The following is a 133,694-nucleotide window of genomic DNA, read 5'->3' on the forward strand; positions in this document are numbered from 1 at the left end:
AACGTGGGAATCAGCCTCAAAATTGTTTGTTACTGATGTTTTTCTTCCTGAGGCAGGATTTTTAACATATTGCTTTTGTGTAGTGTTTCAAAGTGATGATGTGCTTTCTACTGCAATTTTCCGATTTGTGGACGCGTTCTGAGTGCTGCTAAACTACTGTAAGGAACTAGGCAGTAGTATAAAAGGGGAAAGAGCCTGGCAGGGCTTAGTGAGGGTTGTGCCGTGCTTGCTGACTGAGCGGTTGAGTTTCGGCGTAGTTCTAACGCTTGCCGGGAACGAGAACAAAAATGTCAACTCTCCCGAAGTCACTTTGCAGTGTCCTGTGTGAACCTGAACGAGAGAACGAGGCCTTCTCTGTGCGCTGCGCTCAAGAAACGCCGAAGGATGACCGACTTCGGTTATGAGCATCATCAAGCGACATCCCTCCGGACAGCGGATGCAGTCCCCTGACCATCGGGATCTCCTTCCCCCGGCGGGGCGGTCTGTTACGTTTCGCCTACGACGCGCGGTATAGCCGGCGCGGATGCAACGGACGCCGGGGCTTCGTTCAAAGCGGCGGACATTTTGGCCCGTTCGGAGCTCCCGCAAAGCCTCCCGCCAAGCGCGTCCAGGCGTGTTTCAGTGCCACGTGTCTTCGTGTGTGCGTGTGTGTGTGTGTGCCCACGCTTGTCAAAGCGCGGCAGCCGGGGAGAGGAGCTCCCCAAGTGTGAAGCGAGGAGGTCTGACAGGCGCCGGGTTGGCGGATGCGTCACTACACTCGCCTCAACATGTCTCTCAGCGTGTCCATGCCAGCCGTCACGTGGCCTCGTCACGAGGCCTTCCTTCTTGCCCTCAACTGCGAAAGTATAAGAGCAGCTGCTCCCGGACGCCGAGGGAGGCTCCGATTTCCTCTGTTGAGTAACGTGCTCTCCCGTCTCTCCACTTCGGTCGACCTGACCGCCCGCTCTTTTGCGATGTTAGAATAAACCAGTTGTTCTGTTACCAGTCGACTCATGCTTTGCCGGGACCTTCGGATGCTTCGAGTTGTGCCCCAGGCCGCCAGGCCAACGCTATCCTTGGGGCTTGCGACCCATTTGCAACAACGGGCGTCAGCGCTGAGATTCCAACAACCGAAGGCAGCGCTGAGGTTCCAACACCACCCACTATCCAGCTCCTACCCATCCAGCTCTACCACCATACTATCAACGACCCAACTAGCGGCAACCAGGCCATCCTCGGTCTAGATCTGGACAAGGCATTTGACAATGTAGCATATGAAGCAATCCTGAGCCGAATAAACAAGCTCAACATGGGGGAGCGAAGCTACAACTACATCAGAGACTACATCGCGCCGCACAGTCATCCTCGAGGTCGACAGCGTGCCATCCAACGAACATGCACTAGGAAGCGCCGGCACTCTTCAAGGGTCGGTCATATCCCCGCTCCTTTTCAACCTCGTGATGCTGGGTCTCCCGGCCTACCTCGGCGCGATTGACGGCCTCCATCACTCCTTGTATGCAGATGGCATCACCCTGTGGGTCGACAAGGGCAGTGACGGCCAGATAGAATGCACCTTACAAGCAGCGACCTCTGCAGTCGAAACCTGCCTCTAAGACACAGGTCTCCCATGGTCTCCACTCAAATCGGAGCTGCTCCTTTTACCGCCCGCGCCGCCGGTACAAGCCTACAGGCGAATCGCGCGAATGTGACGAAATAATCCTCTATACGCAAGGCGGCTCCTGTATTTCCCGAGTCTCGAAGATACGAATCCTCGGCATGCATATAGCAGCTAGCGGGTCAAACATAGAAGCTATCCGCAAATTCGAAGGCAAGGTTACAGCGGCTACCCGCCCAATCAAACGTATTACAAACAAGCACATGGGCATGAAGGAGGACAGCGTCATGCGCCTCATACACTCTTTCGCAATAAGTCACATTACTTATGTGGCTGCCTTCTACAAAGGGAATACCACCGAAAGAGAGAAAATCAACACCCTTATACGCAAGGCTTACAAGATCTTCCTTGGCCTACCGGATTCCACGAAGGAAGGAAGAAAAAAGTGGAGAAGGAAAGGCAGGGAGGCTAACCAGTTTGCCTTCACCATTTTGCTACCCTACACATGGGAGCGGGATGCGGAGGGATGAAAGATGGAGAAGGGAGAGAGAGAGCACACAGCACAGCGCACACATCGTCAGTTAGAGTCCATACCCGATTCCACAAGCACTGCTCGTCTGCTACAGCTGGGGGCACACAAAACGCCTGAGGAAACCGTGGAAACGGCCTCGGCAGGAAGAACTGCGAGCGTAGCTGGGCCAGAGTAAATTCTGTGGACTTCGCAATCTGGCATGAACGACGTCCGCCAGCACCCGCTTGCTCCCTTCTCCTCCCGAGGTAGTGCGAGTGTACCGCCCCCCGTATTCCTGGTACGCCACTCGCTTCACTGCACGTCTATTGCTCGCGTAATGCGATCACCGTAGGCGATTCTGCTTCGTTTTGCACTTGCAAAATTTTCGTTTCTAGTTTAGGCGTTTCATTTCTTTCTTCTTTAATATGTCATCGTGGTCCTCCTGCGAAAGCCTCATTCGGAGTTCATGCTCCTCCCGCATTAAAGTGACGCGAATGTCGTTTTGTTCCAAAAGTGTATTTTCCAATAGCGCCATTCTGCTACTAGCTAGCCGTGTAGCAGCAACAGGAACCTGCACAGCTTCAAGTGGCACTCTGTCTTTTCTGGTGGAGTTTGGTCCAGTACTACAAGCAGCATGGGGTGGCTGGCTCGAGGCCTCACTGGCTGCGCACACACCAGGCGCTTCATTTGCATCAGGAGGCGGCGGGGTGGTTGTGCCGTCACTAATTCCTGTTTCTATTACTGCATCTTGCAGCCGACTGTCAGGATTGCTCAGCTCTTCTGTAAAGAAGCGGTAGCTAAGCGTGCGGATGCGCAATAAAAGTGAAATGCTCATCAAGCTGCAGGCGTTTCCACTCTTGTAATTGCGGCTCATAATGAAATGACAAGCACGTGCATTCCAAATCACTAATCAAGAGAGTTGCAGTTGATGTAATACTGCTGAAACATTCGGACGCGTACGTAAATATGGTGCGAGTACTGACTCTTTGGTACACATTATTTTCATTGCAAAGCAACTAGAACTACAGTACGCTGGTGAGATAACAGAAACAGCTTGGACCATATATGCCAGGCAAGATTGAGTGAATTTCTCCATGCTCTTTGCTCACAGCCACCGCCTCATATTGGGCTCAAGAATGTGATGACTCCATCTACGTAATGGCACAATGTAGGTAGTACTGTACCGTAGTATTTGAAAACAAGCACGTCGTTGCCAGTAATCATCGGCTGTAGCAGCCGGATAACTGGTTCCCTTTGAACTGGCGGCAAATACACTGCCAAGGGTTCTCTCAATGTCGAGGGTTCTTGAGCGCTTGCCTGGAGTCGTGAACCTGATTGATCACATTCTAATCTTCGTCAAAGATCGTCAACAGCACGACGAGCGTCTGGCAGCAGTCCTAGCTCGCCTTAAGGAGGAGGGTGTCATTCTCAACGAAGAGAAGTGTGCGTTTTGGGTCAGTTGGGCCAAGTTCCTTGGAGTAGTGATTGGGGCGCAAGGGATCTCACCAGATCCGGACAAGGTGAAAGCTGTCAGAGATGTGCCTCCACCGACCGACGTTGGCGGAGCACGACGATTGCTTGGAATGACCAATCACGTCGCACGGTTCATCATCTGCTTGGTTATGCCCACTGCAGGGCAAAGGCCTCTCCCATACTTCTCCAACTACCCCGGTCATGTACTAGTTGTGGCCATGCTGTCCCTGCAAACTTCTTAATCTCATCCGCCCACCTAACTTTCTGCCGCCCTCTGCTACGCTTTCCTTCCCTTGGAATCCATTCCGTAACTCTTAATAACCATCGGTTATCTTCCCTCCTCATTACGTGTCCTGCGCATGCCCATTTCTTTTTCTTGATTTCAACTTAGATATCATTAACTCGCGTTTGCTCCCTCACCCAATCAGCTCTTTTCTTATCCCTTTATGTTACACCTATCATTCTTCTTTCCATAGATCGTTGCGTCGTTCTCAATTTAAGTAGAACCCTTTTCGTAAGCCTCCAAGTTTCTGCCCCGTACGTGAGTACTGGTAAGACACAGCTCTCGCACGGTTCATACCTCACTTATTCGATGTTACGGAGCCCATTTGTTCCCTCCTAAACAAGAACAGCACCTGGACTTGGGGTCCCAGTCAAGAAAAGGCCTTCTCACGCCTCTAGTTGCTGTTTAGCTCCGACACGTGCATGGCGAAATACGATTCTTCCTACCACACTGTAGTATCCGCGGATGCCAGCTCCTACAGTCTGGGAGCTGTACTGCTACAGGACCAGCCTGAAGGTACTTGACGGGCTATAGCGTATGCTTCAAGGGCCCTTACTCCGACGGAAGCACGTTATAGTCAAACAGAAAAGGAAGGTCTCGCGGTGACTTGGGCCCTTTCACGGTACGACCAGTTCCTTTGCGACCTAAGCTTCGAGGTAGAGACAGGTCACCTTCCTCTGGTCACCCTTTTGGGTAACAAGGACCTAGAACTCGTGGCGCCTCGCATCCAACGAATGCGGATACAACTGATGCGATATCAGTACGTGGTGAAATATGTGCCTGGAAAGCACTTAGCTACGCTGGACACTTTGTCACGAGCTCCCTCTAATTTGCCAGCTGCTCGTATGGTAGACACCCTGGAGTTGTTTGTCAGTGAAGTGTTCAAGGAATTACTGCCTCTTGTAGCAAAACGGCTAGAAGATGTCCGCATACACCAAGCCCGAGATGGAGTCCGCTCTGCGGTCATGAAGTATTGCACGAAAGGATAGCCAGACAAAAACAAGGTGCCGCTGCAGATCGCTCCATTTTGGAAGGAGAGAGACAGATTGAGCATATACGAAGGCATCCTTCTGCTGGACCGACGACTTGTCATTCCTTCAGCCTTGCGTCAGGACATTCTCGCCCTGTTACACGAAGGGCATCAGGATTTGCGCCGCTGCCAAGAACGGGCCAGGGAATCTGTTTGGTGGCCTAACTGTAACATGCATGTTTAGCATATGGTGACCCAATTTGCCATATGCGCCGAAACTCGAGTTCAGCGTTCTGAGCCTATGTTGTCCACGGTGACACCCGACAGACTATGGCAGCTCCTTGGCATCGATCTGTTTCAACTTAGAGGGCGCGATTACGTCCTGATTGTTGATTAATATTCCAGGTTTCCTGAAGTAGCCTCCGTGGGGTCCACCACGGCACCAGCAGTCATCTCGACGATCAAGAGCTGTACTGACTGTTTTTGCATACCAGACATCGTCCGAACCGACAACGGACCGCAGTTTGTGTCCAACGAGATCGCCGAGTTTGCGCGGTCATAAGGTTTCCGTCACGAGACCAGTAGCCCGAGGTACCCCCAGAGCAATGGAGAGGCAGAGAACATGGTGCGCGCAGTGAAAGACTTGCTCTTCAAAGGTCCTGATCCCTACCTTGCCTTACTGTCGTACCGTGACACGCCCGGCCCCAACGGCATTTCCCCGGCTCAAGCCCTGATGTGAAGGAAATTTCAAACTCGTCTCCCGAAACTACCGGAACAACTAACGCCGTCGTAACCATGCCACACAAGTTTCAGGGAAAAGGACTCGTGGAACAAGGCACGGCAAGCGATGAACTACAATCGCCGTCATGCTTAAAGCCAATTGGCCCCTCTGAGCCCTAGAGACTATGTGTGGGTCACTGACAGACGCTGCAATGGTGAAGTACTTTCGCCGGCTCAGCGTCCGTGGTCTTGCCTTGTTCAGAACCCCAGAGGCGTCCTTCAGCGTAATCGTCGACACCTGGTGCTTCATTCATCGGAAGGGACCCTAGCCCAACTGTCAGCATCCCCATCTGTCCCTCCCGAGATCATGCAGCCTGCAGCACGCCAAGAAAATCCAACGCCGCCAGAACTAACGCTGCAGGAAATGGGGACACAGACTCGCAGCGGTCGTATAGTGAGACCACCGCGGCGGTTGGACTTGTAGGGCTCTGTCTCGTGAGAGGTGAAAAGTAGGGATGTAGAGGTCAGCACCTGTGTATATAAGGTGGCGCTACAATATGAAGAGACCTTTATATAAGGGGAATAAACATTGTTTTGGTTTCCGCCTTGCCGGTAGTCCGCCTCGTCCCTCGGCTCCTGGGCACAACAGCAGGGGCTGGTCCTCCCCCTAAATGTAAACGGGTTCTTCTTTAGTACAAATACATGTGCATTATGTCACAATTCTTTACATGTGTGTGCGACTCATAAATCAAGGACATCGAGGTTCTACGAGGGAACACCTTTTGAAGTCCTAGGGACCTGCTATGCACCGTTTCAAATACACCCAAGACTTCTGAAAGGCTTCGCTAGATCTTCTGCGAGGTTCTCATAACACCTGGAGTGCGTTAATATATAATGCACATTCCTACAGTGCGTCGGTTCTACGACGCCATGCGTCCAGCTGCGCGTTGCCTACGAACGCCGTCAAACGGCCGCTTCGGGGCTCCGGCGCAGGACGCGTTGCTTGCAGGCGTTTGATACGCACAACGAAGTCGCTATACAAAAACTGCGGGAGATCTCCACTTGACATCCCCGACGTAAAAAAAAAGATATGCAGAAACTCACTGGAGCTGTCTAGGTGGGCCCCCAAATTGCAGTTGGCCGGCCCCTACTATAGGATTCCCCATGCATTTTCTATTATGACCTAATATGTATCCCTATGGGTATTCTCTGTGGTACATTGTTCTTTCAATGGTTCTTTGTCACTTGGAAAGCTCCCAATTATCTACGGTTGCACTATGACAACAATTAAATGTTTTACTTCGCAAATTACACATTTTGTGCAAATACAAGGCATTGCCGTTTTTGCGTGATGGACATAATTCGGTATGGTACTCGTCAAAGAATGCGAACACATTAATAACAATAGAACATGTCCGTGTATTTCTCGTGGAACTCAATGCAGGCGCGCGTGTGAACGGGGAAAAAAAGTTCTGCGGTTATATTGACAGTAGCTGAATGACCAAAAAAAAAGTGCACACATGCGACACAAGCCAATATTGCATTGAGAACGCTTACCTGTCTTCGAAATTGCTACTGTGTCGTCATGCATTCGACGTCGTGCGTGTAATCCAAATTTTCAAGCGCCGGAAGATAACATGAAATAGTGGTTTCCTGGTAAAAATAGTCACGTGCTCTATACTTGCAAATGGTGGCTAAACGAAGCAGCGTTGTTCGTAAAACCAAAGAAGTCTTCGCTGAAACTGATTCCCACAGCGTTTGGGATAACCACATTTGTATTTCGACATTGCAATGAAACTTAACAATAGCCTTCTGCTATACGTGCTCTGATTTCATTATTCGTTTCCGTAACATGGCCGGCAACAAGAAAATTCGGCCCCCTAAGCTCTAACTCTTCCCGATCCTGATGGCCGAAATGTTTTCAGCGGATAAGTGGGGAAGGGGGCAGAAACATAAAACAATATTTCTCTGAGAAGATTTTACTTATAGAAATATAGTGAAAGTTTTTCGGCCGAAAAGCGTAGCACTGAATGCGATAGAAAAATAGTATAGAACTATACGAAGTGAGGATAGTACATATATCGGCCGTATAAACTTGTCAGCCTTCGCTTACTAACTAAATTAACAAGCACAGTGCCGCACGCGCACAGGTAAACATCACCACATCTCACTGAATGATCGCGCAAACTCGCTCTCAAAACGCTGGAGTGCGTCTCACTTCAACGCGAACTAAGCGTTGAAAGCACAGCGCATACGAAGCTACCAGCACTCGGCGCACTTTCTACAGATCACAGGTCACCTTGAGGATATAGGCGTACGCGCGCCACGCCATACGCAGCATCCATCGGAGTAGAGCGACCCCCCCGTGTCTTTGCCTTCCCCGATTGCCTCGCGTGCGACAGAAGATGGCGCGCTTCCTTCGTTCTTTGCTCTTCTACGCCAGCGAGATTGAGCCGCGATCGTCAGCTGACCCTCGCAAGCTTTCACTCGCGCATACAGCATACGACGTGCGGCGACCGCGTTATCGCCCTTGCACATTGAACAGATCATCACGGCGACGACGGCGACGCCAAAAAAAAAATGCGCCTGAAGTGTACATATAATTCGTACCGCAATAAAACTTTACCGTTTACGTAAGCAAATGCCTCTGTTCTCTCTCTTCAAGCCGAACCACGCTCGCCGCTCCTGTTCAAAAGTCGCATTTTGGTTTAATATCGCGAGGACAAGAAGCCAATACTATTAAGTCAACAATGAAAGATTGAGGTATGAAACGCCACAAATAACGGCAGCAGGATAGCGAGGATAATCATCGGATCATTTTCTTCCAACAACTGATTGCACAACTGTAAGTTATATGCTTTTTTAAGCTCCGAGATCACTGCCCCTACAGATACATGACCGGCTAGTACCGGCAGGCAAGGGACTTGCCACAAAGCTCAACTACCCCGGACACAATCCAAGGATTTACTAGATAGTTTTGCTGTGCGGAGAAGACCACCTTCCATCGTTGTAGAGGGCAGTTCTCCGCAACAAACATCACCAGAGACTACATTCCAGGCAAATGATAATTTTTCCCGCGCTTCAGGTGGCGCTTCGTTCACCCTTTGGTGCTTAATTTTCCACTGAGTGCACGAAAATGCTTCTTGAACCCACTTTTTTTAAAAGCTCATTATTTTGTCTACCAGCCTTGGCTGCATTAGCAGGCGCTGTTTCCAATACCACCACTGTTGACGATATGACCTTGTTAAAAAATAGGCCCCAGTCCACTTTGTGAAAGCGGTTGGCCAGCGAAGCTATGGTATCAACCGGTCCGATAGACGAATGTGACGCAGCCTTGAACTGGGTTCTGTCGAGCCTGCATGGGCATGACGCCGTTCTGTATATTGATGTTACTGTTCTTTTCGTTGCTCATGGTATTCGGGTTTCTTTTCAGGCGTCCTTGCTATGTGTGGCTTCCATTGGTCAGGAACCACTACGTCCTACATAGTCTGAGCATGACACCATGTTGCATATTGACGTTGCTATTCCCGTCATCACTCCTCGTGTTCACGCTGCTCTACGGGAGTCCTAACTATGCGTGGCCTTCCATAGGGCTATCAGAACACAAATGAAAGCACTTGTTAGGCGTGGTTTTTTTACATATGAAGATGTATAGTTACGTCACTCCCTGCTTCGTGTGCTACAGTTACAGCTTATGCAATCGTAATATTTACCGCAAAATGCTTGCGGTGAACACTATGCACGAATGCAAGCTTTGTGGTTGTATTTTTTTTTTCTTTCTCTTGCACGACCGGTTGAGGTTTCGGCCGCAGACGCGAAAAACGCAATGGGGTGTAGTGGTATGCATCTTCGCTGTAAAACGGAGTGAAATCTAACGCAAATGTTGGAATTGATGCGAAATGAAGCTTACGTAAAGTAGAAAGTAAAACCTATAGAGCTAACGGTGGCGCGTACAGTAGGGTGATGACAGGTGCATGTACAGAAAAGTGTGACAGATATCAACCAGCCATTGACGTAATAGTTCTACGGAAACTCGCAAGGTGGAGAGATGCGGGTCTCCGCAGAACTATTACGTGAAACTCTAGCCTTTGCTTCCAGTTGTTTACAAATTCGACTTCGCCGTTCCATTTCCTAACCACTTGGTTAGCCCAGATGGTAGAGTGGCAGCCCCGGAAAGGCGGTGGTCCCGGGTTCGAGTCCTACACCAGGACGAATTTTTCTTCAACTGCGAGGCTTTCCTTTCGAGGAACCCGTATGGGTTTCCTTTGTAGCAATTGCTATGATTGGGTGCATGTCTCATTTTCCGTTAATTAACAACAAGCCATTAGCAATTTATTAGCTTTTCAATCAGAGTGAAGAACACCCATTCAGGGGGACTGGCCTACTACAAGCACACCCCCAGTGACACATACCAAGTAGCTAAGTAAAAGAAAGTGTATCCAAGAATTCGTGAAATATAGATACGCATTTTTAACACATCGATGACCAATTCAGATGCCCGCGAGCCGACATTATTTTTGCAGGATTAATGTAGGAAGTAATTTTTTTATTGCGCAGGACAAAGCGGCAAAAATGTCCTCAGCATACAAGGTTGATGTTAAGCCACGTCACACCTGCCTTCATATAACCTTTATATATACAAATATGTCCCGCAAGACAGCGTCCAGGATCAGGTAGGCCCTGGAGGGTCCGCAAAGAAAGCGTTGCTTTTTGCGCTTGCGTTCCTATTGCTAGTCGAGATATTGAGGGCCTTTACCATCTACCTGACACTTCATGGTAAGCAACGGCAGAGAAAAGGGTCACGAAAAGTCTGCGTCTTCTGCAGGGGAGACGCAGATCAATTTTGCAGTGCAGACGGATATTTGAGAGAAAAGAGCCCAACATGTCGAAAGAGGTGTAGGCTTTGCTGTAACTTCAAATGAGCGTTGACCGCAGAGTGTGCCGTGTGTATTGTAGGCGAAAGCGTGCAACATCTGCTGCATTAGTTGCGTTGTCCCCTTTTTCTGCACCTCTACCCATTTGTTGTTGTAGAGAATAACCAGCCGATGGCTGTTTATCTGAAACAATCAACATGACGTTCGCCCCACCCTCGCGCGCTGCTTTATTTTCATAACTGTATGGAAAATCCGCAGAGCTCCATCGTGTGCTAAAGAAAGATAGATAGATCGAATAAACTTTATTGTCCAACGGATAAAGTGATCTACCTACCCCAAGACACGCAGGTCAGGGGGCGGGTGCCGCACCTCAGGTGCAGGCTGCGAGGTCTTGGGTCCCAGTAGTCTCTTCACCCAGTTGGACCAGGCGGAGCTGGAGTTCAGGGTCCAAGCTGCGCAGCAGGGTCTCCCAGGTGTCTCTACTACCTATATTGTGCGTCCCCCCGGGAGAGTACGGACCCTGCAATGCTCTATTACCTGCTGTAGCAGGTAATAAAGCATTGCCTATTTCTTGTTGACATTATTTAGCAGCTCGATCACACCTACGAACAAAGTGTGCTGTTTTTACTCCATTCTCGCGTGCGATTGAGGTCATAAAGGACACACTCTCAAGCTAGCAATGTTCATCCAGCGAAAAATTATTTACAAGAACACGGCCATCCATTCATCTCGCTTAGTCAATTTTTTTACTATGGAGAAACAAAGTTTTGTTCGCTGATTTCCTTACTCCTTTCTTTCTGCCGCTGAGGTTTGCTCGAACAATTTCGAAATGCAGCCTCAGATCCTGCGCTCCAATAGCTGTTTTCAGCAGTGCAAGCGACATCATTGGATTCATAACGACTACAGGCCCTTAAAAGCAAAGATAGCGATGATTAAATACGGGGACTCTCTGCGCCAAAACCACCATATCATTATAAGGCACGCCCTAGTGAGGAATCCTGAATTAATTCTGACCACCTGGGGTTCTCGTGCACCCAATGCACGATACACGGGCGTTTCTGCACTTGGCTGGGATTGAATCCCGCGCGGCCGCCACGCCGCACCCGGTATTCAATCCAGCGACGCTATAGCCGCTAAGCAACCGTGTCCTGTGAGGCGACGATTAAAATATTTGCGAGTGCAGACATAATTAGGGCGAACACCCTCGGCAGAATTCCCGCGGAGGCAGTGACCTTCATCGACGCAAATGCATTTCCTGAATACACCATGGTGTCCCAAACCCATACTAAATCCGGTCTATAATACTATGTAGCCACTGGTTATCAGCAAAATTTATTTGAAAAATAAACACACTTATTCACATGGTTGACTATACAATGCCCTGTCTGGTATATCCACTTTTTTTGAAAACCAAATGTATCGTTTCAGACTTCTGGAATGTTGAAACTCATGGGTTGATGGCGTCCTTCCGGAAGGGTGAAACTCCAGCCGCTTGATAACGCTCCTGAAGCCTGGAAGGTCACCACATGACCTAGTATCCTACCGACCCATTGCGCTGTCCAGCTGGTTTGCAAGATTCATGGAAATAATGGCTGTCACACGCCTCGAGCGGCATCTTGAGCACCATAATGTATAACGTAACGTATAACGTAACCCCGAGGCCATGACTGGATTTAGAAGAGGCCGCTACTCCGCTGGCAACATCATCGACTTCGTTACGTCTGTGCAACAAGAAAAACATCTCACACGTGTGTCAGTTGTCTTTTCCTCAATTTTAAAGACACCTATGATAATGTAACGCGTGAAGCCATTTTTGATACCCTAGAAAATAATGAGATTGGGGGACGGGTCTTTCCGTGCATTCGGAGCAATCTATTCAAAAGCTTCTTTCTTGCGCAAAGTGTGGGCGGCCAAACCGCTGACCATTTGCTGTGAAATCCCGCAGGGCGGGGTTCTATGCCCCGTTTTCTTTAACCTTGCAATCATTGGACTTACCAAGGTTCTACCGCGTACAGTCAACCTTTCTAAATATATTGACATGTGCATTTAGGCCTCGGCATTTACATCTCCCCAGGTGCGTATATGGCTCCGAAAGCCGTGACCATGATGTCATCACCCCTGCGTGCTCGAAGCTTCAGCATTTCAAGGGGGAAATGTGTCTTATTCGTCCTTACCCACAAGCCCATGACCAGGTATCCCATTTTTATTGACCACCAAACCATTCTGTACAGGCAAAATCTAGCCGATTCCTACGCGTTATTATTGACAGAGACGTTTCATGAAGATTTAATTTGAAGAAGAAGCTCACCTCTATCGTCCACATACTCAAGTTTCCCGCCCGCAAAAGATTGAGCACATCCATGGCATCTACGCTTCAACTATACAGGACGCTCTTCACTAGGAGACTTGCGGTATGGCACACCGGGGCTGTCCCACGCTAATAAAATTACGTTACCTGTCCTGCGGAGCATTCAAGGCCGTAGAAGCCCTTCTTACATGTCTGGAGTTACCACGATGTACTTCTACTGTAGCAACAATTGCAATCGTGAGAGGCCACAAGATAACGACTTGTATAGCTGTCGACGCAATCCGGTCGCATGTTAACCATATATCCAGAATTCCTCACCACCATCTCGCTCTCTTCCATGAGAAAAGACCCAAGGCAGCGTTTTCCAGATCCGTTGCGGCTAACCAGCACTCTTGGTCATCGAGATACTCGCCCGCAACAAGAACGCCATCTCCTCTGTGGTCCTTGAAAAAGCCTCCTGTGTACATTGCTGATCCATTAAATGTGAAAGGCTAGCCTGAACTCCGCGCCTCTGAAGCAGATTACATTCAAATTTTTGCATAGTTAGTACGCAAACCGAATCTATGCTTATAGAGACAGTTAGATCTTGGTAAGTTCGACGGATGCCATTGTAAAACCATATCGATGGCTGATGAAGATTAAGACCGCGTCCGTCACGACATCTATAGGTTCCGAACTCGCCGCTCTTGACGCTGCTGTGCGATACACAGAAAAGAAACCACCTAGCAAATGGGCAATTGGGCAAAGTTTACGAGGTGGAAATTACGACCAACTGGTGTCGCAAAAAACGGAATTTGCCATTGCATGTCTACACAAGGACATGATGTAATTTTTCAGTGGCCGCTGGGATATTGTAGCATCAGTGGTAATCACCTAACCGATGACGTTTCCCACCGCGTCCAGGCTGAAGCACCTACTCTACTTATACCTTTATCGAGAGTAGACGCTCCAAGAGAGCTTCGCAATCTCCTGCTCACTACTGGCATACTCCGCAGAACTCTGATGGTCGATTATACAGCCTCGACCCACCACTGAAACTGCAATTACCAGGAAGCCTTTCACGAGGGGATGCATCATTGCTGTTTCAGCTGTGGGTAGGAGTAGCCTTCACTAATTGCTACAAATATAGTGTAACGAAGAAGAGTAGCCGCCTGCGCCACAGCACCATCGCCACCGGCATGAGCTCGTGGTTGCTGTCTTTCGCCGAACGCTTGTGACAGCTACCCGTTCGCGCCCGTTGCTAATAAATCTCTTAGCAAGTGGTGGAGGTGCTGGGTTTCGACCACCCTGGAACTTCGGAGTCGCACTCTACCCCCCATCATGCCCGACGACGCACGCACTCCTCCAGCTCCTCCAACGGCGCCGGCCACCTTGGTTTGTGCCGGTGCCTTGCGTCAGCGAGATCCCCCTATCTTCTCCGGCACAGATGACAAAGACGTTGAAGATTGGATCTCGTCTTATGAGCGAGTGAGTGCCCATAACCAGTGGGACGACGTTACCAAGTTGAGAAACATCGCATTTTATCTTACGGACGTTGCGAAACTATGGTTTCTAAACCACGAAGCCGACCTCACTTCGTGGTTGGTCTTCAAGACCAACTTTACCCAAGTTTTCGGTCGGCCTGCAGTAAGAAAGCTTCGTGCAGAACAACGTTTGCGCACACGATCCTAAGAGGCCGGAGAAAACTTCACAAGCTACATTGAGGACATTGTCGACCTTTGCAAACGGGTGAATGCGTCGATGTCAGAGGAGGAGAGGATCAAACATATAATGAAGGGTATTCAGGACGACGCATTTCAAATGTTATCATCGAAGAGTCCTCACACTGTCGCTGAAGTGATAGAATTGTGCCAGAGTTACGACGAGTTGCGCAGGCAACGGCTTCACACCCGACGTCCCACCCCACCCGCCGACTCTCTATCAAGCCTTGGAGTCGACGACAACCATGCTGCTCTCTTCGTAAAAATCCAGGAATTCGTTCGCGCAGAGGTCGCCCGCCAGCTATCTTTGATATCTTCTGTCCAGGAACCACCCCCTGCTTTGCATCCTACGATCCGCGACTTCATTCAAGAACAAGTCTCTCAAGCCGTTCCTCCAGCCGCTTTCTCCGATGCGGCGTCGTCCCGTGTCCACCGAGCAGGAAAACTGATGGCCGCAGTTCCCGAGGCACGAACTGCGTCCACGTCGCAACGCCCAAGTCCTCGTCCCTCTCCAGCCAACGTCATTGAAGTCTCTGTCGAAGGAATCACCGTCCTGGCACTTGTAGATACAGGAGCCGCCGTATCCGTAATTTCCGCCGAACTCTGCCGCACACTACGAAAGGTTTTGACGCCTCTCTCCGACTTCTCCCTTCGAACCGCGAACGCTCAAAATATAACGCCTCTCGCTGCCTGTACTGCTCGCGTCTTCATTCGAGGTCTACTGTATACCGTCGAATTCGTCGTGCTGCCCACTTGTTCCCATGACATCATATTAGGCTGGGACTTCCTTGCAAATAATAACGCCGTTATTGACTGTTGTCACGCCGAACTCGAACTTTCTGCACTTCCCGACGTCGAGCCTATCGAAAACGACCCTTCCAGTGTTAAACTGTTTGTTTCCGAAGACAATTCCGTCCCTCCACGCTCTTCCCTCTTGTGCCTGTGTCGTGCGCCGCTATTTCTGATGCCACTGTTCTCTTTACGCCCTCTGAGCTGTTCATTCGCCACCGATGTTCTCCGCTGCCCTTTGCTCTCCTTACTCTTCGCAATGGCGTCACGAAAATGGTCGTCGACAATCCCACAGCCTGCCCTTTAGCTTTATCTCATGGTGAATGCCTAGGCCTTGTTCAACCGGTCGACACCTTTTGCATCTTTAACACTCCTGCCGTTTCTACTTCTGCGGGCCTTGGCGCACTTACTTGTGACTCTGCGATTGATCAGTCACTCCTCGACACTTTCCACTGCTCCATCGACGATGGCGCGTCATCTGCAGAACGAAGCCAGCTTATTGCTCACCTGCAGAGGTTCAGTGCTTCTTTCGACAGCCATGCTTCCGGTTTGGGCCGCACATCGACCGTTTTTCACCAGATAGATACCGGCAGTCATGCACCTTTACGGCAGCGCCCTTACCGAGTTTCCGCCTCTGAGCGCCGTGTCATTGACCATCAGGTTGCTGACATGCTCAAGCGTGGCGTTGTGCAGCCTTCCAACAGTCCCTGGGCATCACCGGTCGTCCTCGTTAAGAAAAAGGATGGCTCTATTCGCTTCTGCGTCGACTACCGACGTCTGAACAAGATAACGCGCAAGGACGTTTACCCGTTACCGCGCATCGACGATGCCCTCGACTGTTTGCAGGGAGCTGAGTTCTTTTCTTCGCTGGATTTACGTTCCGGATACTGGCAAGTCCCCTTGGCACCATCTGATCGACCTAAAACAGCATTTGTAACACCTGATGGATTGTACGAATTCATCGTAATGCCTTTCGGCCTGTGCAACGCTCCAGCCACTTTTTAGAGAATGATGGATAATATTTTACGCGGCCTCAAATGGAACACATGTTTATGCTACCTGGATGACGTAGTTGTCTTTTCCGCTGATTTCCGAACCCATCTCAGCCGTCTCGAGCAAGTTCTCAAATGCCTTATTGACGCGGGACTTCAACTTAACTTTAAAAAATGTCGTTTCGGCGCGCGAAAGCTCCCTATTCTTGGCCATGTTGTATCACGAGACGGCGTCCTTCCGGATCCAGCCAAGCTCCGCGCTGTCACCGACTTTCCGCAACCAAAGAAGTTAAAGAAGCTTCAAAGTTTCCTTGGTTTATGCTCATACTTCCGACGTTTCATTCGAAATTCCGCTTCCATAAGTGCACCCCTGACAGGCCTTCTAAGTGGCGACAAAGAACTTTCCGCTTGGTCACCCGCCTGTGATGACGCCTTCACGAAATTACGCCGCCTGCTAACCTCGCCACCTATCCTCCGCCACTTCGATCCTGCAGCGCCCACAGAGGTCCACACCGATGCCAGCGGCGTCGGACATGGCGCCGTACTCGCACAACGAAAAGCGGGCTTTGATGAATATGTCGTTGCCTACGCAAGCCGAACTCTGACAAAGGCCGAGGCTAATTACTCTGTTACGGAGAAAGAGTGTTTAGCCATTATTTGGGCGCTTGGAAAATTCCGTCCTTATTTGTATGGCCACGCTTCCGATGTCGTCACTGACCATCACGCCCTTTATTGGCTGTCTACCCTTAAAGACCCATCTGGCCGACTTGCTCGCTGGGCCCTTAAGCTACAGGAGTACGACATCCGCGTCCTCTACCGTTCCGGCCGCAAACACACGGACGCTGACGCCCTTTCTCGCTCACCGGTCTCCGCTGATTGCGCTTGCCTGTCCGCCCTTGAGCCCACATTTACATCTCATCCACTCCGCAACATGCCATCAGAGCAGCGCAAGGATCCCTGGATCAGTGCTCTCATCAGCATCCTTTCTGATCCATCCACCTCTTCACCATCTCGCGCTCTTCGCCGCCAGGCTACCCACTTCTGCATTCGCGACGGCCTTCTTTATTGTCGTAATTACCTCTCTGACCGTCGCAAGTGGCTTCTCGTGATACCCCGCCATCTCCATGATCTTATCTGCGACGCTTTCCACGCAGACCCTCAGTGCGCACATGCCGGCCTCTTCAAGACCTATGCTCGACTACGCATCCGATTTTATTGGCGCGGCATGTATATCTACGTCAGAAAGTTCATTCGCTCCTGTGCTCATGCCAACGCCGAAAATTACCTCCCGGACAAGTCTACCCGTCACAACCCCTTCCCTGCCCTCGTCGGCCCTTTGATCGTGTTGGTATCGACATCTACGGACCGCTCCCCTCCACTCCAGCAGGCAACCGCTGGATTATTGTTGCAGTGGATCACTTGACCCGCTATGCTGAAACAGCTGCTCTGCCGACTGCCACCGCCCGCGACGTTGCATCGTTTCTGTTACGACATTTCGGTCTTCGGCACGGTGCCCCTCGCGAACTTCTGAGCGATAGAGGCCGCGCCTTTCTTTCCGATGCTTTGAAGGCACTACTCGACGAATGCCGAATCGTTCACCGCACCAGTAAAGCGTACCATCCGCAAACTAACGGCATGACCGAGCGCTTCAACCGTACTCTTGGCGATATGCTCTCCATGTACGTCGCCTCTGATCATTCAAACTGGGACCAAGTTCTCCCTTTCGTGACGTATGCGTACAATACTGCGACCCAAGCAACTACTGGTTTTTCCCCTTACTTTCTCCTATACGGACGAGAACCTTCTACTACTCTCGATACCATTCTGTCATATACACCTGACGCGTCCGAAAGTACTCCGCTATCTGAAGCTGCTCGTCATGCCGAGGAATGCCGCCAGCTTGCCCGCTATTTTTCCACCGAGGACCAGTGGCAGCAGCAATCCCGTCAACCTGCCGGCCGTTCTGCACCAACTTTTTTGCCTGGCTCTCTCGTATGGCCTCGGGTACCCGCTACTACACCCGGCCTCTTCTCAAAACTTGTCGCAAAGTACCTAGGACCCTACCGCGTTCTCGAGCAAACGTCCTCCGTCAATTACATCGTAGAGCCGCTCACGCCATGGACGGACCTACGCCATCGCGGCCGCGAACTTGTCCACGTCTCTCGCATTAAGCCGTACTACGACCCAATAGTAGTCTCTTCGCCTTAAGCCGCCAGGATGGCGCCTTTTTCTACGGAGGGCGATTGTAACGAAGAAGAGTAGCCGCCTGCGCCACAGCATCATCGCCACCGGCATGAGCTCGTGGTTGCTGTCTTTCGCCGAACGCTTGTGACAGCTACCCGTTCGCGCCCGTTGCTAATAAATCTCTTAGCAATAGCTTTAAAATGGCAGATTCACCCATGTTCACTAAGTGCAAGTGTGAAGAGATCATCGATCATCCTCTCTCAGCCACTGTTATGGCTTCCATAACTAACGCCAGACCCTCCTGTGTGCCTTAAATATACTGAAAGATTGGTCATTTACAGACTCAAAGGTGTTGAAAGCTTAGCCTCGCAACTTATCAGCCCAGAAAGTCATTCGAGCTCTTCTACTGCAACCGAAGGCGACAAACTTGAATGACCGATGTTATATATTCTGCAACTGCATGTGAAAGTGCGATCAAGACTCGTGTCTTTTCTCTATGTTCCTTTAACTCCCCCATACCCTCCCCACGTGAAGGGTAGCAAATAGGACAAAGGCAGGTTAACCTCCCTGCCTTCATTCCTCCCTTCCTTTCTCTTTCATAGCTTGAGTAAACGGGTCAAAGCTCTAGTGTTAATTAAAGAAAACACGCTTTCTCGCCGAGCACACGAGTTGGCTCCGTACTGCCGGTCATGTACTTACATGCTTCGTCTTCTTTAGCGACAACAGTACCTGACACGGTTTACGCATGCACACTAGAAAAATATCAAGGTCAGAGTCGAAGCTGCTCACGTTGTATAAAAGAGTGCACAGTGCATTAGCCTTGCCTGCATTCTACTCGCCCCAAATAAGCTGACCTGTCTTCATATAACACCTTGAGTTGAATCTGTCCTCTGTTAACACATGTATTAGCTTGTGTAAAGAAGACTGTCGGAATGGTATCCATTGGAGAAAGTTGGTTTGTGCCTGTTGAAACATTTGCACCTTACGCGGGGAAGAAAGGTGATAACACGACAGCGTCGCAGTATTTGTTTCATTGCTTTGTGACAATAAATATTAGTTGCCAGTCAGCACTCGTCTCGTTTAGCTTAATCTTTGAGTGCAGCTGCAATCTACGTTACCTTGTTTGCGGATTCCCTCAGCTTTAGTAATTTTGCCTCTTCCCTATTGTAGATGTGGTACAGTAGAGAATATGTCAGATGCCCGTAGCCTACTTTTAAAATAATTATGAATATGCGACTTACAGAAAATACATGAAGCTATTCGTGCACAGTAAGAACAGTTACATCCTTTGGTGCGTTCAAATAGTGTTTTCGCCTTTAAACCCTGAATTACATCCAGCCAGCTCCCATTAAGCTCATTACACCCCATAATCTTGGTGTGGGTGATGACATCGCAACAAAATATGAAATTAACACACCCAAGGGTTGTAAATGGGTGTTGAGCACGCTAAAACAAGGTGGTTTTACTAAGTAAGTGTTCGTAAAAATATTTTTTTAGTGTGGCCAACACCAAAGGCCACGCGAAACTCGGCCCTAACACGCACATCTATGTTTAATAATATCTGTGTCAAAAATCACAGTTTTGCACAGAAACAATTTCTTAAACGATTTTATAATTTTTCTTTGCTAGACGACCAGCTGGATAGCGTCATGTATCTGAGAAAAGGATTCGACACGCTGGAACTCGCGAACCAAATTATCAATCACCTCTGATTGCTTTTAATTGGTACGGTAACGGAACAGTGACGCATGATAGAAGGCCAATAATTGCTAAGTTTAAACATACGGAACATTCAGGAAGTACTTACTTCGGCACAGACGTTCAGATGGAAAACTAACCTCCAGAAACGCTCTCCAAATTTTTCTTGTAAAGATTTGCGATTGTCGAGCTGTGCAACTGAAATGTTTCTTATGAAATTTCCCGTGATAAATGAAGGATGAAGATGTTGTGAAATAATAGGCCTCACAATATACGTCATAAAATGAAATGAACACCGTTGCATACAGTGAAGCTGTTTCAGATCTGCGACGATTTCAGCAGAACGGCTACCTAATATGTTATAACTACAGCTTGAGGGCATTAGGCTAGGTGAAATTACGCATTATTTGTACGCCCTTGTGCTTCTAGTATGCGACGCACTTTGTTTTAGTCGGGAGTGCCAGTGTTGGGTTGTCGCCGCTCGTTGGGTGGTAAATAATGTCCTGGTCTGCGACGCGTTTCACGGAACAAGTGGGCCATATCCTGTGGCGCAAAGGTATGAGACCTAATTTTAATAAACGAAAATTAGACATCCACCCAAGTGCTACTAAGGAAACCCATATGGGTTCCTCGAAAGAAAAGCTTCGCAGTTGAAGAAAAATTCGTCCTGGCCCGGGATTTGAACGCGCAACCACCGCCTTTCCGGGGCAGCCGCTCTATATATCATCTGAGCTAACCAGGTGGCTAGCAGATGGCAGGCGAAGTCGAATTTATCAGCAACTCAGAAGCAAAGGCAAGAGTTTGACGACCTAATTTTACATCGGACTACATGGCGCATACCTTTACCCTTCCTGTGCCACGCGTCCTTTTTTTTTTTTTTTCGCGGACACACGCAATGACAGAACTGTCTCTACGATCTTTGTAGCGTTGCCTAATTAAGCAGGGTATGGACAAAGCTCCTTGCAAAATGGCATTCTTGCTTACCACTAAATAGAAGTGGTCCGACGCTAAATCTCAATGAGATTAAGTTTGTTTTGGCGCATGGTTTCAGAGCACATGTGGAAAATTTACGCGATGGAAGTTTCCTTGCGGAAGCAAGAAGCAAGGCGAAAGACCTCTAGATAAAGTGGATTAGGGTGACGTTTCGCCAATTTTTTTTTCTGCTGGATGCAGCCTTTTTCGGTCACAGGGACCTATAGAGGCTGGCGTAGTGCAATTGCATATTATTTGAGCAAACACCTGCCGCCCCATGATACGTTTCCGCAGCGCCAATCGGGTCACAGAAATCGCAATATAGCACATAGGGGAAAAGTAGCTGTGGCGTGGGTGTTTAAAAAAATAGTAAGTTCGGCAAAGCTGTATAAAAGCGATCCCGCTACCGCTGATCCCACCAGCTTTTCTTCTCCCCATGAAGCAGACGAATAGTAAGTAAAATCATTCTTCCCAAGCTGTTTTGTGTTCATGAAGGAAGCCTACGAGTTTTTCGAGTATATTGCGCCCAACTTATCCGCAAGATCATCTGGGTTCTAAAATATGACATATTCAGCAAAATACTTTCAAAGCACGTCAGCGCGAGGAAGCTGAGGGAAGCTAGCAAAGCTACTATAGTGGTTACGAAAGTAACACGTTTCGATTCCTGCTGAGTACTTCACAGAAGAACTTCGCTTGCGAAGTAATAAAAGAAGGAAAACCAATTAGGTTTCCTTACTTTTTATGCAGAATGCAGCGTTTTAGTACTGCATTTTGCTATTCATCATTACTTTCAGATCGTTGACTGAAGAACAATACCGTGTAAAAAATGTGCAATTTTCCAGAGTTAGCGAGCTACATAGTTGTTCTTACAGAGACCATCCTGAGCCAAAAAATGAATGCCAAGGCCGTTTCGATTGTGCTGGTGGCCTGCGCCATATTCGTCGCAGGTGAGTGTGAATAATAAATTTCCTTGCTTCGTTCATTGTCTTCGCGTAAACGTGGCAAGAACCACTCAAAGAATGTATCGACGCCTGAACTACCCTAATTTTCTTGATCAAGTTGTAATGCATTTTGCTTATTTTCGACGTCTAAAACAAAATCAATCTTAATCAACTCGTCCATCTCGCCTTTTTGCTTCAGCATTTCGCTTATCTAAACGCAAACCACGAATGAGGCTGTCGTATCCATGATGCAAGTCGAAAGCGCCTATTCAAAGTTAGATCTGCATAACCCGGGCAGTTCTCAATCAGGATTTCACTCCAATGTAAGCTAAACTTAAGCAACAAAATTCGACTTCCGTCTAACCCTGCCATTCTTGTACAACTAAGCCAGACGGTTTGTCCTAAAGCAAACGTGTCTGCCGAATCATTCTTGCGTATAGTTAAAAAATGCAGTGTAAAGCTTTTCTAGCGTCAGATATGCTGAATAAATCAAGTTCAATTTCTTCGTTTTAGGAATTCTGGATCGTTTGTACGCAATTATGGTCAGATATTTATCAGAGTATTATCGGCCGTTTTATTTGGCAACCGAATATCACTGAATTCACGCCATTTCATCCACTACGATACACGCAGGAAGTAAACCTCTCTATCATTTGGCACTGCAAAAAGATTTCTTCATTTAATACGACAGTTTTCCACAAAAGAGACGTTACCACACCAAAATACGTCGTACCGAGAGACCTTGCTCACATCACACCACTATCGGCAACAGCATCTACATTAATTAGTTTTGAGTGGCCTCACTCTAAGTCTAAACTTACTGAATTTCAATCCTTGTTTACTTTGCACCCTAATCAAAGCGTTCATCTATTTCGTAGCTTACAACTGAAAAATTCATCTTAAATCTCAGTATGTTGTATTAGGTTATCACCGTGACATTTTTCTATAAAATAATGGAGCAGATTCATCGAGTTGGAATCTGCATACAGCGAAGATTTGTCTGAATGCATAGAGAGACGAAATACGAGTTGGTGTTTATTGAATGTCCGCACAAAGTGACACGGAAGGCTTCATCCTGGCATTGTAGAGAGGCTAGTTCAATGCCGCCACCACTGCCGCAGATACGCGAAGGCGAACTTTCTGGTTCATTTTGCTTTTCTCTACCCCGCACAGCCGATGCCGCGGATGCGAGGAGGCGAGCGCCATGTGGTGGTGTTGCGAGGAAGGTGTGCGCGGCGCGCTTCCTTCGCTGTGATCGGTTGGCCTATTCGGTTATAGAACAGCGATGCCGGAAAACCCATGGTCACGAAAGCCGGCGACGTTCGCAAAGAAAAGTTTTGCTTTGAAAAGTTGCAACACTAAACCTTGCTTTCACTGCCAACGCTTCGTGAAATGAGTGAAGCATTAACAGCGATAACAGGATTTAGGTTGCGCTTGAACTACTCGGAGGATTAAAGGGAAAAATTGTCATCTACCCGAATGTAGCATGAAACTACAAAGAAAACCGACACGGTTTCTCAGAAACGATGGTTCGCAGTTGTGGGAGAATTTGTCCCGGTCCGCGATTAATTTTTCCTCAACAGCAAAGCGTTCTTTCTGAAAACCCCGTACGCACATTCGTCGTCGAGCAAGAACACTGCGGCGGTGATGGCGCGAATGCACCTCGATCGCCCTTGTAATCGCTATCGCAATAAAAGCCAGCACTGCCTCGGTCGCACTCTGAAACCATTAGACAGTATCTTCTGCGGTCAGTAGTACTTGCAACATCAAATTAGTAGCACGGCTTCTCCCCTAATACAACAACGAACGACAGCGTTAACTTTTTTTTCTTCCCAAAAGTTGCATGTCACTTTCGGCATGGCGACACATGTAAATCACAAAACAATGTCTGGAAGACGAACACACTATGGTAATTGTGATTGTTTTTTTCTTTTAATTGAGGGAGCTTTCTTTCATCTTCTTTCTTTCTTTAAAACCAGGCACCACAGCTTGCGCTCATGAACGCCACTCCGAGTCCGGCCGCTTTGGTGGTAGCGAGGGGCGCAGCGAGCAAGGACCAGGCGAGGCACGCGAAGAAAACGAAACTGCCGCCCACTGCGACGGAGCATCTGGACGTTGCGACCGCTAAGCTTGCCACGGAGTCCTCACTGGCACGGCGTTGCAGCTATTTGGTCGAAAGCGTCTTGCTTATGCAAGCGCTATCTCTCATCATAAGTATTTAAGACAATGAACTCATGAAATAAAGCGGTATATTTTTCTCCTCTAAGTCATGAATGCTTGTGATGAATATTATTGGCATCAGATAAGTGCCGGCTTTCTACGCTCTGTTTGAGTGAGCAGCAGCACAACAATCGGTTTGTGATGGTTCGCCAATGTTTGAGCATTTTATGCCAGGTGTCTATGGATGCCTTTAAGAATTTCAGGCAAAGTTGCACCCGGGAGGGGTCCCGAAATGTAGAGTCGAACCTGTTTTCTTGGAATCTGGCGTGGCCGCCGCATCTAGATCTTCAGGCACGGAGTGGGAAACCTATCCGCCGGGGACGTTGACGTCCTTCGTTGCTTCTCGGGCAGGGGTATAGTGGAGGTGAATGCTGCTGCTATTGAAGAAAGGTTTAATGATAAGAGAGGTTGGCCTGATGTGCATTCCTGTAGGCAGCTACTCTGCGTTGGAGCAAGAGGAAGAGGAAAAGAAAGAGGCAAGAAAAAAGCGCATGATGGGTGACGATGATGAGGAAACACGTCAAGAATATAGTGAGCTATTTGGACTACTTACAGCCTACTGCCCAGGCCCGTGCTTTTTAGAAAAAATCAAGTAAGGCTTGGATAGCTTTAAAACTCGATTTAACGGCTGGCCAAGGGCCTAAAATGACGTCCTCCGACAGGGGCGGGCTGCCGAGGCGCGTAAGGAAGTTGTTCAGCTTTTGACGCTCTTCCACGTACGGAGGGCAGTCAGTCACATAGCACACGACCTATAGTCTCTTTCAGATTGCACAGCTCACAGTCCGTAGACTCGGTGCGTCGCCTGAGGTGCACGTACCCACGCGTAAACGCCACCCCGAGCCTAAGGCCCGGATTCCAAAACACTCCTTTCCTTACTAAGGATGCCTCACAAGCTGTAAGGCGACCTCGCGTCAATTCTGGAACGTACCTTACTAAGGAGCACTAAGTTAGGGCCTCCTTGGTGCTTCCCCGCGCTTAGGGAGCCGGAATGCTACCTTCATGCTTCCTAACCGTGCTCCTCTAACTGAACGCACGCTTCTCCGCACGACTTTGTACGCGATACGCTCGGATAGAATAGGTGCCGGGCGCAGCCAAAGCCGCGGTAGCCAGCCGCCGTTTTATTGACGTGGTTCCGCGGACCGCGTTTTGTGCCATAACTTTTTACTTTGAATTTGTGAAAAGCGAGCGGCAAGAATGACGGCCTTGCGATGTTTATCCGAAGACGATAGCTTCGAAGGCTATGCACGGTTTCTTCGACGAGCAAATGAACTTCTTTACGGGACTGTGTACAAGGGCCTCCGCCTTTGACTCTAGCCCGACGTCTGATTGACAGGCAGAATCCACTGGAATACTACGACGAAGTGGATTTTCTAGCCCGGTAACGTTTTTCCAAGCGATCTGTTACAGCCATATTGGCAGATCTGCAACTGCATTGTAACACTGACAACAGAGGAGAGGCGCTGCCTGCTCTGTTGAAGGTCCTCATCGCACTGCGTTTTTCGGAACGGGTACCATGCAAACTGTTGTAGGCGACCTTGTGTGTGTATCCCAGCCCTCTGTGTACCGATGTATTTGGGGTGACACAGCTGATATGCCTACACATGTATACCAAGTACGTTCGGCTGCCAAACGCCAGTGAAGCGAGTGTAGTGATGACCAGGTTCTATTCAATTGGAGGATTCGCATCGATTGTACTCATATAACCTTTAAAAGTCCCAGTGGAGACGACGCAGAAGTCTTCCGAAACAGGAAAGGGGTATTCTCGGCGAATACACACACACGAAACAAAGCGCACGAAAAAAAAAAAAAGAAAGCGACGCCTGACCAACCGAACTCAGATGCTGCCATCGTTGCTAGATTGAGTTATTTTTTCCCTGCCATATGCATCACTTTTGAAGTATTTTTACGTTATTAACCAAATAAATGGAATTTATGGCCTGGTATCGAAGTAGACATGCAATTTTAACAGTCCCGGCACTTTACCTTGGAAATTGATTACAAATATTTTGCATTTTTTGCAAGCAATCTCGAAACCAGGAGCCTCTAACGTTACACTTCCTTTGGTGAGGCGCTCCTTCCGCAGGGAAGGCAAAAGGAAGCTTTTAGAATTCGCGGTGGCCTTCCGAGGGCGCCTAACGTTTAGGTAGCATGGAGGACTCCTTGTGGAAGGTAGGGAAACGGTCTAAGGTTAGGAGCATTTCAGAATCCGGCCCTAAGTCTGTGCCGGAGAGTGGCACAGCTGCGTTGAACTTTGGGTGGTAGCCTAAACTGCATGGTCGGGTCCAGTCTTTGGAGTTGTCTGTGGCGATTATCCGGATTGTCCCAGTGCTTTTCTGCCTCTGTTTGGATGGCACATGAGAGAAGGCAGCTGGCGTCCGCTCTTGTAAAAGGAATCGCGAGCAGTGGCTCGGGTTCTTCAAACGTCTTCCTTGCTTCGGCATAAGCCAGTTCATTGCTGTGTACACAACAGGGACTGGGAACCCAATGAAATGTATTGTCGTGGCCGTTCTCTTCCGCTAGGGTGTATAGTTCGGCAGTCTGAAGAGCCGATCCTGTAAGAACCCTGAACCCTGTAACCCTGAAAAACCCTGTAAGAGATTTTTTATTAGTACTCTAAGTATCTGTAGAGCTGATTTGGCGTTTTTGCCACCACAGCATGGACCACACGTCCATGCCTTCTTCAATAAACTTTATTCGTCCATTCTTGGTTGAACAACACCTTCATTCGCCGTTCGAAGCCAACAGTGGTGCCAGTAGAATCTAGCGAATATTTCAGAAAGCTCAACGGCAGACACGGCCATCTTGGTTATGTTCAGTACTACACAGGATGTGCCCACTTTCATGCACCAAGATTTAAAAATGTGCGAATGCCACGTTGCTGGACAGAACGAAGGTAATATTGCTCGCCGTCACTTAGAGATACTCAGATTGTTGTTTTGTTTTGCATTCCGTCTAACTATATAATTGGTCTTACTTAATTAATCACCTTCTCAAATATTATGTTACATGCAAAGTGTCGATGAGAAAATTGTAGAACAACGCAAAAAACTCCCGATACAGCTCTCGGTAGCTCAATACGTGCTACATAAAAGTGTTTTACGAGCATGAAAGAAGCCAGCGAATATACGCAAAATTACCGCATGATTGGCCACTCGAGGCACTCGTACTTTTGCGTTGCACGAAGGTACTGAGACCTGGGATGTATGTGTATGCGTAACAATGCCATGCACGTGAGCAAAAGAGAATATAATTTGTGAAAAAAAATTACGCAAATATCATGCACTGTGGGAGTCGATGTAAGCGAAGCTTTCTGTGCTGCTTGCTTTGATTGACAGCTAGCTGTGACGTTCACATCGAATGTTTAATTTCTTCAGCGTTTAATCCGATGCAAGACAGGAGAGTTGATGTTAAGCGTTACCTTGCATGCAGACTCCTCTTTATCTGCGGGATTAACAGATCTGCGCTGGCTTGAGGCATTGTTGTGCACTATTATTCATGACCTCTGAGGTGGTTGAGCCTTTTCATTGCCTCACATGGCACATCGTATCGTGGCAGAAGTGTCAACTTGAATTGAATTATGGAGCGGTGCCTGCCAAAACCACAATCGGATTATGAGGCATGCCGTAGTGGTGGATTACGGATTAATTTTGACACCCTGGTGTTCTTTAACGTGCACCTAAACCTAAGAGTAGTTGCGTTATTATATTTAGCACCTGTAGAAATGCGGCTGCGTGGTCGGGATCGAGCCGGCGACCTCGAGCGATGCCATAGCCGCAAAGCTACCGCGGTGAGCACAGCAATGTGCAGATGACGTGCGACCGCTTCCGTAGTGTCCCCTACACCCTACGGTGTTTTAATGCAGCTCTGTGTCTGCGTGCCCTGCGTCAGTTCTCCGGTTGACAAATTTGCATGGTATTTATTTTTCACAAATAGCAGAAATGCACCGCTCCGCACCTTCACTTTCCCCGCAACCGCTGTTGTGTTTGTAGTAGTAGCGTTTCCATGACTTCCCGCGTCAACTTTTCCTTCTCCCGCGCGCTGTATGAGAGGACTGGGGAAATCTCCCATCCTCTCTGCCACACAGGGCAGCCGCAGCAGCAGCGGAGAAGTCCAAGGAAGAGGCAAAAGAAGCTTCGCTTTAGAAAACAGTTAATTCACAGTCTCTAAAAAGTTTAACTGTTCCTCGAGACGACCTGACTTGTTGAATGGAAAACAACGAGCGAATAAATTATGCAAGTGCACATGGGACAAATTAGGACAAGCGCTTGTACTCGTCTGTTCAACGTGCCTTTGCGTAATCTATTGCCGCTTAGTTTTCCAGTCAACAAATATAAAAGTGCAATATGCGTATCATAATATTCTTTGTGCGTGACCTCCCATGAACCACCCGATCACTACGGGTTCTTAGCAGAATATAGTGCAACCGAGTGGTCCACAGCAACTGCCTGTCCGCATAAGCTCTGAAGTACCCGTACAGTTCGCTCTTCCTCCTTTTCTTTTTTCGGGTGCAAAAGAAGGGCCATACACAGCACAGGTTGCTTTTACTGCTGTCACACGTTTCACAATTACACATTAGTATGACTTATTCGATGATTGAAAGGTTTTTTAAATATTTTTCATAAGGTTTTCTTTAGGTAAAAAAACAACTATTTAAGTTGGGGTGCAAAACGCTAGAAAGAAAGCGAAGAGAGCGGGGGCAAACGCGCCTCGCACGCCCTTCAGGGGCCCTGTGACGTAAAACTGTTCCAATATGTTTTTGTTCCAATCTTCTGACGTCAAACTTGTGTAACTTCGACGCAAGCATCGGTCCGTGACCCGCAGCGTGGGCTGAATAGCCCAATCAGACGCTCTCCTATTCAGACGCTTTCCTAGGTCAATTACTTTTGCTTTCAAAATTAATACCATTGCCTACATTTGGCGGTTTTTTGTTCGTGATAGGCGAAGAGCAAGCTCAAATGGAGAGGGTCTCGATGGGGTCTTGCCAGCGCGCTGAAAACAGATAACCGGATGAAGAGTGTGGTGCCAGCGTCTGCGATTGGGCCACTTTCCCTTACTTAGCTTGCGGTGGCCGGTCGAAAATCGCGGCGGCGCGCAACGGAACGTTAAGAATGCCGCTAAAACGGATCCTACGCAAAGAATAGTTGGCAGAGCGAGCTCGTAAACGTGGCGAAAAGGCTCCAAAACGCTACACGGCGACCCAAAAAGTTTGATTATACGTAAATAAACCCATTTTCTCCGGCAGGGGCGAGTTGCCTGTGCCTGAGCGACCGGAGCCAGCCATCTTTTATTCCTTCTGGAACGGAGCAGCCTGCGACTAATCAGGGAAAAAATCAGTTTTGTTCGGGCTATTAATGCATCTTTAATGTGTACACGTCACTTTGACGCAGTGAGTTTTCGCGGTTTTGTGACGCTGCGTGACAGGTAACTGAAGTGGGTGCAACCCTAAAACATTTGACCAATAGCAGAGGGCTAATGGCAAAAAGGCGTCGAATCAGAAATAACTATATTTCTTTTGTTCGGTCCAATCATGCATAACCAGTGCACATACGTCATATCAGATGGGGAGCTTCCCCTGTCCGTCATGCGACGGACAGGGGAAGTGGGGGTGGTCCGAAAACGTTTTTGACCAACCGCGGAAGACTGATTGCTGAATTGGAATAGAAAAGTTTAGAATAGCCTTACGTTATATCGGCCCAGCAGTACTCATTAAATACTTTACAAGGGCTTACGCTACTCCTTGGCTGATTTGGTGGTCGCATTGGTGATACAAGGCTGGGATATAGCAGCAATAAATAAAATAGCTTTGATGATTTTGTTTGCGTCACTTCATTCCTATCTCCTTATCGCCAGCCCAAGCCGATGCGCACGGATCAAGCATACAGTATCGCGCGCCTGCTGAGTTATAGTCGCAGGCAAGCGTTAGTTGTTCGACACCGCACGCGAGAGGTGATGGCAGTGAAAAAATTTTATTGGTCGTACAAAAAAATTGGCTGAAGGCTTAGCTTGGTTAAGCCTGGAAGATTGCGAAAGCAATACCCTTGGCTGCGCCTTGGTTCGGCTGATGGTGTGGACATGGTTGCCCTTTGTTAAACGTATGGCTATACATCATCCGACATAGCGCAAGGCAGCGCGCCGACCACTGCGAGGAGCCGAGCTGTAGCCCCATTTATCCTCCTAGCGTGACGTCACATCAGCGAGCACCCTCTCTCGGTAGCGCCTCAGCAGCGGCGCGCAAGGCTTCGCTTCCACCATCGATGCCGCGAGCTGGGGACCCGTCTCTCAGTCTGGCGTGACGTCACACCAGCGAGCGCCCTCTCTCGGTAGCGCCGCAGCATCGGCGCGCAAGGCTTCGCCTCCACCACCGATGCCGCGAGCTGGGGCCCCGTCTCTCGGTCTGGCGTGACGTCACATGGTCACGTGACGCGCAGCTGTTTAAGGAGGCGCCATGACCACCGATGGGCCGCAAGTGCGAGCAGTATTGCTTTTGCAATAAAAGTACAAGCAGGTATAAACGAGGCGACCCGGAAGGGGTCGCTCCTTACAAACACTAGGTGGCGTCCCTAGCACCAGACCCCACTGGTGATAGCCGCCGCCTGGGCACGCTCAACTAGGGCCTTTATGGCCCGTAGCTCTGAGAAGCCAAGCAGGGCAGCCTCCCAGTAAACCCGGGTAGGGTTGGGTAAGAGGGGAAATCAGGGTTGAATGGGCAAGCGCACATCATGTGGTAGAGGTCCGAGGACTTATCAGCTCAGTGCGAGCAAGCTCCGGTAAACGCCGGTTCGAAATGTTTGAGAGCCACCTGGCACACCATAATGTAGGTAAGGAGGCGGAGCAGGAGACGCTCCTTCTCCTTTTTGAGGCCTCTACGCGGAGGGGGGGTAGGGAGGGTAGTAGTGTTCGTGGCGGGATTGATAAAAGGTTGTAATTTCTGTAAAGGATTAGGTTCGGATGGGGTTAGAGTCCTGATCCGCGGCGTCAGTGAAGAAAGGAGCCCGGTGAGAAAGCGCGCGGGCGGCAGCATCCGCTGCCTCATTTCCCTCTAATCTGATTTGAACAGGAGCCCAAACGACGCATCGGGGGTCGTAGTCCCCGATTCGGCAGCTAGATTGAAGGATACGATAGGCCAGAAATAGTACCTGACCCTGTTCGTAGTTCGAAGAGGCCCCTCGCGAGTCGGTAATGATGGTTTGAGGGCGAGAATCGGATGCAGCCAACACGATGGCGACTTCCTCTGCATATGTTATATCCATTACGCGCGCGCTAAGGCCATTAACTGTTTTGCCTTTGTTGACCTCCACGCCCGTGAACCATCCCCATGGTATGGGGGGGAGGGGGAGCGTCCACGTAGACAACGCCGGGTTTGGAGTCATAATGGCGCGCGAGGGCCTTCTCCAAAACCAGGAGTCTGCCATCATGGTATGTGCGTGTCAGGTTCTGGGGAAGAGGACGCACGTCCAGGCCATGGTGCCATTCTCATGGCGTACGTACGCGCTTTTTCATCTCTCTGAGAGGTTGGAGGTGCAGTCTGGCAAGGAGGTGGCCACCCGACAATGTCTGAGAAAGACGTGTTATTTGGTTGGTAAGGTGAGCTTCCTTGAGCTCCCGATACGTATTCAGCATCCCCAGGCCAAGAAGGCGCTGCTTAGAGCAGCTGACCGGAAGTATAAAGGCTCGTTTATCTTTAGGAAGATGACTTCAAGGGCGCCCTCCTCATGCTTGTCGAGATGTTGCTATGGAGTCGAATCCAAGATTCGACTAGTCACAAATGCATTGGCCAACCGCAAGGCGTCTTTGCATCTGAAACCCCCGCGCTTCTTGGAAACCTGGAGGGCCATGCGGCCCACTTGGTACCCCAGCTTCCGCAGCTTCCATAATGTTGCGTCAGAGCGGCGGTGTTGGTTGATGAAAAGTCCGAGAACTGTAATCTTAGGTTGTTCAAGGACTGGACCGTACTCTGGAGAGAGCAATTTCGGACGTGCATTTGGGCGAGGGGTGGAGATGCACGAATTGAAACATTTGGGGGGAGCATTGGAGGCCGCAAGCGTGAGCATATCTGTCCACTATGGTCACCGCTTGCTGAAACTTGTCCTGGAAGTCTCCCAAAAAGCCGTGTGTGGCCCAGATGGTAATGTAGTCCGCATAGAATGCGTGTTGCACCCCCGGAACGGCCTTCAGCTTGGCAGGCAAGTTCTCGATGGCCAGATTGAACAAGAGGGGGGAGAGGACATCACCCTGTGGTGTACCTCTCTACCCTAGAATGCATGGTCCATGTCCGGTGTGCGGTATGTGCAAGCATGCCTGTCTCTGCGTTAGATTTGTTAGACGTATTGAAAAACGTTACACCCGTAGTTGGCTTGAGACAGGTGACTTAAGATGATTTCATGAAGGACGTTGTCGAATGCCCCCTTAAGGTCCAAGGCCAGGACTACCTTGTCGTTATGGGGGCATTCGTTGTGGTCTAGGACTTCCCTATTTAGTTGGAGGAGGACAACCTATGCAGATCTGTGTAGGCGAAACCTGAACCTGGTGTCAGCAAATGTGTTGTGCTCTTCCATGTAAGTAGACAAGCGGTCCCGCACCATCTTCTCCACTAACGTGCCCACACAAGATGTGAGAGAGATGGGGCGAAGGTTTCCCGTATTCACGGCTTTGCCATGTTTAGGAATCAAGGTGACAAGGGCTGTCTTTCAATCGATAGGGAGGGACACTTCTGCCAGCCAGATAGAATTGAAGTATGCCAATAGTGAATTGAAAGTCGAGTCCGGCAGGTTTGCCAGGAGCTTGAGTAATTCTCCACCCGGATGGGTCAAAATCACAGTCAAGCTCCTGGCAAACCTACCGGACCAGCAGACGAGAGCGCGGCTTTCGCGCGTACGATATCCACAGACATGTGCTCATTTTGCATCTTTGTTCATGTTTTGTGTCTGAATTCTGATATACAGAAAAAAATAACGAGGAAAAACGTAGCAAGCTGGGAACTGTTGAATGCGGTCTTTTCGAAGGCGATGAAGTATTTCACCCTCGAGGTTATGCAATTTTCTACAATTTTTGAATTACGCAAAAATTAAGAGTAATCAGGTGAACAATGATTACAGAAAAAAGTTCGCTAGCTGGCAACGCGATTGCTAACAAAGGACCTTTGTTCCCAGTTCTCGTGTCTCATACCTGCTTCCTTAAGATAGCTTAGCCAGCCTTAGTCATGACACTATACACGTCTAGCCATACATGACACCATACATGAAAGCGGGCGCTGCCGCCTGTACCGATGTGCCCTGGTTGTTAGCACTGTTGTCGTCGGGTACAGTTCAATGCGGTGATCACGTTTTGTTTGGTACTTCACTTTACCTACAATGCAGAATGCATTTTCATTATCTACACACTTCCTTATATAACAGAAAGTTATGACACACTTGAAAGCTTCTTTCAAGTGTGTCAACTATAACTTTACAACGCTTCTCAGCTGTCGAAGACAAGCAGAGAACGCTCTCTGTCGTTTTCACTTTCCACGTCTCTTCAAAGAACAGGTGAAGAGAAAATAACACCTCCGCACCAACCAAGCTTTCTTTTTTCTGTTGCCACAGTTACCATGCGAGCGTGAAAGGGAAGGTCAGAGCTGCGGTCAGAGTGCTTCGCTCTACCAACGCCTCGTGACACTGCAGTCAGTGATAAGAAGCGCCGCAGGGATGTAAATATTTGAAGTTATTTGAAGTTGTCGCAGCTTTTGAGGTGGCAAGAAGAACTGGAAATATAAAACACCTGATGGAGCAAAATCACAGAGAAGTTCGCGTCGAGGAAATAATTTTGCTGTCGACGATGTGAACGGTTGATCGCGCGAATACAATGAAGCTACGTAATATGACACCAAGAAGGGCCAGCAAGGTGAGCGGTTAGGACTTGGGAACAGCCTTTGTTAGTGCTTTCTTCGGGCAAAATGGTCTATGAGTACGCGGAGCTTCTGCAGAATTGTAACGAAAGAATGCATCCGCGTACGGTGGTTCCCGGCATTTTTGCAAGTGTGTGTCTGCATTCGGTTTCGTTTCTCATGGCGAATATGTGCACTGCTTTCACAGTACTTCAACATGCTAGCACGAAACTTATTCGTGGTGGTGCATATTCACTGCTCTTTGGATATATACAACGTTGTTTTTCTATGTTTTCTTTTTTTTTACATTTGGCATTTTCTTACCGGTCAGTACCGCATACTCGGTGCGCAAAGTCTAAGCGGTCCTGTCTAAGTGCATAGAATTTTTCTTGCTAGCTTTTTTTCCGAATGACATTGCCAAAATTTGCATTGCTGTGCCTTAGGTAGTGTTCATTTACTGTGTCAGTGCTTTCGTATGAATACGCGTGGGGCTCATCCTCCGTAAAGATGTCTGTGTTGGTATCCAGCAAAGTACAAGCTCGACACCCATTTCGAAGATGGGCGTTTTTCAAAAACTGAGCTATATAAAATTGCTTCTACAATGCGCAGTGCCTGCGCGTAGTGCCATGCTCTGCGAATAGGAAAATACCTGCAATTTCAACTGATTACCCGTGCTTTGGGCCACCTAATGCCACTATGTCGTATGCTATGCTCTATTTGTCCTAGCGTGTCATTATCATTTCGTGAGACTTCCTACTGATACTGTCCGAAATCATCTGTGTTAACGTTTATATTATATCGAAAAGATGTTAGGACATAGGGTGAACAGCTGTTCGTAGAATTCCTGCATTATTGACCTTTTTTAAGATAACTGAAAAGCATCTGAAGCTATTGTTGACTGGCATTTCGATTAGGTAGGAGCATTGGGGGTATCGCTTCTGCCACTAAACATCTGTTATAAGATTGCTCAACTTTTAAATGGCTGTTGCTCTGTTTTGCAGGTTCTTCTAAGACGTGAAAGGCACTTCCTCACGAATGCAAGCTTTGTAACGGAGCTTTGTAATGAAGAATAATTTCGGAAGCTTCGTCGTTGAATGTATTCCTATGGGCCGTGAAAAGTAGGTAAACCCAGTCGGACATCATTAAGCTCAGCAGCATCACCGCATACTGCTATCTCAGCAACTGCAGTACGGGCCCTATTCTCGACTCGCGTGGCTTTTACACGGCCGTCATTATCCGCCATATTGGCTCTCTGATTGGTTGTCAACAGGTGACGTGTGTTAATATTTGTGCCAGGAAGCGGAAGTTTTGCGAAAGTCAACTTTGTATTTTCATCAGGATGATGAAAGATGACGTGGAGCAGCAAATTTTATCGACTAATACTTTTTTCTGGTACTTGGCAGCTATATTGCAACTTTAGCACTGTAAGAAAAAGTAAACAGTAGCGCGCAGACACCCGTGGAATGTATCTGCAATTTCGCGAATATGTGGTAGCTGTCCGAGATAACCGCCATGACAGCTTGCTGATTGGCGGTAGGAGTATTCTGTGAGGAGTGCCACACGAAGGGCCGTTTCGTAAACGTGAATTTGACGTTGCGTGGCGTGGCGCTGGGCTGCCATTGCAGATATTTAGCGAAATAATTTGCGGTTCGACAAGCCGCGGTAATTATTCTAATTAGCGGCCATATACACTCGTGGCCGAGGGGCACGCATATTGTCGCATGTTCCCCGTCTTTTGCAGCCACGAAAATTTTTTGTTTATAACGCGTGCTTAAAGCATTTGCATCGCTCTCGAATATCGTTTGTCTTTTCAGCCATCCTTCTTCGAGCACGTTTTCTGAAATAATATTGGTTACGATTGCAAACCTCCAACGACTTTTTGCCCTTCTCACAGATCAGTACGGATTGTAATCAACATTAATGGCTTTTCACATCATCCGACATTACGACTACGGCTGCTTTTTAATTTAAAAAAGAAATGTACGCAGTGCGACACCTCCACGTTCGCTTACATGGTGTGAGTAAGCCAGCAGCGGCGCTTGCGTCGCGCAAGCACTGGCACTGGCACGCGCAGGGCTATCGGTGATATTCGACCGACTCTCAACCATCCGAGTCGGGCTGAGTCACTTTCATTTCGCGAGATAGTGATAACGCAGCCTGAACGCGCGCTCATCTCCCCATGGTTCGTTGAGTATGCTGTCTCATTGTAGAAACCGAGCGCAATGGCTCGAATATACTATGACATTCCGTTTCTCGGGGGCACGCACCTTGACTAATGGGGCGGAGCACTGAAGCCCGTTCAGCCCTCCCCTTCCTCTCGCACCTCCTGGCTGCGCCATTGGTAGGAACCGCAACCGTGTTTTGGGGGAGTGGAGAATGAAAAAAAAGACTTCAGTGAGGAGGGAGAGTGTATAGAGTTGAAGGTAGCCGCAAGGTGTTACGTTGGACCTGCGTGGGCTGGCAATCTTCGGGGAAGCGACCGTCGAAGTGCGCGGCCCGCTGCTGCGACTCGATTCGTAAGGACGACTATGCGCCTAGTCAACAACCTCTTGGAGCCGGCATGTCTCCTGCGGCGACTCGCTTTGTAAGGACGACAATACGCCGCTTCCCCAGCCGTGTGGAGCCGCAATGTCTACACGCAGTCGGCGGACCAAGTATTGTTAGAGCATTCGCCGTCACCGTCACGGTGTGCTGGAGCGGGGAACTCCTGGAAGAAGATGTTTTGCGGTGCCGTCTCAAGGGTCTTAGAAGTCGTCAGTCAATGGGCAGACGCGACGACCATTGACTGCAGGGTAAACTCTGGGATCAAGAGGCGCCTGCTCGGGTCAAGACCTCTATCTGCGAGAACCCTCTCACCTCGGTGTGTTCAATGAAACCTGTGCAGAAGTGAGTGTGTAAACCCTCCCCCTCAAAGGCGGGTCGGTGACGATGACTTTGGACGCTCCCATTGGTCGAAGGTTGAACGACCGTTTTCCCTCACCTAGGGATCTGTGGAGGACAGAGTGTATTTAAGCAGCCGTTGTCGGATGTTCAGTGTGCATTCTCTTTCAGTCATGCTAGGCTGATGAACTCTAACGTTCTGTTGTAGATACTGTAAATGAATCCCATATTCCTCGTTCTCGATGAGAACAAGTTTCCACCTTCAACAACGTCCTTGGCGTAGATGAGTTGGACGACGGCATGGGCCAGCTACCATCTATTTCATGCCCGAACCCAATCCTTACAAGGACTATGCTTCCATCTATATCAGCAAGTCGGAGGCAGAGGGTATGGACCAGGCATGAGGATGTCTCTGGTTGGGAGCGGCAACACGATTTCAAACAGTTTGTGTTTTTACGGTTGAATAGGGGCAGCAACTTTATGTTCCCGCATGTTGCGCAAGGAGATGCCGAAATGTCTCCGCATCGCGAAAAGAATTCTAGGCAGCATGTTTGGATAGTTTCGAGCATAGGTTAGTGTCTAAATTGCTGTGCGCGAACACGTGGCAATATTTTAGCCACGTTGTCAGCCCCTCCCCCTCCCGCAGCCATACTAAACCAGGGAGCGTAGGCAAAGACCAATACGTTTTACTGGCATAAACTACATACATCAAATAGGAGTCCCTGTCATCAGCGTAAACGCTTCACTGTTTGCTGCGCAGTTTAGATTGCACAGTGAGTATTCCAGACGTGGAGACGTTTTCCAGCATACATAGTCGAGCATGCGTTACCTTGGCGCCAATATGATAGCATTGAGAAATTCATGAAATTACCTATAAATAACGCTTGTGTTCTGTTAAATTGTCAAGCACTGATCACGACTGTTTCATTGGGCGGGAAGCCCTAAATACAATCCTTCCATCTGTTTATTTCTGAAAGTGCGTATTGTTGGCGAATCGATGCACTGTATTTGATGGCTACGCAGACAAAGCGGCATGAACGTCGCGAAGCATTGCCCATGCGCCCAGGTACGCGCACTCCGTCAAATTGTACGAGTCATAGTCTATGTCATTCAGCCACAAGCATTTGTCACCGAACGTTTCTCGAAGTACCGAACGGTTCGGAAAGACCGACACTTCCCACGGGCTTCCGGAGGTAAACGAAGTGCAGCCGGATACATCACGCCCGCTGACGACTGTGCGATTTTCTGCGCAGAAGTCCAGGCGTGATGTGAATCCCTCTCGCCTGGAAAGAGTGTGCGCAGGTGAGGCAATCTTGCGGTCGGTGGTTGACCGGGACGGTAAAATTAAGGATAAGCTTTGGCAATATTGGGTGGTATTTGCATGCCTAAGCTCCCGCAGAAAATTCTTTGTCTTTAGGCCGTACGTCAAACAGTATTCTTCTAGACTCCTGATGTTGGTCGATACCAGACCTTGGGTGTCGTAGAATACCAAGTGAACACGACCTTCCAAGTACCATACGACGTTCCTCACCAATTTTCGGTCAGCACCGACCATGACCGTGATCTTGAACGGAACGGTGGCAAAATTAATCTTTATGCGCTCTATGAGATCGTCTATGAAGTCAGATAACCAGAGCAATTTCGACCGAAAATTACGCTCGCAAGGAGGGTCTTCCACCAAGTGTATGTTGACTCCGTTGAAACCAGTATAATACACGGTCTCCACCACGTCGCTCACCAGCGAATAACTCGCGTTGGTGCCGCTACCGAGCGCGTACAACTGTCCGGTGTCCTCTGGATAGCCGCCGATGGTCATGAGAAGCTCAACACCTACTCGATACGTGTCAGCGATGGCTCGGAGCCTGTAGATGCCGTACGCACGGTCGAAATTCGGCGCCCTGCTGGTTAGCTTGCCATTGTCGATGCCTACGGACCAGTAGATGAGGCGAGAGCAAAACCACCAGGGTATGTGGACCGGTAGGAAGTCGTGTCCCGTGGGCTTTCGAAACCTCGAGTTGTTATAGAGGCAGAAGACGTTCCCGGTGTTGTTCACGACGGCCGTCTCAGGGAAAAGTGGCTGGGCGTTGACGTTCACGAGATCGTCGGGGACTCGGGGGCTATCCCTGCGGCACGAAGCTGGCAAGTCGGGCGTGAGAGCCTGCCGAATAACATCGGTGACGACGGTTGTCGCCTCTGATCCTGACGGCGGAGAATGCCAGCCGTCGGACTCCTGCGACGATGCGGTAGACGATGTGTTGAGGTCGCTAAGATTGTAGCGGGCTTGCCCGAACACGAATGGAAGCAGGAGCAGCGCGAGCGGCACGGACATCGTGATGCCGCCCACCAAGCAGAAGACCGAGACTGTGAAGAGGCAACCCCGACTTGTGCGATGACCGAGGAGTGGTGATGAGTTGCTGCTGAAGTTGTATGCGCTTGCGGGAGTATAAGGCGTGCTCCCTGCGGCATGCTCACCGGCATGTTCGGGCGAAGCGGGCCTGATAGCGGCGTCTTCAAGAACATGTCCTTCCTCGGCCATTTGGTTCTTCTTCTGCCTTTTCTTCTTCTACCATTATCCCTCTCGTGGAGCTCAAGTGCTATAAGCTATAGTGCGAATCAGGCGGTTCCCTTTTGACACAGTCAAGACGGATTTCGTCCTCTACGTGTCCAATATTAGTTACACATTTTGTTGTTTCCTCTGGTAAAAGGTTGCGGGTTAGTGAGACGCTGGACATCTATTACTGCCATGGAATATCCCTCGGAATACCCTACAGAATTCTGACACTTTACGTCACATACACGAGTCTGTTCTGCCACTTTCCGTCGGAAAATATTAAATAGCGAAGATCTAGTCTGCCTTTTTTGTCTGCTTGTGTCCCAACAAACATCAAGCGTACTGCCGTTTCTGTTAATATTCTGCCGCGCACTTTTCTCTCCTAAGCGAAAGAGCATAAAAGTTCTGCTAATTTGATGTGGTGATTGCATATGTGTAAATACCTATTCATTTCTCACTTTGTGTTGTGCATCCTTTGTTGAAGGAGGCGTCACACTGTCATCTACACAAACAAATCTATTTTCTCTCTCTCTCTTGTAGCTTGATATGCTCTAATCGTTGCATTTTTTTATTTCTCTGTTGCTCAGGTCAATTTCACAGTTACCGTTTGCATGTTTAATTGTTCATCCTTTCCATTAATATATTCACCCTAAATTTAATACCTCTCGAAGTCTATTTCACAAACTGCCTTGACCTGCAGCCTGATCCCTCACAGTAGGTATGTTTGCTTCTTTGTTTGTCGGTTTGTTTGCTTGTCCTCTGTCACTCGCTCATACCCACTATCGAGGATTTGCCAAGATACGGATGTACAACTGTCACTGAGGTCTTCATCGCCATCAAGAATCAAACTATACAGGGCACTAAAAGCGCAAACAGCAACATAGAGACTAAGTAGACCGAACATTCAACTGCTTTTTTACATACGTTATGCGAAACTCCTTGTGCCGAAGAATCAGCTAACAGCTTCAAACTCTAACTAGAGCATCCTTCCTCTTTCTCCATGTTCAACAATGACACTGAAACTGTCCGCTCTGCCCCTGAACGTCTACAGAAGCTATGCACGCACGCGCACAAAAGGCACGCATGTTCTACTCAACATCGCAAACAATTTGTAACCTGCACTCACAAGGTTGTCTATGCCATTACACTTTCGTGCAGAAGAACGTATGTTGACCAAACCGGCAGATTCATCAATGAGAGATTAAAATAGCACCGATACAACGTCACTAGGGTAATCTCGGATCATTTGGGTATTCAGTGCCGAGATCGTTCCTTCAAACCCATGTTTGAAAGTACTTGCATTCTGTATAGGGCTCAAAGCCGGATGACAAGGGAGATTGTGAAAACCTACGAAATTGCAAAATTACAGGAAAAGTGCGTGAGCAAGCTTTCAGTGTCGCTATCGAAAAAGGAGATACGGTTCCTCGGTTTATCTTTGTAACCATTGCAGTATGTTTTCACCATGCCTTGCACACGTGTACGGTTCATTGATATGCACCACTGAATGTTGTTTTTTTCCTGTCACGTTTATTTCCGCTCGTACGGTATGTACACATCGATGCGTGCGAAAATAAAACCTATAGTTGAAGGTGAAGCGCTGTCTCTGTGTATCTGTTTCTTTCTACGTCCTCATTCTGTCGCTTCTGTCCTCATTCTTATACGCTCTATCATGTCCGCTCAAGCGGCATCTGGCGCTGAATTCACGCATCTTGGATATTGCACCACCTTTACAGTATGGCAAGTATAGTAGAGGACAATTCATTAGCAATATCTTTAGCGTTGATGATGGGTTGCCATTGAAGAGTACTCTCAAAGGCTATAATTTTTCACCGTATCAGTAGTTTATTTCTGCGCTGCAGCGCGGTACGCGACGACGGTATGGTAAAATGCTTATCTGTTGGCATATCAATCGTGGTTCCGTGGATAGGCGCATGCAAAGGGGCTAACCTTAGATGAATATGTTAGACGAAAGATAGACGAATACCAGGCAGTTGGCGACAAAGTAGAATGAATTTAATTTATAAAAGTAAGGGTGGAAAAAGATAAAATCCACTCATATAGACCGCTGACCATTACATCCATAATATACAGGTTAGCAATGCAGGCAAGTAAATTAAAGCAGCAAGCATGGGCAGAGAATAATGACATTTTGGGAGAACTTCAGAATGGCTTAAGAATAGGTAGGCGCCTGGAGGATAACTCATTCGTCCTTACTCGGTGTATTGAAGCATCGAGAGTAGAAAGGATACCGTTGTGGCCTTTTTCGACATTACAGAAGCATATGACAATGTAGACCGCCACATTTTATGGGATATTCTGGTAAGGGAAGGCTTGAGCAAAGATTTTATACAGCTTTCGATACCTACATAGAAAATACCGTTTGCGTAGAGTGGAAAGGGATGAGGAGCAAGGAGAAAGTGTATATGAGCAAGTGACTGAGGCAGGGGTGCCTTTTATTCTGAGCGCTGTTTACGATATACATGGTGAGGACGGAAAGGGCGCTAGAGCAAAGTAATATCGGGTTTATCTCTCATACAAAGAGGCGGGTGAGTAGAAGACCAGCATCTTCCAGGTTTGTTTGATGTGGACGACAGTGTGTTGCTAGCTAAGAAGCCAAGTGATATACAACGTCTTGATAATATCGGTGCACATGAACGCGAGAATTTAGATTTAAAATTTAGCGTTAAAAATCAGGTGTTCTCGTATTCACTGAAAACAGTCAACCTGCAGTGACAATACAGGGCCAGGAAATACCTCGCGTAAAAGAACTTAAGTACCTTGATATATGGATAAACGAAGGCAATTTATATATGGAAACACAAGAAAAAACAGTAACAGTAAAGGGGAAGAGGAATGCGGTCATAATGAAATACAGAGCGCTATGGGGATACAATAAATACGAGGTGCTCCGCGATATGTAGAAAGGTGTAAGGGTTCCAGGACTTACATTTGGAAACGCGGTTGCGTGCTTGAAATCAGGGGTACAAGCGGTACTCGATGGCAGCCAATGGTCAGTGGGACGCCTCGCATTGGGCGCTCACGGGAAGACTACAAATGAAGCTGTGGAGGGTGATATGGGCTGGACAAGCTTTGAAGTGAGGAAAACTCACAGTAAAATTGATTATGGATAGCGACTGAGAAATATGGAAGAAATTAAATGGGCTGGGAGAGTATTGAGGTATTTGTACAGGAAAACCGTTGATTCACCATGGACGAAAAGAACTAGAAAACTTATCAGCAAGTATGCGACCTGTATGGTTAGCAACATGGCGACAAAGTAAGAGAGGCTGAGATAATTTCATATGAGTACGTGAGAGGAAAAAAGCGAAATCAGGAAGTAAGCAATTTATGATAACTCAAACGGAAGCTCATTACTTTTCGCAGCGAGATCAGGATGCCTTATAACACGCACTTATAAAGTGAGGTATAAGAAGGAAGAAGAAGCATGTTCTTGCTGTGGTAAAGCTAGGGAAACGATAGATGACATTTTATTAGAATGTGAACATATCGGCCCAGTGGTCAATTTAGGCATCTCATGCAGAGGAAAAGTAAACTTGGTCACCGTAGAGATTAGTAAGCGTCGAGTGGAAAATTGGTGGAAGAAAACTAGGGAAACGACGCACAACAGAGTCGTGCAAAAAGAAAGCTCACAATAGGGGTTTAGAAAGTTTGGTTAGGAAATTCATTGCGGGCTTTCTTTCTCATCTTTTCGTCTTTTTCTGATTAACCTAGGTAAGACATTAGGCAATATAATAACAAGAGCTTGGTGGGGCAATTCACCGCCCCAATCCAAAGGGGAAGCTCATAGCATCCATACATCCATCCATCCCCGTATGCCATAAAACAATAACCTGCACTGCAGAACCATTCGCACCCGTACCGTGTATCCCCATACGAAATGTATTTGACACACCCTTTATTTTCGGAAGTTTCTTTTTCAGTAGCGTAACTGGACGAAAATACACATACTGCACGCCTGTGCGTTCAAAGGCGTCCGAAGAGCATGTTTCGCATCTTAAACCTAATAAGAGTGTAAGAGTGTAGGGGAATTATATTTGGGCAGTGCAGTAAAGGTGGGCACATTATAAAGTATTTGTTCATGCTCAAGTAAGAAATATGTCATGCACAACAGGTTTGGCAAATGTCCGGAGATGACCACTCATTTATGCCGCAAACTCAGTCGTTCGCGTTGCCTAGTGTCTATTATTACCATTACTAAACAAAAAGTTTCCCTTCCTAAGGTTTTCCTTTTTTGATAATTCTGCTTATTTCCAATATTTATTTTTGTTCATCAAAAATACAATTCAGTACCAAAAGGACCAATTCCAAAATATTGAGCTGAGAAGCTTGACAGGTTTCCTTGTTTGCACAACTTTTTTTATTTCGTTTTGTTTTACTTTTGAGAGGTGAACTAATCTAATACGCATTTTTTATTTGTTGTGTAAATTCTCAGTTTGTATTTGCACTTGTACTTTTTATCGATAATTTCACTCCTCTTCTGCCCTGTCGCCACAGTGGGTTTCTGTCGATTTTGCAAGATATCATTCTGATCATCATGAGTGGCATCGCAATTCGTTAAAGAATGCGATTATCACTTTATGAACTTCTCTTTATTTAGAAAATTTCTTGCGTAGATTTCTTCATTTTTCCCCCTAATACGGCCCGATTTATGAACTATCCCTCGTTGTGAGTTAAGCCTCCACACTAGGCGCCAACCAAGCAACCAACCAAGCTGTAGTCGAAGTCCGGAATCGAGCTAACCTCGTGCTACGGATAAGATAATGTCGTAGCCACCACGGACAGTCCCACTGCAAACACACGCCACTGAAAGGGAACACCATCGCCTTCTGAAAACAGCGAGCCATATGAGTAGCGAGTCCCTCCGTCTGTTTTCTAGGCGGCGAACGATCACTGCTTCCGCCTTCATTTTCAAACACGGTTTTTATTTATTATTTATTTATTTAACAATACTGTTGGCCGAAGGCCGTTACAGGGTGGTTGCAAGACAAACGAAACAAGATAGCAGCGCTGCCGCAGTCTAGAGCAGACCAAATAAGGCATATACACAGGGAAAGGCACACTGCAAAGCAAGAAGCAGCAGAAACAAATTACAATAGGGTGGTATTAAATGTACCACAGCCGCTGGATTAATCATGTGTGCTACAACCAGGAACATAAGTAAGACAAAGTACCATTATTAAAGTAGCAGCTATGTACTTCTACCCGAAGTAAACAATTTTGTTTGTGTGGTTTCAAATTTATTTAGACTGTATACTCTTAGTAATACATGTGGTAGCGCGTTCCATTCCTCTATTGTTCTGGGGAACAACCAGCACTTATGTACATCTATTCGTGCTGAAATGGGTTGAATTTGCTCTAGGTTGCTGCTTCGTACTGCTCGAGACAGACGCTGTTTTATGTACTGCTGTGTATTAAGGTTAAACCAGTTATGGCGAATCAGATAAAGAAATTTTAGTCTAGCTCTCCTTGTGCGTTCTGAAATTGGAGGTAGGTTGATAACGTTAGAACGTTATCTAGTGAGGCGAGTCTAGCAGTGTTATAGGAGGAATTAGAGGGAAGTAAATTGGATATAATAGGGCTCAGTAAGGTAGGGAGGACAAAAGAAGCATACACAGTGCTAAAAAGCGGGCACGTCCTGTGCTACTGAGGCTTAGCGGAGAGACGAGAACTAGGAGTCGGATTCCTGATTAATAAGGATATAGCTGGTAACATAAAAGAATTCTATAGCATTAACGAGAGGGTGGCCGGTCTTGTGAAACTTAATAAGAGGTACGAACTGAAGGCCGTACAGGTCTACGCCCCCACATCCCGTCATGATGGCTAGGAAGTCGAAAGCTTCTATGAAGACGTGGAATCGGCAATGGGTAAAGTCAAAACAAAATACACTATACTGATGGGCGACTTCAAAGCCAGTGTAGGCAAGACGCAGGCTGGAGACAAGTCAGTGGGGGAATATGGCATAGGCTCTAGGAGTAGCAGGGGAGAGTTATTAGTAGAGTTTGCAGAACAGAATAATATGCGGATAATGAACACCTTCTTCCGCAAGGGGGTTAGCCGAACGTGGACGTGGAGGAGCCCAAATAGCGAGACCAGAAATGAAATAGACTTCATACTCTGCGCTAGCCTTGGCATCATACAAGTTGTGGACGTGCTCGGCAAGGTGCGCTGCAGTGACCATAGGATAGTAACAACTCGAATTAGCCTAGACTTCAGGAGGGAACGGAAGAAACTGGTGCATAAGAAGCCAATCAATGAGTTAGCGGTAACAGAAAAACTAGAGGAATTCCGGATCAAGCTACAGAACAGGTATTCGGCTTTAACTCAGGAAGTGGACCTTAGTGTTGAAGCAATGAACGACAATCTTATGGGCATCATTAAGAAGTGCGCAATAGAAGTCGGTGCTAACTCCGTTAAACAGGATACCAGTAAGCTATCGCGGGAGACGAAAGATCTGATCAAGAAACGCCAATGTATGAAAGCTTCTTACCCTACAGCTAGAATAGAACTGGCAGAACTTTCGAAGTTAATCAACAATCGTAAGACAGCTGACATACGGAACTATAATATGGATAGAATTCAACATGTTCTCAGGAACGGTGGAAGCCTAAAAGTAGTGATGAAGAAACTAGGAATAGGCAAGAATCTGATGTATGCGTTAAGAGACAAAGCCGGCAATATCATTACTTATATGGATGAGATAGCTAAGTGGCTGAGGAGTTCTATAGAGATTTATACAGTACCAGTGGCACCCGAGACGATAACGTGAGAGAGAATAGTCTAGAGGAACTTGAAATCCCACAAGTAACGCCGGAAGAAGTAAAGAACACCTTGGGAGCTATGCGAATGGGGAAGGCAGCTGGGGAGGATCAGGTAACAGCAGATTTGTTGAAGGATGGTGGAAACATTGTGCTAGAAAGACTGACCACCCTATATACACAATGCCTCATGACCTCGAGCGCACCGGAATCTTGGAAGAACGCTAACGTAATCCTAATCCATAAGAAAGGGGATGCCAAAGACCTGAAAAATTATAGACCAATCAGCTTACTGTGCGTTGCCTACAAAGTATTTACTAAGGTCATCGCAAATAGAATCAGGAATACCTTAGACTTCAGTCAATTAAAGGACTAGGCATGATTCCGTAAAGGCTACTCAACAATAGACCATATTCACACTATCAATCAGGTGATAGAGAAATGTGCGGAAAATAACGAACCCTTACATATAGCTTTCATTGATTACGAAAAAACGTTTGACTCAGTCGAGACCTCAGCAGTCATGGAGGCATTACGGAATCAGGGTGTAGACGAGCGATATGTAAAAATACTGAAAGATATCTATAGCCGCTCGACAGCCACCGTAGTCCTCCATAAAGAAAGCAACAAAATCCCAATACAGAAAGGCGTCAGGCAGGGAGATACGATCTCTCCAATGTTATTTACAGCATGTTTACAGTAGGTATTCAGAAACCTGGAGTGGGAAGAATTGGGGATAAGAGTTAATGGAGAATATCGTAGTAACTTGCGAATCGCTGATGATATTGCCTTGCTTTGTAACTCACGGGACCAATTGCAATGCATGCTCACTGACCTGGAGAGGCAGAGCAGAAGGGTGGGTCTAAAAAATAATCTGCAGAAAACTAAAGTAATGTTTAACAGTCTCAGAAGAGAACATCAGTTTCGATAGGTAGCGAGGCACTTGAAGTGGTGAGGGAATACATCTACTTAGGGCAGGTATTGACCGCGGATCCGGATCATGAGACTGAAATAATCAGAAGAATAAGAATGGACTGGGGTGCGTTTTGCAGGCATTCTCAAATCATGAACAACAGGTTGCCACTATCCCTCAAGAGAAAAGTATATAACAGCTGTGTCTCACCAGTACTCACGTATGGGGCAGAAACGTGGAGGCTTACGAAAAGGGTTCTACTTAAATTGAGGACGCCGCAACGAGCTATGGAAAGAAGAATGATGGGTGTAACGTTAAGGGATAAGAAAAGAGGAGATTTGGTGAGAGAAAAACGCGAGTTAATGACATCTTAGTTGAAATCAAGAAAAAGAAATGGGCATGGGCAGGACATGTAATGAGTAGGGAGGATAACCGATGGTCATTAAGGGTTACGGACTGAATTCCAAGGGAAGGGAAGCGTAGCAGGGGGCGGCAGAAAGTTAGGTGGGCAGATGAGATTAAGAAGTTTGCAGGGACAACATAGCCACAATTAGTACATGACCGGGGTAGTTGGAGAAGTATGGGAGAGGCCTTTGCCTTGCAGAGGGCGTAACCAGGCTGATTATTATTATTATTATTATTATTATTATTATTATTGTTGTTGTTGTTGTTGTTGTTGTTATTATCTTCTTGAGCATTTCAGCTACGGAGTCGGTTGAACGATATTTTGACAAGATTAACCTTGCCGCTCTTCTTTGAAGTTTTTCAATTCTATCTACCAGATTTTTTTCAAACGGATCCCACACGACGCTCGCATACTCTAATGTGGGACGAACAAGCGGTAAGTATGCAGCTAATTTAGTTTGTTGAGGAGCAAATTTTAACTTTCGCCTCAAGTACCAGAGCTTTTTTTTTTTTCAGCTGATGAGTATATGTTGTTTATGTGCGCTTTCCAATTGAGGTCACTCGATATGGTAATTCCGAGGTACTTAATGTGATTTTCGCGGCTTATGACCTTACCATCTATCTCATAATCGAAGGAATATATATTTTTTATCTTCTTCCTTACCCTTATATACTTAGTCTTGCTGTAGTTTATTTTCATTTTCCACTTATTACACCAGTCACTAATTCTTTCTAACGCGGAATTTAGGACGATGTGGTCATTGCGGCTCGATACTGCGGTATACATTAGGCAGTCGTGCTCAAAAAGTCGAACTTTGACAACGGGGACAATGTGGTCTGCAATGTCATTTATATAACTGAGAAAAAGGATAGGGACCAGCACCGATCCCTGAGGGACTCCTGACGTTACAGGCAACACTCCTGATGTCGCACCATTCACTTCCACAAACTGTGTTCTTGCTGAATATGATTGAATACATCTGACAATGTTAATGTTAACGCCAAGACTAAGCAGTTTATCAAGAAGTTCTGGGTGTGGAACGCGGTCGAACGCTTTTGAGAAATCGAGGCAAACAGCATCTAATTCACCATTCTCGTTAAGTACGCTTGAAAAATCATGTATGGTTTCGGTGAGTTTGTTAACCATTGACAATTTTTGCCCAAAACCATGTTGGTTAGGAAGAATGATATTAGCATTTTCCAAGTATTTAAACGAGCTTTTTGATATTACATGCTCCATAATCTTGCAGCATGTAGAGGTAATTGATATGGGCCAATAATTTTCGATGCTGTGCCTGTTTCCGGATTTATAGATGGGGACAACTCTAGTTGTCAGCAAGTCAGATGGCAATTTGTGCTGCTCTAGGGACGCCTTAAAAATGATACAGAGATACTTATATTCCGCATATCGTTTTAAATATTCACTTTGGATGCCACAGGACCGGCTGATTTTTTTGTGCCTATGTTAAGGAGTAGTGCATATATCCCCTCTTGACAGAAAACGATGTCTGGCATAGGCAACATACCCTCGGTGCGATTCTCATCAAGGTCAGTGGAAGATGGCTCCAGTGGAGCGAACACAGAATGAAAATATTCATGATATTTTTCAGCAATTTGTGCACAGTCGTTACGTATGTTACCATCAATACAGACATATTGTATTTGTTTGCGCGACGGGGCAAGATGACTCCAAAACGCTGTGGTGAATCTCTCATGAAATTGGGTTCCTTCTCATGAAACTGTTCCTTTGCCGTTACGAGCATGTGCTTTGCGTGGCCGTGTACCGTTTTCGAGCACTTTTGGCACGTTTACGACCTCGCTCTGCCAACTCTCCTTTGCTGACTATCATAAAACGTTATGGGAAAGCTGCGAAATCTCCATTTTGTTCCTCTCTTTATTCCTGCTTCTGCGTCTTATTCTTAGTTTAAGCTGTATTATATTGCGTTTAATCCAAGGATTGCGCTTTTTTACTGCCTTGATTCGTTTTGGCACGAACTTTTCCAGGCAGTAGATCACTGTATTCCTAAACCTATTCCACAACATGTTGACGTCAGTCGCCCCATCGAGCGAGTACAGTCACATTTCAAGACAGTCCAAGATGCTAACATCGTCCGCGTTGCTATAATCTCTTAAGATAGTTGGTCTCTTTGAATTCTTCGTCGGGAGGGCTTTCTTTACGCAAAGCAAAACCAGTTTATGGTCAGAAATTTCGTCTTTGACGGAAACACTACAATCTGGTACATTGCTTGCGTTGCTGCGCACGCTTTTACTTAGAACAAAAAGAAAACACGTAAAGAAAGGCCGATATAACGTAAAGCTGTCCCAAACTTTTCTATTCCAATTCTGCAATGAGCCCTCCGCGATTGGTCAAAATCTTTTAAAGACCACGGCCTGTCTATCACGCAACGTCACGAAAACCGCGATAGCTCCCTATCTGATATGACGTGTACACATTGATTATGCGTGGTTGCACTAAACAAAATAAAAATAGTTATTTCTGATTCGAAGCCTTTTCGCCATTAGAGCTCGGCTATTGGTCAAAGGGATTGGGGCTGCACCCACTTCACCTACCTGGCACACGACGTCACAAAAACAAAAAAAATCACCGCGGCAAAGTGACGTGTACGCGCTAAAGATGCATTTATATGCCGAACAAAACGGAACTTTTTTTCTGAATAGCCGCAGGCTGCCCCGTTCCAAAAGGAAGAAAAGATGGCTGCCGCCGATCACTCAGGCACCGGCTACTCGCACCTGCCCGAGAGCATGGGTTTATTTGCGTCTGATAAAACTCTTTTCGTGGCCGTGTACCGTTTTCGAGCACTTTCGGCACGTTTACGACCTCGCTCTGCTTACTCTCCTTTGCTGACGATCCGTTTTAACAGCATTCTCAACTGTTCGTTGCATGCCGCCGCGATTTGTGACCAGCCACTGCAAGTTAAGTAAAGGAAACTGGACCAATCGCAGACGCTGGCACCACCCTCTTCATCCGGTTATCGATTTCCAGTGCCTTAGCTCGGCCCCATTGATACCCTCTCCACTTGGGCGTACTCTTCGCCTCTTGTCAGCCAATTAGATAAGACAAGCCACTCAGTGTAGGCAATGTTATTTGTTTTTAAAGCAAACAAAAGTGACCACCTATAAATCAGGAGAGCATTTCATTGGTCTCTTCAGACAACCCTGCGGGGCACCGCGCTATGCTTGCGTTGGTGGGTATACGCATATTGACCTCAGGAGATTGGAATAAAAACATATTGGAATAATTTTACGTTATAGGGCCCAAGGTGTCGATTCACGTGAGGTGTACGACAGGTAACGATTCTTTTGTAATCGCGGATAACTACGTTTCAAAGCAAAAATTGAGCTTCCGACACAGGTTGCTTTGCTAATTGTTATGGACCACACCTCCGCTTCAGACCTTTAGCGCCACATGACAAGAGCTGTAAAATTCCCTTAACAGTTTCGCAGTAAACTGAAGCATCATGTTGACTCTCGACTTCGGTGAAAACGCTGTCATTACTTCGAAAATGTGCCGCTAATACGGCATTCTGCAGAACTTACAAAATAATGTTTTCTTTCTTTTTCTCTCTCGCTGCACGAAGTATGATGGCTTACAACTTCCAAGCTACGAAATAAGCGTTTAGTAGAAAAATGTGGCAGCACTAAGTAAAGAAATATCACACCATGGCTGCAACGCGATCGCATGTGGAATCAAGTTTTGATGTGTCAGACTTCGTTTCTTTTATGTTACGATGAGGGTGAAGCACACTTCGCGACTGCGAAGGTTCTGGTTATCAACTTGCAGGATTTATCTGCTTTTTTTCAAGTGGGTCCGGTGCCCGTACATATGCCAAAGTAGTAAAAACGTTATGGCTACCAATGCAATGCGCGTCACACGAGCAGCACACATAGAGCAGCAGCAGGTAAAGCAATGATGGTGAGCCCTGTCGCAACTAACAAAGGCGTGGTCTACATAGGGCAATAGGTAAGATTTGAGCCCGCAGATTGAAACTTCATAACAACAAAGAAGAAAACCAATCACTATTTTCTTGTGAACACGCCTAACGGTTATCGCGCACATTGCAAATCGTACTTAAGTGACATATTGGATGTCGTCATTCCCAAAGCATATGGTTAGCGTTCTCAGCGCGAAGGTTAACATTCCTAAAATACGTCTACGTGCGAGAGCGCTGCGAGACGCATTGTCGCGACGCGCACGAGCACGAGAGCTTGACCACACGTGCAACGATCATACTGCGCATATTGTAGCTGCTTAAGCTAGTCACGCGCGCTTGCACGTTTCGTTTATATACATGTGAGCAACTTTAGTTTTTAGTCGAATCCACTCTCTCGTCTGTTTTGCGTTCAATCAAAACTACGCGATCAGTTATGGCGCTGGTTGTTTCTTACGCGTTGGAACTATAGTGCGAGACAAATACGCCAAGATCGTTCATTCAGAAACACTTGGACCGCTCGTCAATAACGAAAATGTCGCGCGAAAACGGCTAAAAATAAATCAGCGAGATGGTGCGCCCACATTAAAGCGTGCGAATTTTCTTTCCAGTTCGCATATACGTAAGGAAACTACAAAGGCTCGCGACGACAAGGTACTATTCCCGCTTAATGTGGGAAGACGATTTTCGGCGGTGGGCCTTCGAGTCTTTTCTCGCGGCGTCGTCTTTGGTCGGGGTCTCCTTGGGGGCTTCGGGTGGATTTTCGTCCGGGTCATAGATAGGGCTACTAATGGCCAGCGGACGCGGTCCCGCAGTTGCGATAGAAATGCGCTTCTTGGGCTTCGTGCTGGAAGGCGTCTCGTTCTGACGGAGGTTGCTTGACACGGCGGCCCCTGAAGACGCGGCAACCTCGTCGTAGACGCATCTTGTTATGAGGTTCACCGTCTGCAAGACACGGCGTAGAAAATTACGCTCCGCGCATTATGTACGCGCTGGTGAGTCGTGCGATTGCAGTCCAGATAAACAGCCGTGTATTAGATTCACGTGGTGGGTATACCAACGCGAGAAAAAAAAAAGGCGATCGGAAGTTGAAGGCTGGAAACAGCAAGGATGAGGTTCCGACCGCGCATTTCTCGTAGTCCTCCTCATTCAATTTTGTGCTCAATGTCACTGCGAAAATTCTTGCGACTTGGGTTCGACTATTAAAGCGAACCGCTTTTTTTTTTCTCTTTCGTCCATTTTCACGGTGCTCGACGCTGGCCGCACTCCCACAGCCGATGCAAAGGCGCAAAAGCAAACATCGCAAAAGCAATCGCAAATTTTACGTTTCGCTTACAATTCCGCTCATTTGGTGCTAAGTAACTGAAGCTATAATTGAGCTGCAAGTCTCATAATTTCAGTCACAAGCGCTTCCTTTCGAACAGTAGTTGTACTAGGTTTTAGCTGTTTTCGCCGTCTCCAACCATGGTTTCCATCGCCTTCCTTGATAGGAATTTTATTTTCAATTTGAAAATTTGATGTTCGCTTTGGTTAGTATAAGGGAAGTGCGTCTCTTCAATGCGCCTTTAGAAAGCATGAAACCAGTCGCAATGTATCGCTTTGTCAGCGTAAAAATAAGGATATTTTCTTGCTTGAAAGAAGAGAAAACGCAGAAAAACATGTAGATATGGCGGTCTAGTGCTTATAACATTCGTATTGAACTTGTCGTGATACCCTTCCCTGTCCACCTCTGCTTAGCATTTAATTCTCCACAAATCAACAAGCTCGACCTTCTAAATGTTATTGCCCCATAGGTTTCGTAATACAGTTGACGCACTTACAAAAAAAAAAAAAGTTACGCAGATTCAAATTGCCGGTTCGAATCTATGCGAAGGGAAGCTTCGTTTGGGTAATAAATCCTGTACAAATTTCGATGTCTCCAAATTGTGTTTGTTTTTCTTTTCCGGAAGGTGTAACGTCGCGGAATATATATTTAGACCCACACAAGATACCGCATTATTCTCGTGTGAGGTTTACGCTTATTCAGTATGGCGTTCACCAAGTCGGCAGAGGTGCATCACATGATTCTGTAACTTTGTCTGCTTTGCGCATTTGTCTCGCTAGTCCTATAGGAACAAAGATTCCACATATTTACCAACCACTAAACACCTGCCTATCAGTGGTAGTTGGTAAGCTTTGGTATGGAAACGGTGGCGCTTCGCTGAGACAGGGCTTGACAAAGGAATTGACTTCCACACGCCGGGCTTGATCATGGAAATTGCGGTCCAAGTAGCGTGGTGCCATAAAGCAGCGTGCACAGGCTTGCCATCTAGTACGCGCGGGCGTAGGCCAGTGGGTAAGACACTCGGCTTCTGAGTGTGGGATCGTACGTAAGAAACTCGCTACCAGGAACGTTTTTCCTTTCGAATTTATTCTGTTTTCACTACGTTAATTTCTTTATAGCGATTACCGAGCCGAAGTTAGAACGCAGGCGAGATCTCGCACGGACAAGAAACGCACGGTGACGTGGCGCCACGGCGATGCCCTCTCTCCTCACGCCACCACGGCAGCAAGTGTCCCCTTTTGCCCGTTCTGCTCCGCCGAGATGCGCACGCGACGTCGCAGCAAATGGAAATGTAGGGGCCCTTTTTCACTGGTCCGTACGACAGACGCCGGCTTTTTCTCACAATGAGCCATCGAATGCTTTCGCATCCACGTATCGCACGTATTGCTATTTACGCATTGTAGCCGGCGAGCTTGCAAGTCGTATGCAGTTGAAATTTTACTCGAGGATTAAACCAGCTTCGAAATATTATTTCCCTGAATGTGGAACGAAATACATGTGCGTTCCATTTACTTACGAGCTTGAATGCGTGAAATGATGTTTTGTTAAAGTGGAACAACAATGGATTTTTACGGCGAATTTTATAGCTCCTACCTCCGGGTAGCGAGGTACTGGAAGTGGTAAGGGAATACCATCTATTTGGGGCAGGTAGTGACCGCGGATCCGGATCACGAGACTGAAAAAATCAGAAGAATAAAAATATTTGGGCTGGGGTGCGTTTGGCAGGCATTCTCAGATCATGAACAGCAGGTTGCCATTATCCCTCAAGAGAAAAGTGTATAACAGCTGTGTTTTACCATTACTCACCTACGGGGGAGAAACCTGGAGGCTTACGAAAAGGTTCTACTTAAATTGAGGACGACGCAACGAGCTAATGGAAAGAAAAACGATGGGTTTAAGGTTAAGGGGGATAAGAAGAGAGCAGAATGGGTGAGGGAACAAACGCGAGTTAATGACATCTTAGTAGAAATAAAGAAAAATAAATGGGCATGGGCAGGGCTTGTAATGAGGAGCAAAGATAACCGATGGTCATTAAGGGTTACGCACTGGATTTCAAGAGAAGGGAAGCGTAGCAGGAGGCGGTAGAAAGTTATTTGGGCGGATGAGGTTAAGAAGTTTGCAGGGACAACATGGCCACAATTAGCACATTACCAGGGTAGTTGGAGAACTATGGGAGAGGCCTTTGCCCTGCACTGGGCGTAGCCAGGCTGATGATGATGATGATGATGATGATGATGATGATGATGATGGTGATGACTATGATGATGATGATGATCTCCAAACGGGTGTCCTTCGGTAAATTTTTTCCAAGTGTATATGGTTTGCAAACTCAACGACTACAGTTCGGAAATTGCAATGTGTGTCGTTAAGTAATTATTTAGGGGGCTGTTTAATGATTGTTTTTGAGTAATTTAACGTTTTGTTTCGACCTCTCGTGCGAGTAATGTTCGCCTCTGACTGATCCAATTCAAACACTAGAATTATAGTACCTGCAACAGATTAGTTTAAAAATTCTGGATAGCCTAAAAATGATCACCCCGATAGCAGATTCCTGTACGCAGCTGCTATTGGCCAGTAGCTTATATCAATTAACAAATGTGTTTGGATGCATGCACTTCTTCCTACTGTTCCTGTGTATATTTATTGACGAAGTTTAATGAACAGGCAGCAATAAGCGAAAATAACCGTTTCTAATTTTGATAAGAATTACGTACTTCCGCAAGTACAACAGTCGTACCACCAGCGGCTATATTCTGGTAATGCTCGGTCACGCCTACTCGCAAAGTAAACTTCGGTCACACTGCTTACCAGTGTCGTAGCGATCGTGTCTCGCTAACTTCAATGAGTTTTGAACAGTCAACTAGCCTCAAACGACGCGAAACTTAAGGTCAGACCAGACTTGCACTTGCCAGCGCGCGCTCACTCCTGACCACTCCTGGCTAGACATCTTGGCAAACGTCACTTCATATACTTAACTATTAATAACTGTTGAAAATGTGCAATTGGGTTATGGGTGCTATCCGTCGCTCAAGTTGACGCAGGGCAAAGTCGGTCCGCGCCCCGCAGCACGGCCAGTCGGAGCACATGTGCGTGAGCGCGCACTACAACCCATTCGCGCACATAGTCACGCACTATAGTTGCATGTAAATGAGTCTGCAGTGTAGCGTAGGTACCTCGGCGGCCGCGGGGTACCGCGACGAGCGCGCTCACTCTGCTAAGCTTACTGCGGCTTCGATAACGTCGTGCTATGATTGGTACCTGTGGGTGACGTGACTCAAGGTCCGACCGCCAACATCTGGCGAGCCATTTGACGAGTCCGACCTCCAACATCCCGAGCTGCACACCCTCGAGGTGTGTCGAATCTCGTTACGTTAGGCAACCTTTCAACGCGAGTCTGGAGTGCGGCATTCATCGCTTATCCAAGCTGTGCACTGCTGATATATTTGCACGAGCGAACATGAAGCCGAGGTTTGTTCGAACCTCGGAAATTGTGTGACTGCCAATCGGAAAAGGGCGAAAAGAAATATGCAACTGTGTCACTCGCTGCGAGAATAGCAGCACGTAGCTATCTAGTATACCGAAGCAAAGCAAGGCGATGAGACACCGCGAACTCAACCGTAAGAGGAGGAATAACCACCAAGTTTGGCGAGTCGTAAGCGAAGAAATCAAAAGTAGTAGCGTCTATCGGAACATCCAAAATCAAATTGAACTGCGCACTACGGGGACGTTCACTAAGCGGAGTTTTGTCGGCACCGCTACGCTCTTCAAGCGCAGGACACTGAAAGAGGACCGGGAGCACCGCGAAAGGAATCGCAGGCGGCCTTAGATTGCCAAGAACTCCGCTTCTTCTGAATGCATTGAAGTACTTTTTGCAGCAAAGCATTCCTGAAAGAGTCTGTTTTAAGGTCAAATGCATTCCAGACTTCGATGAAAAGTGGTTCAGCACTACCCCTTTATGAACTCGAGCAGCACGGGTCGACCAACCACGTCCAGCAGCCTACGCCGCGAGCACGTGTGGCGTACCAGCGGAGTACCCAAGCTGACGTCACACGCGAGAAGACGCCACTCAGACTTATGGCTACTAGCCACCTATACTACCGCTACATATCTGCAGGCCAACGGCTCTGTTCTTTGCGGAATCACGCAGTGAAACAACAACATGACCAAAGTATCCTCACTGCAACTAATGTACATCTTTAAGCGCATCGTTATTTTATTGGAGGGACACTAAAGGCAAAAGTATTAACTCGACCTGGACTGTTTAAATACCATTCCAGAAACCTCACAGCGGCTGTTTCGTGCCAATAAAAGACTTACTTTACAAGAAATATCTATCTGAAGGGTCCGAATACCTGTACATCGCAATTCAAATCGCCCAGCCCCGGGCGGGGAGTGGTGACGTTACATATGCTATCACTGCAATTCACTGCCGTTGGTGAGTAAAACGGCGCCCGACAGATATATTTTTTGTGAAAACTCAAACGCGCGGCTATGGAGGAACAGGTTCAAGAGAGAGTTGTGGACTCACCGCTCGAGCTGCCTTTGGTCAAGTGGCATGGACCATTCGGGCACCCCGCGACATGACATGGAAGTGAAATTCTCTTCTAGTTGCAGTTGCTGCTAGTTTCGCGAGCCAGTCAAACTAGTGCAGCGCTACGCTTTAACCGAGCAACTGAAACGCGAAACCGCGGACGGCCGAGTCGAGCGACAACGAAACCTTTCAATTGCTGCGTCGTTGTCAAGGATAATGTTAAGCAGTTCTTTTTCCTAAAAAATGAAATAAAAGGAATAAAACGGGATAAGTTGCATTTCCTTTCGTCCTAGAATGCAATACAACGATGTTTTAATAACGAATGGTTGATTACTAGTGAGAAAATTTAAATGAGCAGTGCCTTCGTCATCGGGCAAGTGCTTGAATGTCCCGCGGGAGTCGCTAATCGTGTCTTCAATTCACCTAATTTCTCGAAAACTAAGGCTTTGTTCGCGATAATATTGACGCCTTAGAGATTCTCGAGCACTAGCCTATCACTTTAGCTTGACGTAATATTGACATGTTGACAGACGTTTTCGGCGGTTTCTGCACCATCTTTCTTCTGCATCAGAACCGACGCCTCGCTTCTCACCTCGAAGAGCTTCTCCCAGGCAGTGACGGTAGCCGTTTTCATGAGCGACTTCTCGCTCGCGGTCATCTCCTCAATGACGGCCTCAAAAAGTCCCTCGAAGTTCGCCGGCTTCACATTCCTCGTCGTATGGCTCAGCGCATTCTTCTGGATCAGCACGATCAGTACCTCGGGGTCGTCCAGGCACTCGATCATCGCAGACAGCTGGTGGCCTACAGCGCTCGCGTGAGCCCGGAACTTGTGGTCGATGTGCAGCGAGCGCAGGTCACGGCCCCTGAATTGCTTGAACAGGTTCAGGTAGTCGGGGTGCTTTGTGAACATGCCCATGAAGAGTAGCATTCCGTAGTTGTGGTTCACGTCACAGAACCGCTGCCAGCTGCTGCGCACCAGCTTTTTCTCGCGGTCCGTCATGCCCATTGGCTCGTCGGCCAGACCCGCTTTCACCACTGAGGCTCCCATGGCTGCTGGCCTCCCGTCGATCTTCTTCTGCTTCTTTTTCTTCTTCCATCACCGATCTAGCCCGAAGATGGCAGTGATGACCTCAAAAACTGTGGCACATGCCCACTCTGGGAGACAGGCGATTAATCGGGCGGCCGGATCAAGGTGATTTGAGGGGTATTAATTTACAAGAAGGGCAAGATTGAGATCATTGAAACTGAAATGACAATAACTAGAAAGAAGTACGAAGAAAGGGATATTTGCTAAGCAATCACAGAAGGATGTCAACAGCTGTTACGTCTTCTTTAACCATCAGCTGCAATCTTGCCAGTTCAGCAAAGTGGCCGTGTACCGTTGTCCTCGCCCAGTAGCAGGGTCAACATATCATGTAAAAGTAAGCTCCTTGAACTTCACTAGCGCTCGTAAGAATTGTGGTCATTGTTGTCTTCTTTAGATGTCCCCACTGGCAGCACGCTGCGGCCTCAAATAATTTTCACGTAGTGCTCCTGTCAATCATTTTCAAAGCGAAAACGTCGTCTGCTAGGAGCGTCGACAATGGAGAGGCAGCTTTGATTTGCCTTCGTTAGCTGTTGCTTGGCAACGTTGAAGGTTAAACTTTTACTACAGCGTGGCCTTCGAAATTGGGCGGCGCGCGCAGGATACTGGAGCGAGCGCGATGGGGACCTCTGAAGCCAGGAACATAGACTGGTCACTGGCTCAGAGTCGTGGGCCCAATATCTAAAACGGCTTAAAGTGAGCAATTATATGGACACCCTATGCAAATTTTTGCCTAGGGTGTCCATATGCTAGGGGTGGCTTGATGCACTGCGTCTTCCTGTGTGCACAATGTGTAAGGTCATGTGAATAAGCGCGCGAATAGGGGGGAGGGGGGGGGGGGAGTGGGTGCGTGTCTCCTCCGATAGGCCGGCCATGGATGCGCATGGCATGGCTGAGCGCATACGCGGACTGCGCGCCCTATCTTGGTGGTAATCTGCGGTTGGCACAAAGCATTGGCGAGCCCTGATGACTGTTGTCTCCACGTGCACTGTCTTTCTGTGTGCCTGGTGTTGAAAGTCGTTTATGCTCAAGCTTGGAAAAACCTACTGGTTTTCCCGTAGTCGAGAGTAGATGTAAGCGTGAAAGCGCAATCGGAAAAGCAAATTGGTTGGAGATGATACTAGCCACAATATTGAAATGGATGTAATGCATGTTCGCAACGGCACACCACACCGCACCACGCCATGATGGGTACTGGTCCATATGAACGGGCACGATAGGCAGTGAAAGGCGCCAGATAGACAGAGCGCGCTGCCGAGCTAGAAGAAGAAAATCGCCTGAAGCTGACACGCCACCTGGCGCCATCTGTCGAGGCGACGCAAAACCTGCACCGCGGAACTCACGGACCGCTGGCCTTCGAAAGAGCACAGGCAGCCCTGTCTCAGCAACAAAAGATGACAATGAAGTGTATCTGCCTTGTGAACGTCGCCCTATTCGAAATGGCAACAAAGCATCAGCGTACAAGAAATTATAGCGTGAATGATATTGTGAACAAAGATTACGAAGAACTCGGAAGCAATATCTTTTTTTTTGTAACTTGTTTGGGCAGTAAGTAACGTATATAAGGCAGGCCTGTACAAAGGATTGGGGGCCAGAAACCACATTTTCTTAAGTTTGGACTGGTTGCCTGGATGGCCTTCATTTGTTCTCGCAACTTGCCAGGATGTTGTCGTTTGAGTGCCCGGGTTTGGCTTTTGCTTCAGTGCCATTTGACGGTCACCGACAACGGGAACTTCTCAGTACCTTCTCAGCACACGTGTGTATAGCGATCGGCCATACGGTACGGATGCTGCGTATAGCGATCAAAGGTACATCGATCAGATTACCAGGGGAGGCTTTCAGGCCTTTTAATTTCTGAGCTAGGAGCAACTTGCGTAAGCACTCCTTCTATAGCTCTCTGCGATAAGGAACTTAAGTTCCGTAGAGGTTAATCAGTTTCGATTGTGTCCACAATGTGTATTTTGCATTTGTATAGTTTTACGTTTGTGACGCATTCGCCACAGGAGTTGATTGACGATGACTCGCCTTCCCTTTTTTCTTTTCTCTCTTTCAGCCCATTGCGAATAGTACGTAATTCTACAGGCTTCAATAAAGATTTCATTGGCAGTCAACGCTGGTCCTGTGCTCTTCCTTGTCCGTGTGCTTTTTAGCGCGGTTTAAAATGAATAATCCGTACCATTTAGCTCGCCCTCAAGTACATCTAGAAACCCATAGAGTGAGTGAGTGAGTGAGTGAGTGAGTGAGTGAGTGAGTGAGTGAGTGAGTGAGTGAGTGAGTGAGTGAGTGAGTGAGTGAGTGAGTGAGTGAGTGAGTGAGTGAGTGAGTGAGTGAGTGAGTGAGTGAGTGAGTGAGTGAGACAACTTTATTTGGTCCACTATAGACGTAAGCAAACTCCACGTCACCTGGCTATGCCGACTCGGCGACCATCAGGTGAAACCTGACGGCCCTCTCGCGAGCCCTCTGGACTGCCAGGATTTGAGAGGTCTGATCCTGCGCCCTAATTAGCCTCATCATTTCCTCTTAGTGAAAGGGGGATCGGCAGAGGCGCAGCCCCACAGGACGTGTTCGAAGTTCGCATAATCACCACACAGAGGGCGGTCCGGGCTTGGGAACCATTCGGGGAACATAGTGTGCAGCGCCGCGGGGCTCGGGTAAGTGCTTGTTTGCAGAAGTCTGAGAGTGACTGCCTGGGCCCTGCACAGCGAGGAGTGCGGCAAAAGTAGGAGTCTTCTTGACAGATAACTGTATTTGCAGATTTCGTTGTACGAGCAGAGAGGCTCGGGTCGCCCAGGAGAGGCCGCGTTGCCCAGCGCACGGTCAGTCAAACCTCGTTCAGCTGAGTGCGCCTCCTCGTTGGGGTTGATCGAGGCACCCTCAATGGATCCAAGGTGCGCAGGGAACCAGACCAAATAGTGATGTTTCATGTCTTTGGCACTTTGGATGATACGTAGGGCCTGGGGAGCCACCATTCCCATCTGAAAGGCCCTGACAGCGGCCTTGGAATACGAATAAATCGTGTCATGTACACTGTCCGTCAATGCAAGAGCAATAGCAACCTGCTCTGCAACGCTGGAATTACAAGTGCGGATGGTAGCGCAGCTAAGGATCTGTAGCCCATGGAGAGCTACAGATTTCTGAATGCAATGGAGCTATGTCACATGCGAAGGTAACGTGGAGTGGAATACAGTAGAATTATGGTAGTAAAGTGGAGTATAGTTCAATTCGAACGCAGGACCACTATCGCAGACGCCCAACACTGAAATGATTATGCCATGAACGCATGTATCGACAAGCGACATACAACCTCGTTTTGAATTTATCGCAGGGAAGCCTTGATACGCTTGACGCGTTTTGATTTGGCTACCTCGACAAGCTGAAACGTTACTATCGGTGGCTATTGTGCGTGTTCACAGCTTCTTCTGCCCTTGGAAAATATAGACTGCCCTGAAATTTACGACAATGAAGGCATACAAAACGTAATAAACGAATCCACATGAATGTGTGAATCCACAAGCCCGAAGATCAGAAAAATCCATGTACTTCCCACCATTCCGATGGTGGCACAATGATTTTAGCGCCAGAGCTCCCTCTAGTATATTGTAGGAAACCTTATGATCTATTCCACTTGCCTTGTCCATCGGCTGTTTGTTTCTCGGTTTCAAAAGCAAAAATATAGAGCTCTTAGCGCTCTTTTGTTCCGCAAAAACGTTAAAATGGACTCTACGAGGAGCAGCACAAATTCTGCACGGACTAAATAGCCTTTCATCAGTTCTTCTACAGGGAGAGCTAGACTTGAAACTTTTTTTAGGAATCATTATTTAGGTACTGTATGCAAACGTAATTGGGGCAGGGGTTATTGTAATACCATAATATGCGCCACGAAAATTACTGAAGGAATTTAAAATACGACCAAATAAATATCAATAAACGCACAAATAAGCGTTCTGGTTTTATTTCTTTGTCCGTTTGGGTGCTATTATATACGAAATGTATGGTAATACACGTTTGCAATATAGATTGACAACTTATTTTGCCGATAGATATAAACCCGTCATCCTTAAATAAGTATGTATTTATTAACTAGTTCACATCAACTGGATTCCACGCCGTCAGGGGATGACGGGAAATGAGGTGGCACACGCCGCTGCCCTCGAGCATACCAGCCGGGCTTTCCTCCCATTCCACACCAAGTCGGCCACCAACGTTGATGACACTGTCCTAGAGCACTCCGAGCTTATGCAGCATCACCGACTCAGCAGAAGAATGTACCCTTCACCATACAAGATTCTCAGCAAAAAGGAAGAGGTCATCTTCCGCATGTTGCGTGCGCGGAATTTACGCACATGCTATCGTACGCAGTACTCGTATACATGCACCCACTTCGACGCCCCAGACACTCTGCAACACATGGTCCAGTATGGCCCAGTGCGGGACACATCCGCAGCAGCCCCCTCCCACCCTCAGAAGATCCACAAGACGACTCCAAACAAGGACGCCCCATAGAAGCAGAAGAAGATCACCCAAACTCACCGCAAGGCTATGCCACCACTTAAACGTGGGAGGCCAAGCTTTCCTCTGACGACCTGGACGAACAACGCAGCCTTGTCGCCCGGACCAAGGACGCAGCCTACACCAGAGGTTTGTGGTTTACTCCCACTTAGGAGGAACATAGTCCTGACTCTGGTTACCATTTCAGAAAATTAAAGATTATTTTATTTCTCTCTCCCTCACCATGTACTCCCTTACCTTGTTCCCCCTTGCCCTTACCTTACCTTGTTCGCCCTTACCTTGATTTATGGTTAACGGTATGATGTGTGAGAAGGCTATCACCATAATAATAATAATAGTTGGGACTGCCGACGGTCGCATACGTATAACTATATGAATGTAATAAGGTAACTCTTAGATTTAACGCGTAGGCTAACAATGTCAAGCTTTTACAGCTAACTATAGTCTTAAGTTTAGCATGGCACTGTATGACAGCGCTCACAATACATGTAACCTAGCGTAAGGTGCTTTTCCGGTGTACACTCAGGCGCCAAGCTCTTGCTTGTCACAAGGAAGTGCCGGCGAGCAATGGAATAGATCGATGATGCTATTGGTAAGTTCAAGTTTGTGCTGCTTGCAAGCGATCAGTGTAGGAGGCTTGAGCTGAAAAAAAGAAGAAAAATCTTACAACTCCAGTGCACGCCGCAGTGGTTTTCTAGTAAACAGCCGCCGCTGCACTTAAAGCTGAATTTTATTCCGCTATGTGGCTGTTGATATTTGCTGTCGTACTTCCCAAAACGTCGTCAGACTTCTCAAAGAGAATCATTTTGTCGACCAGCTTTCAACAGATTCACTTCATCACCTGTTTAAAAATACTTATTTTTCACCTCTTCATTTTGACTCGGATCCTATTTGCTTGAAGCGCGTGCGCAAGTCTTGCACACTGTCTCTTCAGGATTATTTTAGTGACCAGCATCCCGTCAATGTCGTGCTTGTTCTTTCTGCTCGAGATTTCTTGAGCTGGAGTGTCGGGTAGCATAAAAGGAACGGAGCCATTTCTTAGCGGTAGATGCACCCTCGGAATCTGCGCAATACGCTCAATAAATGCTCCTCGAAATGGCACTCGCACACGATTATTGCGGTTGAAACACTTTTACGGCTCGGAGACCTGCAAGCTTATAACGTTTCTCGCAAAGTTCTGAGTCTAGGGGCGTCGAAATTAGTGATGTTTTAGCCCGTGGCTTGCATGTTTGTAGCCGAACGTACGATTCGATACGAAGTAAGTGCTGCACCTCCGGCTAGCTTTTTTTCTGTGCAGGAACACTTTGACTCTGTCGCGAAGCCTAAAATGTTTCGCATTCACGAACCTCACCCAGAGTATCCACTTCGCTCCTTAAACTTTTAAGTCACAGGAACACGGAGAATTATCGCGATTGCAATCGCAGTGCACCATGCCGTCAGCGTGGTAAGAGACGATATAAATGACCGCTTTTGAAGATTAGTCATTACAGCACGAAACACCACACTTTTATGCACTCTCACAACATAATTTAACCGTTTTGCTTTTACGTTTTACTGTGAAAACCAATTAGTTTAAGTATAACAGGTGTGAAACAACAACATATTCAGTAGCTGGCGCCGCGTGCATCACGACCGGCCTGTGACTGCAGCGCCACTCCTGCTGTGACGACGCGAAGCAGTGGACTACGCCGGTCCGCACAGGTACCCATCTACCCACCGTATCACATACTCTGGCCGACGCTTCGATTGGCGGACCTATCTCATAATGCAGCTCAGTAATTTCAGCCAGGACCATTTTTAGGCACGCCCCATCGGAACAATTAACGCAGTATTCAGGTAAGCGCAGTCTATCTTCAAGTAAGATAGACTATTATTAGACTCGCCTTCTTGCCAAAATGTAATTTTCCGCATTGCAAGACACAAATAACCTGGACTTCAATGTATTTAGCCACACACTTTGGGAAGGCATTCGTCGAAACTGATGTCATCCTCAGAGCTCGTTTCAAGAGTATGTGGCTTATATGAACTCACTGGCTACAACATGTACAGGCGCCGACAAAAGTGGTTTACTCCACGCAGATTGCTACTGCAGCGGCGTCGCTCGGCATTTTGGTGAGCTGGAGCACGAAACATTGACACGAGTCAAGCGACATGCCTGCAGATAATAAAGGGCACCCGTTGGCTGTCTCGATCCCAGATGGTGCCTGTAGATGGCGCTGCGATGCAGTTTCCCGTTGCTCCGGCTCCCGCTGCATGGAGTATGCCAGTTTTGTCGGCGCCTGTACATGGCCACACGTGGCGCAATGTAATTAGCGCATCAACTGGAACTTACGCAGGCCTCGATTTTAGGTCAACACCCTAAATATGGAATGTCGAAAAAAATCTTTCTTGAAATGTATGCGAATAAAAGAAATTGGCTGAAGGCTTAGCTTGGTTAAGCCTGGAAGATTGCGAAAACAATACCCTTGGCTGCGCCTTGGTTCGGCTGATGGTGTGGACATGGTTGCCCTTTGTTAAACTTATGGCTATACATCATCCGACATAGCGCAAGGCAGCGCGCCGACCACTGCGAGGAGCCGAGCTGTAGCCCCATTTATCCTCCTAGCGTGACGTCACATCAGCGAGCGCCCTCTCTCGGTAGCGCCGCAGCAGCGGCGCGCAAGGCTTCGCCTCCACCATCGATGCCGCGAGCTGGGGCCCCGTCTCTCGGTCTGGCATGACGTCACACCAGCGAGCGCCCTCTCTCGGTAGCGCCGCAGCAGTGGCGCGCAAGGCTTCGCCTCCATCGATGCCGCGAGCTGGAGCCCCGTCTTTCGGTCTGGCGTGACGTCACACGGTCACGTGATGCGCAGCTGTGTAAGGAGGCGCCACCAGGGGGGGGACACTCCCCGGTTCCGGTGGCACAGGAAATTGGCGCCATCTCTGTAATGGGCGACGCAAAAATCCGTTTCCCTTGCATGGCCTCGTAGATCGTCGCGCGCACGCGCGCCGATCCAGGTGGCCAAGCCCTTCCCCCCGCTCAACTCCTCTCCCTACGCCCTCTCTCGTAATACCCTCTCAACTCCCTCACCTTCGACTGTCTACGCGCCCGCGCCGCCGTGCCATCCCCGCCGGCCCGGCTGCTGCTTAGTCCGCTACGTAACGCTTTATTTTTGTTATCTACTGTCATCGAGATGCGTGCGCTGCTGTGCGTTGACCGACGTGGCTAGTTTCGTCAGTTCTGTGGTCCTCGGTATCTGTGTGCTTGCGCTCCGCGATGTTTCACCCGTTTCACGACTCGTACCGCTCGTGCATCGTGCACTGGTGCACAAATACCTCAAAAACAAGTCCTGCAAGGTTGTTCCGGGTGCCTAAAGACAACAGGTGAGCGCTCAGACCCAAGGACATCAGAAGGCGCATGTACACGAACACAGCCCTGTCCATTTGTGTGCTCCATGAGGCTCCGGACGTCGTTGCGCCTTGATTGTGCTACACTTGCCTCTTCCCGGTAGAGAAAGCTGACAAATAGATGTTCCTCCTCATTGTCACCTGGTCTGTGACTTGTGTTTTTCTGTGCCAAGTCTCATTCTGCAACTTCAGTAACTTGCCCAGCTTTCCATACCGCCCTCAGTGCTTTTTCTGTGTATCACGTTCTACAAACCAACTAACAGCTGAAAAATTACTGTTAGTGTTCGTGTACTATCTCAGTAACCCCCGATGGGAAAACCGCGCGAACAACCTTCATGTGTAGGCATGATACGCTTTTTTTTCCTCTGGAAAGCATGAGCATTGCAAGTGTCCTACATGCAGATTTTTGCAGTTCGTGTTTATTATACAAGGGAGAGCCCAGTAGGTACGACTTAGTGCCTTAAGTGACGTAATTTTATTGCTAAGCATTGCATTCGGGTAGAAAGAAAAGTCGTGTTGGCTTGTTTTACCTGATCTTTGATTGAGGAATAAGCCTTTCTGCGAATGTTTTCTATGTGCTGCTGCAAAAGCCGACTACCTTCTGTTCCCCTTGCCACCGTTACTCAAGTTGTGGCCAAGTGCAAAATAATGTGATAATGTGTGTTTCAGTTTTTAGTACAATGTTATTTTTTTCTGCCATGTTTTTTTCAATTTGTTCAGCAGTAATGAACATGTCAAGCATTTCATATACTTTCGTGCAGATTTAAAAGTAAGCTTTCTTTTGGTATGGCTCTCAATCAATGTTAGCATTTTATTCTATATTTCAGGTATATTGCGTGTCATTGTTTTGCCATTACCATTGAGCTTTCCCTTTTTATAGTTGTCATGATTATGTCATACACGTCGTCCAATTTTGTGCAATATCTTAGTGCACATATCAGGAGCTCGTCTACATTTAGGTCTTGAGGACGTTATATAAAAATCTTGTTTTTATATGTGTGTACATGAAATGGCCTTCGCGTTTTCTAGCACTTTCTTTTGTTATTTCACCATCTGTGAACTTTTGTCTTTAGTACTCTTGTATATGTCATGCACCTCTCACTTTTGCTCATTTTTTGAGCGTGTATCACACCACGTTGTAAGAAAAATCTCTTTTCGGAAACGAAGTCAATAAAGCGAGACTAAACATCTGTTGTGTTGGAAGTGGAATTTTTTTTATGTCCCGGCACATGCTGGTATAATATAAGTATGGGCAAGACTGCGTGCGTGCCAACGCATAGCCCACGGCGCACCACGCGCCAGCTCGCAAGCAATGCCAATGCGCGGCGTAGCGCGCGCATTGCTTGCGAGCTGGCGCGTGGCGCGCAGTAACAAGCGCGCTATAAAAAAGAAAAAACGCGCTGCTTACGGGTAAAAACAAAAAAAAAAAGTGAGCGGCGCGCGCGGCATGGGGGAAAGGGGGAAAGGGAGTGGAGCGGGTCGGCATAATAAAAACAAAGGAAAGAAAAACGTTTGGGAGAGGAGGTGCCGCGCGGCTGCTGTTGCTGTTGTCATGACAACGTAAACAATCATGTGCGCCGCCATTTTGCTTAATGCGTCGCCCATTGGTTAGGGTCGTAACTGAAGGGGACCTTGGCGCTAGCGTCGAAAGAGCGTCTGCTCGAAAACGGCCAATGGGATGTATACGGAGTGTCCCCCCCCCTGGCGCCACGACCACCGATGGGCCGAAAGTGCGAGCAGTATTGCTTTCGCAATAAGAACGCATTCCTTTGCTAACGTTACCGGCATGCTATTAGGTTATGATGATTGTTGCAAGTATGCTCAGCGTTAACTCGTAATCTCCTTAATCGACAACTCTGGCTCCGCCGTTCAATTCCTCCCACACTGCACTGTTCTCGATGTTGCATTCAATAGGTTAATTTCTGATGGTTCGCACTATCAGCTCGGCCAGAATTTCAACCCATTAATTGATCTGGCGGGATGCTGCATATATACATATTCTGCATATGTACATATGCATATGCAGTTCTGTACATATGCTGCAATATAGGGCCTAGAATAATGTGGCCGTGAGGAAACATTACAGGTCTGATTCATATGAGGCTAAACAACGCCCTTAAATCTAAGAAGCGCCACGGCTTCCCTAAATTACATTACACATCAGAGCAAACAAGGTATAGGTAAAGAAATTATTAGTGAGATTTTGTTTGTTAGTGAAATGCGGATTTGGATTACCTTAGCACTTATGACACGCCTCTGCGAACAATCCCGCTCAAGGATGACAATTGTATTCCATAGAATAAGCAATATTTCTGATTCAGTATAACTAATTTTAAAACACATTATATAAGGTGATCCTTTCTAAGGGTTATGGAATTTTTAAAAATCCCTTGTGGCAGATAGCATAATTGATATCCTTGAGCTAGATTATCCGAAGAGGCGGACATTACTAGCATGATAAATCGAAAAATAATTAACTAACGAATAAGAATTCTGGAATTACCTCATCAATTAATTATTTTACGACACATATTGCAATGTACGAATTGTCGCAGGTGAGCTTGTTAGACGTATCCACTATAAATGAAGTTTAAACATAGTTTCGCAAAGTGTGAAACGAATTACATGGGCGTTCCAGTTACTTCTGTGCATAAAAGACTGTTTTGTTAAAGAAGTAAGCAGGACAGTGCATTTTTGCGGAAAGTTCGATGGCGCATATCACAATACTGGCGTCATTCTGAAATTCATTCTAAGTGAATACGCCTTGCAACCTCACCGGCTACAATTCGTACATTGCAAAATGTGCCGTAAGGTAATAAATGAGGAAGGTAATTGCTGAGTCTCTGTTAATTAGTTGAATGTGTTTCAATTTCTCGTTCAAGCAATGTCCGCCTCTCTGAATAACACAGCTCAAGGACTAGAATTATGTCATCCGCAACAGGCTATTTTTGAAAATACCAAGAAACTTAAAAATGGTCCCCCTGTATGTGTTCAGCCCACTGCATGAAATCTTGCGGCCTTCATGTTTACTGAAAATGCGATGTAGCACAATGGCTAAAACACGCCCAGAGCACTCCTTAACTTTGTTCGTTGAGCGTCGTATCAGCAGTCGTTTCCTTCCATAGATAACATTCCCGATCGAAAACTTCATATCTAGCCACTGACTAAGAATAATCTCCATGTCGGGCCGCTTTGCTGCTTGTTTCAAATAGGCGAACGGCCCCCACGTCATGATAATGATAATGCGATGCACGCTTGCTGAACTTACCATGGATTCTCAATGTAAGTATTTGACGCAGTGAAATGGGAGAAAGATAAACAATCACTGTCTCCTGGGTCGTGCTAGAAAATCAGTGCACGCTGCTTTTCTGTACGCATATCCCCTCGGAATGTACGATAACAAGCAAACAGGTAACTAAAAAAGATTACTGTAGAGCCCTAGGTAGTCCCCCTTTCCGCGATATCGTATCTTCAATGATAAGGGTTGTCCTTGTACCGGCTCTCTTTCAAAGCTAGCGCTCTCGCGACAGTCGAACCGTCCAGCGTGTTTGCGTGCGGTGAGCTTTGCGAAGGGGCAGCGTTACACCCAGATTACATTGCGGAACCGTCAGTCGCGAGCATGATACTCAGCTGCCTGCAGCCGACCAACGCACTTGGTGAAGTGAAACAGATTTGACGCCTCGCAACAAGCTGTCTGGTGAGTAGCTTCCGGTGAACTCTAAAAAGCTCTTTGCGACTGGTTAAGCGCAAACATGACGCTCAATAATTTGGTGTTCTTGCGCATGTGATAAAAAAATGGCACCGCGCTTGCAATCACAAGATCACTATTTTAAATGGGAAGCTTTCTGGTGCTACCTTCCAAGCGACCTTTTTAGGCTGCTGCTGCTGCTGCCACTAGATCCATCCTTAGCTTCGTATCACCGCTTCTTATTCCGCGTGAGCTAAGTTTTCTGAGCAAATAGAAGTGGTGTTTCTTCTGCAAATATGCAAAACAAGAAAAATGTGTAAAATAGTTACCTACTCAGAATCTTCAACCAAAAACAATTGTTTACGCTCCCATGAGAGTAAGGACAGCTGCACTTGGTTACACTGCAGGTACAATAGTTACCCTCACCATTTCCACGATGATTCGCAACGTAAAACTGACAGCCGTGAATAATTTGACCAACTGGAAAGGTTTTTTCGGATTATACATATACGCGATCCTTTAACGAAAACCCGTATCTGCGGGTGCCCTGTTAGTTATGCTTGCTAAAGTGTTGTGCATGAAATGTCAATATCTTGCGGTCAGTAGCCTTCAGGTTTACATATTTTTCCTTCACTCAAGAATAGAATGCAGCGTCTTTAGTACTGAGAAATGCCCTAAATACAGACAGACGGCTAAAGAAAGCAGGACGTGCTTTACAGTAATAATTGTGCTTTCTCATGCCCCTACAATATCTTTAATAATCAGCAACTAGTGCACTTCATAATTTTTATGACTGAGGGCACAGGAAAACGTGGCAGAGATTACAGAATATTTATGACACGAGTGCCAACCTACTAAGAGAGAAGACTGCTTAAATGTGGTATCATGGAAATACGCAAAACAAGCATAACTTCATCGTCGTAAGTTGGGCGCGTCGTAAAGTACGCGTCGTAACGAAACAGTTTAAACTCACAATGCTGCATTGGACATGCCGTCGATACTCAAGGTGGTTCGATTGGAATAGGCAAAACATTGAATAAAAATGTAATGTATGATAATCATACACTATAAAAGATAGTTTACGCCCATTTGCGTTTTCCCTAGTAACCTATAATTATCTGCAATGCTTCGTGCAGGACCTCTTTTATTAGAAAGCCTTTTTCCTTACTTTTCTGTCAGAAACGGTATGTTGAGCTGGTATATTCGTGACGTCAAAGTTCAGTGCGTCAGAAATAAGAACGCACGCAGGATAAAGGATAATATTTGTTGTCGGACAAGATAACAAACCAAAGCGTGCAGCCATGGCGGATAATAGTAAATGCGCTATTCCATGGATGGAAAAACTTTATTCACAGTCCTGGGATGCGCGATTCGCCGCGGGCCGCTCCCACGTTGGGGCGGGCAGGCCGAGCCTGGCCGCCGCATCGTGGGCTCTCTGGACGGCTCAGATTTGGGCCCCGTAGTGGGGGCTTAGCAGTGACGTATTCCACCTTGGCTGGTCTGCTTGATCTGTGCCTCGTAACAAGGGACATCGCCAGAGCATATGTTCTAAGTTGAATGAATCGCCGCACTTATTCCATAGTTATTCCAAAGTTATTCCATAGTCCACCACTACTATCTGCCTTATAATCATACCGTTGTTATAGCACGAAAATTCTCACAACTTTTACACTTTAGAATTTAAATCAAAGTTAGTCAGTGATAAAAGAAATCTATTTTGTGCAAGGGCAATAATGGCTGCTGATAATGTACATTATGAAATTGCAAGCTTTTCGAAGTGCATTACGGATTTTCACGCGTCGTCATTTAAACTGCACACCATGCAGGCTCCATATTGCGGAGCGTGGCTAAGCAAAAGACGTGTCCATTAAAGTTGAAGAAATTTATTAAATTGCGGTAGAGCTGATGGCAAGCTACAACAGTCTCCTTGCTTTCGCAAACCATCCGTCCCATAAAATTGTAGCGGTGCGACTGTCGCCTCCGTAGCCGGCGTAGAAGAGCCCAAGCGGGCAGTAGCACGAAATAGAGCACGCTGCCACCTGAGCGACCACCGTGTCGGCGACTCGCGAGATCCCACTGTACCATGGCTGGTCAGCCAAAATAAACCGTGGCCATGGCGACTACGTCGTCGCGCCGCCTCCCACAAAGGGGTGACCTGGACGACCGAGCTCAGCCATGCCAGCATCGGCGCACCGACTCTACCAAGGCGAGTGACGCCGCCCGGCCGAGGCCCCGCGGTTGTAGGGTGTCCGGTAAGTCTACATCGGCATGCCGGACATCTGGTTCATTCAGTTGGACATCCAGTTTCTGCTGAACAAGTTTCCAAGCTCCGGCTTCGTTGCAGGTTTCGGTTGCCACGCCCCGGCCCCGACTTCTACGACAAATTGCGGGCAGCCGTCCTTGCTCACTATCTGTCACCTCGAGTGCTCAGTGACAACAGCTCTCGCCATTTGAACCACCAAATGATTCGTCGCCTTGTCGTCCCATATTACCTGCGTCCAACCGTGCCGATCGTCAGCAAGCGCCGGCCTCAGCGTCAGGTCTCTACTTGGTTCGTGAGCCTCCTCCCCAGCTCAAAGGCAGCTGCATGACGACTCGTTCCAAGGAATTCACTGGGCCAAAAGTAAGCGGGTATGGCAATTATAGGTCCTGCCGCTCTCCTTCCTTGAACGTTCCCGCAAACTGTGCGCTTTCCGTTCGGGGGCACCTCATTCATGGTCGATTCAGAGGCTCTCCCACCGGCTCCACTAGGTGCAAACTTCGCTCTCGCAGGCACGGGACGCCTCAAGCATAACGTTGGCGATGCCTTCAGAGACCACCACAACACTGATACCATCAGCATTCGAGATTTCACCACAAGCAGCAGCAGCCTTCCGGTATGCTATACTCACACCTTCCGTGGATGCATGACCTACCAAAGTTTTAAAGGGGGAGCTCTGCAATCTGGTTTCTTCAGCTCGAGCATCAGTACTAGGTCTACATCGTGGGTGACCAACACTTGTGCTATCTCTGCGCAAATCCCGACCTGCGAGACGGTGTACTCTTGGAGCTCCGACTTCTAGAGGGACGGACACCTAAAAAAACCTGCGGCATGTGGCGATTTCGCACTACGGCATCAATGTGGCTAAGCCTCGCTCACAACCTACGCTACCGGTGCTGCCTGGTGCATCTCTCCCGGATTTCGTTAACCCGACACTACGAACGACGACACCATCTGCTCATTTTAGCAGGACTGCATTACTTGGGTTTTACCATTACATTTAATTTCAATCGCGCTTCGCGCTTAGAGGGGGGCCGTGTAGCGGCACGACTATCGCCTCCACAGCCGGCGGAGAAGAAGAGGGCTCAAATGCAGGTAGCGCGAGAATAGAACACGTTAGTGATGGACGGACGGAAAACAAAAACTTTATTGAGAAAAACACCTGCAAGGTTGCCAGCTCGAGCTCAGGCCACCCAGCAATTATGTGCGATGCGGCATAGCCTTTCCACCGTTGCCCGGGCCCCCTGAATTGCCCATAGGTAGTCGTGCAGATCCGACCTAATCAGAGCGTTTAGCCATCGCTCCTCGAGAAGGTCCGATTCTATGTTGTCCTCTATATTTAGTGCTCCGATCTCTGTGCACTTCCATAAGATGTGTGCCTCGCCTGCGTGATCGACCCACAAGTGAGCTTGCAGCTCACTTCTGGGTACTGCCTGGAATTTACTCTGTTTAAGTGTGCTGTGTTTCGGAAGGTTGTGGTTTGCAACCTCCTCCACTCTGTTTTTTGAGACCTGCCGGGTTGTTTGCGCGATTGTAGGTATGCCTCTCTTTGTTCCGTATAGCGGGTCAATATGTCGTGGTACGTGACCAGTCTATCCCTGTTTCCTTGTATCGCTACTTCGTCGTCGTCTCCTCCTCCATGTTTTCCATCGCCTCCGCCGCAGTCCTCCCTACTTCAGCGGGGATCTGGGGTGTTGGGCCGTCACTGTCCGAGCCTCGGTGGGTTAGTTCTCGCGCGGCTCGATGGGCCTTCTAGATAAGGCTGGGAGGAGTGCTCGGGTCCTCTGTGGATACTTCCGCCACATGTGCCGGGATCCATCTGAGGTATTTAGGTGTGATTTTACCCTTCTTGAAGTCTTCTGCTCTGCGGTTCAGGATTTTGGCTGCCCCGATGGAATCGCACCCCTTTGCGAAGTCACTAATGGCCATCTTCGAGTCGCTTATTATTGTTCTGTCTTGTTGCCGACCATTGATTACAGCCAATGCGATTGCCGTTTCTTCCCCTGCCTCCGACGATCTGGTCCTTACAGAGCCCGCCATCAGGGTCTTTCCTTTCGTGTCTACGACCGTCATTGCGTTGAGGGCGGCACCCTCGTCGCTGCCGACACCACTATTGTTGTCTCGGTTTTGAAGGTACCGGGCGGGCCGGAGCGGCCACGACGTCCGCCACTCCCAAGATCCCGTGGTACCATGGCCGGCCGGCCTAAATTGTGGCTACAGTGGCTACCTCATCGTGCCACCTCCCACAAACTAAAATGACGGTTTTGAAACTGTCTCATCACTGTATCTTTGCCCTCGATGTTCTCAATGTGAGAATGGAGCGCACGTTTCAAAGGCGTGGCGCTGGTGGCTATTCAGACGCGAAGTGATTTTTCTAGTAAGTATGTAGAGTTTAGAAAATATTCTGCAACACAATCCCAGTTTTATACTTTGTTAACAAGCGCGAAAAGCGCAATTTATATTTTTGTACGAACAACTTCACAGTTCATTGTTATGAATGAGTCACCGGTAAACTGCCTGAAGTGCAGAGTCCCAGTGACCCACCACAATTGTTAAACGCTCATTACTAGGCCCTGCTGAAATCAGCGTCTTGGACATAGTTGCCGGCAGTGGGAAAGTGTGATGACTACAGCACGAGATGAAAACGCATTGTAGATGTCAATTATTAGTGTGCAGGTTTGTCCACTCTTGTTGGAAATTTTTTGTGTTCAAGGTGACACAACTTCTGTATTTCTATTATTTTTCCTGCGTGATGAGCCTCATATGACGCATAGAAATCACCTATGGATGACAGATTGGTCTCTGCGCCCTCATGTGAAACGTGTACTTCTATAGGAGGTCGAATATAAAATGATGTTTTGCCTAACAGTGAGTGACTTTACACCATCATTACCAATAATTAGGAGACCACAAGAAAAATAAAACGCTTAAATTTCTTAGCGATTGGCCGTCCCGCCAGGAATAGCAACATTCACTACATTGGTCGAACACACAAGCAAGCATTCCACAACTTCACCAAAGACGACATGCCTATACTGCCAAATTAAAGACTATTCTGTGACACCCATCGTGTCCGTACACTTCGCTTCACATTGTCTATGTGTGCAAAGGATACGGCAAAACGCACAGCAGTGCGGTAGACACCACCAGGAAAGGCACCATTATTTTTCATTCTTTTATACGGCTGACGCCATTTCTGAAGAAATGTTGACAACCTGGACAAGCACAAGGAACCACAGGATGCACATACCGTCGCAATATTTCACTTAGGAATCATAAAGCTTATCCCATTTTCGGAGGCGTAGCCGTAGATAGCAACAGATGCAGCTTTCAGGGACACTGGCTGATCAGCGCTCCTAAAGACTGCTGCTTGAAGCTCCTCCTTTTGAAGGGGTTGGGCTCATTTTTCTTTGATAAAAAATCGTTGAGGAGCAAATTCTACAAAGTCCGGAAAGAAGCACATTCTGCTTCAAGTTCCGCAAACTCCTTCCGGCGACCTGTAAACTCCGGAAATACCTACAATGGGCTAAGGTATTGGTATGCGGGTGTTCATGTAGCGTAATTATGGAAATGTGCATCACTTCGGGCCCGCGGAAAGCCTTTCTAGTAATACTAAGTGTATTTGCTAAAAGTCTTCATCTACGTATGACGCGTCGTTTCGCCCTATTCAGCAAAAGCGGCGTGAAAATTTTGAGTAATATATAAGGAAGAAACTCAACCGCTCGGGCCTATTCACCTGAGTGAAGGGAAGAGGCGCGATCCCTGCGTCGAGTTTTGTGTACTTGTGCTGCACGCGCCAAGGCCCACTATACCCCTGCGTTCTCACGCTTTTCTCTCTTTTTTTCTTTGTTTTATTTGCTGAACTGCTATCGGCACCCCTGCGGTGAATAAATGACTTTTAGCAATCTATATTGCTGTGTGACCTATCAAATTATGTTATATAAAAAGAGTGTCGAAACCACAGTGTGCTGGCAGGCGTGGTATTCCACGCACCAGCGCTCAGATTTCTCCTACAGTCTTTCTTATTTATGCTGCAAAGATTACGTACCGATATTTTGTTTTGCCTGAGTCACTTCGCTTTGTTTTCGACTCATGGGACGAGTTCACTTTCCACATTTTAAAGCCCGCACAGTAGTTTCTGACCAGGCACGAATGTGTTTTGGGCACAAAGGGCTAATTTATTTCATATCACTCGTCCAGAAAAATTACACCGATTCACCCACGAAATTGGCTCGGTGCGGCAACCTAAACATAACTGTAGTGACATTGACAGCCTAGTTAAACTAGTGCGAAACCACTGCATGACGAAGCGCGAATGGGGGTTACAATGGTGGAATAAAGCATGACCCTAAAGAATGTGCGAAATTTTCCAGATGTGGTCTTAGTAAAGCGTTTTAGGCTTACGTTTATATTTTCGAACATCATGCACTTACCTGTCCCCTTTTACTGCGGTAAGGTCATTTCTATGCATATTAATTCGGGCTGGTTTGGTAAAGATTGCTATGTCCCTTAGCTTTGCGCGTATACGCGGAGAGCTAAGGGACATAGCTATACATGGGCTATACACCGCCCACACACTGCATAAAGCTGTGACGTTCCCAGCGAACATTTCATTGCGTATGGACTATCTCTGCATGAGGTTGCTTAGAACATCAGCATTGTCCCTGACGTCAGTGAGAAGGTAAGGTTCATTCTAAGCCACCATTCGTGTGCGTGTGCATCGCTTTCAAGTCATTTGACTAGTGCCAACCTTTGCCAATTGGTAATCGCCTATGGTGTCGTCAGAGTACATGCGCCATCAAAAGTCTCGATTTCACTTATTCTAACGTGCGATAAGGTTAAATCATCAATTACAGGCGTAGTAATCTTGAGCTACGGTTGGAATATAATTGACAAAATAATGCTTCCACACGGAAGCTCAATGCCTTTCTTCCTGGCTGATTCAGCACCTGTACCGACGCTTAGACAGCAGCCCTGCCCCTGGCTTACGTGTCTACCCTCATTCCGGCTGGCCAGCTTGAATGCAAATGGAGAGATAAGGCGCATAAAAAGGGTAACAACAGGATTTCTATCTTACAGTGACGAGATGGGAAGAGGTGTGTTTCATTTTCGTTAGTTATACAGGTGGGTTGTATGGGACTCAACTTACTGAACATTGCCGCAAAGGACGAAATTCTTTCTTCTGAATGGTCACAAATACTACAATAACGAAAGAGAAAGGATTTATGGTATACAAAGGCAGGAAAGATGACCAAAAGTAGTTCGGGCTGGCTAGCCTGCATGAGAGGAAAGGGGTACGGGGATACAGATATATAGAGCGCAAGGGAAGGTAAAGAGAGCGGAGCATGACAAATCAAACTACGCATACTATACTGCAGTTTCAGGCAGCGTTCCTAAAATATGTCATGTAAGCCCATAGACCTCGGGGACTTGAACAGAGACAGTACAGTTCTATGCGTGGAGTTCCCTTAGGAGCACTGGCGTAGAACTTTGTGGTATGATACTAGACGATTATCCAGTGTATCCAGCATTGTTCTCTTCAGTCCCTTGACTCAGGGTGGGCAAACGACGATATAAATGTGTGGTTAGCTCGTCTAAGCAACGTTCCCAGGTTGTGCAGTCATTCATCTCATTCCAAACATTGAGTAAATGAAAGGCTGAGCCACATGATCTGTTCGCCAGTGAGTAAATTAGGTGGTAGGCGTAGCTGTAGATCTGGGTTCAACAAACTGAAACGAGGCATGGCAAAAACGTTCGCGTCCCGCAGGTGCAATGCACATTCACGGAACATCTGTAGCGTAACTCAACCGCAGCGTCAGATAGCGAAAGCGGGTCAAAGCAGATCGAGCGCTCTCACGTTCAGATCAGGGGGCTTCGTCTGCAGGGTCATTCCCTTTAATATCGCGGGGGCGCCGCAAGCAACTGAAAACGTATATTGCGTTATTTGTCACGGTGTAGATGATCTTTCAGACCAGTCGTTAAATAAGTCCGTGTGCACTGCGTTTCCTGTGCTTAGGAAAGCTGCCCTAGAGTCGCAGAAAAGTGCCCATTGTTGGGGTGCCTCATCACTAATGAATGCAAGTGCAGGACGGATTCCAAGACGTTCTGCAGCCGGCGATGTGGTTACACAAGGTCATGACTTCAGCTTTATTTCAGCAGATATTGCCGAAACGATGAGTGCAGCCGCAGCGTCGTCGAGCTACACCAAATCATCTCTGTACATATGTTGCCGTGTTCTGGGTGCACATTCCACATACCTTGTAATGTTGCTTGCTGTAAAGCTTACAACGGTCTTCGATATTTCTCCTTAATTGTCGGAATAGCGAGTTGCAGTTGAGGCTAGTGCAGACACCACTAACTTGCTGGCAGTCGTGTTATTTGAGAGTTCAAATACAGAGGGGACATGAACGGCGCAGAACGCGGGGAGCAGTACGCAGATGAAGGGATTTCGACAAAAGAAAAGTTCTGAATAAAGGTCCATATTTCATACTCAGCGCAGCTTTCGAAAATATATATGGAGTAGCGAGTGCTTCTGATTCTGTAAACGGAACAAAATGCATACATACATTTGGCTTTTATTCTCGCTATCATTTCACCTTCCTGCCTTCAATTATTGGTGCTGACAGCCTAAATTATTCGAAACAAAGCGGGCTGAACATATTACAGTGTTTTTTCTTTTTCATCTTGTAGCTTAAGTCGTATTCTATATTTTGAAATAAAAGCATAGTAAAGAAAGGAAAGATATCAAACCTGTGCCACCTGCAGAATTACAACGCAGTTTTTAGCGAAGGTGTTTATTTCGAGCACTTGCAATAAGAAATAGAGTTACCTGTAATGAACTCACGTCCTCTCAATGTTAACCTTATATGACTATATAGTCCACTTGAAACCCTGCCACTATTGAACATATTCGAACACTTCGTACACACTTTTCACAAAGGCAGTAATTCCCTCAACGCGAGAACATTGATCATAATGATCCCCCAATTTTCGCTAGATGTGATCTTGCCAAAAGTAATTGTCCCAGGGCTGGAGGGTAAAACGTGCATTTTTTTTTTCGCAAATGCAGCCATAACGCATAACGCATAACGCATAACGTGTACGTAATTTAATGTTAATGCCGTAATTTCTAGACAAGCTTTAAATTTCGTCTGCACTTTATCCATAACCTGCCCTTCATTTTACACAAATGTGATAAAAATGCCTTCTTTAGCTCATTGAGGGAAGCCGGCAGAGCCTGCTATGAACCCCGTATAGCGCATAAAAAGGATAAACTCCGGCGGGTCCAGTATTTATTGCAATGCTTCTAATTGAGGCAGAAACATCGACAGATATTTCACTTAACGTGACCGCGTTTCCAGCATACGTAGAGTTGGTGTAACGTAGAGTTATCTCGGAACGTTGGCAAAACGTAAACTGTCCTATTTCACTCCCGTCACAGGCAAATCCAATTGCCGCACATTGTGTTAATTGACACCAATATCTAAATAGTAAAGACCTTTAAACCACTAGGTGTATATTTTTCAGAAAATATGACATGGGATGAACACGTGAAGTATATGGTTGACAACTTATCAATGATTATTGACATCATTCGCTGCCACTGTTATTATTTCCCTACATGAGGTAATGTATTTTTACATAATTCTTTATTTTCTTCTACACTAAACTATGCCTTTTTAGTATAGTCCACAGCAACAGCCGCAAACATGAGCAAACTGTTAATATTGCAGAAAAAGGCCTAACGCTTCGTCTGTAAAGCTCCGTATTGTTCCCATACTACAGACCTTTTCAAAACACACAATATTGCTCCTATTGCGTACTTAACAATTCAAAACTATGCCGCCTTTACAAAATATGAATGCTAACTATATGGTGTAATACTTATAACCATCTCCAGGTGGCGCTAAGCGCATTTTTACACGGAAAAGAAACCTGCCATGAGTAACTACTTAAGAGGAAAAAACGAAATCAGGAAAGAAACAATTTTGGATAACTCAAAGCGAAGCTCATTATTTTTCGAAGCGATATCGAGATGCCTTAGAACACGCACCTGTAAAGCGAGGTATAACAAGGGAGAATAAGCATGTGCTTGCTGCGGCAAAGCTAGGGAAACGATGGAGTATATTTTATTAGAATGTGAAGATATCTGCCCGGCGGTTGATTTAGGCACCACTGGCCTCCTTGAAGCCCTAGGGTTCAGCGAGAGCAGAGGAAAAGTAAACATTTCCGCATTAGAAATTAGTAAGAGGTGAGTGGAAGATTGGTGGAAGAAAAGTAGGGAAACGACAAAAAACGGAGACGTACAAAAGCAAAGTTCGCAATAGGCGATCAGAAAATTTGGTTGTGGGAGTTCATAGCGTTCTTTTTTTCTTTTTTAACCTAGGTAGGGCATTAAGCAGTATAATAGCAAGAGCTTGCTGGCGCAACCTACCGCCTCGTTCCAAAGGGGACGATCATAACATCCATCCCTCCATCCATCCATCCACATAAGCGCGCGCGCGCGTGTGCGTATGTGTGTGTGTGCGCGCGCGATGGATTGATATATGAATAACCCCATGTTTACGTAAGTTCCACGCGGCGACGTTCTAGCGATGCCATTCCTTTTCGCGCTTGGACGGTGGTTAGAGCGACGCTCCGCCCGCGCTATTAACACGATCAGCCGGCCATCAACGGTGGGTGATAAGCGCGGCCGCCGAGCGGAAAGCATCGCTATAAAATCGTGTCGTACTTGCATCTGGTTCCTTGTATGCGTCAAAGAAAGCTTAGCGACAGTCTTTTTCTTTTTTTGCAAATATCGGTAACGTACGCTATGCTTATGACGCGTACCTTGTTTTTCAGATGCAAACTAGCATAGTTCGCAGGCCTAGTCGCATCCATCGCGTCGCTTGCCTGGAGTTGGCCATGTTGGTTTTGGAGAGGGAGGAACCGTTGCTCCCATGCATGAGGGAGGAAACTTGCTCCATTTAAAGACGAACATGGGGGACATCGCCGTTCCTCCCTTAATGGAGCAAGGGTCACTCCTTTTTTTCTTAGAGTGTAGGTTGTCAGATTGGAATTTACGTATCGCGAGTAAATGCTGTTTAAAGGCGAGCTGGCTATTTACTCTGATATTACACTCACAACAGTACATGGATACTAATTGCAAGTTTCGTGGATCAAAGATTAAACAAAATGTTTTTAATACCAACGTCTATAGCAAGGGCAGATTAAGTTATCCGTATTTTTATCTGTGGCACATAACGATCAATGTTGGAAAGGAAGCCAGTCACATTATGCCTGAACAGAAGTTACGTGGAGGAGTACGTCACCCTTGCTAGTCGCAAGAAAGAGTGCGTTGGCCGTTAAGAGAAACGCGTCGCCGCCGGCGGTGTTGAAAAAAAAATTCTTTTTTTCTGACATAATCCTTAATTGTTGAAATTTAAATTACAGTCTGAGGAATTACGTGCCAAAATCGGGATCTGATTACGAGGCACGTCGTAGTAGCTAGGGGCTCCGGATTAATTTTGATCTCTAAGGATTCTATAACGTTCGCGCAATTCATACGCCGCCGCTCTTGCATTCCGCCCCATCGTAATGTGGCTGCGCCGCTAGTGAGATAAAACCCGAGAGCTCCAGCTCGGCAGCGCCCTGGGCACCCGCGGCGGGTTCAATTTAATTTTAAAGCGGAAGCCGTATATGACTAATCTTCCGTAGTTTTCTCGGCGTCCGGCAACAGAAACGGACTTAGCGACTTCTAACAAACCCATAAGGGTGCAGTGCGGCGGAGCAGACGTCTAAATGCGGAACAGCTAGACTAGAACGCTCGCCGTGACAATACCGTGACGTCAAGGTTATCGCAGTATATAAGCAGGAGAGGTATCGGCACTATAAAGAACTGCGTTATCGATGGGGCGCCAAGTATAGTTCGTAGAGCCGAAGAACAACATGCGTACGAGAAGTAGGAGGAAGGTAGCGGTAGTGCCCTACCTGCTTAGAACGGCACATAAACTTAAGAAAATGGCTAACCGGGTGGACACAAAAGTGACCTTTTCCGCACCAGAAAAGTTGGCAAAAAATATGTCGATCAACGAACCCGTACCGTAAGCCAGCTGCCGGATGCTCTACGAATCATCGAAAAGCGCCAGTGGGATGCGTAGAAGCTGTTGTATATGAGCTTCCGCTGTCCTGTGGGAAAAAATACATCGGACAGACAGGGAGATTTCTCAATGACCGATTACAGGAACATTGCCAAAATGTGAAAAATAAGCAATAGGGTCATCTGTCAGCCTACTGTCAGGAATGCGGCTGTGCGCCGGTGTATGGATCCTGCCGGGTTCTTGCGAAGCACAAAGATAAAGACGTGCGAGAGATTGTTGAGGCTCAGACTATCTGGCGGAATAGTGACACGTGTGTTAGTGCCCCTTCAGTCGACATGTTAGATAAGCAGACGGCTTTTTTGGATGGGTAAGATTTGGATAAGGTGGCGCCACTGTGCATGGGTTATATAGGTGTATTTCCTGAAAATCAACTTGTTGAAGTTAGCGCATTGTGGTGTCGTCTCCCTTCCGTCCTTGTTTGCTGGCGCTAAATATGCTTTCGGCGCAATTAGTTCGGCCGTGCTGAAAGGGCTGGATATTTCGAATTCGGCAGTTGGGTCAGACTCGCCAATTTCGGCCAGTTTATAGGCGGCGCGCGATCACACTTTGGGAAAAACGCTCTAGCACCATGTTCTGCAAATTCATTCGGCGTGCTCTGCATTGCTAAGCTAACGCTCGCTACAGGGTGAGGTTGCGTACTACCGCGTTCCTTTGACCGGAACGTACGCCAAAGTGCTCTGTTTCGAATGCTAGATCCAAGCTTTTCGCACCGTTTATACCGTCGTCGTCGAGGAAGTTGCTTTTCATGCCGACGCGCCTTCGGTGCTATATGGTCTCGTCCCAGCATGGGTTCGTCCCAGGGAAATCCACATCAACAGCTGTGCTTACTTTATCTCAAATGTACAACTCTGCCCTCAAACATCAAAAGATTGTTATTGAAATTTTTATCAACATAAAAATGGCCTTTCATACCATGTGTCACTCGGCACTAATGAAAAAGCCGAAGTACTGTGGTATTATCGATTGCGCTCATGACTTCTTTTCCAATTATCTCACATCGCGAAAGCAGAAAGTACTAATTGATGGTTTTCTATCCGAATCTAGGAATGTCACATGTGGTGCACCGCAAGGATCCGTATTGGGTTCCATTTTATTCGCTCAATACGTTATTGACTTCCCGCAAATTCTACAATCGTCAAAAACATTAATATATAAGGACGATGCTGTAATTTTATTCAAAGGTATTTCACTTGAAACTTTACAATACACTGTATACAATGAATTAGCTGCTTCAATGTGGTCTCGTGAAAATGAACTGTTACTAAATGCCGATAAAGCAAAATACGTAATTTTCCATTCACGAATGAAAACACTGAACTACGTTTCAATTAGCATATCATTAAACCATCGAACCATTGAATGTGTTCCGACCATTAAATATCTTGGCATTATATTTGACAGTAACCTTAACTGGAGAGACCAAATCAATACCGTTTGCAAAAAATTGTCATTCAGCTGTTGTACTCTCATACGAGCGCGTGATTATTTTGATTTGACATTGCTACGGATATTATATTTTAGCTTATTTCACTGCCACTTTAGCTATTAGAGCTAAACGAACATAATATACCTTACTCCGTTATTCCGATTACAACAACAAGCTGTTCGTGCGATTACTCTCTCCTCGGTGCGTCATCCCTTTAGTCCTTTATTTCAGAGGCTGCGTATACTGCAGTTTACTGACATACGGGACTACCACTTTCACGTTTCTGTCGTTAAACGCACGGCATGCACGCAACGCTAATCTTATTCTCCTTTTATGTTCCAATGTGTACAGCGAAAGTTCTGTGACTATATATGGTATTTACCGCTTATGCGTGATACTTTCGCTATTTTCTTTGTATCAGACTGCTAATTATTAGAACGCATTATTTGTATTGAACCCATCACTAGCGCTTAAGGCTATAGGACCAAATATTCTTGTGCGCACTTTTCATATTATTGTCTAGTAAAATTCCCTTTTGATTTGATTTGATGGTTAGCACTGAACGCCTACCTGATACATCGGGATTTCTCGACGCATGAACTTCTGCCTGGCGTCGCTTTCCCCAAAGTTGCATAAGAGCCAGGTCCGGTTGAGGTTGTTCCTCGTAAACTTTGGCTGTAGTGGTGTTACTACGGAGTAGTTCTCGTAGAGCGGCAAGAATTTCCGAAGGCCTTGAGGGTACTTTATCAAACGATGATTCCCGATACTTATCCCAATGCGTGTCTGTTACTCGTCGTCTAATATTTTTTATGCACATTCCGTGTAAACCAATCATCATTGGCATTATTGGATCACTGCCTCACATATCCGGTTCTAACCGCCCCTGCGTCCTGGCATCCCAGGACCCAAACACCACGTGAGGTCTGGAGCGTGTGTTCTAGATACTGCGGATACAGCACAGGTAGACGCAACATGACGGTTCAAAGTGTAAAATTCACATCGTTCATTATGTGTTTAACGTGACATCCTCTGCGGGAGTAGTACTTGTAGCCACATTCTTTATGTGGAGCATTGAAGTCTCGACACACGAGAATGGTCATGGAGGCGGTGTTAAGAACGGCCAGCTGCAGTGCAAGTTTGCCACCCACTTACAACTATAGGCGGCAACATCCCGGCGCTGTTAAGAACGGTGAGCTGCAGTGCAAGATTGCCACCCACTTACGACTATGGCGGCAACATACCGGGAGCGTCGCCGCCAACTTCTAGCCACAGCGTGACTAAATCGACTTTGTGACGGAATGAGTTCGGCGGGCCAACTATTGGTCCCAAACTCCCCAACGCGCTACCCGGAATGGCTCCGAGTTCTACGGGGCCCCTCTGACGTCGGTTCCGGACCTTCGAACGTGTGTGCTTTTGTGCGCGTAGACCGTCCTGCGGAGAGGCGGCTAGTTTGCGGTCACCAAACGTACGTTCACGTCGCTTTGTATCGCGGGAGGACCAAATGTTTAAAAACTGCTGTTGTGCGGATGCTCGACACACTTTTCTTAAGCAGTCATGTTTGACTGACATTCTCTTTCAAGCAGTCATGTTAGACGGACGTACTTTCTCAAACAGTCATGTTAGACTGATTTAAATACTGTAAATAAACCCATATTCCTGGTTCTCGATGAGAAGCAGTTCTTCCCTTCATCAACGTCCTCAGCGTGGATAAGTTGGACGACGGCATGGGCCAGCTACCTTCTAATTCATGCCCGACTCCAATCTTGACAACGGATCACGAGCGTTGGGATTGAGCCCCCAATCCTGACAATACCTGAACGATATGAACGTGTTGTGCTGGTAGCACAAGGCAAATGCCAGAAGATAACAGTTTCTATGAAGTCTTTCTTAAAAGATTTGGCGATGACGTAATACTAGCGATTTCTAGGATCATATGCAGAAGAGCCGACTTGGAGCATTGTAGACATCATGAACATTCTGACTGTGCTAAACGTTTTCGCCAAGCACGCCACATCCCCGATGTGTTTCGGTGGTCGCAGGATGCGACTTCCGTTGGGGCGTTCCTTCACCGACCGCAATGCTACCGATCTGTGAGGGCTCAAGCCCTTCGCATCGCGCAACACTGACAGATGAGCAATGAGTTGATAAGGTTGGTAAGTAGTGATGAGGGGTTACGTGTCTCACAACGGTTGATAATGGCTCCACGCGGGTGGATAAAGTGCTAAAGGCGATAGGGGCTTGCGATGATCCGAGCAATTCTGATGAGGTTGATTAGGACCAATAAGGGTTAATAAGAGTCGGATCGATTCTGATAAGGTTCATAAGGACCATGTCCCATCAGGTTGAGAACGACCAATGAGTGTTGATAAGTATCGAATTGAATCAGATAAGGTAGGTAACGACCACTAAGGGTTGACAAGGGTATATGTTTACCGGATCAATATTCATAATATTCATAATTCCGCCGGCCTGCGTGTAGATGAGCAAGTGGCACATTGCTTGCGCATACTTAGACAACTCCATTGGAGTTTCCGCAGTTATTTTTCTCATTCAGTTTACTTCAATTTGATTGTCAATGCAAGAACCTTACTTGGTTCACTGTGCGAACCCGCCATCATCATAAAGCATTTGAAGGAAAACAGCGCACAAATTACGTCCACTTCAGCTAAGTAAAAAAATTTTTGGCAGAGACATTTAAGGCAACTTACGTGCGGGAATGCGAAGATATCATACCATTTGTACACTTGGGAACGTCATGAACGCGCTCATAGCACACATTAACGCGCTCAGAACGCAAGCACTACGCACACCTTTTATCGACCAGAACGTTGAAGCCACCGTGGCGTCGGTGAAGCATGTCGCACCCCGGAGGCCCAGGCTTCCTTTCTAGCCAGACCGGAATGTGGAAAATTTTCTTTTCAAAGACAACAATTTACTTTGTTTACAGAAACCTTCCTGAGAAATTAGACCTCAATCCGAGAATGTTTTTGAAATGTTTTTAACGCTTTGCGCAATCGGCCATCTTTAGTACCATTTTAGTCATGCCGACATATTTTAGCCTAATGGCGCATATAATGCTTTCGCATTAAAGGTGGTCGCGGGGAGCATTTGACTCACGACCGCTGAGTAGCCGAGTGCCCTAACAACTGCGCCACCGATGCAACAGACGACAGGGACGAATACGTTCGAGGCTGTGTACGTGCTTTGGCTGTGCCTAGGGAGCGATTCACTTGATGGAATTAACGAGCGATTGCGGAGCGAGCACGGGGAGCTGCAGCCGCTGGCTCTGCCTTTCGCGTAGTCGGGGACCCGCCGGGGCCGGCGACCACGGACGACTACGACGAGTAAGAAACAACGCGCTCGAGGTACCCGTCGGGCTACCACTGCGACATCCCCCCAGAGTATGAGGTGGAGTTCGCCCACGAACCCGGCGAAGAAATGTAGTGTGAGCAACATGGTGCCGCTCGGAAAAGTACTGGCATCGCTCGGTAAGGTGGGGTCACCGTGCTGAAGAGTGGTGTCATCGAGAAAGACTACTCAACGCAATGTGCGTGAAACTGTAATGAGAACTCCGCAATTAAAACTCAGCTGACAAATCACAATATGGCCGGTTTGCCATCTTGCGTTGTTGCTGCTTCATAAGTAGCAACAGTTACACTCGGAAACATAACGCAGCAGCACTATAAACTAAGCAGCATTTCGATGCAACACTAAACTAACCAACGTAACTCAGCGACACACTCAGCAACAGGTTATCCTCTCTCATTTACACATCGTAAGAATTTCTTGGGCATCCGCCCCCATTGTCTTCGTGAGACGAGAGGAGGGCTACATAATCGGCCCATATTTATGTTCACTCCAAGACGAAGGCGTCTCTGCCCGCGCTCTCCATTTAACTGATCACCTGATCACCCTGAAGATAACTGATTTTGCCGCTCAGTAGATGTACAAACATTCCTCAATGTGATCTGCCATTAACATCGTTGTTACTCGGGTCTTTCTGCTGCTTCTCCCAGCGTGATTCTTCGCAAGTTGTGATATCCATTTAGCACAGGGGCCATTGAACATATTTTCCCTAAAAGCGTGCACCCTTTATTGGCCTATTCTCCTGAGAACTTCCAACGGCCATCTATCACTCAACACTTAATACTATTTTGCTTTGACACGTCAAGCTCGAAGAGATCATGCCCGTGGGACGCCTAGGTGTATACACTGAGAAACAGAAGAAAGAGAGGTTGATTGTGAGACACAGGCGAGAAGAGTTAGGAATCGTGTTTGGAGCAGATAAATCGGCTACCATAAGCTGCTCTGCAAACGCCAAACGCGCTCATTAGAAATGGAGAAGGCGGCAAATCCCATTAAATGTGGTGCTTCGTAACGATACACATGCTGTTGTCGCCGAACGCCAACTAGCTGTTTGAGACGTATGTGCTGACGTACGAGAGCGTCGCAGCATCTCAAAGTTTAAATCCTGTGGTAGGTCATGGCTCCGGGTCACGCTTCTCCGCTTCCGACTGACAGTTGCGGGGCGCCGAATTAAGCGATGCGCCAGTTGTCCACGTGTGCTGTTTCGACTATTCGGCTCATCAGAGCTTTACTTAGTCTGGCTCTCACAGTGCTTGTGATCTGCATAATATTAAAGAAAATAGTCGGAGCTGTATCTGTTCACCATGGTCTAAACGAGTGGGTAAGAAAGCGCAGACGGGCAATGTTTTTCAAGCCACCGCCGTCACGCTGTCGTCATTCAGCTGCCGTCGCGCAGCTGTCGTCATGCAGCTGTCGATGCGCATTTGTTGCCGCGCTGCCACGATTCCGTTGTCGTGATGACTGCGTCGTCACCATGCTTTCATTTCATGCGTATGTCAAAATGCTTCGACGATGTTTGTAGTGGTGCTATCAAACGCCGTAATTGGCATCAACAGTAGACTTCGGTAGTGCGTCTAGGGCGTTCAATAACTTTCTTTCTTCAGCATAAGATTTTTCTTTTACTTTTCAATCGCCTTCAATGATTACTGCGGCTACATTTTTCAGCCTTCGCAATTTGCTGGAACGCGATCAGGCCACTATTATAGCTTGTATCAAGCACCCTGCCGCACGTCTTGGCTGAGTGCACAGAACTCAAGACCCCCCCTCATCGTCTTCCCACCAACACCCCCAGTGCCCAACCCCTCGAGCGATAGGAGACCTTGTTATCTAGCCCCGCCCTACCGATTCAGCTCGCACTGACGGACAGGGGCCAGGAGCTGCTGGGAACAGGCCAATATTATAGCTTGTATCAAGCACACTGTACTTTAACGGTAAATGAAATAAACTATACTCCATCCCGAAGCTCGTTTACCTGCCTTCCTGAAATGAAACGAGAAGGATGTCGATAAAATATAACTCTGAATTGACAAAATAATCATTCAACCACTCACTAAAGCTTCCTGTATTTGTCACGGACCAGCTTAGGAAAGGCCCAGGCCAACCAGGCAGTGTTTGAGAGAGTGCGGCGGAAATTGCATGCTGTTTTTCGCATAGGAGCGCTGCAACTGGTTGTCCAAATATCCTCGTTTCCGTAGCATCCGCGTCCGTGAAGCTCTCGCTGCTCGGGGCATCTGAAAAGTAAAGTAAACGTTTTCGGTGCGGGGCTTTCTCGAAGCACATTCCGTCGCGCGAGGCAGAGAGAGAGAGAGAGAGAGAGATGCAAATGAGAGAAAGGCAGGGAGGTTAACCAGACTTAAAACCTCCAGTTTGCTACCCTGCACTAGGTGAAGGGAAAGGGGAAGTAAAGACGGAAAGAAGAGCGTGACAAAAATAAAGGTGTAATGGGAGTCAAGGTGGTGTGTGAGCTTGAAAATTGTGTGCAGTGTCTGTGAGCTACGAGTATGAGTGCCAGCCAGCAAAACAGGCCGCCAAGCAATCACACTGCCGATCTTTGTCGACTTCTTCAACTAAAATCCACAGATTTATCGCTCTTGTTTAAGTAGCGACATCTCCTCTCACGCAGCTGGCATCGGCCGTCGTGTTCTTGCTAACCTCCTGAAGCGGCGTGCCCGCGTAAATAGCATCCGACCGTCAACAGCAGCTGCTGCACCTCATGAGTGAGAGACAAGTTTCAGGCATGGGGCCAGGCAATCAAATACGAACACAAAAGCGGCTAAGTACTGCTCTGTTGAGGCATAACCCGAAATTTGACGCCGTAATTGTGAACCGAAGTTACTGAGGTTGTCATTCTCAACTCATCTTTACGGCGACGCCTGCCGCGTTGCAGTGGTGGCGCCGACCGAAGAAAATCCTTTGCTCAAGGAAAAGACACACACACACAAAAAGAAACACGCAAATAAACACAGCTCCCTTTAATGCGTCTTCAGCCTGTCCTGAAGTTCGCTCCCAGCAGCGTGCAAGTGACTGCGGGAGAAACAGCGTTAGGGAGAACATTGCTGCCGGAAATGAGCGCTGCCCAACGATATTCGACAGCGGTGCTTCAAAGCGCCTCGATACTTAAAGAAAAGGCGAAATCATATCTAGGGACTCTATCTTCAAAGTGCCACAATAACTATAGGGGCGCGTCTGGTTTGGTAAAACTACTGGAGAAATCTTGCAGGTCTCGTTCTGAGGCGCATCAGCAGCGCACACTTCTGGCGACTCGTCACAATGCAAGTTTGAAGCTCACGCCCGTCTACTCCGGGGCGTGGATTGGAAATGCAAAGGGAGATGGCACACCAAAATGACTGCACTTCCAGCTTCCAGAACGCAACGTCGGGGCCTCTTTTATTGTATTTCCTTCCACAGTGACTAGTCACGTGGGACTCTTATATGTATAAAAATGGGAATGTGAGTCTGAGATAGATGGACAACATAACAAGAAAGCGCGTATGAAAACCTAATGCGGACAAGCTCGCCTTGTTTACCAACTCACCAGTTGCAGCGGCCTCTTTGATATTAGTCTGCTACGCATGCGGCCACGAGTTAGAATGTGATCGCGGCTGTCGCCTAGCTATGGGGGCCGAATGTAAAAGTGCTCCCCTACCGTACTTTGTGGGCACATTAGGAAGACCCATATAGTAACAATTAATCCGGAGACATCGTCTATGGTGTCTCTCACAGTTCCTGTGAATCCTGCCACAAACCCATGGGGATATTAACGCCCCATCATTAAATTCTATCTGATGCAACTCGTTCTTGACCTCGTGCTTCTCAACGCGGTTATTGCGAATGCGGTACAACCCGCACAGCTCACCGCAGTTTCGAAGCACTATTGCACACAGGTTTTCTTCCTTTCTCGATCAAGTATTTTTTTCTCCTTGTTGCGTTTTGTTTGCACTCTCCACCTCGGGGCGGTAATCAGTGATCGCCCTTGGAAGAATCGTGGCAGGAAGGCTCTTTGCGTGACTCGAATAAGCAGTTTCGTGGCGTGTGTTCGAGGCACGGCGAGCAGTTTCTGCCTATAGTGAGAAAATAATTATTTCGAATCACTGTGCTGTGAAGCCACGCGTAGTTCTCCTCGCGTACACCCGTGTCGGTATACAAGTGCACCCACGTGACTGCCTGCTCTACGTGCTCAAATCACGTTCTTCTCTTGATTCTGCATGCAGAACTTGCATGCCGCCTTCTCTGCACCATCGGAAGCCGCACCAGTGCAACTTGTGAAGTAGGTGATCTTTCTTTTTTGCACCTCGCTTGTTCTGGTTCCGATTAACTACGATTCCCTCTGCGTGTTTTGCAAGGATGTTCAGTGTGCGTTTAGCACGGCCCACAGAATGCGCTAGCGCCAGGTTGTCCAAATTTCCCTTATTTGGCTGCTATGCGATTGTTCTAGCGCGCTTACTTTTATTATTGTGGCGGCGCATGGCACTGATCTTGTCAGTGTCAACAGCTGCCAGTTGGCACGTTCGACAATGTTCCCAATTTTCTTTTGTCGTACTATACTGCAATTTAAATCAAGAAAGATGCAGTATTTTCTGGGCTGACACAAATTCAAGTGCAGATAGACATGCTCTCAATTATCAGGGTCTGCAAAATAACTTTTTCTTGGGGGAGTTGGTGTTTGCTGAACTACATGTTGTTGTGGCGCAAGAAAAAATAGAAAAAGAGATTCTAAAGGAGAGAAAGAAGGGAAAGAAATATGGCGCTACATTCACAATTGTTTATTAAGTACGAAGCTTGCTACATATATACCGCGCACAGTCTCGACATCAAGGGCAGCAAAGAGCAAGCGACAGGTCATCTTGTTTGCGTCAAGCCGAACAATTTCATTTCCGCATCATTTAACGAAACAGGTGTTTGACTGACACATGCTTGACCGCTGATATGCATTTTACATGCCTCTAGCAGTTGCCGCGCGGTTTTATCTCTACTCCTACCTGAAATTCTTACCTCAGAAAAACCTGGCTTACAACAGCACGATCTGCAATGCGTTAAGAATGGGCATTCGTATCCTTTTTTTTTTTAATTGTTTGCGTGTTCCCTCATTCGGTCGTTCACACAATGGCTGGTCTGCCCGACGTAGCTCTTCGCACAACTTGCGGCATCTGGTAAACCACAGCAGTGGAACACTCTTCCACGTAGCGTTTTGCGTGCTTGACTTTGCACGTTTGCACTGCACATCCCGTGACTCGGGGGCAGAGGCGAGCTAGTTTGTTCGGGCTGGAAAACACAACAGGTACCCCATGCCTGTTCGCCACCTTCTTGAGGTTGTGGCTCACCATGAGGTAATAAGGCACCACCTGGGTCTTTCTTGGGGGATCCTGCTCACCTCCCTCACTCCACTTGGGATTATTTCTACGTTCGAGCTTCTGCAGCAAGGTATGTGCCACCGAGGTGATGACCAAACGCGGAAATCAGGCATTTAAAAGCCGCTGGACCTGACGCTCGATGGACCTGGTGAACACACGTCCTTCTAAGCGCGGACCCTAGGCAGAGCGTCGCTATACCTCTTTTAACAATTTCCTAGTGGACAGAGTCGTATGCGCAAGAGTCGTTTTTGCGCTCACGGAGAATAGCGTCAACAAGCATGCTCACCTAAAAACCTGATGTTTAATCTAAAAATTGCAACTGATTCTAAGTTGGAAGCACATGCGTAAGAGATAGGCATTGACCATGGACTTTAAGAAGATCCAATATCATGTTAATTTCGTTACGGCAAGTTAAAGAATACTGTTGGTCCATCGTAAACAAAAAGTATTCTGCGTATCGCAATACATTTAACACATGTGTGCCCTTTAAGGCAGTCGTCAAGATTCCTATCCATTCCCAAAACAAATACGTCGCATTAGAAAGGTACTACGCATGAACCGATACAAATGGCCTTTTTTTTGCAAGACAGGTGGTTGTCAAAAAGGATAAAAGTGCTAATCAGATAGGTGTCCAGTAAGGTTAAAAATGACAAGCACTCAGACCAACACCATTCTGAAACTCGAGTTCACCTATGTCATCAATACGTGTCTTTAGAGGAGCAATCAATTCACGCTGCGGTATAAAATAAAACAGGTCTTCTATATCAATAGAAGACGACAAGCGAACATTGTTGTCACGAAAAAAGGATGGTGATAGCATCCGAGTTAGGAACAAGGAGCGGATCTTTCACTTCCAGATTCTTAAAGCACTTTAACAGGAACTTCCTGACCTGAAGTTGCCATGTGTCAGGTTCACGGACAATAGCCCTGAACGAAACATCTGTTTTGTGCGCTTTAGCACTGAAGAAAACTGTGAGGGAGCCATTCTTGCTTTTTTTTCCTATATATTTTGCTAAAGTATTTTAATCGGTATCTTTACAAAAATGCAAAAAGTATTTTCTCACGTGCGGCACCCGAGTTTCTTGGGGTGCAAAATTTTGCTTACGGCCTGACGGGCTTTTGCTTGACAGGTATCTTTGGCAGGACGACGAAACCCCCTTCCTTTTCGGCTTGCAAGAGAAACAAATCTTTTGCTTTAAATTAGCTGAGAATAGTTTGCATGGGGGATATACTTGCGCTTACGTATCGCAGCAAACTTCTGCAGGGAATCAGCACCTTCAAGTAAACACCTCTCACGTTGTTTTGCATCTGCTTTTCCTGCCATGGAATTATTCATTGCTGCCAAGTCTTGCACTGAAGTCGTTGGCTCAAGTCCATATTTAGGTCCTTTTCGTACCACGTTGGCGATATCTTCCGGGACGGGGGCGTTGCCGAAGACATGAAGCAGATTATCCAGCTGTTTGTTTAGCTTGGTATTTGCATGGAGCCTCATTAGTTGAAACAAAGTAGTTTTCCGCGACGATTCAGTCAATTGGTGGAAGTTACGTCAGAAGTTGTTGAGCTTTTTTGGAAGCCAGCCACTCTGGGTCTTGATAGAAGCAAGGTATGCGTAGCCAATCGTAGTAAAGTCGAATGTGTCGCCAGAGTTCGCAACGAAGAATCTTGCTCACCCCTTTGATGGGTTGTCATGACGGTTGAACAGGTCTGAGCAGAGTGAGAAATTCTTCAGGTACCAGTCCTTTCCGGACACAAAATCCGAAAGGCCTTGCCCTGCACGTCGCCGTCACGATGTAGTTCGAAAATGTTTGCACATTATGAAGAAAACTTGCTGGCGACGAAGGAAGACAAGAGCCCAGTGCAGGCACGTACCAGGGTGGAGCGGGGGGGGGCACCCCCTAGTTAAGTGACATGCCTCCCCCCCCCCTCCCGACCCACGCCACCACTCTTCATACACATTCCTAAAGCTCCACCAGCTCAATCTTGAGACTTCGGCTGTCCACATTTTGCTGCCTTTTTCCCTCTTTTTGGATAGTGGTAGTTATCGGCATCTCCTGGGGTCTCAAGGCCAGTTTTCTCATCGATTCGGTGCCCACGCGATTAACTCGAGATGCATTCAGTTGTCACCATCTATTCAATGGTCACGCGCATCGATGTTTCTTCGTTACTTCAACCTTCTTTGTCCAGGGACCAGGATCCAGGGACCAGGAAAGGGATTCGGTTCGTAGTCAGTTGGGCTGTATGCTCTTGGAACGCGTTTCGGTTGGGGAATACGTCAGTATCGTTTTGCTTTTCCTTTATTATTTCCTCGAGTGACGGATCGCCGGGGCACTGGCGGATGCTCGGAACCATATACCTGTGATATGGGTTAGATAAGGTGGAAAATAAAATAATGCGAAACAGCGACCATCATCGAAATCTGCCACAAGCCTTGAACCCATAAGCAATATGAATGTCACCCGTTACCTTGTCTGGTTTTCCCCTAATTCTACAGCACTTTTCGTGCAAGATTGGCAACTGGAAACAAGAGTCACAAGAATTTGAAAAATTAAGCGGTGTACTAAGGGAGAGAGCCACGGCAACAACCGAACAGGAAGGAAAAGCGAAAATTAACAAATTGAGCCGTTGTTTGAGAAAATATTTATGTATTAACATTAAACATTAACATTAACATTAACATTTATGTATTAAAGGAAGTAGAGAAAACGCCACGAGAAGTGGAGAACAATTACGTGTGTTTTGAATGACGCTTCTACAGTTATCACTTCAGCCATCTGCCGTAGCCACTTCTCTGCAGTGCTTATGCGGGTGTTTTTCTAACCTTCCGTGGTGGGCACAGCAGGTCTAGAACCGCAGCGCCCTGCGCTCTATGCGGTTTTATGGGACTGGCGGGCCCGCATCGTTACGCAACTTCCCAAATAACAATACGAGCTGGTTTCGGCACCTAATATGGTATAGCAGCAAAATAGGGATCCAAAAGAAATGTGATTGTTCCACAAATATATGTTTCTCTACATTTCTTCCAGCTAATCCGAAAAATGACACTAGAAGTCTTTAGTAGTAGAAGTATAATAGTAGAAATACATCAAAAATGCTCTACAATTAGGGAAAAACCAGACGAGGTAGCGGGTTAAATTCATATTGCTTATGGGTTTAAGGGTTGTTGCAGGGTTCGGAGATGGACGCTGTTTCACATTATTTTATTTTCCACCTTATCTAACCCATATCACAGGTATATGGTTCCGAGCATCTGCCAGTGTCGCGGCGATCCGTCACTCGAGGAAATAATAAAGCAAAAGGAAAAACAAAACGCAACTGGCGTTTTCTCCAGCCGAAACTCGTTCCACGAGCATACAGACCAGCTGACAACGAACCAAATCCCTTTCCTGGTCCCTGGATCTTGTCTGTGGACAAAGAAAGTTGAAGTGACGAAGCAACAGTGATGCGCGTGAACGTTGAATAGATGGTGACAACTGAACGCATTTCGAGTTCATAGCCTGGCCACCGAATCGATAAGAACACTGGCCTTCATACCCAGGAGCCGCCGGTTAACTACCGCCATCCAAAAGGAGTGAAAAAGGCAGCAAAATGTTGACCGCTGAAGTCTCAAGATTGAGTTGGCGGCGCTTTAGGAATGTAGAGGAGGAGTGGTGGCGTGGGCGGGAAGGTGGGGAGGTATGTCACTTAATTTCGGGGGGGAAGGGAGGGCGCCCACCTCCCTTGGGTGATTGCCTGCAGCGCACAGTCTCGACATCAGGGGCAGCAAAGAGCAAGCGACAAATCATTGTATTTGTTTGAAACCCAACAATTTCCGCATGGTATAACAAAAGAGATGTTTGACTAACACATGCTTGACCACTGATATGAATGTGATATGCCTCTAGCAGTTCCCGCATGGTTTTATCTCTACTCCTACCTAGAATCTATAGCCGTACTAGATCCACATTGAAAATGAAACCATCCCTATGATTATGACAATTAAACAGAATACAAAAAACGAGAATGTGTCACCAAGCTAAGTATCAGGCATTTGTAAAAAAGAAAATCTGATTTATTGGTTGCTATTGAGTAGAAAAAGATTGAAAATGTTCGGACGCTTGGCTGTCCTGACTGGGTCAAGTCGGGATTCGAAATTTTTACTCACAGGTCACACTATGCCGCTTAATTTGCGGGGTTAGCAACCTTAACACGAAGCCTAATACATTTACCGGAAGTTCCCGAATGCGAAAGTACGGTCATGGAGAAGTAGGCTAACAAAAAATAGGAAGAAAGAGGGAATGTGTCATATGACGAATATGGCCTTCTGGTCTTTCCATTTAGTGTATTCTACTTCGTGCTCATCTGTTTGCATCCATGAACATGTACCAACTGCCTGAGCAACCTACTTCACCTCACCTGTAGTTCTGTGCAGTACCTCTCACATGGGTCTCATCCAAACAGTCAACCTCAACGCGTTAACCGCTTAGCTATTGATGCCTTAGTATCAGCTTTTCCGACCTGTGTAGGTTGAAAGCGGCATTAGGAAGTTCCGTGCAACTACTAGTGCCTTAATCAGAACTTTGCCTTTTTAGGAAAAATTCACGGGGTCGTTCAAATTGTTACTTCTTCCAAATAAACGCCGTAAATATAAATATTTAAACAATAATAATATTATACGGGGCACCATCAAGTGTTCGACTCAGTTACTGCTAGCCAATATAGGCGATGAAGAGAAGACAACTTTCTCCATTGTCTGCGGCACCGATACATATAGGCGTATAAAAACGCACTTGAGAGCCGTAACTCTCCCAAGTTGCAGAATAACGTTTTGCGGCACTGGTCTGTCACTCGTTCATAAATGTGCGTTGCTTACCAGGTAGCGGAAAAGAGTATCACGCTTCGAAATCTCTCGAGTTCTTTTGCCGGAATGTCGCTGCACGCATCCTTTAGTGAATGCGGCTATTGGTACAGCCTAATAAAGGCATTCCGCAACAGTGCAGAGGACACATGGACGGGGATGCAATGGACACAAGTAGGTAAGAATTGGAAAATTTATTTTGTTATTATTATTTTAGCACAAAAAAGAACGCACAATGAAGGAATCATTGCGATGTGTAGCGATGTTTACCCTAATATAATGCAAGACGCTATACAGCGGTTACTGATGGTTCGGTGGATTTTAATGTCCCTAAGCAACACCTGGCCTGTGAGGGACACCGCAACGGTAGGTTTGGCATCGACAGACGACGCAGTAGAGGCAATAGTAATAACTTGGACCAATGTAGTACTCAATAACCCACACTCACGTTCAATAGATAAGCTTTTTTTTACATCCCATTCTCATCAGAACACGCCCACCTCTCCCGGGAACCGAACCCACAATTTTAGACTCGCTAGCATAACGGCACATCCAATAAATAGCGGTGACTGGAGGCTCGCCGCTACCCTGTTTTAGAAGGAACATTCTTAATGTTATTTGATCGTGTTCGTTGGACATCTAAATGTCACTATTTATTGCTAACGAAACACTCTTTGTTTAATTCCAGGCACTGTGCCTAAGGTAGGTTCTCTTCTCGCCTTGTTCCGGGTATCTTTATTATAAAAGAAATGCTTGACCAACAGTGGGCTCATCCTTCGAATACCAGATACCTGAAAAATATTTCGCGTCACACCGAGTATCACTTACAACTTAAATCTGCATAATTTCTTTCTAATAGTAGGACGCTGTGAGAATTTCTATATTCATAGCTTATTCCTTATATTTCCTTTACATGCAAAATATTTTATGCAACTTTGTGAGTACATCGTGGCAATCCCTGTGGGCATGTAATCTTTATTTGCAGCTTCTGTGCTATCTTTATTTCTTCTCGCCTTTCAATATTTCAAAGACTTAATAATGATCGCACATTTACGTAATACCTTGCTCCTTTGCAGGTGAATAGTTATCGCAAGCGGGGAGCCATGGCCCGGTTTTACGCTCTCACCTGCACCCTCCTTGTGATTTATGCTGCAGTAATATCGCGATCCCAAGAGCAGTATACGTGCGACAGCGACACTACGCTTCCTTCGCGTTTGGTGCGCGAGATCCGTAAATACAAGCCAATCGTAGACAAGGTCATAGACACCGTCGTGTACGGCGACGAACAAAATGTGACGTACGAAGAACTGGCCAAGTTCGTGGACACGTTCGGCGCGAGGCCGTCTGGCAGCAAGAGCTTGGAAGACTCGATCGACTACATGTTCGACATGCTGCGAGGCCAGGGACTAGACTTCGTGCATACTGAGAACGCGAGCGTGGTAAACTGGCAGAGGGGTCACGAAGAAGCGTGGATGGTGGAGCCCAGGTTGAAGCGAATGGACATCCTTGGCTTGGGAAACAGTGTGTCCACGCCGCCAGGCGGCATAACGGCGCCGGTGCTCGTCATTGGGTGCTTCGACGAACTCGAGGAGAATTCGAGCAAGGTAAGCCCTTCGATCAGTCACCGAATTGTGAATACAGTGCCATGGCGGCAATTTCTGTCGCTAACCATCCTGAGTTGCTAATTGTAGTTCGTGTGGTGGGTCATCTTATGTGCGTGCAGTGCTCACTCATTTTCTTTTACCCTTCGCATCGTATCTAACCTTACCACACGCCAACCTTGCACAGTAGCAAACCGAACACTCGTCTAGCTGACCCCACCTACCGTGTCTCCTATTGGTTCCTCCTTCCTACCACAATCGCGTAATCGAGGTAAGTGCCCTCTGACCTTTACAGAAATTGTTTGGGCTAAATTTCAGGATAGAAATACGTAGCGAAAGTGTTCTTGTTACAATGACGTTGCTGTCAACTAACACACTGTTACACAAGAGAAGAAATTTGGTTCTAATCCGACAATTATTGCTGGAGAAAATGTTCGAAAACACGCTAATGACGTTAATAGACGTTAATAAGGAAGCAACCAAAGCAACAATAGAGAAGGAAGCAATGAATTGTCGTTGCGCACATTCCATAGGCTTTATGATGTCCAAAGCGACATAGGCACAAGCTTTTTCTCTCCAAGATGGGATGGGAGTTGCCGTTACTATAGTGCCACTTGGTGAAGTAATTTTCTAAGGCCGTGATACTGACATATGTCTCGTATATATGTCACAAAATGACTCGTTTTCTGTTCAGTAATGTCCACCATTTTATCTTATATCGTTTATTACAGTTAGCGGATTATGTGAACACTAACGTCAAATTATAACCCCGTCTTTTCTGGAACAGTAATAATAGTAAATGTCATGAGATTTCGCAGCACCTTCGAAAGACTGCAGTACTACACATCATCACTAAAGTTTCACGGCCTCCTCATAGGCAGATTATTCCGACCAAGCTCCCTGTGGTCTTTTCAGTAGTACTACCGTTTTCAAGTTCCCCTACTTTAACATTATAACTGTTATAATAAAAAATGTGCTCTGCAAATGCAGTGTGCAGAAGTGTTAAAGCTTAGTTCTATAGTCACTGCTCTCCATTCTTGACATTCTAATCTGATAAAACACCACGTAAATTACCGAGAACCCTCCAACACTGTTTCCCAACATACAATTCTTATACATCCAGCCCTGTCCCTTTACCAAAAATAGTTATTCTATCAAGATAGAACTTTCACTTAGCTAAGTTTAGTGAGTTATCTGGAGAAAATAAGAGCGAACAGTAAATACATATCACTGAAAAAATATATGGTCATAACTTCCACTGGACCAATCTTGGTAGAGCAAAGCTACAGCTGTCGTTGTGCCTCTAAGCTCATAATACTCGCGCATAATAGATTTTTTAACAGCAGCAAAGAAACGTCGATTTCTGTAGAAAGAAGCCCAGCGCTGCACTGAAATGAGGTGCTAAGAGGCTCTTCCGATCTCGTTATGCGCTGAAATTGAACACTGTGAATCCGTGGTATGTATTCGGGGGCACTTCAGAAACGTTGATGTGCTTACGCAGAGAAGAAAGAAAGCCCATGCGTTCTTAGAGGGGCCCTGCGACACAAGTTGGGCATATCGTTTTCATCGTTTCTTTTGGTACTGTGGGATCCGGCCATCTCGTAGCGCCAGCGAGAACGCCGAAAGTATTTATTATTTTATTTGACGAGGGGAACCGCCTCCTGCTCCGGCCACAACTACTCGCAGTGGCGAATTTCGGCAGTGGAAGTGGGGCATGGTGCATGTGACTTTAACGTCAGTGGCTGTACGTTTTCATTCGTTGATACGCCAGGCTGCAGTTAATATTTCAGCAGTCTATAATAAACTCTTTGCAGTACTACAGGAGGCAGTCCAAAAAAATGTTGCAAGGAACCTTTAGGAACGCCACGCTGATGTCGTCAATCCATTCGCAGCCGATAGGCACACTCACGAACGAACACTTCGAAGTTTCCATTCTTAACTTCAAATCGATAAATGTAAGCTGTGGAGAAGTAAAAGTCAAGAGAATAGATGTAACTTATTGTGAAAGTTTTAACAGTCAAGGTCATACATGCGTAATATCCGAAGGATTATTTCGACCTTTAAGAAATTCTCGCGTTGCAGGGTGAAAACAAAATTTACGGCTGCTTACATAATACAGAAAGCGAGATCCGCCTAGGTATAATAGTAGATTAATATTTGAGTAAAAGATAGGGTGTTAGGCCAGTCGGTGAAATGTGTTTTCAATTGCATTCCTGTCATTTGTTTTCCACGTTTTCGTCACTGCTTGCGGGAAGCACAAGGGACATCATTTAGAAACCTTTTTTTTTGTTTGAATATTGAACATTACATGGTGCAAAGACAAGATCCAAATAAAGAAGACGTGCTAACAAAACAAGGTGCTGCTAAAAAAAAGTGAAAAGAAAGACCATGAGAAGTTAGCAACACTACACATGTGCTACCATGCCAACATTATTTAGCTTGACCTTTGTGGAAGTTCTGTAGGAGCTTTTATTTCGGCAGCGTTACCTATATTCTAGATTTTCATAGATTTCTTGACATTATAGTGCGTGCCCGACAGCCTGGATTATCGATCTAAAGTTCTACCTTCCGCAAGGCTGACCATAACGTGACGTAACAATGGTTTGTCGCTTACTGCTCGGAGTAGTATTCACTAATACATAAGCCTTCCTCATCGCAATGCACCGAAGTGTCAAATGGGAAGCTTGTGGGTGCACAGAGGTGATTGCGGTCCCTCTTTGTTATTGTCTTCGTCTTAACGAACAAAAAAAGCGCACAGCACTACGCTCGACGATCTTGATCAGTCACTTCTTACGCAAAATAGGATTCTTCAACCCTAGCCACAATCCACGTCAGTTCGCGTTGCTCTAAAAGTGCTAGTGTTCTTTTTTAAAACAATCGGGACGGAATAAAAAGCTCGACGTGGCTGTCATTTGCTTTCCTCGGGCTTGTGCCGACGAATGCTCTTCACCTCTTCATCTTTTCTCCTCGTCTTTGGTACCCTTTCCTTTCTCCCCTAATGTAGAGTAGTGAACCAGACAGCTGATCTGATTAGTCTTTCTGCTTTTTATCACTTCGCTTTCACTCTTGTCGGGGCTCTCCATACCTTCTTTCTAGAGCTGTCGAAATAACGTCATTTAATAATCACATTTGTTACCTTGCGGGCGCTAACCGGCGATACTCCTATTTTGGACATTCACAAACTGTGAAACGATTTCTTGTTTCATTATGATATATTGCCAACGATGGTTTTAAATCAGCTCGCTTAATTTTAAATGAATTCAGCTCAGGCAATCGCAGACTTTGATGGTGATCACGAATGTGCGATATCTAACTCACGCGCATTTGAGATATTCCGCATGCTTCTCAGATGTTCCGTTCTCGCTGCAGGCAAAGGGCAAAATAGTGGTGTTCAACCAGGAGTTCGTCACTTACGGAAAGACACTCAACTACCGCGTGCAGGGAGCTTCGGCAGCGGCGAAGGCAGGCGCCGTGGCCGCACTCGTCCGCTCCTTGACGCCCATGTCGATCAACAGCCCGCACACGGGTTACATGAAGTACGACGAAAACGTCACCAGGATACCGACTGCATCTATCACCGTCGAGGACGCCGAACTTCTGGCTCGACTGCAAGAACGAGGTGAGAAGCTACATAAATACAGGGCGATATTCCTATAGTAGGAAAAACGAGGTGATCAATGATCGAGTGCACAGACAAAAAAAAATTACGAGTCGACGTATAATTGACTCACTGACGGCGTCATGCGCAGCGTCTCCGTGTATGGATTAAGCGACACCAAGATTATCAAATAAAAGTTGATAATATGAACTATAACGATTGCGTAGAGTAAAAAAAAAAAGGCACTACCCCTCGTAAACTCCCGCCGCGAGCGTTGTATGCCCATATAACACGTTGCTCGTAGACATTTACCTTCGCGAAGAACCCTGAAACGTAAACGAAAAGTTGCCAACTCTTGCAGTAACCTGGACCTGTGTGTAAGAGAAAGCTCTTGCATAATTTAGCATGCAAGGCTCTACACGAATGAGCGTTAGCACGGTGTATTTCGTGAAAATACCTTGCGTGAACAGCGTCACATTTTTCACGACACATTTTTCAGGTATTTACGGCGATACTGGATATTCCTGTATGTCAGCGGCATTCATGCTGTCGGCAGGATGAGTTATCTCACTTTTATTGCGATGAACGACAAGAAAGGGAGTTAACCGAAGGGGCCCATTTTTTATTAGTCATATAAATTGCGAAATAAGTCCCACAACTCACAACCTTCCCACAATGAGTCGCAATAAGTCCCACAACCTTCGCGAAATGCGAAGGTTGTGGGATCGTTCCCAACTGCGGCAAGTTGTTTTTTCATGCGCTTTCATTTCCAATAATTTATCATTTCTTTATTGCATTTATTAAGCACAAGTAATTTCCCCTACGCTGTCCTTGGTGTCAGTGTTGGCTTCTTATGATACGACTAATAAAAAAACGGGTCCCTCAGTTAAGCCCTTTTCTTCTCGTTGATTCCATAATGAGGGTCTCGAATCCGGCAGAATTATGCATTCAGGTAGCATGTGTCGGTTTATTGACTGGTTGCCTTCACCCAAAAAGATCACGTTCTCGTGACGCCTGCGGCAGAAAGGATGTTCCACGTCCGCCGCCAAGGTCTGTGAGTGGTGGCGCAGGCTAACACTCCCAGGGTTCTACTAGTACACATAGATACCCAAGAAAGTGGATGGGGAAACAGCGCAATGGTAGCTCAATTGGTAGAGCATCGCACGCAAAATGCGAAGGTTGTGGGTTCGGTTCCCACCTGCGGCAAGTTGTTTTTTTCATCCACTTTAATTTCCATTTATTTATCGTTTCTTTATTTCATTTATTAAGCACAAGTAATTTCCCCTATGTTGTCCTTGGTGTCTGTGTTTGTTGGCTTCTTATGATTTTATTGCGATGGGACATTCTTTGGAAAGCTCGCGCAGATCTGAGGGGCTGTGTTTCTGTCGGGCTGGGCCTCAACTGTTTACCCGCCATCATGGGTCACTGGGTAGTACATGGTTTAGGGGGTAGGGCATTGGGCTGTCCTGCAGGTGGAGCAGGCTTCGAAACTAATCGTCGGACAAACTTGGGTCACTGGGTGTGTGCCGCTCGGTATGTGTCGCTCTTCAATGAATCTCTTTCTCGCCTACTAGGGTTATTGAAGATGAGCCACTAGATATGTTCTGCGCTTCAATGAACCCTTTAGATGGCAACTTGGGTTAATGTGTGTGTGCCATTGCGTATATTCCACTCTTCAGGGACAAAAAAAGATTCTGTTAAATTTATCCGGTGCTGGGCGGAATCAAGACCACGACACGGCCCGGAATCTGGAAGAGAACCACAGGGTCCTCTACGCGGACACCTCGCTCCAAAAACACAGTGACCGTGCAGCGGTGGTGGTTGCATCAAAAGACAGGCTCATCGTCAGCGCGTCCCTGAAGACAGCAGACCCCGCAGTTGCCGAACAAGCGGCCGTGGCCCTCGCACTCGCACAGCCGAGCGTGGACACCGTAGTCACCGACTCTAAGACAGCCTACAGAAGCTTCCACAGGGGGGTAATCTCTTCCGCGGCCCGAGCCATTCTAGCCAAGCACAAGCCTCCGGGAAGAGCCATGAGCTCGTGTGGGTCCCGGCTCACTTGCAGGTAGCAGGCAAAGCCATCGCCGACTACCATGCCCGAGAAAGGTCACTCCGGGCCGAGCACGGGCCGGAAGAGCTACCGCACCCGGTTACAAGCTCTCGGGACATTACCCGGATGTACCGAGAGGAAAGGTGCAGACTGCCAGAACCGCACCCCAAACTCATCAGGCAACAACAGACGATCCTGCGTCGAGTGCAGGCGGGTTCGATTGCGCATACCGTACTGATGAACCGCATGTACCCTGCGGAATACGATATGCTCTGTCCTTTTTGCAGAAGAGAAAAGGGCGCCCTGCCGCACGTCTTGGCTGAGTGCACAGAACTCAAGACCCCCCCTCCTCGTCTTCCCACCAACACCCCCAATCCCTAACCCCTCGAGCGAAAGGAGACCTTGTTATCCAGCCCCGCCCTACCGATTCAGCTCGCACAGACGGACAGGGGCCAGGAGCTGCTGGGAACATGTGGGTCCCGAACTAGGGAGCCACCCCGTCTGGTGCCTGCGTGCAGCACCGATTTATTTCTGGCCCAGTAAATGTTGCTGCATCATCATCCCGATGCCGTCATTATACCTTCGTCATAATTTCAGAATCGCCATCCTATTGTCGTCGCGTCGATGTCATCGTAATGTCTTGGTCGTTCTGTCATTGTCCTTCCATCCTTGTCCCTGCGCCGTCGCCATGCTGTCACGGTCCTGCCTGACCTTGGCGATCAAGTGTCATAGCGAAATGGGCAGATCCCGGACTTAAATGCAAGTTGCATATAGCCGAAACAAAAGAAATCACAGAATGTCCCATGCACATCCTAATTAAAGATATCTTCAGCAATACGCTACGTCACAACATTGCTTGAATGTCAATCGCATTAAGGACGACAGTCATCGCAAGATGGGTTCTGCAGGATTTTTTCCCACTTGGTACATGTAACGTGAGCCATGGCAAAGGCCGTGTTTGATGCTGTGGCCGGCATTTAGTGTACTGTTATCACCGCAAGATAAAAGTAGCGACCAAATGAATGCGTTACAACTGCAAGAAACACCACACACTATTACGCACAGCACCACTTTTGCAAAGCCCGCGCCAGTTTTTTATTCGCAGTTTTGAACTGTTGCGCGGTTTCGCCGTCGCTTCCTTTGTGTAATGGCCTCAGGCAAAACTGATTTTCCTTAGCCCACTGATATGCATGATGTATTTTGTAACCAGCCACGGTGGCTTAGCGACTATGGTGTTGCGCTGCTAAGTACAAGGTCGAGGGATCAAATCCCGGTAAGGGCCGCCACATTTCTATGCAGGCGAAATGCAATAACGCTCGTGTCCCGTGCATTGGGGGCACGTTAAAGATCCCCTGATGGTCAAAATAAACATGGAGTGCCCCACTACGGTGCCTCTCACGATCAAATCCTGGTTTTGGCACGTAAAAGCCCAAAATTCATCCATTCGTTTGTTCTGTAGCTCCGGGACGTTCTCCTGTACTTATTGGCACGCTTCAGCCATGATTGGGCCTTGCGGTGTAAAACTCCACATATCATCCTCTTCCTGTGCTTATGCTGAATGCGCAATGTGCAGGTGGGCAATTGCCTCCAAAATTATGTGTACCAATTGCAATGAAGTCGCTGCGAAATCTCAAGGGATATATGTTCAAATATATGCGTACTATGCATCCTCTACAAGAATAATTGCGATTTTATTGTAATGCCATTTTCGCACTTCATCAGCGGCCCGAGCAGCGCTGAACTTGTTATCACGAGAATCGGCCCGCCTTGAACGGTGGGGGATAAGAAAAGTTACAAAATTGCGTGAAAGGAATCCTTCCAGTCTGGCATCCGTAAACACCAGTAGTCTTCGCGTCCTATAAAGCTATGATATAAGAAACTGGCTTTCTTGCTTTTTACAATTTGTGCTCAATGGGAAAAAGGCACACAATGCCCTTATTACGGCTGGATCAAGACAAGTACTCAACAGTGGCGCTTTTACTCCTTTCGTTCCCCCTATATGGCAGCAGTGAGGTACAGCGGGAACTATAGTAAAGCGAAGCTTTCTTAACCTCTTCCTTCAACATTCCCACTGCTGCTGCTTCTGCTGCTGTGGCTGCTTTTCGGCACATGGCGTCGGAGGGTGGTTCAGAATGTGCATATACATTCAATGGGCGTGGCAGCGAAGAAAAGAGACGCGAAGAACTCGCTTGGACCGCACCACTTCGAATGTGCACAATGCCCTCTGGAGCTCCCAGGTCGTCGCCATTTAGCCTCTTGACAGCTCTTGTTATCCGTGAGCCCCCGCAAGCGGTTACCTTTCTACCAGCGTGTAAGTCCAGAAGGAAGCTACATAGAACGGAAGACAGGAGGGAGAGAGGAGGCTGAGAATGCGTAGAGCCAACGAAGTCGCGAAGCGGATGAATAACAGCCTTGGCACTCTTCACTCGCAGTTCCCATACAAATAGAAGGAGGGGGGGGGGGGGGGTGGATAGGGAAATGACGACGTGAGAAGGCAAGGAAACGCTCGATAAAGTTAAGTTCAAGGTACTGTAAGGTGCCTTTTTGCTATTTCTGAAAAATGAAACTATGAAATATGTTACGCGTTTTTGCAAATCTCGAAGCCTGAGAAAGACCATAACAGAAAGAGCTGGGTCTTTTTCCAGGAAATTTCGACACACTGGAAAAGTATCCTAACCTGTTTATTTTTCATGGGGATGTAAAAATGACAGCAGGCGAGGTTGCACGCAAAGACGTGTTTATAAATGTATTGGCACGATATGAACGTTCTACGACAAATAGCTTACTTTTTTTATTCGCTCCAAAATGCGTCACAACTTTCGTAATTCTTTTCAGGCTGCCCGCAAAAGCTTCGCACTCTTACTTTATTAGAGAGGTGAGGCTGTCTGCACTGTCTGCACACGTCTGTAACTTTACCATTTCTTATTGCGCGCCGATTTTGTTTTGTCACGTGGTGAAATGCGTAACCCACAATTGTAACAACTAGGTCTGAAGCGTGGACGCTTTAGATGTACGGAAAGTGCTGAAACACTTTACACTAGGAAAAGGAGTGCTGAAGTAATAGCACAAACTTTTCGTGTCGCACTTTTCTGCTTTTTTAAAGTATTTTTCGACTTACAGTACGAACCCTCAACAAGTCGGAATGCCACCATTACTTATAGCAGCTTTTCTGCGACCAATTCAGAGCGCTGACGCTTTCTTTTCGGCCGCTTGTTGTGCCTTCAGACGGAACAAAAGCGTTTGCAGCCCTCCTCTTTCCTGTCTTCTCGTTCCTCTCACTGTTATTCTTTATTTTCGAGTTTTTTGCTCTACTTAGGTTGCGTTTTACATCAGGAGTTTTACAAATCCTTTGTGTTTTTTTTAGCCCTCACATCTCTACCGCTAGCGTTCTTTGTCCTGTACTGACATTTGCGTACTAATAACACACGTTCATTTGGCCTACTTTTTATTTTTTCTTAGGGAGCGAGCCTGTCGTGAAGCTGGTCATGGGAGCCAAGTCGCTGCCGCCTGCAAGCTCTCGAAACACGATTGCGGAAATTCGCGGCGACAGCATACCGGAAGAGGTAACATACCCCAACCGTTTGTTCTGTCACTCGTAATGCTCGTGACGGATATACACCATTTCCTCATTTGTTTCAGCTTTTGGGTCGCACATTTGGTAAGACTAAATGCGTTCTTTTTGTCTAAAGAAAAATCGCAAGCTATATTTAAACAGAACTGACGTAACTTATCTTTGTTAAGCCCGCCACCTACCACTGCACTTTCACAGTCGTGTATACAATTCTGACAGATTGGAAGAACTAATTCCCCAATCATACGGCTAATTACTTTTTCTGACTCACACAAGTGGAACGCACGAAATATTGTACATTGCCTGTACGATTCTGGTGTAAATTGCAGGTTGTTCTGATATCCGGTCACTTAGACTCCTGGGACGTCGGGCAAGGTGCCATGGACGACGGCGCGGGCGCCTTCATCTCGTGGCGGGCTCTGGCCGTTCTGCGAAGGCTGGGCCTCACGCCTCGCCGCACGTTGCGCTGCGTCCTTTGGACGGGAGAGGAGCTACACACGGCAGGCGCGATGGAATACTTCCGCCGCCACTTTTCACGTGAGCAGCACCTCATGAACCTCGTCATGGAATCGGATTCGGGAACGTTCCGTCCTCTGGGCCTCTCCTATTCCGGGTCCAACGAGCAAGCTCGTTGCATCGTGGCCGAGGTGCTTCGCCTATTCGCTCCCATCAACGCGACGCGCCTCACGCTCGGCGCCTCGGCTCCGGACCTTTCGTCCTGGATCAAAGAGGGCGTACCCGGCGCGTCGCTTAGCACGGCGAACGAGAAGTACTTCTACTTCCACCACACCGAAGCGGACACGATGAGCGTGCTGGACCGCCACGAACTGGACCTCTGCACAGCGCTCTGGGCAGCCGCTTCGTACATTTTTGCGGACCTGAGCGTGCGGCTCCCGCGGTGAAGGCCTGACAATCATTGTTTACGGTACATTTATTGCACAGTGTTAAATTCATCAGTTATCACATTACGCGATGTTTTAAATAAATTTCTTCAGTAAATAGACTTTGCTTGCTTTTGTACTTAGATTTACGCAAGCGTAATTTCCACCTATCACAAAGATGTCACAGACGGTCATCTGGAAGCGGTAAACAATTGAAACCTTTCTCTCTCCCTCTCTCTCTCTTGTTAAGTCAGAGCCATCAGCAATAACATTTCAGAATTCTATTCCATGTATTGTCGAATGCTCCTGGAGCAAAGATATCGTTGCTGCATAAAAAATACCCATTTGTTCAACAGAAGGATGGTTCCACCAAAATAGGCTAATTGCCGAGCCATCTAGAATAAAAATTTGCGGCGTTTTGCTTTCGCAAGTCACCGGAACAAATTTAAAGCTACGCAACGCCTTGGCTACGGCACTCACTAGTCAAATTTAATGTTGCGTACATCATATTAACATGAATGCAATGACGATAAGTCTAGAAGCAGTCAGCTGCATGAAACTTCTTGGTCTCACAAATATTGTGCCTTGTACACATCCTGAATAAATTTATTGCACAATTTTATGTATAACCTCAGCATCGACCTACATTTAGGGTCACGTTCAATCGACTCGGAAACGCAAACGGTATAAGAAAATCATTCCCGATGTTGCGTTCTACCGCTATCTCGTATTTTGCTTTTTACCGTACGGAAACTAGGAGGCCTATAAAGCATAATTCCAACGTCTCTTCACCATATATACGAAAGATCCCCTGGCGACTAAGACATCCAGCCGCTGCATAAGACATTAGCATATATACAGCCCAGTAAAAGAACACGAAGACAAAAACCGTGAAGTCGGGTGATATTGAGGCACACACATCCTCCACATGCACCAGCGCATTTTATCAGAGTGCACTTCTGTATTAGCCACAGCACAAGTTGTCAGTGCACCCCAGTCCTTTCTGGACATTCACCTGGAACACACCAGTACGGCATGTCTTTCACGCACATTTGAGCAGTGATGTTCACACATAGAAAGAAACGCTTGTGATGTCGGTCCCCGGCCGGTATCCGCGGAACTGACTAAAACGTTTCTTCACGGAGAAGTTTCCATATGGCCTTCAAAGCGTGCATCTGCGTGCTGCGATTCTCCTTGACCTGTCTCAATTTTTTGAAGACAACTCGCCTCGAAGCCTAGATACTCTGTCGGTGATTATGATATGGGCGACACCGCTGGCGTCTCGGCTTGTACCAAAGCTTTTGCGTCTTCACACGGCTCCGGTATCTGCGGGCTTTTTGCCTCTTCATTACATGGGCAGCAAAAGGAACCAGCTATTCTGTAAAACCTTACTAGTTCATAAAATGTTTTTTAAGGGTGTCGTTAACGGTCTCTTGTCTTCTCCCATCCAGTCACTGTTCGGTCAAAATTATGTTGGACTACCCAAAAAAGTTACTGGAGTATCGTTCATATAACCTTACTCTCCTTATTCACAAAATGTTTGAATAGGTGAGGTTAAGGGAGACTGACAGAAAATACTATTTCACTTCATCCAGTATTGAAGTTAAACCTGAATAGTAGTCAAACGCAGGCATCAAAACTGACACTGCATCTCGCCTTCTTTTCCTACACCCAGCCACCGCTTTCGCAGGATCACGTGTTAGCGAAGTAAGCGAGGCCGGGGGGTGCCCATATATACACGCAACAGGGTGGCATCAAGGCAAGGGGCAAGTGTATCGCAATTATTATCGCGTCACTGCACGCAGTGGACTATAACATTTCTTTCTCACATCAAAGCTGCCTTTTCACTGCTCTAGTAAGGCATCACATTAGTCATATTTCTGGTTCCTAAAGAATGAGTAGCACCATACATATTTCACTCAAACTTCCGGTATTCACTAAGAATGATTTCATATCTGCTAAGGATACTCTGTCGTCATTCCGTTGCAGCAGTTGTGAGCTAGGAATCCTGCTAAGAGGTAAACAAAAATCCGGTGTCATCGCAATGTAGGCTTTATGCTGTGTAGAGCAGCCATACGTCTCTGGAAACTCGTTTCTAAATTAGGCACATTAAGCGGCGCGGACAAAGCAGCTTCAGTATGTCAAAAAAACTACCATTTATGGGTTAATCTGGCTGCATGCAGACGAAGAAAGTGACATTTTCTATTAATTGCTCAACGAAGTTCTAGCAAAGACAAAAGTTGTGCAGTAAATAATCTTTGGTTGATGATCTTTGGCCGGTAATCTTCTATAAATATTCTTTGGTCGATGACTGAAGCTTGTGGGTTGTTGGCTTTACATGTTGCATGATTGCACCACGCTACGGTGATACAAGCTGCCAGGAAAAGTCTCGTTTTCATCCTTTCTTTGTGCTCAAGCGTCTTAGTTCACACTAGTGTGCTGCAATCATTATTTTGTCATCTGTCTGGGGATGGTAGGTCTTGCGAAAGGGTACGTGGGAGTGCAGCTTCTTACAGCAGGGCTGTGACATGCGTACTGGCACTCTACCCTTCTTTTTTTATGCTTGCTGAAGACATCTCGACTAGCAAGCGCTACACGTGAAATCGGGCCCTTTAAGCCGGCGCTTTAACCACTACTTTCTCATCTTCGCGCTTGTCAGGCTCGCTCAATCCCTAACCGAAAACATGCAGTGTTTTCATCTACGCCGATGACATCTGCGTCTGGGCTTCAGCAGTGACTAGCCTGCCGGTTAGTGTACACGGGTACACAAGACTGCTATGCAGACATCTGGCTATATCTGGGGTGCTGTGCAGGATGCGCCGAGCTTTTCGTTCGCATGAGTTTCATCTAATTTTTCTTTATGGCAGTCAGTGAACGAAGATAGCATGGAATGCGCAATAACAACAGGCAAAAAATATGTCCAGAAAAAGCCGAGTATGACAACGTAAGCGCACCCTGCGCAACACACTGCTTCTGCGTTTCAAGCTCAGAACGCCGCGCAACAAAACGCGCCAGCATCGCGTATTGTTTTCAACGTATTCTCGCAGTTTAGCAATGCCGTGACTGTCCCGCTGTATATCTGCACATGTGCCGTGAGCCGCATGCCAAGCCATTCTAGGGTTCGTCAAGGACGTGCCTCCACTTTCGGGCATTATCGTTCTATCTCCGGTCGAATGCGAACAAAGCACATGGGGCGCATTCTTTTTCCTTCGATGGAATTGGGTAAAATACAACAAACAAAATAATAAAAAATGTCTTTATTAAAGTATCTGTTTTTCGTTTTGAATGCTGTAAATTTCTGATGACAAATGTATATCGACCGAATTATTAAATTTTGCCCTTTTTACCGCGAGTGATGACAGTGAGGCGGAAGCTTACAAGCGGATACATTCTCCAGGGCAGCGCACACGAGGGACTTGATATGGTGGGCCGTCGCAAGGGGTGCTACAGTACTATTCTCAATAAACTCAGTCATGAACAATGATCGGACCATTCCCTGACTGTGTTCCAATTCTGGCCGGCATCGGAGACAGCCTACGTAGACAGCTAAAGCAACAGCCGAGACAGCTTCAAGGCCACGTAATGCAAAGCGTTTCGAACCGTCTAGAAGAGGTATGGAAGATGCTTCTGCGACGTGACGCCACTTTGCTGCAACAAGAAAAAGTTGAGAAAAGCACAAATTATTTCTGTATTTTGAGCCTTTGCGCCTGCTAACCTATGAAAAACACGAGGTAGCTTGCATGAAGGACGCAGGATAGCGTGTGAACATTTTCTTGTGCGCAGACAAGCTTCCTGTCGGCTTTCCAAGTGTCCTGCTCAGCCGCCATCTTGTTTGGACAGGAAAATAACCTTCATCGTTCTTGACTACGATGCTGTCTTCACGAAGCTGTGTGCGTTGACGTCCTCGTGAGAATTGGAACGAGATTTAAAATGGCCGCGGTCCACTCAGCCGTCTACTTAGCTGTCTACGGCGGGTATTGATCACAGCCCCTGTCTATAAGGCGAGTGGCAACCCAGCGCCATGGCATGGCTGCTGAGCGCAGGCGCTTCACTGAGGCTATTATTTCCGCCGCTTTACCAAGTTAAAACGACACTCCACCATAGAGACGGGAGCAATGGCTGTCGCTGCAAAGTGACGGTACGGTATTCTAGGAACCTTAATGGCGCAGCAGAGTGAAAATGTACCACTTTATTTGTGTGCGCGAAGCCTCCGCGATGCGTGGCGAAGAATCTGAGCACATGTACGCAGTATTTGAGTGTTTTGTGCACTCCAACGTAGTTGCCGATTGCCTCGGCTGGAGCTAATAGCGATCGAAGATGGATATCGTAACAACAAAGCAGCAATCGCATTTTGACAGTGAGGGCTCTTGTGGGCAGTTATGAAATGAGACTTCGAGCGGAGGAAGGTGTTGCCATTGTTTACAGCGCAGTGCTTGTTATGAAGAAATGCCATCGCAATGGGTAAAGAAAAGCGAGTGATTCTCGACGCTGACCGTGTTTGCAACACTGCGGCTCCGATACATCACCGAAGGCAGAACAGCCATCCCAAACGACAGCTGCGATACGTTATTGTTGAACAGTACACACTCCTGAGCATCATCGTCCACCAGGGCGCATTGGCACCTTTCAAGTAGCTACAGTGACGTGCCGATAGTTATTTGCTGTGCGCCACGTCGCCACTATGCAAGGAAGGAAACCGTGTTGCGGGGTCATCGCATCTGGAGATGTGTGCATAAGCCAGCAGTGACAGCAGACGCTTTGTTTTTGATAGTGGTGTTCAGTGCATCACCGATGACAATGTGTTGTGCGCGTTTTATTTCAGTGGTCAAGACATGCCTCTCAGCTCAGCACCGCGTCGATGTTGCCTAAAAATAAATTGTGCGTTGCCCAACTGTGGTGAATGCGCGCGCAAGAATTTCATGCCTCACGCGGGCCATGACCTATGGTTTCGATTCACAGACAGACTCGTGCCAAATACGTAAATCGCGACCCCTCCCCTCCTGTCTGGCTAAATTGGACTCGGGAACATGGCGGCGGCTGCAGCAGCCTTTGTCATCGCATTCAGCGGCAGCAGGCGTCAATATGACTGCTTGGACCCGCTCACCTACATGACAGACGTAGAGGTTCAGCGTCATTTTCGTCTTTCCAGAACGCCATAGCGCTGGCTGTGTGACGAGTAAAGCGAAGACGCTCGCCTGTGTAGACAACTTGGCGGGGAAATCACGCTTTCTGAGCACGGAATGGTGACTAGGTAGCGGAAGAAGAGTTCGTAAGAATAATTCGGCTCGCTCCGGCTTCAAGCGCGGTGCGTCCACCACACCCCAGCGCCTAGCCAGGTCGGGAAGCGTCATCGGTGTACAGGGGCAGCTGCAAGGACCTGGGATTCAACCCGAAACACCCAATCTGCGAAGGAGAAGTGGTCGCATTATATAGGACGACTCACAATGGACGCCTGCCTGCCTTCCGATGCAACAGGTGTCTAAAGCAGTTGTCGCAGTCACCCGCCGTGGTTGCTCAGGGGCTATGGTGTTGCGTGAAGCGTGAACTTTGTGGATCCCATCACGGGCGCCCACACGCAAAAAAATATTACAGAAAGTCATTGTCAAAAAGTGAATCGCCACTTCCTCAGCGACAGCTACAGGATAACCGCACCGCTATTGCAGTCCCACCTGGCATGGATATGGTGGCAGTGAAATAACGGCCACCTGCGCTGCAAAGACCCTTTATTGCGTTTCTCAGGAGCCATGGTTCGCTTGGGTCTAGCCAGTATGGAGATTCTTGCCTGCGGTTGTTAAAAACGATTGCTCGGTGTTACCCAGTACGGAGGTGCATCACAAAGTAAAAGAAAATAAAGCGTATTTTTCTTACTGCTTGTTTGTATGATTGTTTTCCTGCATTCCTGTGGGCTGACATGGTAAGCGCGCGGCAAACTAATTCTCCGCTAGCAGATGTTCAGTTCATCTCGCAGCGCTACCTTAGCGCGACCACCGAGCGATCTCTTGAAACCACAGTGCTAAAACCAGGCGCACAGCAATCTGCACTAGAAAATTCGAGCGGACAGCACGTTGCGAGCCGGACCAACTAATCGAAAGGACAGAGAAGGGGAACGTTCGCTCGGGGTAAAACGCTAAACGCACAAAAATTACAAATGAGTCTAATGCGCATTCAGTGTACACCCGGTAAACATTAAAATCCTTATTAACCACTTTCGGGTGACTAATAATATTCTACTAAATGCATTTATATTTTTTAACTTTCTTGTGCATGCAATGCACTCGGGTGAACGACAAGTAAATGAGAGAACGCACGGACCATGCACCGACGGTATGATTACGTGAGCCCCAGCTTGTCGACCACCCATAGGACAACGCCCAAGGGATGATAGCCACCCAGAGTGAATCTAGATAAACTAATGAAACTGGAGGCGTGCTGAGGGACAAACTTTGTCTTGTTACCGTTACATCTTTCATCGGGGGGCGTGGCCAGAACTGGTGAAGATTCCGAGCTTCGCCAAACTCGGCCCATTCCGCATAGCACCGCTGATCTACTTCCCGGGTTGCATACCTTCGACGTGCATCGAATCGACTCATGGTCGTCGCTCGTCACGTTAGGAATCTCTCCAATTACGCCGGTACGTATTGCCGCACCCATTGCGGAGCCGACGTGCGCGCTTCCGACGTATTCGCTCGAGCGAATGCAACGCTTTTGTTCAAGCCTCGGAAATTGTGAGATTGTCGTAGAGATAAGTGCGAATGCAAATGTGCTATTTGTGCCACTTGGTACGAGAGAAAATAGCCGCGTGCAGTTATCTAATTCACTGTAGTGCAGCGAAGCGACGACTGACTTGACTATAGTAAAAGCTACAAGAAATGCGTGTCGCGACAGCACCCGTCGATTCCCGCTGAGAGGAGAAACACAACAACGAAGCCCGGTGACGCCGTAGACGCGCGCGCGGCGTAAACGGCGCCACCCGGGATCGTCGGGACGGTGGACGCTGAGGAGGAAGGATAAATATTTCGCTCATAGTGTGTACTCCTCGTACTAGGTCTTTTTGATAAATTATTTCAGTAACATATTCCTTGGAGGCACAATACTCTTCCGGAAGCGATCTGAAAGCTTCTAAATGAAAAAAAGAAGTGATTCCGCACCCTCTTGCGGACCGTGCAACAAGCAAAGGAACGAAAAATATTAGGCGTAATGTTAACAGACAGGACTATAGCGCTGTATATTATAGAGCAAATGGTAGTATGGTGATATTCTAGTTGACATTAAAAGAGAGAAATGAAGCTGGGTAGGACAGGTAAAGCCAAGGGCATACGAGGTTGTTTTTCTTTTTTTTTTAGCTGGACCAATTTCGTTTAAGATCGTCTGTTTTATTTATTTATTTATTTATTTTCAATACCCTAAAGGCCCCGAGAGGTATTACATAGGGGGGATACAATTCACACATGATATTGTAATAAAAATGACTGAAGGCAACAATCAAGCACAGATTTCGGTAGCAGAAACACTTTGTAAAAAACGATGAAAAGTAATTGGGGTGAGAGTACATGGTACAATTCATATTTGCTGTACATGGCACTTTTCAACAAGGCACAAGTGGCAGGTGGGTGCGGGTAAATGGACATTTATAAATTATACATATATATAACACAGGCCAGTCAAGAAGTGGCAGCTGAACATTTTATACATTTAAAAATGTGCGCAGGCTGATTGGAAGGCAGACCGGTCATTGATTGTTACAATATCTTGAGGTAGGGTGTTCTATTCATTCACTGATAACACCAAAGGGGAATTTTGGAATTTCTTGGTCCTAGCAAATATGGGAGACACTTTGCATACATGGTCATTGCGGGTGGACAGATAATGGGCGGGTAAGATGGGAACAGATGAAAAAGATGAACCACAATAGTAAAGGAAGTGAAAAAAAGACAGACGGAAATATTTTCGTCGTGTGCCAAGATCCGGAAGATTAAGGGTCTGCTTTAAGGGTCTTTAAGGGTCTGTTGCAGATAGCATAAATTTAATCGTATAGCGAGGTTACTAGATGAGGCGTACATTACTTCAACGAAAAGCAAAAATGCATAATCGACTAATTAAGAAAAATGTCCAGTAAACTTTGTCCTTAATTAATTTACAGCATATACGCCAATTTGTGAATTGTGGCTGGTGAGTTCGCAAAACGTATGCACTTGAACAAATTTTGTGTGACCAGTTTTGAGATAATAATTTTCAAATCGTAAGACAGAATACGTTGGCATTCCAATTACTTTTGTGCTTCAATGAATAACACTGCGTTTTCTTAAAAAGCAAGTGAAACAAATACGAATTTGCGACGCACGTCTAACAGTGCTTATATTGAAACGGGATCCATATGATTTGCTCCAAGTCAACATGCCTTGCAAATTCACTAGCTACAATTCGTAAATTGCTGTATGCGCTGTAAATTAGTTCAACAAATTTATTTGTGAAAGTTTCTTAATTATTTATTGACACATTTAATTGCTCATGGAAGTAATGCCCGCTTCATTGAGTAATTTAAGTCGGAGATTAGAACTGTTCTATCTGCCACAGGTATATTTTTTCATGCATGCAGCTAGAAAAGCACCCTATAGAACTGGTGATGGACTAGAATTACAATATAGCTACCAAGGGAGGGGAATGCAGTCGAGGAGGGGAACAGAATTAGGTAGTTAAAGCAAATAAGGAAGTTTGTAGGCACAAAAAGGGATCAGCTTGCGGAAGACAGAGGTGATTGCATGGGATGATACTGCTGCTGATGATAGTAGTAACGGAAGGTTCCATCTGTCCAGATGCATTCTTCAGGCTCACAGACCACATAGTAGACGTTGGATAGATCTGCCACTCTTACAAGTTTGCACAAGGAAGGTCTGCAGGTGCAAGGCGTACCACAGGCAACGATGACACGCAATAAGCCTTTCTCCATCCCAGGCACCACTTCTGTCGATCCTTGCTGGTTCGCCGCCGTCACCGGTGTCGTCTGCTTCATGCACGACCACTAGCCATCGCAGCTACCCAAAGGCCACATCCATAAGAATGGGTCCCTAACAAGCTACCATTTTTTTTTCTACTTTGCTACTTTGAATGGAGGATGGAAAACATAAAACGACGGCTCATTTGCGTCAGTGCTCGTGATGTGATTTGCGGCATAAATTCGTAACATCACTTAGATAATCATTTGGCCGCGAAATGGATAACACAGAGATACACACAATCTTTAATAATACAATCGGCTATATCGTAGGTAAAATTGTATGCGTGTGAGTATGTTTGAGTGAAGAAAGTTCAATCAAATTTTAGTAATAATACAACCAAACATTATTGGATTGTTCGAGTTATCGATAAATCTAAGAGGTACGTAACAGTATCACCTTGCAGATACTATATATTACATGGAAAGGAGAAATTAGGTCTCAAAATGGAGTTTTTAGCCTTCGTGCCGTTTCTGTTATTTTAACATGCTATGTATCTATATTTACTCCCATATAGCTGGTAGGAACGAGGGAATAAATGCTTATTCTGCTATCAATGTCTGAGTGTCTTTAAGGTTCTGCAAAAAAGGTTTTGTTTTCACTGTGAATGAATATCTGCCCGAACGCCGTTCGTGACTCACGCGTTCTTCCTGCTACTAGTATTAGCAAAAAATCTTGAATATTCGAACTCTAGTAAATATACGTCGTATCGTAAAACTATCTCGAAGTAAATTTTATCACATCGTAAAATCAAATTCGTTAAACAGCGTCAGTAAACCTATGGCGTAATCGTTCCTGTATGAAAACTTACAGCAAATCCTGATGGCGAAAGGGGTAAGTGTCGTCGGCAGTGACATTTCATGCATCCTTAACGACCACGAAGACCGGCCAAAATGAGCAATGTTTAAGGCCTCTCTATAGGCGTACATGTAAAATTGAGCGGTTATTTTCGCAACGCGTCATACTAACAAATATTTCTAAATCTAGCCGATCACCAAGAAATACACACTCTCTTACGTGAAAATTTAGCACTGCCAAGTTTGACGCCATTCTGCTAAATAGCTCCCAAGTTATACTTTCGCCAAAAATTGTCTGTACCTTAAGGAGAACCACCCGTATTTTGGCTCAACCAATTACATTGAGAATTTCTTTCAACATTAGTATCCGCTGTTTTTCTTTTTCAGAAAGACTTCGCTTACAACTAAGCAGCCCTCGTTTGCTACTCAGGGTCACATAAAACGTTTAGCTTATGTTCACTAGTACAGAGTGGGCAAGGCAGCACCCGAGCAATGCAGTCACGGCTAAACCTGTTCGTCTTTTTCATGCAGTTCTTTGCCTCGTGCATCGACACTGCTCCTTTTCATTCGGTCGACGGTGCGTGTGCTGCGTCGTGGAATGAACGACCTCACCATGTGCCAGTGACGATGCTCTCCCATGCCAACACTGAATTTCGCGACGACATTGATGGCTGCTGCTCTGCAGGTTATCGGCATTCGCGTTGGCTATGCCAAGTAACATCGACATCATCAAATTCTTTGGAAACCGCCCCTCAAGATTTCTTCGCCAGTGGGCAAGGCAGCACCCGAGGGATGCAGTCACGGCTAAACCCGTTCGTCTTTTTCATGCAGGTTAGTAGATATCGCAAATCCTGTGAATTTAAAAGCGATTCCCTCTGTTTGGTTGTGCTGCCTTGCCCAGGCGTCTTGCTTGAATGTTTTACTGAGTGTTTTGACTCATTTTGTCTACTTGCACTGTTGTTAAGCGGGGACGTTGAACTTAATCCAGGCTCAGGGATAGCAGAGCAACTCGAAGGATTCTCCAAAATCAAAAACCTTCTTCATGTGAGCCAAAGGCTATCGGAGTTAAGCTGAAGTCGCACATTACCGCGACAAACGTGAGACTCTTCCATTGAAGGTAAACGGGGAGTGCTTTCACAGACAGCTAAAAGGATGGAGACATGTGAGCAGTCGCTTGCGGAACTAAACAAAGAGATTGTTTCACTAAGGAGATATGTGGACAACATTGAAAATTATTCTTGACGAAACAATCTGATCGTGTATGGTATTCAGGAGTCTGAAGCAGAGACGGTAAATAGTCTTAAGGAACATATTCTAGCAGAAATTTTTGAAGGCAAACTTGAAATAAAAGTAGAGAGCCTAGAAAGTTTACACCGCCTAGGAAGAAAAGCGGTAGGGAAAGCGCGTCCGGTGGTTAAAAGGTTTTTTGACTTCACTGAAAAGTCGGAACTTCTCAGAAATGCTTCGAAACTGAAGGGAACCCAAACGTACATTTCGGAGGACTTCTCACCTAGGCTAAGAAAAATTAGAAAGCTACTCTGGGCTACTGCTAAAGATAAGGAGCCTGTAAATAAAGTGTACCTTAAGTATGACAAATTAGTCATTAACAAAGAGGTCTACGCGTGGGACGAAAGAAAAAATCAAAGGTTTAAAGTACCTGATGCCGCTTCACGCGGTATTGATCACAGCTATGAGAGTGGTGTAGCGAAAGCCTCACAACAGGGGGAAAATGCAGGTCGTCCGCGAAGGAAACGCGCCAATGCTTCTAGTGCTTGACAAGCCACAGGTTCGGAATCACTGTCTTTTTTTTTACGCCCGCGGTTCCCCGAATCAAGCTAAGCATAAACCGCCATCGGCTAATATTAACGCTCCAAGTTCTCTTGACGGCAAGACGAACCCATCGCCAGATACGTGCCAGTTACGTGTGATATCCTTGAACGCTAGAAGCATTGTAAACAAAATAGATAGCCTTGAAGTTCGGCGCTTTTCTTACGATCCCCACCTGCTGGTGATTTCCAAGGCATGGTCACATAGTGGTATTCTTGAAGAAGAAATTGTGCCACCGGACTACGTCACATACAGACGAGATCGCGGCTCACGTGGTGGAGGCGTTGCTGTGATTGCGAAGCGAGCAGTAAACTTAGCGCTGCTTGAACAAATTTATCAGCATGAAAGTTTGTTGTTGCACGTAACTGCTCAAGGTCTCACTTTTTTTTCTTTTTGCTGTGTATCGTGCAGCTGATGCAGTGGATTCTTTCATGTATAGTTTATTTCACTGCTTACTACCTTACCAAAAACGGAACTTAATTATTACTGGTGATTTTAATTTCCCTGCTATCGATTGGGATAAATCATATTATGGCCTGTCTGCCTCAAGTGATATTGTTCTAGATCTGATGTTTTCTTTAAACCTTAAGCAAACCATTCATGCATACACCAGAGCGACATCTGTCCTAGACCTTTTCATTGTTAGTCAAACTTTTTTTGATGGAGTGCTTAGTGTTGAAGCTGGAATCTCGGACCATCGTCTGTTGTTCTTCTGTTGTGTTTCGCCAGTTGTTTCCAGGATGCGTCCGGTTAAAATGATCAAGGACTATGCACGTGCTGACGATAACGCAATCATCGACTCTTTACAATCACAGTTAGATAACCGTTGCAGTAATGACTTTCATAGTTTATGGCAGCACTTAAGGAATACAGCGCAGTACAATATTGAACATTCTGTTCCCCTTACAAAGGTTCGTATTAATCGCCGCAATCCTTGGATAAGTCGCGAAATTATTCAAATGAAACGCAAAGTAAGGCGCTGTAGGAAGAAAAAAATACCTTGTCCGCAGCAGTTTCAGGTTCTAAAAGAGAAACTTGCCTATAAGGTAAAATTAGCAAAGTCCCGTTATATTGACACGACGCTCCCCGAATTTCTCAGAAGTAATGCCCCAAAATTTTGGAATTTTCTAGGTCGCAGGACTGACCACTTGACCAAAATTTGAGTTAATAACAACGTTGTAACCGAGTCCGCGATCATAGCGCAAGGTTTTAACTTGTATTTTCAAAGCGTGTTCCTTATACAACGGGCAACCATAGCTAGAATTCCAGTTGAAGATCCTGGTGACGTACCAACTATCTCTGGGAACGGTCTTGTGCCTATGCTGCGTAAACTCGCCGATAAAAAATCTGCGGGTCCCGATGGACTTCCAAATGCCTTCCTGAAGCGTTTTGCAGCACAGGTATCTATTTTCATAACGGGGATCTTTCAAGTTTCGTTACTTTCGGGTGATGTGCCGGAGGAATGGAGGGTGGCCCGCATTGTGCCAATTCTTAAAAAAGGGGACAAGCTAACCATTTTTAATTATCGACCAATCTCAATCACTTCCTCTTGTTGCAAGTTGCTTGAACACATAGTTTCTGGTTATCTTAACTCCTATCTTGCTGAAAATAACGTTTTACCACCTGTGCAACAAGGCTTTCGGAAAGAAATGTCCACTGTGACACAGTCAGTTACAACAATTCATGATTTTTCTGTTGTGTTCGATATATCAGGGCAGATTGATGTACTTATTTTAGATTTCCGCAAGGCATTTGACACAGTTCCCCACACTAAACCTATTTATCAACTGGAAAATATTGGCGTGCCTACTCACCTTGTTAATTGGATTAAAGCTTATTTAAAACACAGGACACAGTACGTAGAGGATAATGGTTGTAAATCTGAAGTGCTTTCAGTGACGTCATGTGTACCCCAAGGAAGCGTTCTAGGCCCGCTGCTCTTTTTAATTTATAATAGTGATTTGCCGGCTGCTATTTCCGGAAATGTCTCTGTCAGGTTTTCACAGATGACTGCATTCTTTTTAAGAGCATAAATGAGCGTAATGAGCATTACCTCTTACAAAACTCGCTATTAACCGTTCATCAATGGTGCCTTAAATGGAATATGAAACTTAACTTAGATAAGACTGTCATCTTGCGAATTTCGCGCAATAATCAGGTTTCTCCTTTCTCTTACAGCCTTCTAAATCATTCTATTGTGGAGGTCACACATTACAAATATTTAGTAGTTACAATAACAAACGTTTTAACCTGGTCTGCGCATATTTCAGACATTTGTTCCTCATCATTTTCCAAGCTGCGCTTTCTGAGGCGGAAGCTTAGAGGCGCTCCAAGTAAGCTTAAACATCTTGCATACATAGCATTAGAGTACGCGTACCATTTACCAGCTTGAGATGGTGCAAAGGTAAGCGATTAGGTTTAATTATAACAAATACAGAAGGCTTGATTCACCTACGACACTAATGAAAATGCAATGTTGTTCATCTTGTTCATGCATAACCTTTTGGCCCATAAACTGAGCATTTCGCATACCACAGTACTTAAACAGCTATCGTCTAGACGAACACACCACACAGGAAGACATTTACTGGAACCAATTTTTGCAAAAACTGAAACCTTCAAACACAGCTTCTTCCCGAGGACCATTTCCGACTGGAACTGTCTTCCGGGGGTCATTTTCCAGTCCCCTAATTTTGTTAAAGCTCTAGAATAGCATTCGTTTTAGTGGATGAGTGCTGCATATGTGCGTATATGTGTATATATGTATAAATATGGATATGCGTATGTGTATACATATTTTTGTGCTTGTTTTTTAGCGGCAATCTCTTAAACTGCCGTTCTTTTTCTTTCTTTTTGTGTCACAGTGAATTTCCATGCCTTGTATATCCCCTCCTGCATGGGCCATAACTGTTACCCTGCAGTATTCTGAAATGAATAAATAAGTAAATATTGAAGTTATGACATCGGGCAGTTTTTATATTCTGTGAGGGCATAAACACGCGAAGCGCTCGTAAGAGTGCGTACCTTATAAATCAAAAGTGACAGAGTATGACTACGTACCATACGATTGTCGAGTTTCTCATACCCTCGCACGACAAATTTGCTTGGGAGTTGATTGAAAGTTGCTTGAGTAACATATGCACGATGTTAATAGCTTGTACCATGCTTTTAATCTATTGCGCTTTATGTACTGCAGGCCTTGCCTACACGCACTCTGGCGAGGCAGGGGCTCAGAACAGTCCTCTATGCAGAACACGTGTAAACTAAGTGATCAGCGTTAAAGCATCTGAGAAAGACTCGCGGTGCAGCTTCTGAACTGCAGTTGTTGCCAAGGCATCAAAAACGGTCACAAGAAAGAGCTAGGTGTAAAGTACACGTGGCGTTACCAGGGCGTGAACTCGGCAATGTCATCGCAGAGTCGCCGTCTAGTGAGAAAACGTGACGCATACCGAGATGAGATACTCGTCTGACATCCTTGACGTCACGCAGCCAAACAATGTTCCAGGTTCCGGCGTGATGAAATGGCACTTTTGCGCTTACTTTATTCGTTCTACAGCACAAAAATTTCCACGAAGCACATCTGCTATTTTCATGTCACCAGGTGCATCATTCTGATGGACAGTATTAAAAAACAATAACGAAAAGCAACGTGCCATGAACGTAATTACAGTTTTCAGCTGTTTGATTCTGTTTCTGGGGTATCGTTTTTACGAGTGACGTCACACCTTGTTTTTTGTATATTTTTATCGAGAGACACCAGAAGCGTGATTGAGTAATGTCGCTATGATATTGTTACTGCGCAACCAAGAATGTCGCTAAAGTCACAAGACGATTAGTCGTGCCGAAGTGAATTCTGCCTCGACAGCCATCTTGTTTGTGTGTCGTTGTCTTTCTTGTAAATAATGCATGTACATCTTTATATCTGACTTATATATAATCTGTAGAGGTGAGAGGCACCAACGAGAGACAACAACGAAGCTCCGTATTGGTCGGCACTTTGGAGTGGACAACGCGACAAACGAAACAGGATCCGAAACGATGCGGCACACAGCAACGCCTACAAACCCGATGGTTCTCCTGGCTCAGCCAGGACAACCGCCGTTTTTACATAAGTAATGGGATATACAGGGTGCTTTTTTGTTAGCTGCACTAAATTTTTTAAACATTGTCTATGGTAGATACCACAATTCTAACCATCAATCTAACTTACTCGATGAGGTGGCCTTTGCTTCTATGAGAAATAAAAAATGTTCAACAAAGTAACTTAATTAACGCAACTATGTTAATTATGTTTCTAATTAACCTACGTTGCATATTTCAATCTACAAATTATAACCGCTGAGTTCGTACGTCCTATCCACTTGGAATGACTTCTCGGGACTGCAGCAGTTCCGAGATATAAATTTTCGTTGTGTCCGACAGAATGGATTGGCGTTCCAGTTATATTTTAGGAAATTCCTGTTTTATACATTGAAGCACGAAAGTAACTGCACCAGCAATGCATTTCGACAGACATTGTGCAAAATAATATCTCTGAACTGGTGCTGTCCAGTGATATTGTTCCGACTACATACGCCATGCAAACTCAGCGGCTATAATTCGTAGATTGAAACATGGGACTTAAAGTAATTCATTAGAAAAGGTAATTAGCGTAATTACCCGAAATCTTCAATTGAACATTTCGATTTCTTGTAGAAGTAATGACTCGCTCATCGAGTAGATGAAGGGATAGAGTCCTGCTACCCGCCATAGGTAATCCTTAAAAATATTGGTGCAGCTGAAAAAACACCCTGTATATACGATTACTTAGGTAAAAAGTATAATTTAGGTAATAGTTAACCTTTTTACTTACCCTGTATCATATTCTCAGGAGGCCTTCTTCTTCCTCTTCAGCATATGCGAAAATTAAATTCAGTATTTGCGGCACCCACTATATCACAAATTACATTTCTTATTCTATTATTTTAGTGTTCTACCATTTATGCGGTAGGTGCTTTCACACACACACACACACACACACACACACACACACACACACACACATATATATATATATATATATATATATATATATTGCTTCATAATCTACTGTTGTAGCATTTGCCTTTGTATTATCAGTTAGCTAATTCCAGTCAATTCCTAGCGTATTCCCATTCTTGGAGTCTTCCCGCATTTACTTTCTTTCTTCTTCTTTTTTTTTTTGTGCGCAGCAGCAAAAATGGCCCCCAAAGTTGCTTACCAAGTGTAACTGGAGATACGCTGATGTCCTCTGAGAACATTTCACATAACATTCAATTACATTTCGCTTTCTGAGAACTAATTGTAAGAGGCCTTACAGCATGTATCGCAGTACTTGAAATTTTTCCTCGTTGGACGCACAGCTTTTGATGCAATGCAAGGGAAATTCCACGACTGGCCCTCGCTGCTGCTCTCGCAATCCACACACTGTTCAGTTCTCTCCGTGTCATCGCGAGGCCACCTGCATAGTCGACTTTTTCACATGTTCGCGGAATAGGCAGGCGAACTCCGTATGGGGATTTATTCTACATGTATCGCAGGTGCAGGCTGCAGCTTGTGTATAGCCTTATTGCTCATTTTATACTTCATTTTGTGGCAGGCTGTGCGCCATACACTAAGGCAACAGACGTAGCGACAAAGCCATCCGGTCACCTGCACGTCAAGCATGATGCGCATATTTTCTTTTGTCTTTGTTTTATAACTCTCGCACATCCTGTGCGTCCCTTCTCTCACTCTCCTCCGGCACCAGCTGCAGCCCTGTAGGAACAGAAACCTATTCGCAGCGCGATTTTTCGAGCCCACTTTATTTTCGTCATTATCTGGCATTATCTGACACAAGGTTTCACCTTGGTGTAGCACTAGAAGAAGTGAGCAGCTGTCCTGCATTTTGCGCAGGAACACAACTGCCGATGAAGAAACTAGGCGAGATATCTTTTTCTCCCTGACTAACATACATCGTCCGCACACATATTGTTGGATAACAGTGTAAGTACCATCAATTCTTTCCCGCGACATCCCCCGGCTCTCAGTACTAGTAGGAGAAGGTAAGTTTTCACGATCACTTGTTGCCCCAGAAGCATGCCGCTCGAGTTATTGGATAGGCTTTTCAAGAACAAACGAGGCATTTAGTTCTTTCAAGCATGCTTCGATCTATACATTCCTGTGACGTAAAGGTATGCGTTTTCTGTTTTATGCATTTCTAGATGTCGTCAAACTCCTCAATCATGCCGCCCGCGTCGTTGCATCGGGCTCGTGCAGTTTCCCTTTTGCAACACTCAGGTTCACTGAAAAACATAATCGAATCAATGACGTAGCACTTCCTTTTGCATTTGGACTTTAAACACCAACGTAACCATCATTCATGCAAAAGAGTTATCTCAAATTTTGCAGCCTTTTCTTCTAATTTCGCGATTAAAACACTGCAATCATCAATTTCTGCTCCATGGATCATAAATTTGTGCGTTTAAACACGGCAAGCAATTGCTGCAAGTGAAGTGTATTTCTTTTGAACGTTCTGCCAATATACTGTAATGAAAAGTGCGCATTCATCGTGAGCAATTACAAATATATGTTTCTTATGCTTCAATAGCTTTCCTTTTTATACGTGGTTCTGTACTGCATATAAAAATTGGCATTCGGTAGTGTATGCTTAAACATCAGCAATATATAGTTGATATATAGCTTAACTGCCCGTTGAAGTTACGTTGCTTATACATCGCGGATTTCAAGGAATCTCAAGCCAGACCTTGGCAATAACACGAGAAAAATAGCGCAGTGACAATTACTCACTGCTTCTGCTGGCTCTTTTGGTGATGACGTTCCATTCAATATTCCCTAGATATTTGAGAGGCACCTCATTAGTTTGTGTATCTAGCTATACAAGATCACTTCTAGATGGAATAGAAGATTCCATTGCCAGGGGTTCCCTGGGCTGTGCGATCTTTCTCCATACTTTGTTGTGTGCGTATCACACTGCTGCTCGTTTTTGTTGGCGTGTAAATGCTTACGCATTTTCGCATTAGGCAATGGCTATTTCTATTGGCTACTGACACCTTCTCTATCTGCACTTTAAAAACAAAAGGGGTATTCAAGTTGTAAAGGTTGCTGTATCAGTGGAGCAGCTACTTGACAAAATTCTACGCTTTTCTTAGTGTACATGTACTCTAGGTACTCCCAACACTGCCTCTTTCAGAGGAGGTAGTAGCACAAGAGTACTTCAGCTTTACTCTGTGGAAAGAGAATAACTGGAGTTCTGCTAATTTTACTGTATTACAGCTGGTTATAGAGTGAGTGCCGAGAAATTTTTTACTCTATTGCAACTTGTTTGAGTAACTACAGTGGTGCTGATTTTTCTATGTTGCAGCTATTTGATGCAGTTTCGCTCTTAGTTGTAAAATATAACAGCATCTGAAAGGTTGCTTCACCAATCACGATTATGCCTACATACGTGGCAGTACTTATTCCAGGCTATCCAGGGCATTGTACAAGAGTTAAAGGCTCAAAAGGCCACCTTCAGTTACGTAAAACTTTCATGGTCCCCGAGTGGGCCTAGCCAGGTGACGTGGAGTTTGCTTACGTCTATAGTGGACCAAATAAAGTTGTTTCACTCACGCATATAAAATGGGACATTCCTGTATTTCCAATGTCTCAATTGAGATTTTACTGACTATTATTTTACAAGGAAGGGTGCAGCTGCATCAAGCTCACAAACCCTGCAAAAAGCTCTTGGAATGCTGAAAAGAACGTATAGTTGTCAGCTAAATCAATTTAAATATCACCTGACTAAAAATCAAGCACATATATTAAATGATTTGCACGTTTTGATGAACTCGGACCATGTTCTAGTAATGCATATACGCTAAATAATGAAGACCCAACACAAGTTCACCAACAAATTCAGCCACGGGCAATTCAACACTCTTGCAGGCAAAGAAAACCTTGCTTCAATCTGCTGGTGATTTACACATAAAAACAATGGCTTGACACGTGCTCTACTGGCCTGGAACATGCAAAAAGGTTTAAACAAACGAGCATTCGTTTTGCCAACGCACACTTTACAACAAAAAAACAGAATAACAAATCAAAGGATAATTTTATATTTAATAAAAAGAAACAAGGAGATTTGTCAGTAAGGTTCCCGCAAATTGCAGGGTTCGCCCTTGCACGCGAAATTACCCTGATTGCGCTTTGTACAATACTGCAGCAGAACTGATAGTTGGGCGAGTTGGTACGAATTCATAGTAAAATATTTTTGCGCGCACAATTGACAAGGACACAGGGAAGGGGGACACACGAGCGCTTACGGTGGGATTCCCCGAACACATTACCGTCAGAGTGGCCGAAAAGGTAATAAATATAGTAAAGGGTGTACAACCCACAGATTCAAGGAACAGGCTTAGCACGAACAAAAAACGCCTTGCAGTTGTACCTTACGTACATTATTTTTCCCATGGGCTAAAGAGTGTTGCCAGCCGGTATGGCGTTGAAGTGGTTTTCAGCGCTCCTAACAAGGTGCAAAAACTGTGCCAAGCTATTTCCAATAAATTAGACAATAGGGTAAAATAATGCAGCTGCGGTCTAAAAGACGATCAAAAATTCACAAAATGCAGAATAGGTGTTGTGTACCGGCTTCCATTGACCTGTGGCAACATGTACATAGGACAAACCGGTCGGTGCATAAACACCCGTCTAAAAGAACATGAACGTTCTCTTGGTAAAGAAAATCATTCGCACTTGTCGAACCACTGCAATCTATATCATTGTGATCCGGTATTTTTTAACACTGACATTTTGTTTTCAGATAAACATAAACCAACACGTGAAATCACAGAAGCATTTCATATCAAAAAGTGCGCTGAAAGATGCATAAGCCAACCAACGGTTGTAATCACTGAATATGAATTCGCTTTTTTTTAAATACTGCTTGAACCTTCTTAATCTGTTTTTAATCTGTTTCTGTTTTACTGACCACTCTTATTGGACATGCTCAGCGCTGATATCTGGGGTGTATATGTTCTATATCTTTCCGAAAATAAAATAGTTCTGAGTAAGCGCTCGTGTGTCCCCCTTCACTGTGCCCTTGTCAGTTGTGCGCGCAAAAATATTTTACTATGAAATTGTACAATACTGTCACGTTGTGCGCGATTTGATCACGTGGTGCGTGGTCTGCGAGGTGCTGTGCGGTGCGTCGGCGAAATTATGCGAAGGCGAGGAAGAAGGCACAGAGACAATGCTGCTGGCGTCTGGCGGACGGGAGATAAATAAAAAGTAGAAAACCGGAAATAAAAACGAACATGTTCGGCCAATAGCCAAATTACACGCGAAGAACGAGGAAAAGGAAAAAGTGCTGAGAGAAGCTCGCGGAGAAGCACCAATGATACAAATTTATTCCCTTAGCACATACGTAAAATCTGCCCGAATCTTTTTCAATCCCCGCGAGTATGCAGCATTGACATCTGCCCACGTCATGGTCATCATAATCAGCGGCATCAGCGGCACCTAAACGAATAGTGGCAGGCCGCGAGAGCTCGTCGGGTTCTGGTCCCAAAGTCCACCTTCTACCTGGCTACTCAACGTGCCTGGTGCTTCCTCTACAGACCACGGTCCGCTTTACCTGTGCCGTGACGAGTTGCAGATCTGCGCATTTTGTTGGTTATCCGGGGCCAGACTGCACCGGGCCTACCCTGCCGTTCTCTCTTCGACCGTCTATGACCCGTCCGCACGTTCCACGCTCGCTGCTGCCGTCATCGTGAAGTGGGATCTACCGATTCGCCGCCCGTACATCGACGCCAACTGGCTCAACACTCACAAGCAATATTTACCGCGGCGTAGGACTCTTTAGTTCTGTGGGACTTTATTTGTCGGCTAGCATTAGGCAAGTGCACATTTCTAACATGTTTTTCTCGCACTCATCTACGCAGTTATTCTCACTCCTCTCATTATTGTAGCCAAATATATATATAAATATATATAGTCAGTCAAATATGCAAATGGACTCGTTCCTCTCGGCAACGAAGGTTTCTCCTCCGTTACTCTGATTTCTCGAGCCTTTCCTAATAAACACGAAATAGTGAAAACAGTGAACATATCAAATAAAGTGCGTTGAGTCTATAAAGTACCCTTTCACTTTCATAGTGAATGGATAGATTGCAAATAACGTATGCAATATGATCATGTTTTCTCGGCTGCGTGTGCAACAGAACAGCTACGGCAGCAACCAGTACACTCTGGAGACGTCGCTAAGAGTGTATCACTTATTAGTGTGAATAGAAATCTGCATAATTCCGCGTGCAAAAATGAGAAACCACTTGAAAGAAAATTCTACAGCTCAACTCAATGTTGGTTGCACATCCGTCACGTAGTCTCGTTCACCGTCCAGCGTTTGGGGAGCATCTAGGGGACAAGCTTTCGTTTACAGTAGAGCGTTTAGGGATCCTCTCACAAATATGAAATCTGTAACATTCACGATGGTTGTAAGTCTGATGAAGATGAGAAGTGGTCCAAGGATAGGCATCTAATAAGCACACGTTTCTGGCATGCATTCATTTCTGATAAGCCAGCCATGTGTTAGCTTATTATTAGCCTCAAGTAGAATAAATCATCGAAAACTGTTGCTTGAATAAAAGCGCCAACCTTGCTGCTCGTTTCCTTCTATTTGATGTGGTCCGGCAATGCTTCCTTCAAATCTCGAAGGCACGGTTCACAAAAGAAAAAGAATCTACAATTTTCTTCTAGCACCCATAAGGATCCCGGTACGTCAGCTTATCGTTTCGTAACTTGGAGGCCTTCGCTACTTGAGAGTGCATGAAGAGGCATCCGAAAAAGTGGTAAAAAACACAAGCATGATAGCGCACGCGTTCAGCCTACAACTGCACGCACCTACGCAACTACGGCACTACGGGGCTGCTGCCCTGCGGGTACGGAAAGACGGAATACTCAAATACGGATACAGAGTGATCAGCAGTGTCGCAGATCATGCATCGTGGGAAGGACGCAAATGGTGAACGCCAGTGACATGCACTAATATGAAAGATAAGGTGTATATAAGCAAAACAACAATCAGAATGGGTCTTCGTTCCTCCTCAGTGCCACGGTTTGATGCCCGGTTGCCATCCGCTACTGTGCGGCAACGCCATGTGCTAGACTACCGGCAATGCACGGTCCCCTTCGTCGCAACCGTCAGCACCAGAGCAACCGAACGGCGCACCAGAAATTCATCAAGCGTGACAAGGCTCCGCGTGAAAGTGAGGGCGAAGTCTGGCGTCAGTCGGGGTACTCTCGCCGTCAGTGCGCGGGGCGAGATAGCAGCGCCCCGGTGTGGCCCGGCAGCCGCTCCGGTCATCTAAGCCGTGGTCCTTTTACTTTTTTTGGCGGACAGTACACTGTTTTCACCATGCCTTTATTGTGAAAATACCAAGTGGACAAGCAACGGAAAGCTTTCTGTGTGCGTGAGAGAGCCTAATGCACAGTCATAGAAAGCTGACTCTAGAAACCGACGATGACTGTGCGTCATATGAACGGCGCATCGTTCCTCCGGTAGACCGGAATACCTGGCGACCACAGTATGTACGAGTGCTTTTCACTTATGTACACGCTGTTAGTGAGCCATATAGCGCGAAGTTGTGCGCTAAGCGTGACATTTCAGTGCTTGGGTTGTGCGACAGTGTTGGTGTCATGGTAACCGTGAGCGCAGGCTTTGTTATCTCTCATCAGTCTTGAAAATGCTTTTGATTAGTATGTTTATGTTCCTTCCAACGCACTATTTTATTCCTTTTCTAGAAAACATGGCCCAACGGGGCAGCAGCAGTAACCAACCAATTTTCAGGTTGCTTCACTGGAGAACAAACTAGCTCCCTCTGAGAACCGCGCAGTTGAAATCCGCTGGCCGTAGAGTTCTTGCGGCTAATTTTATCTAATCTTTACCACACCGTCATGAGTGTGAAGAGAGTGACACTTCTTCCGTTGAGAGGGTGGTGCCCTTACCTCACCACGACCTCTTCGTTTATTGCTATAACAATAACACGCACACTCCAAGCACATTTTCGCCATGGCACCAGCTTTTTCGTTTATTCACGCTGCCGCAAACACATTACTGTACGCCAAGCGTGTTAACATATTTTTTTCTCTCCTGCTGCCAATCAGCATACGCAGAAAGGCCCTGGATTGAACATGATTTGGGGCTCCCTGTTTCTCATCCTCACAGCAGTGCTTGTCACTGCACTGGGTAAGTTTCCCATTCATGCTAACGGGCGCTATAGGAGCTTAACAAAAGCTTTGTACAAGTGTGGCCAAATAGCCTCGCTTATTTAAAAGTAAAGCCAATAAAAGTTGCACAACATAATTACAATTTATCGTCACTGCGTAGCACGTGACTGCTTTCTTTGTAATAGCCACTACAGTGAGTGCGACGCCAGATTTAGCTTGACTTAGGTGTTAGCAGCTTGTATAAAGTGCAAAGCAGCAGAGGAACGTCCCCGGGGCCAAATGAACTGCTATCACCGGTCAGCTCTGGCATTTTTCTCACATTTTACCAAACGCCAATGGCACGTACGCAGAAGCTCGTGAGAATTGGTCAGAGTTTGCCACCACAAAAAATAAGAAATAAGGAACGATTCGACCCTCCTTGTAACTAGCGGGGACAGGTGAGCTGTAATATTCATTTTCATTTTTCGTGCCGTTGGTTTTGTCGACAAGCTCTTACCGATTTACGACGATAGCATCAGCATTGTCCCCCTGTGCATATCATAATTATACTTTATCGTGCTTTTCTTATAGACGATGTTTTTCTTTGTGAGCTACCCCCACCTTCCCGTATAGCGCATGCCACCGTGTGTGCATTCGTAGCCTCCTTCATAGGCTGATCCCGAAGGTTGAGCAGTCTAAAGCCATTCGCT

General features: G+C 46.5%; 2 protein-coding genes, 1 long non-coding RNA gene, 1 other non-coding gene and 1 pseudogene across 6 annotated transcripts in view; 4 read left to right on the plus strand and 1 right to left on the minus strand.

Annotated features, from left to right (window-relative positions):
- The first annotated feature begins 5,132 nt into the window (after positions 1 to 5,132).
- LOC140216544 (uncharacterized) lies at positions 5,133 to 6,035 on the plus strand (annotated as a pseudogene).
- A 46,172-nt stretch (positions 6,036 to 52,207) lies between these two features.
- Positions 52,208 to 58,481, minus strand: LOC126525031 (globin-like). The gene is made up of 2 exons (XM_050173088.3): positions 58,014 to 58,481; positions 52,208 to 52,511 (listed from the first exon to the last, which is right to left on the minus strand). The coding sequence occupies exons 1-2, from the start codon at positions 58,467 to 58,469 to the stop codon at positions 52,224 to 52,226; spliced, it is 744 nt and encodes a 247-aa protein (XP_050029045.2). The 5' UTR covers positions 58,470 to 58,481; the 3' UTR covers positions 52,208 to 52,223.
- Positions 58,482 to 69,922: 11,441 nt separating this feature from the next.
- LOC126525187 (carboxypeptidase Q-like) lies at positions 69,923 to 109,288 on the plus strand. 2 transcript variants are annotated; one of them, XM_072287299.1, is made up of 6 exons: positions 69,923 to 70,098; positions 91,492 to 91,547; positions 98,542 to 99,069; positions 102,436 to 102,685; positions 108,174 to 108,277; positions 108,615 to 109,288. In XM_072287299.1, the coding sequence occupies exons 3-6, from the start codon at positions 98,569 to 98,571 to the stop codon at positions 109,185 to 109,187; spliced, it is 1,428 nt and encodes a 475-aa protein (XP_072143400.1). In that variant the 5' UTR covers positions 69,923 to 70,098; positions 91,492 to 91,547; positions 98,542 to 98,568; the 3' UTR covers positions 109,188 to 109,288. The 2 variants fall into 2 exon arrangements, with proteins under 2 accessions (XP_072143400.1, XP_050029191.2); XM_050173234.3 differs by lacking the exon at positions 91,492 to 91,547 and having other exon boundaries at positions 69,924 to 70,098.
- On the plus strand, positions 103,798 to 103,870 carry TRNAL-CAA (transfer RNA leucine (anticodon CAA)). Its single transcript has one exon. It is a non-coding gene; the product is annotated as a tRNA-Leu (tRNA).
- A 17,338-nt stretch (positions 109,289 to 126,626) lies between the features above and the next one.
- LOC126525184 (uncharacterized) overlaps positions 126,627 to 133,694 on the plus strand; it is a 15,824-nt gene continuing 8,756 nt past the window's right edge. Inside the window, exons 1-2 of one of the 2 annotated variants that reach the window (XR_007598147.3) lie at positions 126,627 to 126,786; positions 132,943 to 133,024. This is a non-coding gene — a long non-coding RNA (uncharacterized lncRNA). Of the gene's footprint in view, positions 126,787 to 129,948; positions 133,025 to 133,694 lie in introns of those variants that run through there. The other variant, XR_008611103.2, reaches the window with a different exon arrangement.

The sequence above is a fragment of the Dermacentor andersoni genome, chromosome 3 (genome assembly GCF_023375885.2).
Source record: "Dermacentor andersoni chromosome 3, qqDerAnde1_hic_scaffold, whole genome shotgun sequence".
Lineage (NCBI taxonomy): Eukaryota > Metazoa > Arthropoda > Arachnida > Ixodida > Ixodidae > Dermacentor > Dermacentor andersoni.

Excerpts from the sequence above, each read along its gene's own strand:
- LOC126525031 (XM_050173088.3), bottom strand. The coding sequence starts at position 58,469 with ATGGGAGCCTCAGTGGTGAAAGCGGGTCTGGCCGACGAGCCAATGGGC. Across the intron at positions 52,512-58,013 it reads CCTGGGAGAAGCTCTTCGAG|ACGGTGAACCTCATAACAAG; the intron begins GTGAGAAGCGAG and ends CGTGTCTTGCAG.
- LOC126525187 (XM_072287299.1), top strand. The coding sequence starts at position 98,569 with ATGGCCCGGTTTTACGCTCTCACCTGCACCCTCCTTGTGATTTATGCT. Across the intron at positions 99,070-102,435 it reads TCGAGGAGAATTCGAGCAAG|GCAAAGGGCAAAATAGTGGT; the intron begins GTAAGCCCTTCG and ends TTCTCGCTGCAG. Across the intron at positions 102,686-108,173 it reads GGCTCGACTGCAAGAACGAG|GGAGCGAGCCTGTCGTGAAG; the intron begins GTGAGAAGCTAC and ends ATTTTTTCTTAG.